This window comes from Muscardinus avellanarius (assembly GCF_963383645.1).
Source record: "Muscardinus avellanarius genome assembly, chromosome: 10".
Lineage (NCBI taxonomy): Eukaryota > Metazoa > Chordata > Mammalia > Rodentia > Gliridae > Muscardinus > Muscardinus avellanarius.
The window spans coordinates 73,984,168-74,089,433 of record NC_137796.1 but is presented as its reverse complement, the minus strand read 5'-3'; the positions used below and the strand labels follow the sequence as shown (position 1 = coordinate 74,089,433).

At 51.8% G+C, this 105,266-nt stretch overlaps 3 protein-coding genes across 4 annotated transcripts; 2 read left to right on the top strand and 1 right to left on the bottom strand.

The window, feature by feature from the left end:
• Positions 1–12,133: 12,133 nt before the first annotated feature.
• RADIL (Rap associating with DIL domain) lies at positions 12,134–77,129 on the top strand (the record flags this gene model as incomplete). 2 transcript variants are annotated; one of them, XM_080704604.1, is made up of 14 exons in its annotated part: positions 12,134–12,680; positions 47,780–48,027; positions 49,254–49,886; positions 52,651–52,688; positions 65,104–65,264; positions 68,287–68,399; positions 68,949–69,186; positions 69,868–70,040; positions 72,357–72,507; positions 73,748–73,938; positions 74,507–74,831; positions 76,181–76,320; positions 76,632–76,771; positions 77,024–77,129. In XM_080704604.1, the coding sequence occupies 14 exons, from the start codon at positions 12,137–12,139 to the stop codon at positions 77,127–77,129; spliced, it is 3,201 nt and encodes a 1,066-aa protein (XP_080560730.1). The 2 variants fall into 2 exon arrangements, with proteins under 2 accessions (XP_080560730.1, XP_080560729.1); XM_080704603.1 differs by having other exon boundaries at positions 12,146–12,680; positions 73,748–73,970; positions 74,479–74,831.
• On the top strand, positions 23,739–25,638 carry PAPOLB (poly(A) polymerase beta; the record flags this gene model as incomplete). The annotated part of the gene is given in 2 exon segments (XM_080702846.1): positions 23,739–25,595; positions 25,597–25,638. Coding segments are annotated over 2 exon segments (1,899 nt in total).
• Positions 77,130–82,086: 4,957 nt separating the features above from the next.
• On the bottom strand, positions 82,087–95,322 carry AP5Z1 (adaptor related protein complex 5 subunit zeta 1; the record flags this gene model as incomplete). Its single annotated transcript, XM_080703400.1, has 17 exons — positions 82,087–82,357; positions 82,620–82,834; positions 82,909–83,041; positions 83,499–83,596; positions 84,142–84,253; positions 84,711–84,851; positions 85,068–85,210; positions 86,747–86,928; positions 87,360–87,522; positions 87,592–87,629; positions 87,952–88,092; positions 89,043–89,211; positions 89,618–89,727; positions 89,932–90,076; positions 90,982–91,168; positions 91,385–91,522; positions 95,282–95,322. 17 exons carry the CDS (start codon positions 95,320–95,322, stop codon positions 82,087–82,089), a joined length of 2,427 nt encoding a protein of 808 aa, XP_080559526.1.
• Positions 95,323–105,266: the final 9,944 nt, after the last annotated feature.

The window sequence follows — 105,266 nt, the reverse complement described above, 5'->3', positions numbered from 1 at the left end:
AACATCAAAACCAAATAAACCAAAACACACAGCCAGACATGGTGGCACACGTTTGTAATACCAGCATTTGGGAGGCTGAGACAGGAAGATCTGGGGCCGTGGCCAGCCTCAGCTATTTACTGAGGTCCTTTGCAACTTAGTGAGACCCGGTTTCAAAATAAAGAATAAAAATAGGGCTGGGAGTGTAGCTCAGAGATAAAATGCCCCTGGGTTCCATCCCCAGTATAACACACACACACACACACACACACACACACACACACACACACACACATACAGTATTTGGGAGGCTGAAATAGGAAGATCAAAGGTTTATGGCCAGCCTCAGCAACTTAGTGAGACCCTGTTTCAAAATGAAAAATAAAAAATGGGGCTGGCGCCGGGCGTGGTGGCGCATGCTTGTAATCCCAGCATTTGGGAGGCTGAGACTGGAGGATTGCGGTTTGCGGACAGCCTCAGCTACTTAGTGAGGCCCTCCGCAACTTAGTGAGACCCAGTTTCAAATTAAAGAATAAAAAAAACTAGGGCAGGGGGTGTAGCTCGGAGGTCAAATGCTCCCGGGTTATATCCCCAGACCCACCAAAAAAAAAAAAAAAATAGGGCTGGGGGTGTAGTTCTGAAGCAGAATGTCTCTGGGTTCAATCTCTAGTACCAATAAATAAACAAACAAACAAACAATAAATAAAATGGAACTGTAAATAGAGAGGTGATTGTATTTATCCATCTGGAATTTGTAGGCAGGACCGAGGTCTTCTGGCCTGGGGTCCATAAGTGGTTGCCACAGCTCAACACACAGGATATCACTATTCACCAGTCCCTCCGTGTGTCCTCACAACTTTCTTTGTGCAAATCTGGCTTACAGTTGGGCCTCAGACTCATGTCACCCTTGTCCCATGGAGAGGCCAACACCCAGTGGTGGCCGGCAGCCATTATATTCCTGGCCCTCACCATCTGAAACAGGCGTCAGGCTGTGTAGATCCATCGGCCCTTCCACTTCCCCCAACGTTGTCAGCATCTTCCAGACTTCTCTGATCAAGACCCGAGGTTAGAAATACATCTCACACCTGCGCGACTCCAGTTCCCTCGTCCTGACTCAATTGGCTGCGGGGATGCTCTCTGTATGCCCTGCCCCACCCAACCCCATCTGCCCTTTCTGCCCTGGCCCCGCCTGGTCCCAACCTCTCCTTCCTAATCTTAGTCAATCTGGACTGCTACAACAAAAATGCCATAGACTGGGAAGCTTATAAACAACAGAAGTTTATTTCTCACTATTCTGAAGGCTGGAAGTCCAAGACCAACTTGAGTGTGGCAGATTGAGTGTCTGATGAGGGTTGCTTGCTCTCCAAGGCCTTTTATAGAAAGACACTAATCACTTCGTGAAGGCTCAGGCCCATGACTCAATCACTTCCCAAAGGTGCCATCTCTTTATTTTTTTGGGGGGGAGGGTGGTTCTAGGGATTGAGCCCAAGGGACACTCTATCTCAGAAACCCTCAGTCCTCTTTATTTTTTATTTTATTTTATTTATTTATTTTTGAGATACTAGAGATGCAACCCAGGGGCATTCTACCTCTGAGCTGCACCCCCAGCCCTATTTTTTATTCTTTATTTTGAAACAGGGTCTCACTGAGTTGCAAAGGGCCTCACTAAGTAGCTGAGGCTGTCCATGAACCACGATCCTCCTGTCTCAGCCCCCTGAATGCTGGGCTTACAAGCGTGCCCCACCACACCCAGCTCATCCCTCTTTATTTTTATTTGGAAACAGAGTCTCACTAAGTTGCTGAGGGTCTTTTTAAATTGCTGAGACTGGCTTGGAACCTGCAATCTTCCTGCCTCAGCCTCCGAAGTGCTGGGATTATAGAAGTGTACCACCTGCCTTGCCCCAAGGTGCCATCCCTTAATACCAGGACCTTGGGTTAGGATTTCAACATGGAATTTTGGGTGACACAAACACTCAAGCCAGATCACCATTCAATCTTACCCTATCCTTTGGTACTCCCACCCTGCCCTACACTATCCTAAACAATTTTTTTAGGCTGTTGGTTGCAATCCACCAATTGAATTTGTGACCCACAAGTGGGTCTGAATCTTCGATTCTGGAAACTCCTCTTGGCAGGATGCTCCTGGCAAGCCGTGGTTGTCAGGAACAGGTACTTGGTACCTCTCTGCCATGATTGATGAGGGTCAGCATGGTGCCACACCTTGGGAATCTGGGTGCCCTGAGGCCAGTGGGGACAGGTAGGGAGAAAGAAATGAAGGACTTCCCAAAAACCTGGTTACCCAGACCCCTGACCCCATGGAGAGGAATACAAGACCAAATATTGGGTGGGTGGGCTCTCCTGTCCTGGTGATGTCTCCATGTTTGGGCATCTTGGGGCTGAGAGGGCTCAGAGATCTCAGGTGGGCAGCACTGGGGAATGTGGCCAGGTGTTAGTTTAGCCAGAGATGGGGAGGCAGGGAGGAGCACACAGCTCACTGGAGGGAGGAGTGGGCCAGTTTGGGAAGGACCCTGCCTCCGTGTGCAGTTCTCAATCCTAGCCTCTGGCTTCCTGCTGAACGCACTGCCGGCCGCCCTGCTGGCATCCCGTGTTCTGCCCACTTCAGGGCAGGGGCAGACCCTGCTGCGCTGTAAGGAGGTTCCCTTTGGGGGAGGCAGGAACTCTCCAGGTGTCTTTCATGCTTCCTTTTACAGCCTCTGAAGTCTACCATGTTTGAGACTGGCACTTGTGGCATGACTGTTTTATAAAGGTCTTGCTGGGATTGGACCTTTTCTGTGTTTGTGAAATCGGTATTTTGTATTAACACTGTATTTGATAAACATTCGTATTAAGAATAATCCTTCCGGTGAATATTATTGTTTCCTGTAAAGTAGGAAGACATTAAATAAAAAGAAATTCAAGATACTTCACTCTTGTCTAATCCTTCCTTCCTTCCTTCCTTCCTTCCTTCCTTCCTTCCTTCCTTCCTTCCAATTGAACCTGGGGGCATTCTACCTCCGAGCTACACCCCCAGCCCTATTTTTTATTTTGAAACAAGGTCTCACTAGGTTGTAGAGGGCCTCACTAAGTAGCTGAGGCTGGCCATAAGCCTGTGATCCTCCTGTCACAGCCTCCCAAGTATTAGGATTACAAGCGTGAGCCACCACGTCCATCTTCCTTCCTTCCTTCCTTCTTTCTTTCTTTCTTTCTTTCTTTCTTTCTTTCTTTCTTTCTTTCTTTCTCTCTCTCTCTTTCTCTCTCCCTTTCTTCTTTCTTTCTCCCTTTCTTTCTTTCTTTCTTTCTTTCTTTCTTTCTTTCTTTCTTTCTTTCTTTCCTTCCTTCCTTTGGTGGTACTGGGGATGAAACCCTTCTACCTCTGGGCTACACTCCAAGACCTATTTTATTTGGAAACAGGTCTCTTAAACCAGCGCGGCTGGCTTCAAATCTGCGCGATCCTCCTGTCTCTGCCTCCCAAGCGCAGGGATTACAAGCGTGCGCCACCACACCTGGCTTATTCTTTATTTTTAAACAGGGTCTCATAAGGTTTCAGAGGGCCTCACTAAATAGCTGAAGCTGGCTACAAACCAGTGATCCTCCTGTCTCACCCTCCCAAGTACTGGAATTATAGGCATGCGCTACCATGCCTGGCTTTATCTCCTCTCTCTCTCTCTCTCTCTCTCTCTCTCTCTCTCTCTCTCTCTCTCTCTCTCTCTTTCTCTCTCTCTCTCTCATAATATTTGCAGCAAGTGTGGTGGCACAGCCTATAATCTTAGTTCTTGGGAGGCTAAGGTGGGAGGATTTCAGGTCCAAGGCCAGTACGTGGTGACTTAGTGAGACCCTGTTTCGAAATTAAATATGAATAAATAATTAAAAATAACACTTGCCAGTTACCATGATTATTTTTTTGTGGTAGTAATAATTGAACCAGTGGCATTCTACCTCCAAGATACACCTCCAGCCCTTTTTAAATTTTGAAACATGGTCTCTCTAAGTCCTAGAGGCTAGTTCCAAATCTGCATTCCTCCTGTCTTAGCCTTCCATGACTGACTGCCAATTCTTTTTTACAACAGCAATCTCTGCCCATTGTAGAAAACTTTAGATATTTAGAAAAGTATAAAGTAAACTTAAAACTAAGCTTAGTGGCACATGCCTATAATCTCAGTACTTGGGAAGCTGAGGTAGGAGGACTGAAGATTCAGAAACTTAGTGAGAACCTATTTCAAAATAAAAAATAATATAGGACTTGGGGTGCAGCTTGGAGGTAGAACACCCCTGGGTTCGATCCCTAGTAACACACACACACACACACACACACACACACACACACACACACCACACACATACGCGTAAATTAAAACCTTGTATTAGCTATCTATTGCTGTATGACAAATTATCTTTGATACAGTGGCTTGAAATGACAGTAATCACCAGGATCTCTTATGACATCAGGATTTCAGGAACTCAGAGTCTGGGCCTCAGCAAAAGAGGCAGAGGCTGGAGTCACCTGGAGGCCTGTTTCACTCATGCCAATAGATGCTGGTGGTTGGCCAGGGAACTCCATGAGGAGGTTGGCCAAACACCCTGTTTGTTTGTTTGTTTTTGTGGGTCTGGGGATGGAACCCAGGGGCATTTGACCTCTGAGATACACCCCCTGCCCAATTTTTTATTCTTTATTTTGAAACAGGGTCTCACTGAGTTGCAGAGGGCCTCACTAAGTAGATGAGGCTGTCCACGAAATGCGATCCTCAGGTCTCAGCCTCCTAAATGCTGGGATTACAAGCGTGTGCCACCATGCCCGGCTCTGTATTCTTTATTTTGAAACAGGGTCTCACACAGTTGCAGAGGTCCTCACTAAGTAGCTGAGGCTGTCTGCGAACCAGGATCTTCGGGTCTCAGCCTCCCGAATGCTGGGATTACAAGCATGCGCCACCATGCCCGGCTCAAACACCCTGCTTTTAATGTGCAGACTTTTTTTCCCCCCCTTTGGGTACTGGGGATTGAACCCAGGGCCATTCTATCTCTGAGCTACACCCCAGCCCTACTTTTTTTTTGGTGTGTGTATGCGGTACTGGGTATGGAACCCAGGATCATTCTACCTCTGAACTAAACCACCAGCCCTATTTTTTATTCTTTATTTTGAAACAGGGTCTCACTAAGGAGGAGGAGGGGAGGAGGAGGAGAAGGGGAGGAGGAGGAGGGGAGTGAAAGAGGAGGAGGAGGGGAGGAGGGGAGGAGGGGAGGGGAGGGGAGAATGAGGAGGGGAGGAGGGGGAGGAGAAAAAGGAGGAGGAGGAGGAGGAGGAAGAAGAACCAAACCTGACATCACGATCTTGAACTTCTCCACAACTACGAGAAAATAAATTTCTGTTGTTTAAACAACCTGTCGGTGGCATTTTGTTATGGCCTCTTGAGTAACATAGTTTAGCTGGGAAAGGCACTTGGAGCAGAGAACTGACCCGCGCAGACACAGAGGAAAAACAGTACAAGACAGTAGGCCAGCAAACTTTTTCCATAAAGGGCCAGAAAATAAATGTTTTAAGGCTTTTAGTTTGTGAGGTCTCTCTGTTTTGCATGAAAACATTCATAAGCATTATGTAAATGAAAGGGTGTTCAATAAAACTTTATTTACAAAACTAGACACGTAGCTCGGATCTGGCCCCCAGGCTATATAGTTTTCCAACCCCTGCAGAAGAGAAGTGTGGGGAGATGGGCCGAGACCATGGAAAGGGCTACCTTGGAGGAAAGCCCAGACCTGAGCCCGGGTTAACCTTCCAGCTCTGAGAACTGCCTCTTCAAGGTTCTTCGTGTGAACCTGTATTGAGATATTCTAGCACACCATTTGGCCAGGGCCTCCCAGACCAAGGTGGGTGAAGAGGTTGGTGTGTATGGAGAGTCCCACAAAGGCTCATGGGGCTATTATTTCACCAAACAGATAATCTAATTCTTGGCTCCACCTTGGGAAATCTGACTTCTCTGAGCCTCTTTTCTCACCTGAAAAGGGAGAGTAACAACATGTGCCTCACAAGAGTTGATGTGGGCATTAAGTGAGACAGCCTAGGTAAAGCCCCTTGTAGAGGGTAGCAAGTGGTCCCTTAATATCTGTTCCCATTCCCCATCTGAAATAGGGGATCATTACAAAAGTCCTTATACCCCAATGACTGTCAACAAAAAGGTAAGCTTTCAGGGTCAGGATTCTAGGAGAGAGAGAGAGAGAGAGAGAGAGAGAGAGAGAGAGAGAGAGAGAGAGAGAGTGGAGAGAGAGAGAGAGAGAGAGAGAGAGAGAGAGAGAGAGAGAGAGAGAGAGAGAGAAGAGAGAGAGACAGAGGATTGAATGACCCAGGGGCATTCTACCTCTGAGCTATATCCCCAGGCCTATTTTATTTTTTATTTTGAAACAGAGTTTCACTAAATTACTGAGACTAATCTTAAACTTGTGATCCTCCTATCTCAGCCTCTCAAGTACTAATTGAGATTACAAGCAGGATTCTGCATTTTGATAGAATCTTCCAGGTCAAGACAAGCAACAGCTCTGGGGTACAAAAGAACCTGTATGTGAGACATTTCTCAGAAGTAAAACAGTCTGGGGCTAAAGACATGAGTTTTAAAAGAAAAATAAAAACAAGTTACAGGGAGGACAGTTAGGCCAGACCCCCCGACACACCTCCCAGACTTATCCCTGTTATGCCTGGTTTAAGAGTGTGTTCCATAGTCTTTTTTTTTTTTTTTTTTTTTGTACTGGGGATTGAACCCAGGGGCTTTCTACCTCGAAGCTACATCCCCAGTCCTTTTTTTTTTTATTCTTTATTTTGAAACGGGTCTCACTAAGCTGCAGAGGGCCTCACTAAGTAGCTGAGGCTGGCCGTGAACCTGCTATCCTCCTGTCTCAGCCTTCCAAGTACTGGGATTACAAGCATGCGCCACCAACCCAGCTTGATTCGATTTTTTCAAGTTCTGGCTGCCTTTGTTTACTTTCCGTGTCTTAGAGGTTCATAAATCGAGGGGCACAATTCTGTACTTGTCCACCCACTGGGCTACTAGGAGGTAGGAGCAGAAGCACTGTCTACCCGACCTGGGCGCACAGAGCCCACAGGTGGTACTCCAGCACTAGCCCCGCCCACGACAGAAGCCCCGCCCTCCCTCGAGCCCCGCCCCCAAACCTCGTCCCTTTCCTTCGGGTGGCCGGCAGGAGGCGCCCGCGCACAGCCCATTTGATCCGGAGGCCGGGCCCCCCTCCCCTCTGCGTGAGGCCCCGCCCCCGCGAGGCTTCCTTTCTGCCCATTGGGCGCCCGAGGTAGCCCTTCACAGCCCGCCTCTTTTCATCCTTCCTTCCCAGAGACCCCGCCTCCCGTAAGCCCCGCCCCCGAGGCCCCGCCCCGTCCCCCGCGCGGCCGGCAGGAGGCGCCGCGGCGCGCGCGGGTCCCGAGCACCGGCTCCGGCTAACGGCGGGCGTGGGAGCCTCGCGGGGACGCGGCGGCGAAGGCGACGGCGGCGGCGGCGGCGGGGTGGGGTGTGCCAAAGGTGAGTGAGGGGCGCGCGAGGAGGGGCGGCAGAGGCGGGGGTCGCTCGGACAGTGCCGCTGCGTGGCTGCGGGGCCGCGGCGGGGGCGGTGGGGCGCGTGCGCGGGGCCCCCGGGCCGCACGGGGCGTCCTGTTCGCTGCCAACCGGGGCTCGGGGGTCAGGCTTGCGCGGTTGCCATGGAAACCCGCTTGCTCTCGGGCGGGGCGCGGTCCCCTAAGGCCGCGGCGGGCGCGGGTGGCCTGGCCCGCGGGCCCCCGGGCCGGCCCCGAGTTCATCCCCCAGCCTCGGGGGCGCTCGTGGACTCAGTTTCCCTGGCTGTGCTTCGGAGCAGGCGTCCGGAGCCGGGCGTGGCAGGGGAGCGTGGCGCGGGGTCCTGCGCTCTCCCTCTGCAGGATCCCGCCCACACCCCGCCCGCAGCGCGTTCCCCACCCGAGCGCCGCGACAGGCATTGTTTCCAGCTATTTCTGTCCCACTTCCAGCCCCCTGACAAGTACTGCATCCCAGGAGACAGATGCTGAGCGGGAGCTCGGGGCCGCGGGGCCACTGGCTAGTTTCCCTGGGGAGTTGGTGGGTGGGGGCTGAAGGGTGTAGATCTACCTGCCCAGCCTCTGGCAGTCTCCTGTCAAGGGTTTGGTTAATCTGAATTGCCAGAAAGAATTTGATTACCAGTGACTCGGTTATCACGGGCCACCTCTAGTGCATTCCAGAGAGGAGCCAGTTTTAATCCCACTGGGGAAAGTCAGTCCCTTCTCAAGAGCCTAGCAGACAGAAGGAAACCTGATTGAATTATGTTGGTATCCAAAAGCTGCACTCAGACCGAAGCTGTAAAGATTTGGGGAAGGGCGAAAAGCGCACTGTGCAAAGTTTACTGCTTGTTTTCCCTCCTGGTGGAATGATAATGGGTTCCACATTGTCCTGTTGGAAGGAGAGACGTCCCTCCACCCATGTCAGCACTGCACTGACCTCTGTCTCTGCCCCTGCCGCTGTGACTTGGACTGGCTTTTCATCAGAAACGGGACTCTTCCTTGAAAACAAGAGACAGACGTTCTCTGAGGGCTGCCAAAGCCAGCGTCCTGCACCCTGGCGCTCTGGGCCCTGTGCTTTCCCAAGTGTTTGTGTGACAGAGGCGAGAATTGAGCAGAAAAGGAAAACGCAGGTCATGCTTCCAGAAAAACAGATCTGGTTACCCGGGGCGTGCTCCACTCCGCAGCATTTCCTTGCACCCCTTCTGGCCTTTTAAGAAACGAATCTGTCCCGTTTGGACAAACAGGCTGTACTCTGCATCCTGTGAAGGAAGGTGGCGTGTGTGCAGGGGGCCACTGTCACTAGCACCCTCTGCAGTGGCCACAGGACCGTAAGGAGAGGAAAGCTTTCTGGCCCCTCCCATCCCCACACTGATAAGGTTCCAGGTTAACGTGGGGGCTAAGGAGGAGTATTGGAAAGGAGTGAGTCACATCTCCCTGATTACATGGTCTTCCTTCTTTCCCATGATTTTCCTAACTTTGTCTTAGAGTCTGGCCCAAGAGGCTGCCAGAGGAGAGGGAGGGGCTCTCCTGAAGCTCAAGCTCCAGGGCCCCCACTTGCCAGGCTCTGGGAGGAGACCTAGGGGCTCTGCATTTGTAATTTATTTCCTTCCTTCCTTCCTCTCTTTTTCTCTTTTAAAGCAGAATTACAGAAGTGTCCGACCTTACCAAGCCTCTATCCACCCCTGGGTGCAAGATGCCAGTTCACTTTTCCACGGGATCTGGGGGCTTTCTAAATACTCATATTTATTTCATGACTCTTCTCCTGCCTAGGAATGGCTTCTTCGTCCTTTGGCATTGTGTTTAAATTGAAGGTGCAGAGGCTTCCTGAGCCACGGGCTGCCTGGGGACAGAAGCTGTGCTGCCCCCCCACTTTAGGTTGGGCTTGGGACCCTGGGAGCCTCTCCAGAGTTGTCTACTGCCCTCCAAGGAAGCAACCACTGGTGAGGGTTAAGTCCTCTGAGAACGTGTGCCGGTCTTGAGGCTTCTGAGCAAGGGCATTTCAAGAGGCCTGTGTGGGAAGTTTCTCAGAGTGTGAACCCCTCAGGGATGGTAAGAAAGGGCTGATATGAGGGGCTCTTTGCTGAGATCTTTTTTTTTTTTTTGTACTGGGAATCGAGCCCAGGGGCATTCTACCTCAGAGCTATGTCCCCAGCCATTTTTATTTTTTATTTATTTTGAAACAGAGTCTCACTAAGTTGTGAGGCTAGCCTCGAACCTGCGGTCTTCCTGTCTCAGCATCCCCAAGTATTGGGACTCCAGGCGTGTGCCACCACACCCAGCTTCCACCCACTGCTTTGGGAGTGATTTGAAGCTGTCGGCATGCTGTGCAGATGCAAGACCACACATCTGTGTTGTGAGTACTTTTGGAAAATCCTTCTGTTGTAGATTAAGTTATGGATTCATGACAGGAGGCCAGGGCCAGCTCTGGGCTTCCTTGGGTTTGATGAGACCTGCCGCACACTCCTCAGAGTGGTGAATGGGAAGCAGTAAGTTGTAGGAACAGGGGACCTGCCACTCACTCCACAGGGCAGATGTTAGCTTTCAGTGTCCGCAGCTGTCAGAAGCATCTTGGAAGAGCTCAGGCTCTCCCAGAATGCCTGGTGGTGGCAGGCCACTGGCTCAAGGGCAACTGAATGGTGTTGGCCAGCTTTTCAGCTTCGTTCATGCCAGCCAGGTGGCAGTGAGAGGCTTCAGGGAAGAAGACCACTGCCTAGGTGGACAGCAGGCCAGAAGAAACCTGATTCTCAGTGTCAGCTTTGGACACTGAGACTGTGCTGTTTGGTTCTTGGAAGGCTGGTCGGCACAGCTCCTTGTCTTTTGAGAGTCTTCTAGAAAACAGCTCTTCTCCCTGTTCACTGGTCCATCTGCCTTTGTCTTCAGTGAGAACCTGGGTGCAGAATTGGAGTACAGTTGCCAGGAGATGTGTGGCACCTTTTGTGTTTTTGTGTCTTGTGGAAGAGCCTTGAGAACTCTGTCTCTTCTTTCTGCTCTCCTGTCCCTGAGACTTGTGAGCGAGATGACTAATCTCCTGTAAACCCACGGGGCACTAAGGGCATTAGAATTAGGATTCTGCGACACACCAAAGCTTCCCAAGCCGTGTTCTCCTTTTCCAGAGAGACTGCAGCTCTCCGGCTGCAGAGGGCCTGGCTGGATGCAGTGGCTGGAATGCACACATTCCAGGCATGCTTCCACCGGTTCTGGAAGAGCCCTTGTGGCCTTGTAGACATCCTACGCGGCTGTCCCAGCGAAGTGCTCCTTCAAACCAGCTCCAGTCTCTTCCACCAGCTCATGCAGGAGCGGTGCTTTCTAGGGGCTCAGACTTCAGTGTCTGATTTCTTATTTCTCTCTTCATGTGCTGCAGTCTTGCCCATCTTCCAGCTTTACTTCTATTGTGACTGAGTTTCCACACTTCCAGCTGTGGGGTAGGAGAGTTTGCAGAGTTTACAGCAAGGCAAAGTCTGTTCCCCTAAGCTGCCTGCCTGCCTGCCTTCCTTCCTTCCTTCTTTTCCTCCTTCCTGTCTTCCTGATTAAACCCAGGAGCATTCTACCTCCAAGCTACACCTTCAGCTGTTTTTATTTTAATTTTTTTTCCTGGCCTGCAAATGGAGCCCAAGGGCATTTGATCTCCGAGCTATACCCCCTGCCCTCTTTTTTATTCTTTATTTTGAAACAAGGTCTCACTAAGTTGCGGAGGGCCTCACTAAGTAGCTGAGGCTGTTCACAAACTGCGATCTTCCGGTTTCAGCCTCCCGAATGCTGGGATTACAAGTGTGTGCCACCACGCCTGGTTTTTTTTTTTTATTTTTAATTTAGACTTTTTTATGTGTGTGGTATTGGGGGGTTGAACCCAGGAGCAGTCTACCTATTTCTTAGTCTTTATTTTGAAGCAGATTTCACTAAGTTGCCAAGGGCGTCACTGTGTAGCTGAGCCTGGCTGTGAACCTGTGATCCTCCTGTCTCAGCCTCCCAAGTACTGGGATTATAAGCATGTACCACCACACCCAGCTTATTTTTAATTTTTAAACAAGGTCTTGCCAAGTTGTGGAAGGGCCAGCAGGCCCTCTCCAGCTTTGAACCTGCAGTCCTCCTGTCTCAGCCTTCCAAGTACTGAGATTACAGGTGTGTGCCACTACACCGGACTTTGTGTTCCTTAGCTGCATTGGTGCCAATGGCAGGCTTTCCCTGAGTGATGCATAGCCAACCCTCTGAGACTCTGCACAGGCGAGCCTGTCCCACACCCAGCCGCCAGTCACCGTCCCTTGTGCACTGTGCTCAGCACTTCCCAGAAGTCAGAGCCCTACCATGGGGCGGGTCTCACCTTTGGTGACCTCATTGTGCTTCCAAGTAGTGGTTTTCCTTGAAGGACCCTTCAGCCCATCAAACCTGCTTCATCCCTGTGGCCCTGCAGGCTGTAGTCCTGTCCACAGCTCAGGTGCTGTGTTGGACACTTGCCAGGGGTGACATGTCTGCTAGTGGGACACCTTGTGGCCGTTCTGTCCACTAAGGTGAGACTCCTGGAGCTCATGAGGGTTCATACTGACTTGTCTCACTTTGTCCCCAGGACCCAGTCTCTGTCCCTGCCCTTTGGCTAAAGCCTCCGTCCTTGTTCATGAAGACATGCCCACCATGTTTTATGGGACTCACTTCATCATGTCTCCACCCACCAAGAGCAAGCTGAAGCGACAGAGCCAGCTGCTGTCCAGCATGCTGTCCCGGACCCTCAGCTACAAGTACCGGGACCTGGACTCTGCCTTCTGCAGCCTGGGCGCCAGCGACGACCCTGCCGAACTCTCCACCCAGCTCTCGGCCCCTGGGGTCCTGAAGGTGTTTGGGGACAGTGTCTGCACAGGCACCCACTACAAGAGCGTCCTGGCTACCGGCACCTCCAGCGCCCAGGAGCTGGTGAAGGAGGCCCTGGAGCGCTATGCTCTGGACCCCGAGTGTGCCGGCCAGTACGTGCTGTGTGATGTGGTGGGCCAGGCCGGGGCCTCTGGGCAGCGGTGGCAGGCCCGGTGTTTCCGGGTGTTTGGGGATAATGAGAAGCCCCTATTGATCCAGGAATTATGGAAACCCCGAGAAGGTTTATCCCGGAGGTTTGAGCTGAGAAAGAGGTCAGATGTGGAAGAACTGGCAGCCAAGGATGTGGATACCACCACGGCAGGTGAGGAAGGGATGGGGAAGGTTCTAGAAAAGGGGTGGGGCTGAGCACATAAAGATGACTGGGAGAGGGTGGCAAGGAGCAGGCAGGGCGTACAGAGGGACATGTGTGAAGATGTGTTTGCTCTGGAGGAGGTGAAGGGAGCCTGCCATGAACCTTTGGAGACTTCCTCTTAAATCCATTCTTAATCTTAGTGCTGTGGACATTGCAGCCTGACTGTACAGTGCCTGGCGGTATAATATAGTGGCTCCTCATATCTTCTTGCAATGTTTTAGTCCAAACCCTGTTTAATTGGATTATTGTCCAGCCTGTTAGCCCCAGAGAACTGTGTACACTTTGTGAAATACAGGGGTAGAGACACATTTGCAGAGGGCTGTGGACATAGTGTGACTCTCAGGGGTGGTCGTATGAGACAGTGAAGGAAGCCGTCACAGAACCCAGGGCATTGCCGGGTGGCGTGGTCTCCAGCCCCGCGCGGGCTGCATTTGGCTGTGCAGTGGGTTTGTGGGTGCCTGCGCGGCCGGATGCCACTCTTGGGGAAAGCTCAGCCTAGAGTCAGTTGGTTCTCATCCTGTCCCAGAAGTGCCAGAGGCAGGGCCGGCTTTGCCTGTCCTCGGACTTGAAGACTCCGCAGCCTGTGGCTGCTACTTTGTGCCTGTTGTTATTCAACTGGTGGAAAGAAGTTGGTTGTTTTAATAGATGTACACCATAAAAATTATTTTTCAACAGGGGAACCAAGACAGACTGTAGGTTTGAGGTCAGTGCACAGTAATTTAAAAAGACTCTGTTTCAAAATTAAACAAAACAAAACAAAATAATAAGGCTGGAATATAGTTCAGAGGTAGAATGACCCTGGGTTCAATCCCGATTACTATAATAATAACAACAACAACAACAATAATAATAGTAGTGTAACAACAATAATACTTTTTCATTCTTTTTTTTTTTTTTTTTTTTGGTGGTACTGGGGTTCCTGGAAGCCCTTCTACCTCCGGGCTACACTCCTGGACCTATTTTTACATTTTTATTTGGAAACAGGGTCTCCTAAGCCAGTGCGCGCGGCTGGCTTTGAACCTGCGCGATCCTCCTGTCTCTGCCTCCCAAGCACGGGGATTACAAGCGTGTGCCACCACGCCTGGCCAGTAATACTTTTTTCAAATACCCAAGAATTCTTAAATGTATTTTAGATCATGTTTGATATTTTTTAGTTTCCTGCAAAAAAAAAAAATTGCTTTGCATGAGATAGCAGACCTAGCTGATGTTATAAGGATGTGTAATGGCTTACTGAGACTCAGCACTCAATTCCATGATCTTCTGGGTTGAGAAGGGACCTCCAGTCCTCACTGATGTCTTGTGTGCTCCAGGGTGCAGTGACCATTGAGTCACATGAAGCCCACCTTGCACTTGAGCTCCAGTGTGGAAGACAGGAGGTGTGGTGCTGGTGGCTCAGAGGCCAGGGTCTCTCAGACCTCAGCTCCGGGGTTACCAGGGCCTGTGCTAGGTAGCAGGGTCTCTCTTTGTTGCCTCAGTCGAATGACATTCCCTCTTTTGGACTCAGTTCTCTGATCTAGAGAGAGGGGTGACACCAGAGCACAGAGGGGGTAGTGGAGCAGCCTGTGCCACCATGCTGTCCTTGGAGCTCGGGGAACCTTGGATGTGAGGTGTCCTTCCTTTTACAATGGCTGGCGGCTGCTGTGAATCCACACAGGCAGCAGAGGGCTGGCAGCGGGACTGTCCTAACTGGGAGCAGCCTCTGTCACTGATGCTGTAGAACTGCTGGCTTGTGGCGATCAGGAGGAGCAAGCCAGCCGGTTTGAGTTAGTTAAGCACCTGTTGTCTGCACGGGGTCTTGCCTCTGCCACATCGGTCACTGCCTCCTGGGGTTTGGTTTTCATCCTAACCCTGCCCTGTAACAAGTCAGAGGACTTTCGTCCCCTCTGTGAAGGGAAGAGATGGCTGGCAGAATGGAGCTGGTGCTGTGCACAAAGGACTCTGGCTTTTCTTCTGCTCCCCTGCTAAGTAGACAGCAGAGAGCTGTGGAACTGGGCCACCAAGGGGCCAGGTGCACTGCCGGTGACCTGTGCCAGGCCGCTTTTGCCGAGGTTGCTGGGCTGTGGCATGTGTGAGGCAGAGCCTCGGGAAGCCTGCCCTGCTCACATGGGTGGTCACTGGCTGTGTAAGGACAGCGGGGCCAAGTTCAGGGGGAGGTTTGTCCTGCGTCTCTGCCCTTCTGAGCTGTTCCTTCACACCAGTCAGAGCAAAAGGAAGCTTTCCCTTGGTGGCTTTTAATACCTTTCCAATAAAGAGCCCATTGAACCAGCCGGTCCAACTGACCCACTTGTCCGGCTAGAGCAGGTCATGTTACCTGCCTGAGCAGGCCCCAGGGCCAGCCTCCTGACTGACTTTCTTTGAGTGTGGCCCCCACAGCCTAAACCTCCTGGCCATGCCGTCAGCCTCACCAATGGCAAGGGCTGGGGGACGTGAGATGGACCGCCAGCACAGGAATTTCCATTTATAGACATTGTGCTTACCCAGCCTGGTGTAGGGCCCTGGACTGGTGCAAATGGATGAGAGGCTGAGTGTGCTTACAGTCAGGCAGTCCACCTGCACGTGCTCAGCATGCTGGAGTCCAGCTCGGACGGCCCGGTGGCAGGCCAGAGCTTGGCTTTCTTTGGGCTTTGCCGTGGGTGCACATATACACACACATGCCTACTCATCTCACACTCAGTTGTTCCCCTGGGAAAAAGCAGACACAACTTTTCTGTTGCTTGGAGGCAACCTAGTCCCCTTCAATCCCTTCTCACCTCTCTGCGAAGTAGAATGGGAAGGGAAGGATCTGCTTTGCTGCTCTAAGCATCCCTAGCTCCCTCTCTCCTGCCACAGTAGGGACAGCTGAGAGTAAGAGACCCCGAGCCACTGTAAGTGGGCAGCAGGAAGCCAAGGGGCCATTTGCCGTCGTAGTTTGGCAACTGTCAGCATGAAATGGAAGCATCAGAGAGATACCTGACCCTCCTCCCTGGCAGAGGTGGTTTCTCCTGGCATTCCTGACCATGCCCCCATGTCCCCTGCCTTACATACCCCCAGGGAGGGGCACTCATACCTCCGGTGGTGGTCTGTCCCTCTCCAGCCTCCTGCTTCTCTTCAGAGGGTGGTCCAAGCGTGGGCCCCATCCACGAGTTGTTGGGTCACACTCTGGCTGCAGTAGCTGCAGGGAAGTTAATTCCACAGAGGTGGACACCGTAGTTTTCAGAAGGATGTAAGGGCCTTTCAGAAGGTCAATAAGCAGGGCAGGGTAGTTCAGACAAGGGCCCAGCAAGGACAGATAGGGCCTACCCTTCATTCTTTTATTTAACTTTCTAATTTTTTTAGTACTGGAGATTGAACCGAGGGACATTCTAACTCCGAGCTACACTCTTAGCCCTTTTATTTTTTTTTGTTTTGAAATAGGGTCTTGCTAAGTTGTACTGACCGGCCTTGAACCTGTGATCCTCCTGTCTCAGCCTCCTAAGTACTGAGATCATAGGTGTGTACACTGTGTTGGGCTTCCTGACCTTCCTTCTTTCCCCTAAAGGACCAAAGCTGAGGCTGTCCCCATTCCCCTAATTTCATCTGCAAAGAGTGATGGGCAAAGGCTGCCACCTGCCTGCTTGTGTATATGAGTGTGCACATGTGTGTGTGTGTATGGAATGGATGTGTATATATGCATGAGCGCGTGTGTGGATGAACACTGGCCATCCTGGGCGTCAGGTTATTGAACACTACACTCAAAATTTTCTTATTCTGGGCCGGGTCTGGTGGCGCACGCTTGTAATCTCAGCATTTGGGAGGCAGAGATCGTGGGGATTGCGGTTCTTGGACAGCCTCAGCTACTTAGCAAGACCCTTTGCAACTCAGTGAGACCCTGTTTCAAAAAATAAAAAGACTAAAAAATAGGGCTGGGTGTGTAGCTCGGAGGTGCAGTGTCCCTGGGTTCCATCCCCAGTACTGAAAAAAAAAAAAAAATCGTATTCCAGTTACTGTTCCTGCAGTGGAAGATTGCCCCGGCTCGCAGGGTGGCCGCCGGGTTGTGCAAGAAGCATTTAGCAGAGTCAGGACACACATCATAGAGCACGCTTGGAGCTGAGCTGCAGCTGGCAGTGGGCTCCTGATGCTTCCTGCACATGCAGCCTCACTCCTGCCATTGACTGGGATTCCCAGCTGACCAAGTGGAGTGGGAGTCTCCAGAAGCTTCCCAGAGGTCCAGAAATAAGAAAGCCCCCGCTCTCATGAATCATTTGGGCCACTGCTGTGCATCATAGTATTACACTCAGGCATGTTGGATTTTTTTTTTTTTCCATCAACATTGCCCTTCCAGAGCTGCCCGTGTCCGCCGATTTCCAGACACTAAGAATCAGGTCTCTGCCATGGGAAGGAGGTGGTGATGGAGCGGGGGTGTTCTGGGCTTGGAAAGCAGCTCTTTCTGGCTTCCTGGGGGCAGGTATTTAGAGCTGTGCCATGCAGAGGGGGCCCTGGGTCCTGTCACTGAGATAAAGATGACAATCACGCTTGCTCATGGGGGAGAGTGATGGCAGCAGGGCCATATGTTTTTCTTCGGAGGCCTGGGAGGGGCAAGGAAGACATGGGTGGCCATTACAGTGGGGGGAGGGGACTCATTTCCGGCTAGCCCACTTTGTCCCTGGGAGGAGCAGGGGGGCACTAGGTCAGCACCAAGCTTTGGGAAGTCCTCTGTTCTTTCTCTCTTCTCCTGATGGGAGGGTGTTTAGAGGGGCTTCTCCTTGTCCCATGGCTGTTTCAGGCTGAAGAGCGCCTTGCCATGGGAGACGTCCTGCTCCTTGCAGGGTGCGGAGCTCTAGCCGTGCCTCCAGTCCCCTGGCCTGGTTGTAACAGCCACACAAGTCTCCACGCATTGCATTGCCGTGAGTCCCTGGGGAGGAGCTGCTGCTTTGGACCAGGAGGCCTGGACTCAGCTCAGATGAGTGCTTTATTGTCCTTGCCCCGCCCCACACCTCACAGTTGGGGCCAGGTGGCCTCGTGCCTGACTGCAGCCATCAGGCCTGCCCCAGCAGTGGCCTCGCTTACTGGGCTGCTCTCAGGACATGGGGGCCCCCGGAAGCCCAGCGTCTTGAGGAGGCGCCATGCAGAGCTGGAACTTGTGCCCACCAGGGCCTCGCTGAGTGGCCTTCAGAGGCTGGGCATTGGTTCCTTCCTGCGGGGTGGGACCTCTGTTGCTTTGGGTCTTCTTCATAAAGAGGCAAGTATAGAGGGTTTTTAAGGCTGCTGGGATTTGAGGTTACCCCTGTGGGCTAAGCAGAAGCCAGGGATACCAGGACAATAGCCACTGGGCTTTGGACTTAAAAAACTATCTGCTGTGGTATCTACTCAATGTGTAGGAGGGTTGGAGGCTTGAGAAGAGAAAGCTTCTCTGTGGCTCCCAGGTTCTACGTTGTACCCAAACCCCAGAATGGGACCTGTTCTCTTTGGAAAGGTGATTTGCAGTTGGCCTGCCGCCCAGGAGTGCACACTGTGGCCGAGAGCCAACCGGGGATCGGGCCAGTCTAAGTTGGAGGTGGCAGGTGGTGGCATATCTAGGTTATCACTGAGGCCTGGCTTTGAGTTTGTGCTCTGTTGTGCTACCTTGTCATACCTAGACAGGCAGTGATGTGTGCTCCCTGGGGACAGCAGGAGCACACATCGAAGCAGCTGGTGCTTCTGAATGGCAACCTGGTCCCATGGCTTCTATTCCAGAGAGTCCTCCAGCTGCCTGGTGGTAGTTTTCTTTTGAAATTTTTTTTCCTTCTGCTCTGAATCTTTGTGTGTGTATGTGTGGAGGGGTACTGGGGATTGAACCCAGGATATTCTACCTCTGAGCTATCCACCAACCTCTTATTTTTCATTTTGAAACAGGGTCTCACTAAGTTGCAGAGGGCCTCACTGAGTTGCTGAGGCTGGCCATGGACCTGCAATCTTCCTCTCTCAGCCTCTCAAGAACTGGGATTACAGGCATGTGCTATAATCTGGTTTGAATCTGATTTTTATTTTTATTTATACTTTGTGGTACTGGGGATTGAACCCCAGTACCTTTGAGCTACATGCCCAGTCCTCTTTTTTATTCTTTTTTTTGTGTGTGTGTGGTACTGGGGTTCCTGGAAGCCCTTGTACCTCCGGCCTACACTCCCAGACCTATTTTATATTTTTATTTGGAAACGGTCTCCTAAGCCAGCACGCGTGGCTGGCTTCGAACCTATGTGATCCTCCTGTCTCTGCCTCCCAAGCACGCGGATTACAAGAGTGCGCCACCACGCCCGGCTTTATTCTTTATTTTGAAACAGGGTTTCACTAAGTAGCTGAGGCTGGGTGTGAACCTGCCATCAGCCTCCAAAGTACTGGAATTACAAGTGTGGGCCACTATGCCCAGCTTGAATCTTTTTTTTTTTTTTTTTTTTTTGGTGGTACTGGGGTTGGAATCCAGGGGCCTTCTACCTCCAGGCTACGCTCCCAAACCTATTTTATATTTTATTTGGAAACAAGGGCTCTTAAACCAGCCGAGGCTGGCTTCAAACCTGCGCAATCCTCTTGTCTCAGCCTCCCAAGTGTGGGGATTACAAGCCTGTGCCACCATGCCCGGCTGAATCTGATTTTTTCAATTTATTTTTTTATTTTTTGTGGTACTGGGAATGGATCCCAGGGGCCTTCTGCCTCTGGGCTACAGTCCCAGAATTATTTTATATTTTATTTGGAAACAGGGTCTCACTAAGTTGCTGAGAGCCTCACTAATAGCTGAGGCTGGCTTCGACCCTGCACGGTTTGAGCTTCCTGTCTCAGCCTCCCAAGCTCAGGGATTACAAGGGTGCGCCACCGCGCCCGGCTTTGAATCTGATTTTTAAATGATGTTTGCCAGGCTTGGTGGCCTAGTATTCCAGTGCTTGGGAGGCTGAGTCAGGAGGATTGTAGGTTTGTGGCCAGACTCAGTTACTTAGGCCCTCTGGAATTTAGTGAGACCCTGTTTCAAAATAAAATGAAATAAAATAGTGCTGGCGATGTAGCTCAAAGGTAGAATGGCCTGTATTCAATCCCCAGCACCATACACACACAAAAAAGATGCTTATCTTGGGGAGGAGGTGATGCGGAGCAGTGCTCCTCTCCATCAGGAGTAACTGCCTCTCCACGTGGCTTTCTTTGCAGCAAATTCTCAGTGATAGAATCACTGTGGGAAACATGTATTTCATGTTATTTCGCTAAAACCAAAACAACCCAAACATTTTCCCACCAGTCTAAAACTAGAAAAGTAATTGAATTTTAAAGACATTTTGGGGCATTTCCAATTTGAAGAGAAAACCGAGTAGTTTGTTGCTCAGTGTCACCTTCCATTCTCTGCTTAGATTTTAAAAAACATCCATGAACCTCAGTTTCTTTTCTTTTTTTTTTTTTTGGTGGTACTGGGGTTCCTGGAAACCCTTCTGCCTTCGGGTTACGCTCCCAGACCTATTTTATATTTTTTATTTGGAAACAGAGTCTCTTAAGCCAGAGAGGCTGATTCGAACCAGCAGATCCTCCTGTCTCCGCCTCCCAAGCGCAGGGATTGCAAGCGTGCGCCACCACGCCTGGTGACCCTCAGTTTCATAGAAGCTCTAGTCAGGTCTCCTGGAACTGGGTGGTCCCTGGTGAGATCTCCTCCCTGAGACATGGCTGAGCTTGGGGAGAGTGGAGATGTCTGACCATGTTCTGTAAAGAGCCCCTGTCAGAGATATTTAAGTGTCTGTACCATAAACAAGAGGATGTCTTCACTGGTATAAGATGTATAAAAGACAGAACATAAGACAAATTGACTAAAGTGTGGCCAAGGTGGACTTTATAGGTGCCAGAATTTTTTTTTTGCACTGGAGAATGAACTCAGGGGGATTCCAAGCCATACCCCGGCCCTTTTTATTTTTTAATTTTGAAACTGGGTCTGCCCTCCAACCTGTAATCTTCTCGTCTCAACCTCCCAAATACTGGGATTACATCATGCCCGGCTCAGAGAGAGTCTTAATAAAGTGAATTTAATCAGTGCTGAACATTGCAATGGAACTGTTAGTGCCATGGTGAACCATCCGTGTACTCAAGGAAGCAAAGGGCGAAAAGTGTTTTTGAAGGTAAAATGAGTTTTTAAAGGTTACATAAGATGTTCAGAAACAATTACCCTTGGCTATAAGGACCAATAAACAAGAGTGGCTCCCGTCCAAGGCTGGAAACCCAGTTGCTGGGCAGACATCCTTGCAGTGTTTTCTGTTAGGTTGCCGTGACCTTGTGCAGAGCTGTGGTTCTGGTGGTCTTCTATGATAGTGCTTGTTATCTGGTGCATGTGTATAAGATCTCCTTCAGAATGCCTCAGCTTTATTTTTGTTAGCATTTAACACAAATGACTCCATTTTGATTCAAACAGCTTTTGCCCAGGGAAGAATCTTAGCCAGCATAGCAAGAATGTGTCTGCAGAGTGTGAGTAGGCTGCCTTGATGGGGGCTCCAGGCCCTTCCTGGATGCTTAGCACAGGCCTGGAGTGTGTGTGTGTGTGTGGGTGCTATTCAGGTACCAGGCGAGGATGTGGGTGTGGGTGGTGGGACGGGAGGGGGAAGAATACCAGAGATTCCGCAGCCCTCCAGTTCTGTGATCCCAAGTTCAGATTCTCAGTTTTCCTTACCACTTGACCCCAAATTAGGGTACTCAGAATGTGAGTGTATTGATGGTTATCATGAATAACTAGTGACTTTATAAACTAAACAGCTTTTAACTCATAGTATCTGAAACCTCTTTACTGTTTAACTGACACTGATTTAAAAGTGCTAGAAGTATATATTTTTTAAAAAGTCACCAGTCAGCATTTGTCTAGCTAGTGCAACAAAATTACCTGCTCTTGATGTTTTTTTTTTCTTTTTTTTTTTCTTTTCTTTTTTTGGTGGTACTGGGGTTCCTGGAAGCCCTTCTACGGGCTACACTCCCAGACCTATATATATATAATTTTTTTTTTTTTGGAAACAGGGTCTCTTAAGCCAGCGAGGCTGGCTCCGAACCAGCACGATCCTCCTGTCTCCTCCTCCTGTCTCTGCCTCCCAAGCATGGGGATTACAGATGTGTGCCACCACGCCTGGCTCTTGATGTCTTTTTGTATTGCACCAAATTTCAGTGAGACAAATCAGATTTTTCAAAATTATCTTGAAACAGGTAAACATAAGAGCAAAAAAAAATTTTTTTTTCTGTACTGAGGATGGAGCCCAGGGGCATTCTACCTCCAAGCTACACCCCCAGCCTTATTTTTTTATTCTTTATTTTGAAACAGGGCCTCACTGAGCTGCAAAGGACCTCACTAAGTAGCTGAGGCTGTCTGTGAACCGCGATCCTTCTATCTCAGCCTCCCAAATGCTGAGATTACAAGCGTGCCCCACCGCGCCCAGCCAAAATTTTGAATTTGATTAAATGGAAATAGACTCCCCCACTTTGTCCGGTCAACCTTTCGACCATTTCCAAGTACTGACATTTGAGCTATGCTACTGCTAACATCTAAACTATGTTAACATCTACTGGTTCCCAGTAATGGTTGAAAGATTTTTCAGGATGCATTTAAAGTACACTGTAGCTGGGCGTGGTGGCACACGCTGTAATCCCAGCACTTGGGAGGCGGAGACAGGAGGATTACACAGGTTCGAAGCCAGCCTCAGCTACTTAGTGAGGCTCTCAGCAACTTAGTGAGACCCTGTTTCCAAATAAAATAGAAAACAGGTCTGGGAGTGTAGCTTGAAGGTAGAAAGTCTCTGGGTTCCATCCCCAGCACCACACACACAAAAAATTATAAAGTACACTGAGAAGTGTCTCTTAGGTTTCAGATAATATACTAACATAGAAAATGCTAACCAAGTGTCCTTTTTGAGAGTTAAAATGGCAGAAATGTTTCCAGAGGTTTCAGATGTATACAGAGTGAAAGCAGTAAACTAAACCTGAGTCTGTCTTTTTTGCTCTGCGGTCCTTGCTCTGTCAGTCTTTGTGAAAGAATTCAGAGTCATAAGTGACTGCAGGACAAGCAAGAGAGGAGGGAGGGAGGACCTTATTAACGTGGAGACAGGCTATAAAGCCCTGGTAGTTGAAGTTATGCAGATTTAGGGACAGAAACACACAAGTAAACCAAAGGAATTTACGTAATAGAGAAGCAGACCCGATATTTCATGGGAATGTGGCGTGGTATAGAGAGAATCACAAATTCTGGGAAAAGGATTTTGTAAATGGATTTTGGATAACTGGCTTCAAGCCATATGGAGCAAAATAAAATCGGATCCTTACCTCCAGTACATTGAAAATCTAGATGGCAATGGTAAAATTATTTAGAGGGGGAAGTAAGATTTCATTATTAAGCTTAAAAAGTATTTACCATACAAAGAAAAGGTAGAAAGATTTTACTGTATCAAAACTGAAAATTTATGTTCAACCAGACATGATATAGATAAAATGAAAAGTTAGGTGATATCCTGGAAGAAAAAGTTTACAGTATTTAAAACATGGTGAAGCCAGATGTGGTGGCTCATGCTTGTAATCCCAGCATTCTGGAGGCTGAGACCCGCAGGATCGCGGTTCGCGGACAGCCTCAGCTACTTAGTGAGGCCCTCTGCAACTCAGTGAGACCCTGTCTCAAAACAAAGAATAAAAAATAGGGCAGGGGGTGTTGCCCGGAGGTAGAATGCCCCTGGGTTCCATCCCCAGACCCGCAAAACAAACAAACAAACAAAAAAAACCATAGTGAATAGGCAGCCTGCGCGGGGCGGGCGGGGCGGGCGGGGCGGGGCTGCCCGCGCTCCCGCTCTCGCGATGCCGCGGCGGCCGGTGCGCAGCGCGCGTGCGCGGCCCCTGGAACGCGGCCGCCGAGGGCCGGGCGCCATGTTGGCCGCGGGGGGCCGGCGGGGGAGCGCTTGAGGCGGCGGAGCGGACCGGCGGCCCGCAGCGGAGCCCGCCTCCCGCCGAGCGGGACATGAGCCGTGCGGCGGCCGCCGAGGGCGCGGTGGCGGGCCAGGGGCCCTGGCTGCGCCCGCGCTAGGCACCATGCCGTTCCCGGGGGCCGGCCCGGGGGCGCCGCCGCAGCTCTACGGCATCTCCTCCGCCATCAGCCTGGCCGCCCCCAAGGACACGGACCGCGAGCTCACGCAGAAGCTGATCGAGACCCTCCGGCCCTACGGGGTGTTCGAAGAAGAAGAGGAACTGCAGCGCAGGATTCTAATTTTGGAAAAATTAAATAATCTGGTGAAGGAGTGGATACGAGAAATCAGTGAAAGCAAGAGTCTCCCGCAAGCTGTGATTGAAAATGTTGGGGGCAAAATTTTTACATTCGGCTCTTACAGACTAGGCGTACACACGAAAGGCGCTGATATCGATGCGTTATGCGTTGCACCGAGACACGTGGATCGAAGCGATTTTTTCACCTCTTTTTACGATAAATTGAAACTACAGGAAGAAGTAAAAGATTTAAGGGCTGTCGAGGAGGCGTTTGTACCAGTTATCAAACTATGTTTTGATGGGATAGAGATTGATATTTTGTTTGCAAGATTAGCGTTGCCGACTATTCCAGAAGATTTGGACTTAAGAGATGATAGTCTGCTTAAAAATTTAGACATTCGATGCATAAGAAGCCTTAACGGCTGCCGGGTAACTGATGAAATTTTACATCTAGTGCCAAATATTGACAACTTCAGGTTAACCCTGAGAGCCATCAAATTGTGGGCCAAATGCCACAGTATCTATTCCAATATATTAGGTTTTCTTGGAGGTGTTTCTTGGGCTATGCTGGTAGCAAGAACTTGCCAGCTTTATCCGAATGCAATAGCATCAACCCTCGTACGTAAATTTTTCTTGGTGTTTTCTGAATGGGAGTGGCCAAATCCAGTGTTACTCAAAGAGCCGGAAGAGCGGAATCTCAATTTGCCTGTATGGGACCCAAGAGTAAACCCTAGTGATAGGTATCATCTTATGCCTATAATCACACCAGCCTACCCACAGCAGAACTCCACATACAATGTGTCTGTTTCAACCAGGATGGTCATGATTGAGGAGTTTAAGCAAGGACTTGCTATCACACATGAAATCTTGCTAAATAAGGCAGAATGGTCCAAACTTTTTGATGCTCCAAGCTTCTTTCAAAAGTACAAACATTATATTGTACTTCTGGCAAGTGCACCAACAGAGAAACAGCATCTAGAGTGGGTGGGCTTGGTGGAATCAAAGATCCGGATCCTGGTTGGGAGCCTGGAGAAGAATGAATTCATTACACTGGCACATGTGAACCCCCAGTCATTCCCAGCACCTAAGGAAAATCCCGACAAGGAAGAATTTCGCACCATGTGGGTAATTGGGTTAGTGTTAAAAAAGCCAGACAATTCTGAAATTCTCAGTATCGATCTTACCTATGATATTCAGTCATTCACAGATACAGTGTATAGGCAAGCAATAAATAGTAAGATGTTTGAGATGGATATGAAAATTGCTGCAATGCATTTAAGAAGGAAGGAACTTCATCAACTGCTTCCCAATCATGTTCTTCAGAGAAAGAAAGCTCATTCAACAGAAGGTGTAAGATTGACAGCCATAAATGACAGCAGCCTCCACATGCCCTTAGACAGTGAAAACAGCACATCTGTGCCTTCACCTACAGGCATTATGAAGACTGGCCCGTTGACTGACAGCCCTCAGGGCGGAAACAGTCCCGCCCTGGCTGTAATGGCAGCATCTGTAACCAACATGCAGGCTCCTGAAGTTTCCTTGCAACAAGTAAGCCCCAGTGAAAGCACAGGGGTCGTGTTGAGTGAAAGCATTCCTCAAACTTCCTTACAGCCTACTCTTTCTCCACCACCAAAGCCCACAGTCACCAGAGTTGTTTCTTCAACACATCTGGTCAACCATCCACCTAGACCTTCAGGAAATGCAGCAACAAACATACCTAACCCTATAGTAGGAGTGTAGAGGACATTCTCACCTTGTAAAGACAGAAGGACCAAGAAAACTTACACAGAAGGGCAGCAACTAGATAGAGAAGTACAGCTCAGAAACTATTCAGATAGAAGCTTCTTTGTTGGCTTCTCATTAAACATCCAGCACAGCTGTACCCAGTATCTGTTCTCCCTGCAGATCCTATTCCTATTATTGAGAATTCAGTAAAATGGATTGAATGGATAAAGACAACTGCCAAGGACCTTAAACAATATCCATAAACTTGACCTCTTGTCTTCAAATGCTAAAGAAGGAGAATGAGGACACCAGACTAGATATGGCTCAAAATAGATTTATATTCACTTGATAGCTTACTTTACTGGCCTAATCTTGAGCAGAAGTCCAGATTAGTATGTGAAGTTAAAAGTACCGTTAATGCCATTATTAATGCCAGATTTTTCATGTGTTAGCAACAATATTTTAAAGGACTACTACTATTCAGGAGAAAAAAACTCTCCATCTGTATTTATACCCATGACATCTGGACTGAATTTCTGTTCGATGTTTTTGAGAAATATTTGCAATACAAAATAGTGTCAGAATTTCTTATATTAATGATGCACTTTATATATTTTTTTAGTTAGGAACTAGAACTAATTTGAATTTTTCAACTTGGTGAATTTTAGTTTTTTTCTGAAGAGAATTCTTCACTATTAATCTTAAAATTATATGCCATTGTGCAGTGGTGTAATATACTAAAGAGAAAGCATAAAAATATATCTAGCTCAGTCCCTGTGAGATAGCTGCAACCCTTTAAAATGTCAACTCTTAGGTTATATATTTGCCTTCAAAAAGTAATTACTAAGTTTGGTTTTGGTGAGACATGACCAGGAAACATTGGTTTTTACCTGTAGAATAATTTTAGAAAATGTGTAATTAGCGATCAAACATTTTCTTTGAGCTAGCACAGTTTCATATTCTCTTGTCTTTGTCCTAAAACAAAAGACTTTTTGCTTTCCACCCTCTTCTTTTTGCTGTGTGCATAAGGTATGCTTTTTTTTTTAATTAAAACCCCAGAATATTAGTATTTCTAAACCATGCTGTGGAACCAACAATCTTGTAGCTACATGGCACAAAATACCAATTTTTGATTACATGGTTAATATTTTTGAGATTTGACTAAATATGCTTGTGAAATATGTCACTGATCTTGAATAGCCATTTGATCTCTACATAAGATAAATTTTATACATGCTGCAGAAATGCTTCATAGAAAAACTAATTTTCTATTTTAAATGTGCAGACAAAAAGGCAAAATTTTCTCTTAAGAATCTTAAACTAACTCTTATTTATAAACGATTTGCCAAAATTCATCAGTAAATTTTACATGTCATATGAAAATTTATAGAAAGCCCTTGACATAGTCAGCTTTCTGTTTTTTGTTTTATCCTATCAAAGATTAAAAGTATTTTTCCTTAAAAAAATTCCTTAAAGCAGCAGAACACCCATGTAAAAGAACCAGGAGGGACAAGAGATAGAGATGAATGAAAACTTGATCTTTCTTGATCTAGATATAGCAAACTTAACAGGTTTTCCAAGTAGCATGGTTCTGTCTTCCCCCCAACCACCCCAGCTGTGTTTCTTTCTCTCACCTGTGCATCCCCCCCCACCCCGTTAAACTGCAATTATTTAAACACCCTGTCTTTCTAGATAATTTTTCCAAAGTTGGAATATAATCTTTCTCCTTTTAGGACACGCAGTAATTGAGACTTTCTGATATCTAGTAAAAAATATTTCTGTTTATATCTTTTCCGTGTGCAGCAGTCACCTCACCCTTCCATGACAATAATAAATCAGGTGAAATGTGCACAGTATCTGAATTTGAATAGCTATGGTGTTTGGTCAGACTTTCCAGGCCAAATTTAGTCTTGTCATTTTGTTTATACATCGGAAAAAATTAGTTTATTAAATGGTCTGTGTAATTGTACCTGTTTCACCAAGCTGGAAACTTGGGACTTTTTAATTCTAGTTTTTATTACCTGAATATCAGACTATTTTTTCATGTGATGTACGTAGTGTCTCATGACTGGAGTTTGCTTTGTTATGTAGTATCTGTACTCCTTGTATTTTCAAGCACTATTTTGAAAACAGATAATGTATTTCTCCATTACAAAAACAAAAATAAAATGGCAAACAAAGTGAAACTAAAATACTGGACAATAATGTTTAAATCTGATGATAATTCAGATGTTCTCATGTTGTTCTAAAGAATAGTAGCAGCACTAATGAATTTCTCAACTAAGTCTAAAATGCATGGTATAATGTTAAGGGAAACAACGGTTAAAATTTCAAATCTTAATAAAGATTTAAGAAATGGCATTTAGACTTAATTTAAAAGAAGGCCGGAAAGAAAGGGAAAAATAGGGGGAAAGGGAATATAAGGTGGTAGAAGTGAAACCAAATGTATCCCTCAGTACAAGAAGTGGACCAAGCTTCTGGCTTCTGAACTAAAAGGCAGAGATTTTCAGATTCCGTGGAAAGAGTAAATCTGGCTGTGTGCTTTTTTTTTTTTTTTTTTCTTCTTTTTTTGTTTTTGGTAGTACTGGGGTTCCTGGAAACCCTTCTACCTCCGGGTTACACTCCCAGACCTCTTTTTATATTTTTATTTGGAAACAGGGTCTCTTAAGCCAGAGAGGCTGGCTTCGAACCTGAGCGATCCTCCTGTCTCTGTCTCCCAAGCGCGGGGATTACAAGCGTGTGCCACCACGCCCGGCTTGCTTTTTTATTTATGAGAGAGACATCCAAAATGTAAGGCATGAAAATGGGGGAAAAAAAAAAAAACTATGCTAATGAAAAGTCAAGGCCACTGCATCAATGATAGAAGGGATAACATACCAGGAAAATGGGATGGTTTATAGCTTCTTTAAACCTGGTAAATTAGCTTCAAGTATTAGAACAACAGCAGGATTAACAGGCATCACCAAATATATCATCAGAAAATTTAAAAACAGCTCTTTCATTAATTGAAAATAAGCAGACAAAAAGTAAAAGGGACATAGTCTTGGAACACAAACTAGTATAGTGGTTGGGGAACTTTTCCTATAAAGGGCCAGCTAGTAAATATTTTCAGCTTTGTGAGGCCATTGGTCTCTCTGTCACAACCACTTAACCTGCCTTGTAGAGTGAAAGCTGATGTAGACAATAGGTTAGCAGATGGCCAGGTCCGGATTTGTCACCCATCCCCCTGGCTATTGTTTGCCATCAGTGATCTTATGGATATTTATTATAGAAATGTCCACTAGGCAACTGGAAAATGTATCTAATTTTCAAGTAACTATTGGGCATGTATAGAAATACCCTCATGCTAGGTCAGAAAGTAATATTCAAAATATTTCAAAGTATTTGATTTATAGAACATGTTTTGTGATCTCAGTATTATAAGTTAGAAATCAAAAGAAATGACAGAGAAGAATTTCCTAATGAAGACACAATAAAATATTCATAAAAAGGGATAATACAATTAAGAGATCCTGTTCATCAGATAATTAATAGCAAACCAGGCATAATGGCACATATTTTTAATCCCAGTACTTAGGAGCCTGAGACGGGAGGATCTCAGGTTCCTGGCCAGCTTCAGCAACTTAGGCCATCTGCAGCTTAGACCCTGTTTTGACATAAAAGAATAAAATAGGACTGAGGGTATAGCTCAGAGGTAGAATGTCCCTGGGGTTCCACCCCCGGTACCGTGAACACATGCGTGCGCACACACACAAACACACAACAATTAACAGCAAAAAGTGAAAAGCTTGACGCATAGGCCATAAATTGGGAGAAGATTTGTTATACATAAAACTGAAACATGATTACTGTTCAGATTGTATTAAGGATGGCAAGAACTGAAGAAACTGACTGGAATGGCCCGGTTTTGTTTATTTGTTTGTTTTTGGGGTTTTTTTGGGGGGTGTGGGTAGCACTGGAGCTTGAACCTGAAGGCATTTTGCCTTCAAGCTATACACTTCACCTTTTTTAGTTTTCAGTGGAGTGTTGCTCAGTTGCTGAGGGTCTCACTAAATTGCTGATGCTGGACTTGAACCTGCAATCCTCCTGTCTCTGCCTCCCAAGTAGTAAGATTACAGGTGTGTGCCACCATGCCTGACTACGGCCCATGTTTTTTAGGTTGGGTGGTAAAAATAATGGTGTTCAATTTTTAAGTTATAAATGCTTTTACACGTGAGATATTTTATCATTTCCAAACCTATGCTAACATAATAGATTAAAAACCTCTTTATCAGGAGTTGCATCTGGCCAGGTAATAGCTTGAACACAATTCAGGTTTACTTTCTTTCCCATAACAGGTATTACGTTCAGGGCTGGTGAGGAGGCCTTCCTGTTCACCCCGGACCCAGGCTACTTCCACTTTTGTTCCTGTTCTAGTTCATGCCTCCAGCCTCAGGGTCTCCCCAGGTACAGGATGAATGGGGGGGGCACTGCCCTGTCATTTGCATTTAAGGCAGGAGATGGCAGAGGGGAAAAGGGGTCCCTGCACAGTGTCCTCCTGTGGAGCTCTCCTGCAGGTCCCAGTAGGAGCACCCCTCCTCTTTCACCAACTGCAGCTCCTTCGCGTGGCCATGCCTGCCTGCGAAGGACCCTGGAAACAAGGCAGTAGCCTTGGCTGGTGCCTGGCTCATCAGCGGCTTGGTGATAACTCTGCTAGAAAGGAGAGTGGACCATGGGAGGCAACGGCAGAGATTTACAAGTTCAGGAGTGCTTCTAAATAACTTCCCAAATGCCCCCAGCATCTTGAGGTCTGCGGGGGTACAATCACATCTCCCTTGTTCTTTGAATATTTGATTTTCTTTCTGCCTTAAAAAAGCTTGTGTTCAAATCAGGCGTGGTGGTGCACGCTTGTAATCCCAGTATTTGAGAGGCTGAGATAGGAGGATCGCGGTTCGTGGACAGCCTCAGATACTACTTAGTGAGGCCCTTTGCAACTCAGTGAGACCCTGTTTCAAAATAAAGAATAAAAAATAGGGCTGGAAAATAAAAAATAAAGAATAAAAAATAGGGCTGGGTGTGTAACTTGGAGGTTCCATTCCCAGTACAAAAAAAAAAAAAAAAGCTTGCTTTCAGGCGTGTCTCACCTGGGTAATTGGGTAAGCTCCCTTTTGATGAACTCACAGTAAACTGATTAGCAAATTTACATCTGCGAAAGTTTCCAAATAACAAAACATAGTCAGGAATGACATTATTTTCACAGGTCCCATTCATACTTAGGGGGACAGATTTTACAAGGTAAAGGTCATGGGAGCCACTTTCGAATTGGCCGCCGCCGCCAGCTTTCTGGGCCCCAATGATCCATGTCCGCATTCATATCAATACACACTCCCCACCCAGGTCCTCTAGGCTCGTCCTCTTCGGTCACCAAGTCCCAAACATCTAACTAACGTGCTGTGGGTGAGGTCTCCATCTGAGACCTGTGAGACAAAGGAGCCAGTTGTCTCCCTGCAGTCCCAGGTTGCATAGTGGGGCCGGCGGGGGTGGCAGAGATGGGCGTTTTGGTTCAGAAAGTGGAAGATTGCAGGGAAAAGGAGTCACTGGTCCAAAGCAGTTTTGAAATCCAGCTGGGAGACTCCAGTGAGGTTTCCAGGCCTGGGAGCACGTTTATTAGCTGGTAGGGTGAATATTCTTTTTTGGGGGGGAGGGTATTGTGGATTTAACCCAGGGTGAGGAGGAATTCTACTTCTGAGCTACACCCCTAGCCCTTTTTATTTTTAAACAGATTCTCACTAAGTTGCTGAAAGCCTTACCAAGTTGCTGAGGCTGGGCTCAAACTTGTGATCCACCTCTCTCAGCCTCCCAAGGACTGGGATTACAGGCATGCACCACCACACCCAGTTCTCTTCTTTCATTTCATATTCTCTGTCCCTTTCATTTGACACCAGCAGTGTTCTCCACTGATCGAATTTTCTCAAGACCCTCGTGGGCTGACTTGGACACAAGCCACATATACAGGTGTTCTAAGATAGTCCCTTCTCTGGTTACAGCCTCTGTGGTGGAAGGACAGTGCTCTCAAGCTTCCTGGAGGTCCTGGGAGGAAGTCCCTCAGACGCCCCTTCTCTCTTGCGGGGACCTCCTGTGTGTCTGACTCTGCCTCTCCATCCCACTGCAGAGGCCCGTGCAGGTACACACTCAGTGATTCCCTTGCCATGCTCTCTTGGCCCTTTCTGGCTTTTAGTGTCTCTGGTCCGTTGGGGAAGCTGAAGGTTTTTGGAGTCATCAGCTCTTTCCTCAATATATCTGTCTCCTTGCTTCTCACTATAAGCAACAGGAAGAAACCAACATCTTCTATGCTCTGCTTGGAAATCTTAGGTGTCATTTGTACCGCAGAACACATTTCCTCTTATCTCTCCTTCCTTCTTCCCTGCACCCTCATGATACTGGGGATTGAACCCAGGGCTTAGTACGTGCTAGGCAGGTACTCTCCCATGAGCTGCACCTTCAGCCTCTCAATTTCTCAGTCTCTCTCTCTTTCACTGCTGGAGATGGAACCCAGGGCCTTGCGCATACTAAGGGTGCTCTGAACATCTGAGCCACACCTTAGCCCCCAGGGCACATTTCTCTGAGGGGGGCTTACTTTATGTAATCTGCCTTCCTCAGTGTGAATGGGACCTGTAAAACTGACGTCATTACTGATTATGTTTTCTTATAAGGCAAAAGAAGTTTATACAGATATACATCAATTTACTAATCAGTTCATTTGGGTTCGTCAAGAGGGAGCTTATCCAGGTGAGTCACAGCTGAACATGAGCCTCCCAAGAACTGGGGTTATAGATGTATGCCTGATAACAAAAAATAAAATGGGGCCGAGCGTGGTGGCGCATACTTGTAATCCCAGCATTCAGGAGGCTAAGACTGGAGAATCACGGTTTGCGGACAGCCTCAGCTACTTAAGTGAGGCCCTTTGCAACATAGACCCTATTTCAAAATAAAGAATAAAATTAGGGCAGGGGGTGTAGCTCAGAGGTCTAATGCCCCTGGGTTCTATCCCCAGACCCGCCAGAAAAAAAAAAAACAAAATGGGGCTGAGGGTATACCTCAGAGGTAGAGTGCCCCTGGTTTCAGTCCCCAGTACTACTACTACTACTACTACTACTAATAATAATAATTATTATTATTATTATAATTATAATATTATTATATTATTACTATAAGAAGTAGTAGTAGTAAATGAAAAGGTTTGTGTTACAAGGCATGGTGGGTTGAAACAGAGTACTAAGTTGCATAGGGCCTCACTAAGTCGCTGAGAGGCTGGCTGAGAACCTGCAATCCTCCTGTCTCCGCCTCCCAAGTACTGGGATTACAAATGTGCACCACTGTCTGGCTAACACAGCCTTTTAAAAGCAGAAAGGAGCTGGGTGTGGTTGTGCGTTCCTATAATCTCAGTACTTGGGAGGCTGAGGTAGGATTATAGGTTTAAGACCAGCCCTAGAAAATTATTGAGATTCATCAATCAACAAGACCCTGTTTCAAAACAAAAATAAATAAATAAATAAATAAATAAATAAATAAATAGATAGATAGATAGGGCTGGGAGTGCAGCTCAGAGGTAGAATGTCCCTGAGTTCAGTCTCCAATACAAAAAAAAAAAAAGAAAAGAAAGGAAATCAAATATTTGTACACCCCAGAACACATTTCACATCTCCACACTTTCTGCTTGGATGTGACAAGGACCTTCCGTCCTCAGTTTCTAGAACACGCCCCTCACTTCCTTCTGAACTTTCGCTGGCAGCACATGTGTCCAGACTCCTGTTGCTCCCTAGATTTCTCTAGGGTGATTCAGGGCCGCGGTCTCACTTTTTCTCCTGTGCCCTGCCTGCACCTCCTTTCCCCTGGTCAAGGCATTCTGGGCTTTCTCCTTCCTGCTCCGTGTACTTCTAGCTCTGCCTGATTACCAATGCACCTGCCACATTTCAGATGGCTTTTTACAGCAGGGCCCTATTTCCCTGTGCAGCTTAAAACAACATACACTTATCATTTCACAGTGTCCATGGCCAGGATCTGGGCACAGAGTAGCAGAGTCCTTTGCTCAGGTCTCACACAGCCACGGTGCGGAGTCAGCCCCAGTTGTTGACAGAGTTTGGTTCCTCTGGGATGTAGGACTTTCTTTCTTGTGCTCTTGGCTAGGGGCCATTGCCTGATCCAGTGGCTGCTGGCAGGCCCTGGCTCTGGGACTGCTGGAGGGCTTCCCGACACAACCCCTTCTAGCCTTCAGATGTCTGTAGCTTCTTTTTTGTAACCAGCTGGTGAGAGCTTGGCATAGAAGGAACATGTGTTTAGGTTCAGCCCACTGGGTAATCTCCATTGGGTTTGCTGCTTTTTTTTTTTTTTTTTTTTTGGCACTGTGGATTGAACACAGGGGCATTCTACCTCTGAGTTACATCCCCAGCCCTATTTTATTTTTATTTAGAAACGGTCTAAGTTGATGAGAGCCTCACTACTTGCTGAGACTGTCCTCAAACCTAAGATCCTCCTATCTCAATTTCCTAAGTACTGGTATTACAGGCAGCAGAAAAAAAAAAAAAAAACTACAATTTAATCTAGGACACAATCCTTTCAGATTACTTTAGTCTTTTAGTTTTTATTTTTATTTTTTTTGTGGGTCTGGGGGTGGAACCCAGAGGCATTTGACCTCCGAGCTACACCCCCCTCTCCTATTTTTTATTCTTTATTTTGAAACCGGGTCTCACTGAGTTGCAGAGGGCCTCACTAAGTAGCTGAGGCTGTCCGTGAACTGCGATCCTCAGGTCTCAGCCTCCCGAATGCTGGGATTATAAGTGTGCGCCACCACGCCTGGCTCAGTCTTTTATTTTTGTACTTACAGAAAGAGCTCTATGCAATGCCGGGTGTGGTGGCGCACGCTTGTAATCCCCGCGCTTGGGAGGCAGAGACAGGAGGATCGCGCAGGTTCGAAGGGATTATAATAAGTGGTGTACCACCATGCCCAGCTGTTGCACATGGATTTTAACCTGTATTCGTTCTGTGCATAGAGGTATACGAGGGACATCGATTCAGAGCCCAAATCATGTTGGTGCAGAGCTGTCGGCACCACAGCGTGTACACAGCGCCATGCCCCTGTCCTCAAGATTGTTGGTGACATGGCATTGGTGCTTCCCTGCTGCCTGGATTTTCTCCCAGGCCTCAGGCACATGTTCTGCAAGCTTGCAGACAGCTGGACTGCCGTTCGTTCTTACGTTGTGGCTGGGACAGTGCAGATCTGCCCTCGGGAGCAACAGCCACATTCTCACATCATAGCCACTGCCTGCTGATGTGCCACACAAAGATAGGATGCTCCCAGGTTAGTGTCAGACTGTAAAAAAGAAAAGAGTGAGTCTAGAAACTGATGAAACAGTTCCCACTGATGTGCTCATTCGCTCATTCTATCGGATTGAAAAACACAGCCTTTGTAAAAAAAAAAAAAAAGATTTTCACTGGAGTTATGTGTGTGCACAGTTAAACAATACTTTCTCATTGCTAATTAAAACAAAAACAAAACAGTAGAGCCCTGCCAGCCCTTCCTTCTTCCCAGTTTTGCTGTCCCCAGAGGCCAAAACTATTTTTTTTTTTTTTGGCATTTAATTCCAGATTTTTAAATGACAAATTTATCCTACTACTTCTTATTTTTGAAACTTCAGGCATTACCTAGTGACTTCCCAGATAAGTAAAAAATGAGAATTTGGCCTTTCAAAATCAACACACACACACGCATGCACATGCCATCCTGTCCCCATTGCCGTCTCCTTTCAGTGTAGTCAGTTTTGTAGTAAAAAATCAGGGTTTGGGGCCAGGCATGGTGGCGCACGCTTGTAATCCCCACGCTTGGGAGGCAGAGACAGGAGGATCACACAGGTTCAAAGCCAGCCTGAGCTACTTAGTGAGGCTCTCAGCAACTTAGTGAGACCCTGTTTCCATAAAATATATAAAAAAAAAAAGGTCTGGGAGTATAGCCCAGAGGTAGAAAGCCTCTGGGTTCCACCCCCAGCACCACCAAAAAAAAAAAAAAAAAAAAAAAAAATCAGGGTTTTGTTTTTTTATGACCACATGCAGCTTTCCACCGCTGAAGATTGGTATGTGCACAGACCACTCTCCCTTCCTGTCTGACTTAGTTTTCTTTGTTATTAATGAATCATTCTTGTTCACTCATTATTTTCCTTGGTTCTTGCCACTGATATAATATTCTCTCTCTGCCAATCCTCCAACCTCTTTTCCAGATGTTCAAGTCCTGTGTGTGTGTGTGTGTGTGTGTGTGTGTGTGTGTGTGTGTGTGTGTGTTGCTGGGGATAGAACCAAGGGGCATTCTCTCTCAAATCTACCACCAGCCCTATTTTTTTTCTTATTCTTTCTTTATTTTGAAACGGTCTCAATAAGTTTTGGAGGACCTCACTAAATTGCGGAGGCTGGACGGACACAACCTGCGGTCCTCCTGTCTCAGCCTCCCAGGCACTAGGATTAGAGGTGCTTGCCACCACACCTGACTGGATATTTTAACAGTATCAGCTTCAGAGACTGCTTTCTTGTTTTTCTTAGGCAGGGACTTCATGACTTAAGGAAATTTAGATATCTGCTCTATTTTTAAAACTTGTATTTTAAGAGAGAATTTATAAGCCATAAGATTTATCTGTCTTAGTGTACAATTCAGGGAATTTTTAGAAAATTTACAGAATTGTGCGGTCATCACCACAGCCCAGCCACAGAACATTTTTATTACCACCACGACCACCACCACCAGCAAATCTCTTGAAGGCTAGAGTGCAGGTCAGTGGCAGAGCGCTTGCCTAGCATGCACAAGGCCCTGGATTCTGTCTCTGGCACTGTAAAAAAAGACCCTGTGCCTGCTTGTAGTCCAGCTGTTCCCAGCCCCAACTCCAGACAACCACCACCGAGTTTTCTGGCTCTATGTGTGTGTATATGTGTTGCATCTGGCTTTTTTCTCTCATGTAATGGTTTGAGTTCCATCAGTACTTGTTCCCTTTTACTGCTGGATATAGCCCACCGTGGGATACAGTGCATTCTGTCCATCCTTTCTCCAGTTGATGGCCATTTGGATTATTTCCCCTCTTTGACCATCATGCTACTGTGGACTGAACTCAGGGCATTCTACCTCTGACCTACACCTCCAGCCTGATTTTGCTATTTTTAAAATTTTTAAACAGGGTCTTGCTTAGTTGCTGAGGCTGGCCTTGAACCTACGATCCTCTTTTCTCAGCCTTCCAAGTACTGGGATTACAGGCCTGTTTTACCACCCCTGGTGGGATGTTTTTATTTCTTTTGGATGTATATGTAGGAGTGGAATTACTGGGTCATAAAGTAAATTTCTGCTTACTTTTTTTTTTTTTTTTTTGCAGTACTGAGGTTGGAACCCAGGGGCATTCTACCTTGGAGCCACATGCCCAGCCCTATTTACAGTACTAGGGATGGAACCCAGGGGCATTCTACCTCTGAGTTACACCCCAGCCCTATTTTTTATTCTTTATTTTGAAACAGGGTCTCACTGAGTCGCAAAGGGCCTCACTAAGTAGCTGAGGCTGTCCGTGAACCGCGATCCTCCGGTCTCAGCTTCCCTAATGCTGGGATGACAAGCGTGCGCCACCACGCCCGGCTGATGCTTACATTTTAAAAGACTGACACACTTTCCAAAATGACTGCACCGTTTTGCATTCCTACTGGCAGCGTAAGAAAGTCTCAGCCTCTCCAGGTCCTCGTTATTGTTTACCTTTTGGACTATCACCATGGCAGTGAGTGTGAAGCACTCTCTTCTTGTGGTTTTAATTTGCATTTCCCAGATGACTAATGATGTTGAGCTCTTTAAAAAAAAAAAAAAAAAAAATATATATATATATATATATATATATATATATATATATATATATATATATATATATATATATATTGGGGGTTTGAATCCAGGGACACTCTAGCTTAAAACTAAATCCCTAGACCATTAAAAAAAAATTTTTTTTTCATATTGAAATAGGCTCTCACTAAGTTGCTGAGGGTCTTGATAAATGGGTGAGGCTGGTCTGGAACCGGCCATCCCCCTGGACTGGGATTACCTGTGCGCCTGGGGTGTTGTGATTTGCACAAGGAATCTGAGCATCCCTCCCATGTCTGTTAGCTCTTTGCAACGGGGGCTTCTTTGAATTGTCCTCTTCTATTCTTGGCCCATTTTCTGTTAGTTTGAGAGGTTTGGTGTGTTTTTAATTTGTTTTACTTTCATCCATTTGGCTATTTGCTAGCATCTTTCTTTGTTGTGGCTTTTGTGAGGCCCCTGACTGGTTGCCTCTGAGCTTGGTGGAGAGAGACATGAGAGCTGGGAAGGGACAGGTTGCAGACAAGAAGTCCGCTGGTGAAGAGTAGCCTCTTCTCCCCGTCTTGACCGGCCTCCCTGCCCCACCAGAGCCCCAGCCACTGTTTTAGAGTCCCTGCTCTGCCAACCCCAGGCTGCTTGGCGGATGGCCTGGGGCATGTGACAGTGGTGCCTATTTTTTTGGTAAAATCAAATGAGGGTTCTGAAGGGAATAGAAATGTGGGCTGGGAAGGCCTCCAGTGGGCTCCGGTCACCCCTGCGGTCCCCTTCTTGAGAAGGGCCTGCTGGCGCCTGGGGTGACCGAGCCTCTTGGGTGGCAGGGGCTCTCTGTGCTCTCCACTTGTTTGACCCTTGGAGTCTCTGATCAGAGCCCGAGGTGGGCTGAGTCAATCCCCACACTCAGACGCTGAAGCCTTAACTCCCACTCCCTCAGAATGCAACAGCTAGGAATAGGCTCTTTAAAGAGGAAACTAAGGTAAAATGAGGTCGCTAGGGTGGGTGCTCTTCAGAATGACTCGTGCCCTTATAAGAAGAGGTGATGAAGACAGACACACGTGAGGGAAGACCACGTGAGAGCACAGGGAGAAGGTGCCTCCTACAGCCAGCAGGGGCCCAGGAAGAGCCAGCACTGGCCACGCCTCGAAGGCTCTATGGCGGCCTCGGCTGCCCAGGCTGGGGATTTTCATGACAGTCTTAGGAAAGGATTACAAAGCCTTCTACCTGACACCATGGTCATAAGTATGTACACACACACACACACACACACACACACACACACACACACACACACGTAAAGGTTCCGAAAAATTCCAGCAAGTCAGAATGAATCTAAAAAGTGGAGAAGTGGAGGGCTTTTTTTTTTTTTTATGGTACTGGGACATCTACCTATGAGCTACACACCCAGCCCTATTTTTTTATTCTTTTATTTTGAAACAGGGTCTAAGTTGTGGAGGACCTCACTAAGTAGCTGAAGCTGGCTGCAAACCTGCGACCCTTCTGTTTCAGCCTCCCAAATGCTGGTGTGCCACCATGCCCAGCTACACCCAGTAATGTCTACTTTTGATGTAATAATTTCTTGCCTTCTGCTCCGAGTTTAATTTCCTTTTTTAGTTTAGATTCTTAATATTTGATTAACTCATTTTTTTCTTCTAATATGCTTGCTTGTAAAACATAGCTTGCCTTCCAAATTTTGCTTTAGCTTTGTTATGGGAGATTAGATGATTCTGAGGAGACAAGAGGAGGAGGAGGAGGAGGAGGAGGAGGAGGAGGAGGAGGAGGAGGAGGAGGAGGAGGAGGAGGAGGAATTTTCAGCATGTGTCAGAGACATAGAGGTTTATTTAGGAATATAAGATCTGGGCACAGTTGTGCACGCCTGTGATTCCAGTACTTAGAAGGCTGAGATAGGAGGATCATAGGAGGGTCGTAGAGAGACTTTTAACAATTTAGTGAGACCCTTTCAAAAATAAAAAATAAAACAGAGCAGGGGATGTATCTTGGAGATAGAATGCACGTGGGTTAAATCCCCAGCACGAGAGAGAGAGAGAGAGAGAGAGAGAGAGAGAGAGAGAGAGAGAGAGAGAGAAGAAAAGCAAGAAATACACATTCAAGGGAAAAGGCAGGCCATCTCAAGAGAGCTGCATTTTAGGGGTTTATGACTCTTCTTTGAAAGGAAGCTGGTGAAAGGTGGGTGTGGGAAAGTGTGTGAGAATGGCCTCCTGCCCGTGGTCACAGGACTTTAGAGCGGCCTGGTCATGTTCTGGATCCTCAGGCTGGTTGTGCTCAGCGTTGTCGGATCGATAGATAAGCTGGAAAGTCCCCAAATTATAGACCTGTATCATATTATTCTTAAACTATTGATTGGTGGGCAATTTTCATAAGTGAGTGAGTTTCAATAACTAAGGTCTGGAGTGAAGATTTGTACATTTCCCAGAAATTTGGGAGGGCCGGGTCTGGGAGAGAAAACTGGCTGGGGAGGGAGAGTAAAAGAACTTCAGCATGGCTTTCATCGTGAAGTCGTGTTTTCCTGGTCTTTCCTTCATCCTACCTCAGGTTCATTTGAAAAGTATTGATAAGTAGTAAGTTTGTTATCACTTAATAATAAATATTCCCTAGAATATTTAGAATATATTTTAATGGAAACATTTGATAGTATTAAAATTATCTTTTTCTAGTTTTTTTTTTTTTGATGGTACTGGGGATGGAACCCAGGGGCCTTCTACCTCTGGGCTTCACTCCCAGACCTACTTTATATTTTATTTGGAAACAGGGTCTCTTAAGCCAGCTGAGGCTGACTTCGAACCTATGTGATCGTCCTGCCTCAGCCTCCCAAGGGCAGGGATTACAAGCGTGCCCCACCATGCTGGGCTGCTTCCTTTGTTTTTAAATACCATTTTCTCTTGCATCTTTATGTGTGTGTGGGGGTGGTCTGGGTGTGTGTGGGTGTGTGTGGTGGTGGTGGGGGGTGGAACCCAGGGGCTTTTCTACCTCTGGGCTATACTCCCAGACCTCTTTTATACTTTATTTGGAAACAGGGTCTTACTAAGTTGCTGAGAGCCTCACTAAGTAGCTGGCTCCGAACCGTGTGATCCTCCTGTCTCAGCCTCCCAAGCGCGGGGATTCAAGCGCGGCCACCACGCCTGGCTCTGTGGTTTCTTTTTAATGTTCTTGGAGTGTGTTTTTTCACATTTACTCCTTCAGCCCCTGTGGCATCCTCCCCATGGCGAGTGTGAGGCCGTGATGCATTTTTCCATGCGCACACGGAGTTGAGCCAACACAATGGTTGAGAAGACCGTCCTTTTGTGCATGGCAGGTCCTGTTTCAGGCCTGCATTCTCTTCCACTAATGTGTTTATCCTTACAGCAGTGCCGCCCTCTCCCAGTCCCTGTAGCTCCTGATGAATTAGCTGTCTGCTAATTCATGTCCTCCAGCTGGAGAGCAACACAATCAAAATTCCTTGGCGCTTTGCAGAGTCTTATACATTTTATTATTTTACACATGCACACACATCTTGCACTTTTTTAAAATTTTTTTGTGGTACTGGGGTTCCTGGAAGCCCTTCTACCTCCGGGCTACACTTCCAGACCTATTTTATATATATTTTTGGAAACAGGGTCTCTTAAGCCAGCGCGGCTGGCTTCGAACCTGCACGATCCTCCTGTCTCCGCCTCCCAAGCGCAGGGATTACAAGCGTGCGCCACCACGCCCGGCTTATTTTTTATTTTGAAAGAGCATCTCACTAAGTTGTTGGGGCTGGCCTCAAACCTGTGATCCTCCTATCTCAGCCTCCCAAGTACCGGGATCGCAGGCGTGCACTACCATGCCAGGCTTTTTTTTTTTCCCCTAGCACTTGGGGTTGAACCCAGGGCCTCGTGCATATTAGTCAAGTGTTCTACCATGGAGCCCAAGGAAGTGACGTCTTAACAGCCATTCTTCAGAGACCCCTGCCTTCATCAGTTTTCTTTTTTTTTTCCTTCTGTCAACAGTGTTGTGTAGTTTTCAGCATTAGTGATCTTGCACTTGCTGTATTGGTTATTACATGGTGGTTTTATGTTTCTAATACTACTGTAAATGGTATAATTTTTAACATACTCTCTTTCTCTTAGTTTCTAATATTTAAAAACATGATTGAATCTTGAAGATTTACTATATCTAGTCACCTTGCTAAATTCACTTGTTAATTTGAATACAGTCACATTGTCTGAAAAATAATTATGGCTTAATTTCCTCCTTTTCTTTCTTTCCTTCTTCCTTCCTTCCTTCCTTCCTTCCTTCCTTCCTTTCTTTCTTTTTCTTTTTTTGTGGCACTGAGAATGGAACCCAGGGGCCTTCTATCTCCTGGCTATACTCCCAGACCTATTTTGTATTTTATTTGGAAACAGCGTCTCACTATGATGTTGAGAGCCTCACTAGGTAGCTGAGGCTGGCTTTGAACCTGTGTGATCCTCCTGTCTCAGCCTCCAAGTGCTGGGATTACAAGCGTGCGCCACCACGCCCGGCAATTTTCTCCTTTCCGATCCTTACACATTTCACTTGTTTTTCTTCCTTACTGTGCCGGCTGGGACCCTCAGCACAGTGTTGAGTAGATGTGGTTATAGCAGGCTCCTTGCCTGGCTCCTGGTTGGAGAGCAAAGGTTTCTGTATATCCTCCCCTTCCCTTCCCTTTCTTCTTTTCTGAGATAAGGTCTCCCTAAATTGTCCAAACTGGCCTCGAACCTGTGATCCTTCACTTCAGCTTCCCAAATACTAGGATTACAGTTGCATGCAACCACGCCCTGCTCTGTAGACTTTTTTTTTTTTTTTAGAATTTTTCTCTACTGATCTAATTGGTCCTAAAGGCTAGGCGACTGTGTTCCCACCCAGATGGAGTCCTTCCCCAGGGCTCAGAGTGAGAGGGAACTAGAGCAGCCTGCGAGTGCCTGGAATCAGGTGGGCTGTGCAGCAGGGAGGTGCTTACCACTTGCCATGGATTGTTCTTGCTACATTTTAAGTGATTTTGCTTCGAGGCTTACAGGATTGACAAGAGCTCCTTGCCTTTGCTAACTTAGAAAAGGGTCTTTCCAGCCTAAAGGAGACTTGTGAAGCCTCCTTATCTTAGTATCCCCAGCTGTTACCAGGGATCACTTTAAAATAAGCTCATTTCTCCCAGTATTAGCAAAACTCCCAGGCACAGGAACTCCACATCACCCATGTCTCTGACCACAAGTGGCTGTGTCTGAGGCCCCGCTAGGGGCACAGATGTGACTCCTGGCTGTATATATTGTCGTCAGCTCTTAAGTCGGGAGGGGAGACCTGCAGAGGTCCACAGAGGAACTCGGTGACGTTCAGGAAGAGCTGTGTTTTTCTTTCCACGGCTGTCTGAAGCCAGAGCAGCATCATGGCAGCTCTGACGACTGTTTCTAGCTGTTGTCAAAACGAATGCCGCTCCTGATCCACATAGTCTCCACGGGGAGAGGGTACGTTAGTCACCGCTTCTTGTGGCGGGGACCAGAGGGGACGTAGGAAAACACCGCGTGGCCCCGGCTGTCATCCCACTCCTTCCTCCAGGAGCGTCCACTCAGGAGCTGGGGAGCCAGGATCCTGGCGGGGCAGGAGTGTCCTGGGTAGGTAGGTGAGGCCGAGGCTCCTGCTGGAGTGCTCCCCAAGGGAGCCCCAGTGCCAGCCCACCTCTGTCACAGCCTCGGGCTCCCACCTCCTGCTCCTTCCCAGCTCCAGGGTCAAAGAGGCTTCCTCCCAGGCGGGCTGTTTGCTCAGCTGTGCTTTATTTAGTGGCGTCAGGGTCTGTCCTGGTATATCGTGTTCTCAGAATGTGGGAAAGTGTTCACTTTGTCTGGTCTGGGGCAGTGTATTAGCAAATGTTGAGGGCAAGGCGAGCCCCCAGTGTGTCCTCCAAGGAACAGCCAAAGTCCCTCAGTGTGACCGGGCAGCCTCCCCAGATCCCAGTTACCCAGACCCTCTCATTCCTGCGCTGGGCAGTTTTCCTGCGTCTACACCTGAGAAGCAGATGAATGAGGGGGATCGAGAGAGAACTAAGTCTGCCTGTTTTCTCTATTTGGGGCAGGAGAAATGTCCTGGCAGTGGTTCCAGAACCTTCCAGAGGGCTTTTACAAATTTCTGAGTGTTTCTTGGACCCACCAAATGAGAACCTCTGACCCATGGAACCTGGTCACGCCAGAGCACGAGGAGCAGGAGATTCCTCGGGAATCCTGAAGAAAATGGAGATGTGAGAAGCAGAGCTGGCCATGGCTAAAACCAGGGGCCTGGGGGAAAGTGAAGAAGTGGCCGCATTCTGTCTCCCCACCTTGGGCTCTGCCTCCTTCAGCCATGGCAAGCTTAAATTGCAACGTCTTTGACTGCCTTCCTTGGTCACACGACATTGGGTCTGAAGACTTTGACAGCCCTGTCCTGTGTCCAGCAAGAGTGCCACGTGACACTGTCAATGGTTCCTGGGTCACTTGTGAGGAACGCTGGCCACCTCCCACTCAACCCAGGAGAGACGTGGGGAGGTCTCTGGTTGTGGCTTAGGTAACTCTGTGGTGCTGAGGCCGTGGGTAACAGTGACCTTGTGGCTGCAGGTCTTTTTCCAAGAACCTGGGGAGCTACAGGGCTTTAGAGCTGGCCCCCTGACCCACAGCCCTGGGCCTCATTTCAGGCTGGGACAGGTCACAAAGTCACGTGCAATGGAGAGACATGGAAGATTTCTGTGATTGTTATTTTAAGAAAAGCTCTTGAAAGCCAGGTGTGATGGTGCAGACCTGTAATTCCAGTACTTGGGAGGCTGAGACAGGAGGGTCACAGGCTTGAGGATAGCCTCAGTAACTTGCTGAAACCCTCAGCAACTTAGTGAGACCCTGTTTCAAAACAAAATAGGGCTGGTGTGTACTCAGAGGTGGGTACCCCTGGGTTCAGTCCCTACTACCATAATAAAATAAAAGCACAAAGAACCAATTACATTTAACTGACACCAGGATATTGGCCTCCCGGAGCTGATAGGTAGACCTTGTGTCACATTTACTTAGAGTTTTCAAAATTAAAATAAGAAGAGCATGACCAAGTTATCATGCATTTATTATACATTCATATAATGTGCATTCTGTCAAGTACAACACCTTTATTGCAGCATGTGAAGCCGCAGTCCTCTCCTCCCTGCACCTGTGAGCACAGCTCTGTGGAGAATGTTCCATGCCTTTACTATTTACAAAAAAAAAAAGAGCCGGACGTGGTGGCGCACGCTTGTAATCCCAGTACTTGGTGGGCTGAGACAGGAGGATATTGGGTTCGAAGCCAGCCCCGACAACTTAGCGAGGCTCTCTGCAACTTAGTGAGACCCTGTTTCCACATAAGAAATAAAATCAGGCTGGAGGCTTAGCTCAGAGGTAAAATGCCTCTGTGTTCAATCCCATGCCACACAAAAAAATTAAAAATTAGAAAAAACAATGCTGGCGAGGATGTGGAGAAGTGGGAACTCTAAGACATTGTTGGTGGGATTGCAAATTAGTGCAACCACTTTGGAAAACAGTATGGAGAATCCTCAGAAGAATGGGAACAAATCTACCATTTGATCCAGCAATACCACTGTTGGGTATCTACCCAAAAGAAAAGAAACCAAACTACCAAACTAATGCATGTGTATCTATGTTCATAGCTGCACAGTTCACCATAGCCAAACTATGGAACCAGCCAAGATGTCCATCAACAGATGAATGGATTACAAAACTGTGGGATATGTACACAATGGAATTTTACTCAGCCATCAAAAAAAACTCAATTACATCATTTTCAGGGAAATGGATGGAACTGGAGGACATTATGCTAAGTGAGATTAGTCAGGCACAGAAAATAAGAAATCGGATGCTTTCCCTAATATGTGAGAGTTAGGGAGAAAAGAGGAGCAAACAAGACAACCTAAAGGAGGAGAAAGGAGGGGGGAATAGGAAAATCTCTAAAGCTCACAATGTACTTAAACATATCGAAGTCAATCACTAAGCCAAGCAAGGGAGGGAGGGACGGGGAGGGAATGGGGTGGGATTTGGGTAGGGGTTAAATCAGCGATGAGTACATGTTTGTACACACAAGTTTTTTACCCCAATAAGTTGTATGAATATAATGCACCAATAAAAAAAAATTTAAAAAAAAAAGAAAAAACAACAACAGTGTTACAGGACTGTGCCGATACAAGGCCCAGGCCTGTGTGTGCACGTGTGTGCCCACGTGTCCTTTGGCTGTTCTTCGGCAGGGAACTGAGAAAGAAGAAAATTGCTGTCCACACAGCCTGTGCCATGCTGGTGGAGCTGCCTTCCACGGCCTCACCTGCCCTTGGGGGTCCCAACACACCCATGGCCCTAATGCAGTCATGACCCTGGCTGCTCAGAGCGAAGGCCTCACCCAGAACCACAGAGCCACCCAGAAGCAGGGAAGCAGACCCTTGGAGTGGGCTGTAAGCGTGAACATCAGTTCTGACATGAGTGGCTGGTTAGACAGGGTGGGTCAGAGAGCCAGGCCCCAGGAGGAGGTCATCTGAGCATAGAGTCCGGGTCCCTGTCTGGAGGAGCAAGGTCCAGTCAGCTGTGAGCCTCTGCCTGGGACAGCAGCCCCAGGGGACGCTGGCCTGGAACGTTCTGTGGGCTGGCCAGAGCCAGGCCCTCTGGGAGGCCCTGGGAAGGAAGATAGGAGGAGAGGCAGGCCTGCTCTGCAAGGTTGTGCAAGGGATGCCCTCTCCTGTGACCCTGGGGGGTGGGGGACGCAGGGGGCTGGAGCTGTGTTTTGTTTTCTTGCAGGCTGGCCAGGCTGAGGGGCTCTGCTGTTCTTGCAGGAGTGTGGCAGGTGGCGGGAGGGGGGAGTGATGAGAAGGGAGGGGCTCCAGCCCCACCTTCTGGGCACCTGCTCTGAGCACTGGGCCAGCTCTGCAGCAGGCGCAGAGGGCACTGCGGTTGGCCGGCCTCCCAGCCAGCAGGCTGTAGAAGCACAGCAGGCGGCCTTCTGGAAGGACGGGCAGGGCCCGGAGGCTCCCAGGAAGGTGCGCCGGCCTGCCCGCCTCCATTCCTCTGCTTTTTGTCTGGCATTGTTTGTTATGGCTGAAGAAAAGGCCGACATAGATGGGGACAGGGCTGGAGGGGACTCAGCAGAGGCTGGGGACGAAAGCGCAGGGCCAGCTGGGAGCTCTGTGTGGTCCCCTGGGCTCCATCCAGCCTGCTGTCAGCTTTCCCAGCGGAGAACGCTTCCTGCATTAGTGAGCATGAGACTTTTAGTCTTTTATGGGGTGTGTGTTATTTCCAGGCTGTGCATGCACATGCTTTTGTGTTCGTGTATGCATGTATCCATGCATGTATTCATGGGTGTATATACGTATGTGCTTATGTTTGTATGCCTGTGTGTTGTGCATGTGAACATGCAATGCAGTGTTTGTGTGTGCTTATGAGTATGTGTCCATGCATGTGTTTGTGTACATACAGACCACATGTGTGCACATGTGTGTGCATGCGTGTCTTTGTAGGCGTGTGTGTTGTGTGTGTGCTGTGTGTTGTGTGCATGTATGTGCCTTGTGTATATGTATTTGGGTGCATGTTGTGTGTGTTGTGTGTGTGCTTGCTCGGGTGTCCAAGGCGACCTCAGGAAGGTAGTGACCGTGCTGTCACAGAAGCCGACCACAGGACGCTGTGGCAGGTGGAGTGCCTCCTCCTGCAGCAAGGCTCTGTCTCCTCCAGTCAGAACACCCGGTCACCGGGGAGGGTCAGCCTGGCACACAGATGGGCTGGGAGGACAGGCTCTGGGGTGGCGTGTTGACCTGGGGGGCGATGCTGTGAGGTGTTTGAAGGTTTGATACCAAGGGCCATGGCGTGGGCTAGGTGTCCCTGGGAGTCACAGGACATGAACAGCTAGGCTGCCTTCTTGTGACTGCCCTGGGGGAGCGCCTCGGTGCCAGTGCTGGCTGGCCTTTCAGAGGACATGGCCAGTGGATTGAGTCCTTGAGCCTTCCCCAGACCTGCCTTGACCAAGCAGTGACAGGTGTCAAGAGTAGAGATGGGGCCGGGCGTGGTGGCGCACGCTTGTCATCCCCGCGCTTGGGAGGCTGAGGCAGGAGAATTGCGCAGGTTCAGAGCCAGCCTTGCTGGCTTAAGAGACCCTGTTTCCAAATAAAAATATAAAAAATTAGGTCTGGGAGTGTAACCCGGAGGTAGAAAGGTTCCCAGGAACCCCAGTACCACAAAAAATTAATAAATAAAGTTAAAAAAAAAGAAAAAAAAAGAGTAGAGATGGTCACAGTGACACTTCAGCCTATTTACTCGCGTTGATTCTGTTTCAGGGATAAATGCCCAGGCCCGGAGGCTGCAACGGATCCGGGCCAAAGGAACCCCAGCCCTGGCCCCCGGGGCTGACCGGAGCTCCCCTCCACCCCGGCTGCGCCGCACAGTCAGCGAGACCAGCCTGAGCCCAGCCACCACCCTGCCTGACGCCGTCCAGGGCCCAGAGGAGCCCGGCCAGGACGCCATGCGCTACTCCCTGTACCAGTCCCCGCACCTGCTGCTCCTGCAGGGCTACAACCAGCAGCACGTGAGCGCCTGTCCTGACACCCTGCTCCACCGGCCCCAGCTTGGCCCAGGCCTCCGAAGCCCTTGCGGCTGCAGTCCCCTCTGGCTGGGAGGAGGCTGTGGAGGTGGTGGGGTGCCCAGACCTGCTCCCCTGTCCAGTCTTTGGAAGGAGGGAGAAGGCCATCACTGACCTGGTCCTAGAGGGGTCTTCCCTGGGCCCCAGGCCCCTGCATGGAGAATGCTTTCCAGATTGTTCCCCAGGCAGGCCTTGGGGAAGGCCAGGTGACCGGCAGCCTGCCCTTTCCAGGTGATGGTGGATGCTGAGTCATGGCTGGGTGGCTGTGTTCTCCAAGGAGACGCTAGGAAAGGCTGCACGGCCCCTCCACCCTTGGAGCCATTTGTCACCGCCCTGCGCAGGCGCGTGGCTGGAGAGAGCTGGCCTTAGCTCCTGCACGCTCACCGCGAGTCTCTTGCTCGCTCGCTGGCTCTCCCTGCCTGTGCTTCCCTTCCTCCCACTCTGCCCGTGAGCACTTTCCAGGGCTCAGTCTTAGACACCCTCGCTGAGCCAGGTGGTTGGCAGTGGCACCTGCACAGTGCAGTGTGGATGGCCGCAGGTGTTGGCGGTCCTTGGACCATGGCTGTCATGTTGTATGTATGTGTATTCATGAGTTTACCCATGTATGTGCTCATGTTTGTGTGCATGTGAACGTGCAGTACAGTTTGTGTGTGTTTATAGGCGTGTGCCTTGGAGCCAGGTGTGGTGGGTGGTGCACACCTGTAATCTCAGTTCTTGGGATTGTAGGTTCAACTTAACCTTGTAATATCAACTTAGTAAGACCCTTGGCAATTTAGAAAGACCCTGATACAAGATTTTAAAAATAAATAATAGAGCTGAGAAGAAGAATGTCCATGGGTTCAGTGCCTAGTAACAAAACAAAACAAAACAAAACAAAACTGGCTTTAGTTTGCAGGTCAGCCGCCTCCTAGCTCCTGCTGACTCAAAGCTGGGTCCCTCCTGGGCCTTGCATGTGCCACCAAAGCTTCTCTGGGAAGTCACCTCCCCCAGCACAGGCTCGGGCGGCCGCGGGGGTGGGGGGCTATCTGTGCTGTGGCTCCACTGTGGGGTGACCTAGTGCCCCAGGGACAGCGGTGCCAGGCGCAGAGTCCAGGACCCCTGTCCCCTTCCCTTTCTTACTATCTGCTGGCATTGCCAGGTGACATCACCCTTAAGTCCTGTGTCTGTTTCAGGACAGCCTGGTATATGTGCTCAACCGCGAGCGGCACACGGTGGGTCAGCGGACGCCGTCCAGCAAGCCTAGCATCAGCCTGTCAGCCCCAGACATCCTGCCCCTGCACTGCACCATTCGCCGGCACCGGCCCTCGGACCGTGGGCCGGCAGCAGGCAGGCTGGTGCTGGAGCCCATCGCGGGGGCACCCATCTCCGTCAACTTCTGTGCAGTGGGGCGGAACACCGTGGTGCTACAGCATGGTGACCTGCTCTCCCTGGGCCTCTACTACCTGCTGCTGTTCAAGGACCCTGCACAAGCCCAGCCACTGCCCGCCATGGCCCTGGCCCGCCTCCAGGCTGCCCCACATCGCTGCAGGATGTGCGGCACGGCGCTCAGGGCCCGGGATGCTGCCACCTCCGTGCAGGCTGCTGTCTCGCGGCGACGGCAGCTGCTCCTGGAGTTCGAGCCTGACGTGGAGGACACGCTGCTGCAGAGAATCATGACGCTGATTGAGCCTGGGGGTGACGACTACAAGCTGACCCCGGCCTTCCTCCTTTGCCTCTGTATCCAGCACTCGGCCACCCACTTCGAACCAGGCACCTTTGGCCAGCTCCTGCTCAAGATAGCCAAGAAGATCCGGGACACTGTCTGGGTGAGTGCGCCTGCCCTGGGCCAGCTTCTCTTCAGCAGCCCCTTAGTGGGGCCAGTCTGATGAGGGCCAGCCCGTCCAGGCTGTCTATACCCCCAGCCTGGAGGCCACTGGGCCTGACCTCCCAGGCACCCTTTTGTGCAGCGTTTTGCCTCAGGCTGTGGTCTGGCTGGCTCAGGACCCGCTGTCGCTCCTGAACTCCAGCCTGGGTCTCTCCTCGAGGTCTAGCCACTGGTGCCAGCACATGCCTGGGAATGAGGTTCTGGAGCCTGGGCACTGCAAAGCACGTTGGGAGCTCTCGCAGTTCCCTGCCCATGGCAGGCTCGGTGCCCTCTGCTTTCCTCTGGGCCAGGTGAGCTGCTGCCCACCTGCGCTGTCTCCTGTGAGTCCCTTGCTACTTGGTAGGTAGTGAGGTATAGGGCCAGTTAGCGTTTTACATGAATAAACTTTCCTCCGGGACTAGGTCTTAACCCCAGTCCCTTGGACCTGTGGGCGGGAGATCCTCCTTCAGATCTCTTCTTAGGCCTCACAGCATCTCTGGCCTCTGCCCACTAGAGGCTGCACACATTGTCCTTGGAATCGCCTCCATGCTGGGGCTGGACAAGCACTGGAACAAGTTGCCTGGGGTGTCCCACCATCTCAGCCTCCTGGGCGGCTTCTGTCCCTTTACTGACTTGACTTCCAGGGACCCAAAAGTTCAGGGACCCTTGCTAATATTGGGCACACTATCCCAGACCGATGTGTGAAAGGGGGACCTTTGACCATGTAGAAACCTGATTTGAGCTGGATGTGGTGGCACACACCTGGAATCCCAGTACTTGGGAGGATGAGACAGGAGAATTGCAGGTTTGAAGACAGCCTCATCAAGTAGTGAGACTCTCATCTACCTACTGAGACCTTGTTTCAAAATAAAAATAAGGCCGGGCGTGGTGGCGCACGCTTGTAATCCCTGCGCTTGGGAGGCAGAGACAGGAGGATCGCGCAGGTTCGAAGCCAGCGCGCGCTGGCTTAGGAGACCCTGTTTCTAAATATAAAATGTAAAAAGAGGTCTGGGAGTGTAGCCCGGAGGTAGAAGGGCTTCCAGGAACCCCAGACCACCAAAAAAAAAAATAAAATAAAATAAAAATAAAATAGGGGCTGAGGATGTAGCTTGGAGGTAAAATGCCCCTGGAGTTTAATCCCCAGTACCACACACAAAAAAAAGAAGGAAGGAAAGAAGGAAGAAAGGAAGGAAGGAAGGAAGGAAGGAAGGAAGGAAGGGGAAAGAAAGGAAAGAAGGGAAGGAGGGAAGGGGACCTGATATGATTTCTCATATTAAAGCCCACATTTAAAATATGTGGAACTTTTGTAAAGCAAAAGGCCTTCCCAGCTGGAGGCGTGTGTGAGTGTTCACAGTCATCATGATGTGTCATTCGGGTTCCCAGGTTGGGGTCTGATTGAGGGTCCCCACGGGGCAGTCGCAGACCCTCCATGCAGTTGCAGGCATGGGACAAGGGACATCCTCACACCGTGGAACCTGCCTGCTCTGGGGCTGCCGTGACTCGGAGCTACTTGTTGTGTAGACGGTGTGCATTTTCACATGGTCACCATCACTTTCTGAGTGTGCACCATGCCACTTATTAGTGAACCAAGCGCTTAATTCTTACAGCTGCCCTCCTGGGGCAGATGCTGTATCCTGTGTCACAGGCAAGGAAACCCAGGCCACCTACTGAGGGCGTGCGGTGGCAGGTAGAGAACCAGGTTCTCTACCATGACCCTCCCTGAGCTCCTAGGTCACTCCCTCTGCCTGAGTGGCGCCAGCCCTGCCCCTTCACAGGCTTGGCTTGGACCCGAGGCTGGTGAACCGGAGCTGTGTGCGGAGGTCCTGGGTCTTGGTCTTGAGCTCACAGGCACGCGCGTCTGAATCCAGGTGCTCCGCAGCGCCCCCACCTTGGCTCTGCCTAAAGCCCTGCAGGCTTTGCTGCTCCTCTGTTTTCTGGTGACCGCTGTCACCACTCCCTGCTCCCCCTTTCTTATTCAGCTGATAGGTAGGTGTTTTTATCTTATAGGAACGGCCACTGGGGTTCCATTTAGCAGAAGCATATTTTCTACTAGAGCTAAAAAGATTTCCTGACAAAGAGGGCCAACACCGAAAATGGTAGCTGAGCTGAATCCCTTCTGAGAAGTGTAAATATATTTGTAAATACTCAAGTACAAATTTATCTCCCTATTTTTTTTTCTTTGTGGTACTGGGGATTGAACCCAGGGGCCTTCTACCTCTAAGCTATGCTCCTAATCCTACTTTATTTTTTATTTTGAAACAGGGCCTCATGCAGTTGCTGAGGCTGGCCACAAACCTGCGATCCTCCTGTCTCAGCCTCCCAAGTACTGGGACTACAAGCTTGCGCCACCACACACAGCTGTCTGCCTATTAATACTGTGGCCAGCACTTAAAAATGTAGATATTAAGTATAACAATGAGAGTTTAGACTGCTTGCTCTAGAATTTACAAGATGTTTGACCTCTCTCTACTATGTGGCCAGCTGTGGTGTGTGTGAGGGGGCCATGGACAATTTCTATTGGAGGAAATGTGTAGGTCATCAGTAATGGAATGGGAAGATATCTAAGTCAATGGAAAATGTTCTTTCCAACATAGCTGAGAACAAATAGCATAGCACAGGATGTCTGGGAGACCTGCCATATTTTTTTGTGGAGATGGAATAATATGTATTTGAATGTATCACTGTGTTCTCTCTCTGCCTCTGCCTCTGTCTTTGTCTCTTTGTAGGAGAAAACCAAAGAACTGGCGGAGAAGCAGGCACAACTGTAAGTGTGGCCCAGTCACTCCCCACGGTTCAGCAGCACTCCCTGCAGGCTCCTGCTTCCCAGGGCCACATCCCCCGCATCCCCCACATACCTGGGGTGCACTCAGGGCTCCACAAGCCATCCTTTAGTCTCAGAGTGGCCGTGGCCGCCCCTTTTATCACCACCCTGAGAAACTCTGTGTAAGAAGTTTCCCCAGGGCCCTTCTTGCCCGGGTTCCCTGATTACTGGGTGAAGTTGGGCCTCTTAGCAAAATGCACAACTCCTGGTGGCAAGACAAAACTGTGTCACCCTCTGAGACCTGCCTGTGTAGAGGCGCCATTTCTGCTCCCGTACTACTGGTGGGACTTGGCAGATCTGTCTTGATTATCCAACAGATGTGTAGACCCTGAGGCCCACGGCCCACACTGTGGCTACTCTAAGAAGTGCCCTTCCCGGAGACATCTGTAAGGGCAGTGATGGCGTGTGTATACCAGCCTGGGGAGTCCAGGGACTGCGACCACTTGCTCTTGGTGTGGACTAACCTGAAACCAGTGCCGGAGGTGGGCATGGTGGCACACACCTGTAATCCCAGTACTTGGGAGGCTGAGACAGGAGGATCGCAGGTTCTCAGCCAGCCTTAGCAACTTAGCAAGACCCTGTTTAAAAAAAAAACAAAATCAGGTTGGGAGTGTATCTCAGAGGTAGACTGCCCCGGGGTTCATTCTGCAGTACCACGCACACACAAAAAGCCCCACATAACAACGATGAATGGAAGCCTCAGAGAGCACCTGTAGTGGGCTTCTCACACACACGTGTGAAGCCCTCAGTGATGCTGCTCTGTAAGAGACACTCCTGCATAGAACACTGAGGTCGAGTTGAAGGTGGTGTCCTTGAGCTTCGAGGGAAGGGACGGGCTCTGCGGGGCGGCCGGGGCTCCATGGCTGGTGGTGTCCTCCTCAGGTCAGGACACAGCGTGCAGTCTCGCTTCACTCCTGCCCACACCTCCTATCAGAGCAAGAGCAGGCCGGTGCATGCGTGCGCGTACACCACTCCCGGCCTGCAGGCGTTCTCGCTGTCCGTCACCGCGCAGGCGTGAAAGGGGCCAGTGTGGTGCTGCACTCCTGTGATCCCAGTACTAGGGAGGCTGAGACAGGAGGGTCATAGATTCGAGACCAGCCTCAGCAACTTAGCCAGACCTTCAGTGCATAAGGGGCAGGCCAGGGGCGGGCCCCACTGTTCTTGCTGTCCAGCTGGACAGAGTTGAGCTTGGGGTGCCCCCCCCATACCCGCTCCCTGGCTCCCGTGGCCGTCAGAGGGCAGCGTGCTGAGGGGTCAGGGCTCAGGCACGGCCTCCCAGCTTGCCTGGAGGGGGCTGATGCAGGACGGTGGCCTGCCGTGCAGAGGGTTCGCTGTGAGGGGTTTGTTGGGGGTCAGGGCGGGGCCCAGCCTGGGCGTGGGGCCTCTAGAGGGCGCCCCCTGCTTGCACAGCCTGTTGGGTTAGGGATGGGGGCAGGAGCCCGCCAGCTCCTCCTGCTTGCTGAAATTGAGGTGCAGAGGACTGGGACTCTCTGACTCAGTGTCTGTCTGTGGTGACCTGGGGCCTCCTGCACCCCTGGTCTGAACTGTGGGTGCAGGGTGGACCCAGCTTTCCTGCTCACAGGAAGAGCGGGCCTTCCCCAGCCGCTGTCCGCTCCTGCTGGGCCCCAGGTGCCTAAAAGCAGCACCGTTTCCGCCACAGATTGCTGCTGGGGGCTGTTGTGGTAGTGCTGGTTGGGGTTTTTTTTTCTTTTCCTTTTTATGATGATGAGCCACTTCCAGGATACAGAACAGTACAGACCATCCCATCGCCGTGCACCCCCACGTCTGAGTTTAATATCACTTCCCTTTTGCTTGTTTGCTACAGATCTCTGTTGTGCGTTGTTTTGTTTTGTTTTGTTCCACCTTGCGGTTCCGAAGGTGGACCCAGGGTGTTCTGTCTCCAAGCAGTACCCCCAGCTCTTTTTATTTTTTATTTTGAAACAGGATCTTGCTAAGTTGCTGAGGCTGCCCTTAAACCTGCGATCCTCCTGTCTCAGCCTCCCAAATCCTGGGATCACAGCGCTCGGGAGCCGTTCATCTCAGCTCTTGTCCTGCTTCCTTTTAACGTGAATGACAGCTGACGTTCACAGAAGGCCTGCCTGCATCTGTGATTGGCATCTTCTTCCAGAATTTTCATCTGTTGACAGAGTCTGCAAGATTAGGTTTTCTCATGTGGTACCATTATTTCCTTATTCTTGTATAATTTCTAGTTAATTTGGGGCTTATGAATTGTTTCAAAACCTTTTTAATTTCTAAATACATGTGCTTATCTGTATTTATATTTTTGTTTTGTTACATGATACAAAGTATGGTTTGTAAGATTCCAGTTTTTGTTAAGAATCCTATACTGGCCGGTTCGTGACCGATTTCGGGAGATCATTCTATTTGTACTTCAAAGACTACTTTATTTTTTTGTCTAGAGTTCAGCTTGTCTGTGAGATCAAGTTCATTTGTTTATTTAACTTTATGACATGGGTTTTTTTTTTCCAGCTTAAGCTCTCTGATTCTGAGAAAAATAAGTTAACATCTCCCTCTTGTTGTGGAGATATATATATATATATATATATATATATATATATATATTTTTTTTTTTTTTTTTTTGCAGTACTGGGGTTGGAACCTAGGGGAATTGTACCTCCAAGCTACACCCCAGCCCTATTTTTTACTCTATTTTTAATTTTTGAAACAGGGTCTCACTGAGTTGCCAAGGACCTCGCTAAGTAGCTGAGGCTGTCCGTAAACCACGATCTTCCTGTCTCAGCTTCCCAGATGCTGGGATTACAAGGGCATACCACCACGCCTGGTGGATTTGTTTCTTTTTAAAAAATTATCAACTTTCAACTTTGTCTTATTTTTGATGATACTTTGCAGTGGGGGTATTTAGAGCTTTGGGGATATTCTTTTACACCCAGACTCCTCTCTTCCTGGTATTTTTGCACTGATGGTAATGCTGCAGTAGCATCTGTTCTGTTTCTGTCTTTGTGTGTGTGTGTGTGGGGGCTACTAGGGATTAAACCCAGGGGCATTCTACCTCTGAGCTACACCCCCAGCCCTTTTTTAGTCTTTACTTTGAAACGGGGTCTCACTAAGTAGCTGAGGCTGTCTGCGAACCTGCGATCCTCCTCAGCCGCAAGTACTGGGATTATAGGCATCACTGCACTGGCCTTGGTGTCTCTCTCTGCTGAGAACTAGATCTTAGAATGCTCTGGCTCCCATGCAACCTTCTGGCTTTCACGTTTTTAGTTTTATTATAATTAATTATTATTGTTGTTATTATTATTATGGTACTGGGGGTGGAACCCAGGGACTTTTTACCTCCAGGATATACCCTCCGACCTATTTTATATTTTTATTTGGAAACAGGGTCTCGCTAAGTTGCTGAGAGCCTCACTAAGTAGCTGAGGCTGGCTTTGGACCTGTGCAATCCTCCTGTCTCAGCCTCCCAAGCGTGGGGATTACAAGCGTGCGCCACCACGCCTGGCTAGTTATATTATTTGAGCTTCACCTTGTATTCAACCCTGTTGTTTCTTATGTCATTCTTTGTTTTTATTTGTATTTATTTTCCTTATTTATTTATTTGTTAATTTATTTATTTTGGTGCTAAGGATGGAATCCAGGGGCATTCTATCTCTGAGCTATATCCCCAGCCCTATTTATTTATTTATTTATTTATTTATTTATTTATTTTTGTGGTACTGGGGATGGAACTCAGGGGCATCCTACCTCCAAGCTACACCCTCAGCCCTATTTTTTTATTCTTTATTTTGAAACAGGGTCTCACTGAGTTGCAAAGGGCCTCACTAAATAGTAGCTGAGGCTGTCCTCAAACCCTGACCCTCCTGTCTCAGCCTCCCAAATGCTGAGATTATAAGTGTGAACCACCACGCCTGGCTCTTTTTTAATTTTTATTTTAAAACAAGTCTCACTAAGTTGCAGAAGGCCTCCCTAAGTTGTTGAGGCTGGCCTTGTATCTGTAACCCTCCTATCTCAGCCTCTCAAGTACTGGGGTTACAGGAAAGCGCCATTGTGCCCAGCATATTTTCCATACTTATCTCCACTTGCACGTAAGCTTTTTCGTACCGGTGTTTTCCTCCTCATGGTTTTTCCTTGCCCTTGCTCCCTCGTACAGACCTTGCCCTGGCGACCGAGGCCATCGGGGTGGCCCTGGGCGGCCTGCCTCTTGGACTTGCTGCCAGGAAGCATCTCCATCTTCCCTGCTCTTGAGGAGGGGATTTTCCTTTAGCCCCTGAAGATATGGCTCCATTATTTCCTGGTTCTTATCTTGAGAAGGCTGCGTGCATCTCACTTTGCTCATTTGTGATTACATTCCTCTTCCGTCCTTTAAGATTTCCTCGATTGTTACCGAAGCTGCCTCCAGCGCGGGCTCCTCTTGTCTCAGCCTCCCAAGTCCTGAGATTACTGGCACGCAGCGCCATGCCCAGCTAGACTTTCACCAGGATCTTCCTGGGATTGATCTGCATTCCCCTGTTTGGAGTCCTGTGGCCTCCTCTTGTGTGGACGTCACACTTCTCTTCCGTTTCTGGAAACACACAGCCATTCTCAGTGTGCGAGCCCTGCTCAGCGGGCGGCCTCTCCCCCGGCTTCTGCGCTGCGGTGTTTGCACCTTGTCACTGACTCTTCCGCGTCTCACTAAACATGCGTGTTTTATCTCTCTGTCCCTGGTGCGTCCTCAGAGACCTCTGCTGACCACTCAGTCCACCGATTCTCTTTAGCTGTGTGTAATCTGCTGGTTTTTACTCTAGTGATTCTAAGTTTTAAGTCTAGGGTTTTCAGTTGGGCGTGGAGATGTCTGCCCGTAATCCCAGTACTTGGGAGGCTGAGCCAAGAGGATCACAGGTCTGAGATCAACATCAGCAACTTAGCAAGACCCTATTTCTAAATAAGTAAAGCGAGCCAGATGTGGTGGTACATGCCTGTTATCCCAGTACTTGGGAGGCTGAGAGAGGAGGATAGCAGGTTTGAGGACAGCCTCAGCAAGTAGTGAGACTCTCACCAATGTAACAAGACCCTGTTTCAAAATAAAAATTTAGCCGGGCGTGGTGGCACGTGCTTGTTATCCCAGCATTCGGAAGGCTGAGACCAGAGGATCATGGTTCACAGACAGCCTCAGCTACTCAGTGAGGCCCTCCACAACTTAGTGGGACCCTGTTTCAAAATGAAGAATAAAAAATAGGGCAGGGGGTGTAGCTTGGAGGTTGAATGCCCCTGGGATCCATCCCCAGACCCACAAAAAATAAAAATAAAAAATAAATAAAATTAATTAATTAAAATAAAAATTTAAGAAAAATAGGGCTAGGGGTATAATTGGAGGTAGAATGCATCTGGGTTCAATCCCCAATACCACAAAAAAAGTAAATAAATAAAATGGGTTGGGATATAGCTTGGAGGCAGAATGTCTATATGGGTTGTATCATTAAAAAAAAGTCTAGGGTTTTTATTTGTTTTTGATTTAGCCAGCTTTTTTTTTTTTTTTCCAGTACTGGGGATTGGGGATGGAACCTAAGGAACCTTCTATCTTTGAGCTACACCCCCAGCCCTGTTTTTTATTCTTTATTTTAAAACAAGGTCTCATTGAGTTGCTGAGGCTGCCCGTGAACTAAATAGGAGCTGAGGCTGCCCACGAACTGCAATCCTCCTGTCTCAGCCTCCCAAATACTGGGATTACAAGCGTGCGCCGCCACACCCGGTTTTTAGCCAGCTCTTTTTTTGCTTTTAAATTAAGTATGCTGTTCAATCATAATGTTTTACATTCTTTCAGTCCTTTGAAAGGTACTGCTTTCATCCCTTGTGCGGTCTGTCTTTGGGCCCCCCCCCCCCCACGGGCTCTCCCTTCCCTCCTCTGGCTCCAGCTGCTGCGCCAGTGTGCTGTGGTGACTGGCTGTGTCTGCACATCCCTTGCTGTCCCAGGCCCTGGCCCTGTGGCTCTGGACTTGTTGCTCATCATTTCTGGTGTTTTCTCTTTGGCCTCACTGGCTGTGGGACCCCTACCTAGCATGTGGTATAGACAGTGGGATCAGTGTTCTTGAAAGTGGCTTTTTATTCTCCTCCCTCTACCCACAAGGTGGACAAGCAGATGGACTTGTGATATCAGTGGACCCATGGGCGGAGCCCTGGGCTTCAAGGGGGCTCAACTCTGGGTCTCTGACTAGCCCCAGCAACACACTTTGTGTCCTCACCCACATGTGGAGGCCTGGCAGATAGCCCCTGTAGCATCTTGCAATCTGCCCCCCCCCAACCTTGGCACCATGTCTTCCATTTGTCCTCAGATCAGCTTCTCTAGTATCGGAGAAGAAAGGAAATAGCAAGCCCGTCCTTGCCCACTGCCTGCTCTGCTGCTTATCTCTCCTGAGGGCTGCCCATCCTTTGCCCTGCTGCTCCTCCTCCTGAGGGCTGCCTGTCCTCACTCACCACTTGCCCTACTGCTCCTATCTACTGAGGGCTGCCCAACTTCTACCTTGCTGTTTCTCTTTCCTGAGGGCTGCCCATCCTCACTTGCCACCTGCCCCACTGTTTCTCTCTCCTGAGGGCTGCCCATCCTCTTTCACCACCTGCTCCACTGCTTCTCTCTCCTGAGGGCTGCTCTTCCTCTACCCTGTTGCTCCTCTCTCCTGAGAACTGCCTGTTCTCGCTCACCACCTGCCCTACTGCTCCTTTCTCCTGAGTGCTGCCCAACCTCTACCCTGCTGCTTCTCTTTCCCGAAGGTTGCTTGTACTCACGTGCCACCTGCCCCACTGTTTTACTCTGCTGAGGGCTGCCTATCCTTATTCAACACCTATCCCACTGCTTCTCTCTCCTGAGGGCTGCTCATCCTCTGCCCTGCTGCTCCTCTCTCCTGAAGGCTGCCCATCCTCGCTTGCTGCCTTTCTTTCCTACTGCTCCTCTCTCCTGAGGGCTTCCTGTCCTCCCTTACCACCTGCCCTGCTGCTCCTCTCTCCTGAGGGTTGCATGTCCTTGCTTGCTGCCTGCCCCACTGCTCCTCTCTCCTGAAGGCTGCCCGTCCTTGCTCACTGCCTGCCCCACTACTCCTCTCTCCCGAGGGCTGCCCATCCTTGCTCACCACCTGCCCTGCTGCTCCTCTCTCCTGAGGGCTGCCTGCTCTCATTCACCACCTGCCCCGCTGCTCCTCTCTCCTGAAGGCTGCCCGTCCTTGCTCACTGCCTGCCCCACTACTCCTCTCTCCCGAGGGCTGCCCATCCTTGCTTGCTGCCTGCCCCACTGCTCCTCTCTCCTGGGGGCTGCCTGTTCTCATTCACCACCTGCCCTGCTGCTCCTCTTTCCTGAGGGCTGCCTGTTCTCATTCACCACCTGCCCTGCTGCTCCTCTCTCCTGAGGGCTGCCCGTCCTTGCTCACTGCCTGTCCCACTACTCCTCTCTCCCAAGGGCTGCCCATCCTTGCTTGCTGCCTGCCCTGCTGCTCCTCTCTCCTGACGGCTGCCTGTCCTCATTCACCACCTGCCCCACAGCTTCTCTCTCCTGAGAGTTGCTCATCCTCTGCTCTGCTGCTCCTCTCTCCTGAGGACTACCTGTCCTCGTTCACTACCACCCCTGCTGCTTCTCTTTCCTGAGGGCTGCCCGTTCTCACTTGCCACCTGCCCATCTGCTTCTTTCTCCTGAGGGCTGCCCATCCTCGTTTTACTGCCTGCTCCATTGCTTCTCTCTCCTGAAGGCTGCTCGTCCTCTGCCCCACTGCTCCTCTCTCCTGAGGGCTGCCTGTCTTCTGCCCTGCTGTTCCTCTCTCCTGAGGGCTGACCACCCTCATTCACCTCCTGTCCCACTGCTTCTCTCTCCTGAAGTTGCCCATCTTGACTCTTCTCATGACTGCCCCTGTTTCCTGCCGGCCCCTGCAGCCTGGCGCCCTCTGTCTGCCTGTGGACGTTGCCATCCAGTGGTCAGAGCCAGGGGTCCAGGAAGCACCTGCCTCCCAGCTGTGTTGTGATGTGCTGCTGGGCGTGGTGGTCTCTGTGTCCTCTGTCGGGTGTCCTCGAGTGTGCTGTAGGCTCTGCTTCGGGCCCTCTTTCCCCAGCTCTCCCTGGCCTCCGTCGTCTCTTTCTGCCCTCTGCCTGTACCAGTCGCTGTCCACCTTCTTGCCCAGGAGACTCCTGTCCAGTGTCACTCTGCCTCTGTCGCCTCTTCTCTCTGTCAGTGGTGGCTGTGCTGGGCTGCTTGGCCTCATCAGTCCTCGCCCTGGTCATTGCTCCTGCCTCTCCCCACCCCTCGCAGTCCAGCCTTCCTCTGCTGCAGCCAGAGCCCTCTGCGCTCCCGTCCCACATGCTCCTTTGGCAGGATTTGTTTGTTGCTGTCACACAAACATGACAGGCGTGTGTTCCCTCCGTACAACATGAGCCACACACTCAGCTGCCAGAAGAGGAGGTCCTGGCCCACTGCCGCCCAGGCCCCTGGCAGCTTCCTGCACAGGGCTAGTCCTCTTGCTCCTCCCTCCCTCCCTGTCACTGGGATGCTGACACCGGAGGAACTGGAGACGTTGCTGTCACTGCAGGCTCAGGGTTAGCAGGCGCAGCCCGGCTACTCTCAGCGCTCTGCACAGTGTGGCATGACACCTCCTTCCTCGTCCGATGGACAGGTCAGACTACCCAGGTTTGGGCCACCACAGTGGGCATGGCTGCTGCTGTGCACTGTGTGGGCATTTTGCAGACTTTCTGCCTGGGAGTGAAAGTCTTGAAGCTTCTGTGTTTCCTGTACCCTGATCCCCATTTTTTTAAAAAAATTGACTTATTTCTGATGGTCCTGGGGATTGAAACTAGGGGCATTCCACCTCTGAGCTACACCCTCAGCCCTATTTTATTTTTTGTTTTGAAATAGGGTCTAAAATGCTGAGGGCTTTGCTAAGTAGCTGAGGCTGGCCTGGAACCTTCGATCCTTCTGTCTGAGCCCCAAGTACTGGAATTACAGGCGCGCACCACCACACCCAGCCGTGCGCCTTCCACCACCTCTGCCCCGCAGGCCCTCCCCTTCCCCACCTGTGCGGTACCAGCAGGACCCACTCTGTACTCTCTTCCACCAGGCCTGCTCTTGCCCCTTGTCCACACACACTGCGGGCCAGGCCTCCAGGGGCCTGAGATTGTGCCCGCAACAGTGGCCCAGATGCTGACCTTGCTTGGGCTCCCCACTGAAACTCCAGGTGGCGACACCTGATCGTTTCTTGTCCAGGTGAAGCCTCTCCACCCCGCTGAGTTCTGGAGAAGGGCAAAACATGTTGCGATCTAATGAGCATCGCCGGGCGTGGTGGCGCACGCTTGTAATCCCCGCGCTTGGGAGGCAGAGACAGGTTCGAAGCCAGCCGCGCACACTGGCTTAGGAGACCCTGTTTACAAATTAAAAAAAAAAAATGTAAAAATAGGTCTGGGAGTGTAGCCCGGAGGTAGAAGGGCTTCCAGGAACTCCAGTACCACCAAAAATAAATAAATAGCATCTGGAGCCTGGCACAGTGGTGTGTGCCTATAGTCCCAGTGTCTGGGAGGCCGAGACAGGAGGATCACAGGTTCGAGGCCAGCCTTTGGCAACTTAGATTCTCAACAATAAAAGAGATCCTGTTTCAAAATTAATAGCTGATGTAGAACGCTCCTGGTTCAGTGCCTAGTACACCCCACCCCTGAAAAATCAGAATTGGGCTCTGAAGAGTCAAGTAAATACTTTATAAATGACATGCAGCTCTTCATGCCTATCTGCATATGTGCTTAATTCACGCCCATGTTGAGAACAGAGCAGGAACCGGAGTTGAGATTGGGCAAGATACCTAGGAGCCCTTGGCCGCAGCCAGCCTGCTAAGTGCCAGAGCAAGGGGAGATGGCCCTGAGACCGTTCTTCCCTGCCCAGGGCAGGACAGGGGTGGCAGCCTTGCCCGTGGATAAAAGTGAAATTACGTCAGAGACCACAAGTGAAACCTCAGGTCCCTGGAGTCTGGGTCGGGGGAGAAAGACGGACCCGCCCTCCTCTGACTCAGCCTCTTGTGGTCCCAGTGGGTCGCCTGGGTGAGGCTCGCTTCCTCAGGACCCCCGAGCCGTGTGCGACAGGAGCCGCCTCTGACGAACCCCATCCAGGTCCTCTGCAGACACAGGCAGGTTGGAGAGCCAGACCTGCCCCAGACCCAGCACAGCCGGCAATCAGGACAGGACGCCCGCCCTGCTGGCCCCTTAAAATGACCCCAGAGGGACAGGAAGGCAGTGCCCCGAGGGCGCCTCCTCACTCCAGGCCGACCGGGTCAGACCTGGTGACCTGCCTGTCCGTGCGTCCCCATGCGTGGTGCTCCAGCGACACCTCCAGGGACGCTCGGCAGTGTCGGCAGATGGGCCTGGGAAGCTCGAGGCCGTGCATCACCCCACGCTTCTGGGCCCCGGGGCCTAGCCTGGCTGGTTTGCCAGCAAGATGAAGAACCAAGAGGAAGATGTGTTGGCATTTTGTTTATTATTTATTTATTTATTTTTGTGGTATTGGGGGTGGAACCCAGGGGCATTGTACCTCTAAGCTACACCCCCAGCCCTATTTTTTAATTCTTTATCTTGAAACAGGGTCTCACTAGTTGTGGAGGCCTCACTAAGTAGCTGAGGCTGGCCTGTGATCCTCCTGTTTCAGCCTCCCACGTACTGGATAACAAGAGTGTGCCACCACGCCTGGCTGTGTTGGCATTTTAAAATGAGGAATTATCAACTAGTAGTGAGACTCTCATCAACCTAGCGAGACCCTGTTTCAAAATAAAAATAAAGTTGGACTGAGGGAATAGCTCAAAGATAGAATGCCCCTGGGTTCAATCCCCAATACTACACATTTTTTTTTTTTTTAAGGACAGGGGTGTAGCCCAGCGATAGAGCGTCTCTGAGTCCAGTCCCCAGTACCACATGCGTGTGGACACACCCACACACAAAAAAAGCAGTTTCGAGTCACACAGAGGCCAGCTGGCACGCACCTCTGGGGCTGATGCCCAGAAGATGTGGGAGAGATGTTGGGGCGGTTCACGGGAACCGGCCTGGCTGTGGAAGCTGGCATCAGGGAAAGGAGGCGCCCCTGGCATTGCACTGTTCCCTGAAAAAGGAGCCTTGAGCGGGAGCGGCAGGCCTGGGAGGGAAGGAGCCCTATGCCCAGCTGTCCTCGGAGGGGTCTGGGCTACCTGGGTCCTCTCTCAGTGCCTGGCACCTGGCCACACCTCCCGAGGTGACTTCTAATTAACCGGAGTAACAGCACACCCCTGTGGATTAAAAGCCAAACTGCAGAGGGTTTGTGACAGCTCTGTACCCGCTGTCGATTTCCAAGGCGACTTCCACTCTACTAACTCTGGGCCTTTCTAATGATTACCTCTAAAACTTTGAAGAACAGGCTTTGATTGCTGCCTCTTGACCCATGGGCTTCACAGTCCTATTCCGACTTCTTCCCATTCTGATAAAGTAGAATTTAGCTAATATTTGTGCATCCCCCAAATAGTTCTATTATTGTTTGTTTCCTCTGATAATTACTGTGCTAACTTACATTATATACTGAAATTCCTATTTCTTGGTCTTATATAACACATTTACTTATTTTTTGTGGTATTAGGGTATGAACTTAGAGGTACTCTACCACTGAGCTACACCCCCATTCCTTTTAAAGTTATTTATTATTATTATTATTATTATTATTATTATTATTATGTGAGGTACCACTAAGTTACTGCATGCTGTCCTGAAATCTCCTGTCTCAGGCTCCCAAGTGTTGGCATTACAGGTGTGTGCCACGCCCATCAAGTAACATTTATTTATTTATTCATTCATTCATTTATTGTGGTACTGGGGTGGAACCCAGGGGCATTCTACCTCTGAGCTACACCCCCAGTCCTATTTTGTATTCTTTATTTGGAAACAGGTCTCACTGAGTTGCAAAGGGCCTCACTAAGTAGTAGCTGAGGTTGTCCTTGAACCGTGATCCTCCTATCTCAGCCTCCTAAATGCTGGGATTGCAAGCATGCGTCACCACATCCGGCCAAGTAACATTTAAATTCACGTTTCTTGTTCCAAAATCCATGGACCTATCCCCTTCTGTGTGCATATGTGCATCCATACGCTGTCTTTATTAGCACACACAGCTACTGTATTATCTAATTTCAGAATAGGGGATATTTGTTTGCCAGAGTCCTTCACCAGTGGCTGTGGTCGCTGGCTGTCCCCCGGCTCGGTTCATAGGAGCCTCTGGCTGTCTTGTAGGCAGATGCCAAGCAGGGGCCTGCACGGTTCCCAGCCCCCAGCCCGGTCTCGCTAGGTTGACCCTGGTAGCTGCTTTCGATTAGTGTCCTAGGAGAACCAGCATCCTAAGGGGACGGAGTAGCAGCTCACAGCCTTTCTGTTTTGACAGCCAGGAACCCATCTCCTGGGCCAGCTTTACCATGGCTGATCTAGTTCCAGACCTGCAGCACATTCTTTTCTGGATGTCTAACTCCATTGAGCTGCTGTACTTTATCCAGCAGAAATGTCCACTCTACATGCAGAGTATGGAAGAGGAGCTGGATGTCACAGGTACGGCTGGGCTGCTCTGTGGCTGGGGCTGGCCGCCCCTGCGGGGAGCTGCTGGTCATGAGAACAAGGATGGGCTCCTGTTCGGGCTTCTTCAGCTGTGAAACCGGCGCTGGTGGTTTGGGCAAACGTTGAAGCACCTTCGCTGCAGCCCCACTGTGTGCTGCTTGATGACTGGGAGATAGAGGGGGCAGGTCAAAGAGCAGGGGAGACACAGACACATCACAAACCCAAGATCAGAGGTGTGCCGTTACTTCAGAAAGGAAGGGCATTGCCCGTAAAATTGTAGATGATTCAGTTCCAGAGACTAGAATGTGAGGACATGTCCTTTATTTTCGGATTTATGACACACAGTAGGAAGAGCTCTGGAAATTCTAAGGGGGAGGTGAGTGGTGGGTTGGGCTGGGAGGGCTCTCTTTAAAGAAGCTGGGTTGGATACCAGCCGAGCTGGTGTGTGTCTACTCGGGACTGTGTGGGGCTGCCATGGCCTGGGAGTGTCCTGGATGTAGGGTTGGGGCGGGACGGAGGCTGGGACTGCCCTGCAGTGGGACTGATGTTCTGACCAGCCCCCCTGGGGAGCTTGGGGCCAGAGCCTCACATAGCTTTCCTCTGTGGTAGCAGAGCCAAAACTGCGCTCCATCCCTCATCCATGGGCCCTCGTGCTGTTGGGTCCCGTCCCCAGTGCAGTGGGGGGGGGGGTTGCGTGGGTGTGGCTTGGTGGCCAGACTCTGAGGGCATGCTGGGAGCTGTCCTCAGGCCTTCTCTGAACTGGGAGGGATGATGGGCCAGGCACTTGGGATGAAGGCCTGCAAAGCGCCCCTTTGGTCTTAGCCTGCCAGATACTGCTGTGTCACCCCAGAAGTGGCCGTGGTCTCCATCAGAAAGAGCCCTGAGAAATTTACAGCCAGGGGAAGGGCCTGGGCAGGCTGCGCTCCTGGTGCTGGGTCCCTGCAGTGGCTCCTGGTGCTTGTGGACCCGATTTCCTGAGAGGAGGGGCTCTGGGTGGTCAAAGTGAGAGACTGGGATATCTGCAGTGACCACCAGGGTCCAGTCTTCAGGACACAGTCTTGAGACCCTCCGGTGGGGGAGGGGACCTGGATGCAGAGACCAGCTTGGACACAGGCTTGGGCACGCTGCACAGCTGCTGCGTCTGCTTCCGGTGGCTCTGGTGTCAGGCTGTGGGGTGAATGCACACCCCGCACCCCAGTGGAGCAGACCCGCGGGCATTTTCCAGCCCTCCACTTTATGGTAAAGGGCAGTATGGCCCCTCAGTGAGGCTCCTGGGGTGGTGGGACCCAGGCTTCGGTGGGTATGTGGAGGGAGTGTTGGCACTCAGCACAGACCCTTCGGAGTGCCCATGGGCATCCCGAGCGATGGCTTTGTCCCTTGTCCCTCAGATGGACATGAAAGGCAGCCAGCCCCAGCCCTGGGAAGGGACATTGTCGCCCTGCCCAGGGCCTGTGTGCGATCTGCTTTTTCCCTGAATGTGTGTGAACAGGTCTCCAGAGCGAGGGAGCCTGCACCCCGCTGCCTGGCCTCCCTGGGGTGCTTGGCACCCCTGCAGCCAGGCCGCCCTTGCTCCTCTCTCCCCAGACCCGACTCCAGCTTCATCCTCATCTCCTCCAGGGCTGGCGGGGGCAGTGCCACCGAGGCACGCAGGCGGGTCTGGAGTCCAGGGCCCTCAGCCTGTCTTGGAGGTCTTGCTGCCGTGTGTGTGGTGTGTGGTGGGGTTGGATTTGGGCTGTTTGGGCTCCAGCGGAGAGCTGGCTCGGGAGCTGGCCCACCCTCCAGCCTGCGTGGTGCCCTGCTGACATCCTCACTCCAGTGCGCAGAGGCGCCTGCCCCGCTGGGTCTTACACAGAGACCCTCTCCTGGCTGCTTTCCGTGGGAAGCATTGCCTTGGGTTGGGGGCTCCTTCAGCACCACTCTGGTCCTGGAGGAAGTTGTATTTGGTCTGGGGCCTCTGCGTTGCTAGGTCTGGTGGTAGACGCTGGGGAGTGAGTGCCAGCCTGCCCCAGGACCCATGCGGCCCAGGATCTGGGTCAACGTGGCAGGTGCCGAGTCACAGGAAAAACTCCAACCAGAAGGTGTGGGAGAGGCTGTGTGTCAGCCTGTAGGACGTGGGAAGGATTCTGGGGGCCTGCTGTCACGTTCCAAGAGCTAGTGCAGTCACTCACCACCCGTGTCTTAAGGGCACGGAGATCGGTGCTGCAGGCTCTCTGTGGCTGTGGCTTGGGGCCTGTCCCCGCAGCAGGCAGGCTGGTTCTCTCAGGCGCCTGGGGGCCACTTGTAGCACAGGCTCAGGGTGTACATCACCATGGGAGTAAACACTTCAGGGGCCTTCGTGGGGAGTCTCAGAGCCGCGTGCGGTGTCCTGCAGGCCCAGCCCGCTCCTCCTGCACTCCCATGGCTCCAGCACTTTTCCCTGCCAGCTCTGCCCTATCCCTGGGGACACAGTGGCTCTGGATTCTCAGACAAACCTGCAGTGCATCAGCTCGTGGCCAGACCCTGTCACAGACAGGCCAATGCAGGTGAAAGGCCTGGAGCTCTGGATCTGGGCCCTCGCCCTTCCATGTCTGTGCTGCGCTGGGGTAGCTGGTGGTCCAGCCAGCATCCTCCAGGTGCTGAGTGGGGTGTAGACAACTTGGGTTCTAGCTTCTTAAGATGCTCTGACGCCATAGTGTGATGGCCTCCTCCAGGGGCTGCCATGCAAGTCCCTGGGCCTGTGCACCCAGCGAGCGGTGACTTGTGGGGCTGAGGTGTAGGGTTTGCGGCACCGGTGCAGCCAGTTCTGATGGAAAACACTTTCAGAGCTCAAGTGAAGGCGTGGCCCGGCTGCTCGGCTGCTCCGTTGGCAAGGCCTGGAATCCTAAATCTGCCTCCTGCTGCTGCCCTGTGGCGCTGCCAGGCCAGGGTGGTAGCAGGTTTGGGTCGGCTATGGCCACAGTTCCCAGAGCCCAGAGGAGAGCGTGGGGAGGGCTGGGAGAGGCCCTGAGCCTGTTGGGTGATGCCGGGTCCCCTGCAGGCTCCAAGGAGTCGCTCTTCTCCTGCACGCTGACGGCCAGCGAGGAGGCCATGGCGGCCCTGGAGGAGGTGGTGTTGTACGCCTTCCAGCAGTGCGTGTACTACCTCTCCAAGGTATGGCCGCTGCACATGCTAGTGGCTTTCCCCGGGGACGTGGGGAGCTGGGGAAGAGGCTGCTTGGAGCTCAGCCTCAGTAGGAGCGAAGTGGCTATCAATTCTCCTCGCCCCACTCCCCCTCTGCCCCAGCAGAAGTCCTGGCATCACTGGCTCCCTCTGCCCCACTGAAATGCACCTCCTGCCTCCGGTGCTTTGGGGGTCAGCAGTAAGGCGTGAGAGGCCTGCACAAGGCACACAGGACTCCATACCATGGCAGTGAGCCAGGGCGGGGCGCTCCTGTGCTGGGGAGCACTGGCCCAGCAGGCAGCCCCTCTCCTTCCTGGTCCTCACTCACTGGTGTTTCCAGCCCCTCTTGCTGGACCCTCCCTGGGGTCGTGTGCACGTGACCACCATGGCCAGCCACAGCTGAGCTGCCGTTCCCCATCTCTGTGCCCAGCAGTCCCAGGATGCAGCTCCCTCTGGGACCCCTCCTTGGCCTCATCCGCAGGTTGTCCTGACCAGGCCCAGCTGGGAGCTTGGTAGATGTTGGGGTCCTCTCTTCCCCAGTGCCTGTATGTCTGCCTCCCGGCCCTCCTGGAGTGCCCCCCGTTCCAAACAGAGCGTCGGGAGAGCTGGCGCTCAGGCCCCGTGCTGCCGGAGGAGCTACGCCGTGTGGTGTCGGTGTACCAGGCCGCCCTGGACCTCTTGCGGCAGCTCCAGGTGCACCCTGAGGTGGCCTCCCAGATGCTGGCCTACCTCCTCTTCTTCTCCGGCACGCTGCTCCTCAACCAGCTCCTGGACAAGGGTGAGTGGCCACCAGGCATGGGCCACGCAGCACAGGCCGCGCACTGCTGTGGGGGATGGGTGCAGCCCCCAAGGGACCCTCTGCCCTGCCTTGGGAGCTGGGGCTGGGGGCTGGGGGCCGGGGCAGGCTGAGGCTTGGGGATAGGACATTGCAGAAAGCGAAGCCAGGGGGTCTGCACAGGCCCTCGTGACCAAGAGGATAGGGACTAAAGACCACCTTGTGAACACAAGCCAGGATGGGGCCGCGTCTGTGCAGCCACAGAGGCTCTGACCTTTGACCTGCCTCGCTGAGCTGACATTCCTGTCACAGCCAGGGCTCCAGCACAGGTTCTTTCCAGCCAGGGGCATGGCTGGGCCACAGAGATCTGAGCAGGGACAAGTCTGCACTGTACACGTGTCACCAGCACGGACGGGAGCATCGGGGCGGGAGGTCAGGGGCTCATCCCTGGCCCAGCGTTGGAGTCCATGGCTGTTGGAGCCCCTCTTGGCCTTCCCCTCCATCCCAACCCCAACCCCAAGAGGCTGGGCAGCTGGTTAGTTGCCTTGGAATCGGACATAGAGTCTCATGTTTGTCCTTGAGCTCTGTCATCCTCAGTGGCTGGAGGGGGGAAAGAAGGCCTGGGGCCCCGGTGCCTGGCCCCTGTGCCGGGTGGCTGGGGCATCACCCTCCCTCCTCCCCCAGGACCCTCCCTGAGCTGCTTCCACTGGCCCAGGGGCGTCCAGGCCTGTGCCCGCCTGCAGCAGCTCCTGGAGTGGGTGAAGGGCGCTGGCCTCGGGGCAGCCGGGGAGCGCTTCTTCCGGAAGCTCTCCTGTACCCTCCACCTGCTGGCCACTCCCAGCGCCCAGCTCATCCAGGTAGGAAGAGAAGCGGCGTCCATATGTTGTTGTTCTGGGTCACTGGCTTACAAGCCAGGCCAGGGTGGTGGGGAGAACTGGCTTACAAGCCTGAAAAACTCACAGTTGCATAAATAACCCACAAAGGTGCCTCCGTTTTTCAGCTGTCCCCACCTGCAGCAGACAAGGTATTGGCCCCAAAGGTGTCCCTGGGCCCTGAGGGTTAAGGCATATGTGGTTAAGATCAGGGACCTGGAGTGGAGGAAATAACCCTGGTCATCTTGAGGGGTCTTGTCTAATTAGACAAGTCTACATTAGAAAGATGGACAGAAAGAGAAAGGAGGATTCAACCGCATGGCCACCTCTGATGGTGGAGGGGCCGGCAGCCAGAAACTAAAATGATCCTGGCTGACAGCCAGCACAGAAAGATAACCTACAACCACAAGGATAGCAGGTCTAAGAAGCGACCTGGAGGAGCAGTTGGCTTATTGTGAGGCCACCCGAAGGCTCAGGAATTAGAAATTGATATACAGCAGCAGCTCTCACTGAGCTACACCCCATCCCTCAGCAGACATTTTGAAAAGTCCTAGGACTTGGATGGAACAGCTCGGGTGAACCCGGGCTTCTGCTGAGATCAACTTACCCAGCCAGGTGGAACACACAGTTCTCTCTTTTAAAAGACCAGGGAGCGGCTGAAGGTTCAGGAGAGGTACAAAGAGCTGGATGAAGTTCTGCCTGCTGCTCCCTGGGCGCAGGCTGTCCTGGGAGCAGGTCATGTGGGAGGCTAAGACCCAGGCTCTTGCCGAGGCAGGGGCTGATTCAAAATACCAAAACCACCTGGCGCGGTGATGCACGCTTGTAATCCTGCTACTTGGGAGGCTGAAGCAGGAGGATCGCGGGTTTGACGCCAGCCTCAGCAACTAAGGCTGTTTCCAAATAAAAAATGAAAAGTAGGTCTAGGGTGTAGCCTGGAGGTAGAAGGCCCCTGGGTTCCATCCCCAGTAATAAGGGAAAAAAAAAAAAATCAAAACCTGTGGGCTGAAGTAAAAACAGTGCTAGGAGGACAAGTTATAGACTTAAATGCATATCGTAGACAACAAGGCTGAGAATGGATCATCACTGAAGCCATGCAAAGCAAAGAAGCAAAACGGGGCTGCCGGTCACACTGTGGTCTCACTACTCGGGAGGCTGAGATAGGAGGACCGCATGTTCACAACCAGCCTCAGCAACTTAGCAAAACCCTGCGTCAAAATGTAAAAAAGGGCCGGGGGTGTAGCTTGGATACCAAGAGAAAAGAAAACAAGTAAAGTAAATCAAACCCAAAGAAATAGAAGGGAGGAAATCACAGATAAAAAGAAAACAAAATTCTGTATAATAGTAAACAAACATGGTAGAGAAAAGTGATAAGGCCAAGAGTTGGTTCCTTGAAACATTTAAAGGAGAAAAAATGCTATTAGAACTCCCAGTTCTTAAAAAATAAATAATAAAATAAAAAGGACTGGGGTGTAGCTCAGAGAAAGCCCTGGGTTCAACCCTCCCAGTACCAAAACAGACAAGAGAAAAACAAACAAACAAAAAATCGATTCAAGAAACTAAAAGTCCAAATAGTCCCATGTATTTGAAAATTAAATGTATTCTTTAAAAACCCTTCCACTAAGCCAGACATGGTGACGCACACTCGTCACACTTGTAATCCTAGCTTTTGGGAGGCTGAGACAAGAGGATCCTGGCCAGCCTTAGCTACTTAGTGAGGCCCATTGCAACTCAGACCCTAATTCAAAATAAAGAATAAAAAATAGGGCCGGGAGTGTAGCTCAGAGGTTGAATGCCCCTGGGTTCCAGACCCAAATACACACACACACACACACACACACACACACACACACATCAAGCCATAGTTTCAGGGTTCCTAAAACAGACTTTTCAGCAAGAACAAACTCTAAAAACATTTCTGTCCTCATAAAAAATAAGAGAAGGCCGGGGAAAGTGGTGCATGCCTGCAATCCCAGTACTTGGGAGGCTAAGATAGGAGGATCGCAGGCCAGCCTCAGCAACTCAATGAGTCACCAATTTAGCAAGATCTTATTTCAAAATTAAAAAGAAATAAAAGGGGTGAGGATGGTAGCTCAGAGGTAGAACCCCTAGGTTCAACCCCCAGTTTAAAAAAAAAAATCAAGCTGCTCCTGCCCGCGCATAGTTCACCTCCTGGCACCTGAAGGGTGTATGTCTGCCTCTCACATGCATCTTTAGGGGCTTCCAGAGGAGGTGGGGTGGCCCCCCTGCGGTGCTGTCCCTGTCTGTGTCTGGGGGCCTTTGACCCTGAGCTCTTGCCACCAGATGAGTTGGGCCACCCTGAGGGCTACGTTCCCCGCGCTGAGCCCCGCGCAGCTGCACCGCCTGCTCACTCAGTACCAGCTGGCCTCCGCCATGGGCCCCATGAGCGCCTGGGAGCCGGGCGCCCAGGACAGCCCGGACGCCTTCCAGTCAGGTAAGGCCCCGGGGCGGGGCCTCGGGCCCCCGGGACCTGCATCCCCAGGCTCAGGCTCAGGCAGCAGCAGGGCGGCCGCTGACACCCGCCTATCTGAAGCGCAGCTCCCAGCCCAGCACCTCCACCCGGTTCACCCTGCCCCGCCTGGGGCCCAGGGCACCTCCACACGCACAGGTCAGGAGCTCACGAGGCCGTGCCCAGCCTCAGGCCAGGCCGGGGCCCAGCTGCCCCGGACGAGCAGCGGGCGAGCTCAGAAGCCAGGGGGCACTTGCCAAGCGCTGAGCAGACACGCCACGCACATGGGCCTGGGCAGATCGACGTGGCTACCAGGAACATATTAGGGAAATTCGAGAGATCAGTTTTAGATGCATCCTTAAAAGAAATTATATAAACCGTGTGTGGTGGCAGTGCCTACAGTCCCAGTACTGAGAGGATGAGACTGGAGAATTACAGGTTTGAGACCAGCCTCAGCAACTGAGACCCAGTTCCCAAATAAAAATAATAGAAGGGTTTCAGAGGTAAGATGCCTCTGGGTTCAATCCCCAATGCCAAAAAAATAAATGGAATGAACGCTACACACGCCTCGTTCAGTCGGCCTTGTATATCACAGTGCGCACAGCAGAGTGGAGAGCGGTGGGGACTCGTGGGTGTTGCAAGGCTCCCGCTAGGGTTTTCCCCGCTCTGGTCCCTGAGGGCTGGCCAGGCCGCAGAAGACGCCCCTGCGCAACTGCCACCTCCATCTGACCCCCTTGGGCCCTGTCCCCATTCGCTGCTTGGTGTCCCAGGCCTGTTGCCCCTCCGGCTCTGCTAGGAGCTCAGCAGCAGTGTCCCTGCTGCGTCCAAGAGCCGCTCACACTCTAGCAGACAGAGCCCGGCAACACGGGTAGGGACGGGGTCAGCCTGGCCCCCGAGCTCTGGGCTGCGCTTGCCCTGCTTTGTGAGGGGGCCCGGGTTACCTGGTGACACCTGGGTGGAGGGGACCCATGTAGAGTGGCTCCATGGAATGTGGCATGAGTTCCAGATTGCACTGGCCATGTCCTGTAACCTGAGAAGCCTGGACACCCTCCTGGGTGGTTGGAGGTTTTGAGAGGGGCTGGTCACTGGGCTGAAGTTCTGCCCTCCCCTCCCCTTGCTGGGTCGGAACCCAGAGCTCAGCCTGCTGGTCCAGCTCCCATAGCACCAGGGGGCGGCCAGGCAGGCAAAGAGCCCGTCACGGAGCTCTGGCTCCACTCTGCTGCAGAGGACATCCTGGAGTCCTACGAGGACCCCCCGCCCATCGTCCTGCCAAGCGAGGGCTTCCAGGTAGATCTGGAGGCAGACTGCCCGGATGACAGCGTCTACCAGCACCTGCTCTACATCCGCCACTTCCTGTGGGGCCTGCGGGGCCCGGCCGGTCCTGGCAGCGGGCCTGCCCAGCCAGCAGGCCTTGAGGTACCAGAGCTGGGGTTTGGGGGGAAGGGCCTGTGTCACCCAGAGCCGCCACCTCCCCTGGCCCTGGTTAGCTCCAGACAGCCCTCATTTGGTGACTGGTGCGGAATCAAGTGCAGCCACCACTGAGGGACCTCAGGCTGCGGCTTCAGTAAAGCCAATGAGAAGCCCCCTTGCTTCTCCCGCCATTTTATTGTGGGGTTTGTTTTACCTTGTTTTTGGAACTGGGAATCAAACCCAGGGGCATTCTACCTTCGAGCTACACTCCAGCCCTTGAAACGGGGTCTCCCTAAGTTCCTGAGAGTCTGGCTGAGTTGCCGAGAGCCTCACTAACTTGCTGAGGCTGTCCTCAAACCTGTGACCTCCTGTCTCAGCCTCCCAAGTACTGAGATTACAGGCGTGCACCGCCAGGCCCAGCCTCCCTGCCACTTTAAATGGTGCAGGTGGGCAGGCATCCTCGGCTCAGCCTTTGTGTCCCCCTCAGCCTGACGGCCCCGTGACCCTCTCCCTCACCAGAGGCCGTGTAGCCTGCCCGGTGCTCAGGGCTAAGCTTTTGTTCTTCTCTCCCCAGGGCGTGTACCACACCATTGTCGAGGGGCACCCAGAGGGCCAGGGCTGCCCCCTGGCCTCCAGGGACCCCAGCAGAGGACCCCTGGAAGATGTTCCTGCAAACTGTATTCCTGTTGCTGGGGCTCCCCGGGCACAGGGCCCCCCAGGAAGGCAGCCTGGCCGGGGGGTCCACAGGGACTCCTCCTGCTTGCTCACACCTCCCAGTACCCCACTGGGCCTGGAACCTGGAGGCCCCAGCTGGCCAGAGCCTGGGGGCCCCTGTGTGAAAGCGATCCCAGAGGGGCAGAGAAACGGGCTGGGGGGCCCCCCAGGTGCGGTTCTAGAAGGTGAGGCCTGGCCCTGCTCATGCTTGGCCCACTCAGGCTCTGCCATGAGCCCTGGCGGCAGGTGCCCTCTGGGCCTTTCATTTACAGGGTCTTGAGTCTGTAGAACCTGACCCCAGTGCCTGTACTTGAGGCGGTGGGGGCCCGGTGAGAAGGAGCAGGGAGGCTGAGCCCTGGGCTGGCCGGCAGCTGTCTTGTCAGTTGGCTGACACATCCTGAACACGTATCCACCTCTCCATTAGGTGGGGAGAGGGGTGTACAGGTTCATCCAGCAGAGGTGTGTGCTGGGGGAGTCTGGACAACCACAGAGAGGAGATGGCGGCCAGGCGCGTATACTTGTGCAGCTGGGCCTGCTGGGAAGGGAGCTGAGTGGCCAGGCAGCCTGCCGGCCTGGCGCCAGGCTAGGAGCCTGGCTTCGTGTCTTCCAGAGTGTTGGGTCACCTGGCAGCGGGGCTGAGACAGGCTTCCTGCTCAGAGAACTGGGGGAGGGGGCTGTAGACCCCCAGTCGCCTCAGCATTCTCACTGCCACGACCCAAGTACCTGACAGCTGTAACTTAGAGGAAGGTTTATGGGGGGGCTTAAAGTTCTGGAAGCCTCAGAGGGTTCAGTCCATGTTGGGCCAGGTCACATCAGCAGAGCTCAGGGCACAGTGGTGGGAGGCTGAGAAGGGAGGCGGCCAGGGACATGCAGTTGCCAAGGCCTCACCCCCCCCCCCCCGACCACCCAGCAAGTCCATCATCCGTCCACGGAGTTATCCACGGACAGAGCTTCAGTTATTTCACCTCTGAGCAGTTTTGCATCGTCAGCACAGGAGCTTTTTCAGGGGACAGTCTAAATCTAAACCATAACAGACACTGCGGTGAGGCCCTGACATAGGCGGCCCCGTGGGCACAGGTGCCAGTGGAGAGAAGGTGCAGGGCTTGTGGCTTCGAGCCAGGCCAGGAACCTAGGGACAGGGCTTGGCCATGGGAAACCCCAGGAGGGCTAGACATGGAGTCACTGTTGGCGGGAGGGCAGGAAGAGACTTGTAGGGAGGTGATGCTGGAACCCATGTCCTGGCCTCCAGAACACAATTAGCCCGAGAGGGACCGATGTCCTGGGGCAGCTCCTGGGTGGTTCGAGGTGCCACCTTCAGGCATCGGGGGTGTGGCCCACGGACAGACTTGACCCCATTCTGGGCTTGCAGTAGTGGTTCTGCCTGCACGTGGCTCCCAGGCTCCATGAGCAGCCTCTGCCCTCTGGGAGGTCTCTGTCCTCCAGGAGCTCCCCATGTCCTGACTCCTGGGGCGGGCGCTGGCCTCCAGCGTGGGCTCTGCACTGCTCACCCCAGTACCTCTCCTTGCCCACCCAGGAGACGCCGAGACCCCCATGGATGAGCTCCCTCCAGCTGCCTCCAGCTGCAGCTCCAGCGCTGAGGACTTCTGCTACGTGTTCATGGTGGAGCTGGAGCGAGGGCCCTCAGGGCTGGGCATGGGCCTGATCGATGGGCTGGTGAGTGGCCCTGGGACTCGCAGGGCTGCCCCTACCCCTGCAGCCGCCAGCGCTCATCCTGTTTACAGTGGCACGGTCAGGCTGGTTGGGGGTGGAGGCGGCCCTCTGCGGCAGAGGGCTTATTCTGCTCTGGGGCTACTTCCCTGGGCCTCTGGGAGCAGGGCTGTCTCCTGCTTTTCTGGCAGAACAGGAGGATCATGGGTGAGCCCAGCTAATTGCAGGCAGGGAGTCTGCAGGTATGGAGGGAGGAGACTGCGGAGACCCTTGCTGGGGTCAGTATGTGTCAGCACCAGGCCTCTGTTTGTCCCCAGCACACGCCCCTGGGCGCCCCAGGGCTCTATATCCAGACCCTGCTTCCTGGCAGCCCTGCAGCGGCAGACGGGCGGCTGTCCCTGGGAGACCGCATTCTGGAGGTGAACGGCAGCAGCCTGATGGGAGTCAGCTACCTCAGGTACCCACTCCTGGCTCATGGGCCTGAGGCCAGGCAGTATGCGAGCCGTGGGCCACCTGCAGGGTGCCTGCCTCTTCCCTCTCTGGTTCACTGGGAAGGGGTGGCAACAGGTCCCCTGTGGCCAGGTGACAGCTGAGCCCCAGGGAATTAGACCGACAGTCGGGAGGCTGCTGTTGGGGTCCCACCTGCTCCACCCTGCTCTGTGGGCACTGTCGCTTTCTGCACCCCCTCACCTCCTCCAATTGGTTCCAGAGCCGTGGATCTGATCCGACATGGGGGCAAGAAGATGCGGTTCCTGGTTGCCAAGTCAGACACGGAAACAGCCAAGAAAATCTGCTTCCGCACACCTGCTCCCTAGGGGGGCCCCCGCTGCACGGCCGCGCGACCTTCCACCCACCTGCACCAAGCTGTTGGTTCATTTGTCCATCGAGTGAGTTCGCACACAGAGCCTTCACTGCGAGGACATACCTGTTGATAATGTATATCTAGTGTACATTTTATTTATATGACAGAAGTTCTGATGTTTCTTACAGAGCTTTTATGTTTAAAGACTTTAACAGAGAAGTATAGATTCAATAAACTATCTTTCATATTCTTAGAGTTCCTGGTCACTGGTGGTGGTGCTGGGCTCTAGCATCAGCGGCCCAGTATGTGTGGGCAGCACCTGGGGGCTGCTGGGGGCTCCCCTGGGCCCCACCCTTTCCTCCCCTCCAGCCTGGTGCAAACCCTGGGCGCCCCGGAGAGACCGCAGGTGGATTTCTTTGGACTGACTTCCTGCCCTTCCTCGCCCAGAAGGAGCAGCAGGACAGATAGAATCTCCTTGGTGACTAGTCAGCCTCAGTCACAGTACTAAGCATGGCCCAAAAGGAGGGCAGAAGCCCAGGAGGCTGGGAGGTGCAGTGTTGGCATCCTGGTGGTAGCGGGGGTGGCACACCTCCACGTTCGGTGTGAGCACAGACTGGGCCACGCTGGGCATCTTTAGCAGGTTCAGCAGCTCTGTGGCCCGGCTGCAGATGGCGTCGGCATCCTCCTTGCCATGCGTGGAGCTGGCAGCTGGGGCCTGGGCCAGCGTCCTCATCTTTGACAGGAGCAGAGAGACCCTGGAGACGCGGGGGGCCAGCCAGTCAGGTGGCCGCGAATTCCTCACCGTGTCAACTCTGCTTCTGCACCTCCCCCCTCCATAGTCCAACACACCAGCCAGGGCATCTCCTTTTATGGGTGACGAGTGTAGAGGCAATCCGGGACCCTGGGCACATATCATACCTGGCTTCTGTCTGTTCTGTTCATGCCCTGTTGGTCGAAGCAAGTTATATGGCCAAGCCCCCAATCAAGGAGCAGCTACACACACGCCCCAGCCACGAGGCCACCGAAAGACGGGCACCTATGACGCTCGAGGACCCAAGGAGCCGGGCTGGTGACACACCTATAACCTACGCCTGGGAAGCTGCGACAGGAGGATGGCCAGTGTGAGGCTAGCCCCAGCAACTTAGATCCTGTTTCAAAAATAAAGTAAAAAGGGCTGGGGTGTAGCTTGGAGTTAGAATGCCCCCAGGCCCAATTTCTAATATCAAACAAACAAACAAAAACCCAGAAAAGTGAAGGACTGAGACGATTAATTCCATCTGCCACTGGGAGACAAGGCCAGGACATGGACTTGGGCGGTTGACCTCAGACCCTTTGCCACCAGAGATGCCCACCTGGCACAGAAAATGGTATGAGGAGGTTTCTGGATGGCTTTGGCTCCGTGTGAAGCAGGAAAAATGGGTCCTCTCAAAAACCGATATTCATAAACCAGCGTTTGTGCAGGTTAGAGGATGTGAAAACACCCGACTGAACACTTAAAAGAAACACCCAGAAATTCAGCAAAAATAAGAACATATAACCTAAAAGGTTGACTGCACTGTGGTACTATTTTATAATGCTAAAAATAAGTAATGAGCCGGGCGTGGTGGTGCATGCTCGTAATCCTAGCATTTTGGAGGCTGAGTCAGGAGGATCGCAGTTTGTGGACAGCCTTAGCTACTTGGTGAGTCCCTTTGCAAATCAGTGAGACCCTGTTTCAAAATAATTTAAAAAAAATAGGGCTGGGGGTGTAGCTCAGAGGTAGAATGTCCCTGGGTTCCATCCCTAGTACCATGCCAAAAAAAAAAAAAAAAAAAAAAAAAGTAATGAGAGGCAATGGTTTTGAAAAATGCCTGTTTTTTTTTTTTTTTTTTTTTTTAATGAGGTTACTGGGAATTGAACCCAGAGATGTCCTACCTCTGAGCTATAACTATAGTCCTTTATTTTCATACAGGGTCTAAGTTCCTAAGGGTTCTGCTAGTTGCTGAGGCTGTCCTTGAATCTGCAATCCTCCTGTCTCAGCCTACCAAGTGCTGGGATTATATGCCTGCACCACTGTGCCTGGCTCGTGATGGATACACATAAATGCTACAGGAATTAAACCAACTACTAGAACTTCTAGAAGTGAAAAATTTTAAGTTATTGAAAAAAAATTTAAGTTCTATTGGTATGTAATTCACATACCATATAACTTTGCAATTTTTTTTTTTTTTTTTTTGGTACTGGGGAGAACCCAGGCATTCTACCTCTGAGCTAAACCATCAGCCCTATTTTGTATTCTCTATTTTGAAACAGGGTCTAAGTTGCAGGTGTTCTTACTAAGTAGCTGAAGCTGGCCGCGAACCTGCAATTGTCTTGTCTTAGCCTCCCAAGTACTGGGATTACATGCACCATCGTGCCTGGCTGCAACTTTCCAGTGTAAGTGGAACAGCTCAGTGGTTTCTGGTATTAGAGTTGTGCGACCTTTGCTACAATCTAGTCATTGAAAATCTCAAAATCACTGAAGCATTAAATAGATTAAATGCAGAAGAAGAGGGGATTAGTGAACTGGAAAAAAAAAGGTCTGAATAATTTACTTAAGATTCAGCACTGAGATAAAAAGATGGAGAAATTAAGTAAAATGAAGGCTGTATATTCCATACATTTAAAAAGTCCCAATTGACTACAATCGCCACCGATCTGAGTTTCATATTGGGAAGCTTAATAGTCCTGCTGCACACTTTCTGAAAGTCCAACTCTGCAGTGAGAACTCGGATTTTATCACTGGCAACAGACATTCTCAAGTCACGTTCCTTCAAGTGACCCAGTCACTTTATTCATTTCCTAGCAAATGCCTACCAAACACCCATGTCTGAATAGCTCATCAGAGGTTCAGCCCACGAGGGTGAGTGGCGCAGCCACGGGCCCTCCCAGGACTCAGAGGCAGCCACGTGCTTGGTGTCCCCGCCCCTCGTAGTACACAGGGGATCTTAGAAGGGCGTGGGCCCCAGAGAAGGGTGTAGGTAAGTTTGTATTTGCTCCTGCTTCATCAGAGACCTTGAGTAAACTTACACTTCTTTACGAACACGTGTGGCTGGGTGTGGTGGTGCACACTTGTAATCCCAGCATTTGGAAGGTGGACAGGAAGACCGTGGTTCACAGCCAGCCTCAGCTACTTAGTGAGGTTCTTTGCAACTCAGTGAGACCCTGTTTCAAAATAAAGAATAAGAAATGGGGCTGGGGGTGTAGCTTGGAAGTAGAATGCCCCTGGGTTCCATCCCTAGTACTGAAAAAAAAAAAAAAAAAAAGAACAGAGTGTGAGCTGGACATGGTGGCACAAGCCTGTAACCTCAGTACTTGGGAGCCTAAAAACGGGGATCGCAGGTTCAAAGTCAGCCTCAGCAACTTAGCAAGTTCCTGCTTCAAAAAATTCTAAAGGGGCTGGGAGTGTAGTTCAGAGGTAAAGTGCCTTGGGGTTCAATCCCTGGTACCCCACACATGTGAACATGTTAATATGGAAGGGTAGGAATACAAGATTATTAGTTGGGTGCCAGCTACCATTATTTTTATTATTTTATCATCATGGAAAATCCCAACAGTGATTTCAAAATAAGTTCTGAGATTTAAAAAAAAGTAAGCAATTTGAATGTTTCTGTGTCATGTATATTCAGTGTCAAGCATTCACATGGAAGATGTACGAGGCTGATGCTGAAAGTAGATAGTAATTTGTGCCAGCCCCGTGGGCCTCTGGAGCCCCCATGAGCCCCAGGCAGCTGTGTGCTCCAGCCAGGAGAGTGAGCGGGTGCTGCATGGGACCCCTACCTGGAGGAGAGCATGACCAGGCAGCCTCTGGGATCTGAGGTGCAGGGCGGGCCTGGCAGGCGCAGACCGAAGAGCACGCCCAGCTCCGAGTCCCTGCCATGTATACACGCGGGCCTGGCTTCTTAAGTTCACACAGCAACAAGCCACCCTCATCCTGCTTGAGAGCTCAGCACACGCATTAGGAGTAGACTCATTAACTCATTAGGGCATCTCAGGGCCAGGGCGGGCCTGAGGGACACCTGAGCCGCTGACCTTGCGCGAGGCTCCGGACAACAGCGCCCCCTGGCAGCTGGATCCTGTCAGCGCCCCTGAGCCCTGGCACCACTTCCGAGTGGAGTTTGCGAGGCTCACTGGACACAATGCAGCTTGGCTTCAGGGACCAGCTGGCAACAGGGATTGGGTGGGGGCGGCTCTGCGGTCTGTGCATCCAGCACGGAGCTGCGGCGTTCTGAGAATGGCTCCTGGCAAGCCTGTGCAGGGGACAGTACCTCGGCCCGCCTTTCCACACCTTCAAGTCACCAAGGAGCATAAGCAGACAGTGGAGGACCTACCTGCACCTACAGCCTCGATGGTTGGCTTACGCACAAGCTGTTTCTGCGATATCAAGGGCACTAGCACTGTCAGGGGCAGCACTGCCACTGGTTCCCCCGCCCTGGTCCATGCTGGGGTGACGGAAAAAGAAATGCCTACAGTGTGTGCATGTAAGTTCTCTCTCTCTCTCTCTCTCTCTCTCTCTCTCTCTCTCTCTCTCTCTCTTAGTTCTGAAACAGGGTCTCACTGAGTTGCAAAGAGCCTCCTCACTAAGTAGCTGAAGCTGTCTGCTAACTGCAATCCTCCAGTCTCTGCCTCCCAAATGCTGAGATTACAAGTGCTCGCCACCACACTCGGCTTAGGTAAGTTTTTAAAGGGGTTTATTTCTGCTGTATGTCCCCAGCCCCTGAACTATCCCAGAAACAAGTACAGCAGGACTTATCAAGCATCTTCCAGCCAGCCCGGGCCAGATGAAACCCCAGCAGGCAGGGGAGAGCGGACAGCCCTGAAGACGCCCAGCCACCCGGACCCACACGCCTCCAAGTCCTCTCTGGTCACCAAAACCAACAGCTTGGCCCTAATACCAGACTGGCGGCCCCCAGCTCTTCACCTGTTGCCAGTGTCCACTAGTCACTGTCCTTTCACCCCGGCAGGAGGCCAGCCTCCTTCTCCACCAGCCGGCTGACGGTGCGCAGGGCCAGGGGCAGGGCAGTGTTGGCATCCTGGTGGTAGCGGGGGTGGCACACCTCCACGTTCGGTGTGAGCACAAACTGGGCCACGCTGGGCATCTTCAGCAGGTTCAGCAGCTCGGTGGCCCGGCTGCAGATGGCGTCGGCATCCTCCTTGCCATGCGTGGAGCTGGCAGCTGGGGCCTGGGCCAGCGTCCTCATCTTTGACAGGAGCAGAGAGACCCTGGAGACGTGGGGGGCCAGCCAGTCAACTCCAATGCACCCCGAGGAAAGGGTCCTGGTGGAGAAGCACCCGCCTGCCTGGCTGTGGCTTGGCGATGCCTTTCCCCTGGCGTGCCCGCCCAGCGCAGCCTAAACCATCTGTGTCTGGCCAGGACCCTTGTGCTGCTCAGACTACTTCAAGACACCTGGACAGGGAAGACCTCAGAAGCCGCGTTTCCACCCACATGAAAAGCAAGGCTTCCGCCTCTCCACTCCCCGAGTACCTGGGAATCAGGTCCTGGCTCCGGGAGGCCAGCTTGGTCAGTGTAGTCATGAGCACAGTGACGCCCTGTGGTGGACATCTGGGCAGGTCGGCTGAAGGGCGGGACTGAGTGACCTCAAACAGCAAGGCCTCCAGGGTTTCAAAGAACTTGTTGATTTGTTCCACGGTACACCGCCTGTCGCAGGTCACTGACAGGTACTCGCCAACGGCCCATACCTAGGCCCGGGACAGAGGCTCAGCACTGCCGCAGGCCCTGATCCATTGGCAGGGGCAGGAGAGGCCTCACTTACCACGCAGGGGAACACGCTCGCTCTGCTCCAGTCGCCACTCACGCTGCCCAGGAACCCCAGGAGCTCTCTGGCCAGCTCCACCACCAGTGAGGGCTTCAGCTTACACAGGGCCAGGAACTGGGAGCTCAGCACCCTGCCCAGACACACAGACACCCGGGCTCCACGCATGCTCTGTGTCCCTGTGTCCCCCAGGCTGCCCCATCCTGACCAGGAGCCAGGAGGTGAGCTGGGAGCCCCTGAGCTGCAGGGAAGGCTGCTTCCTGACCTCAACTCAGGATATTAGGGCTGTCCCCATCCCTGGAGGATCTGTCACCTGAATGGGGAGAAGGCCAGGCCTGTGCTGTCTTCAGTTCTGGGTTTAACACAGGTATGAGGACAAGCCTGTACTGGGCCTTTAGAAAAAGTGACCCTAGGGGACAAGAGGGTCTGAGAGGGGGACCTGAAGGAAGGACAAGAGAATATTCTGGACTGGGGACAGGGTTTGGGCTGGGTGTCGGGCATTCATAGGCCTGGCGGGGGCTGAGCCTGCTGAGGACAACCCGGGAAGGGAGGTGAGATGTGGCGCCTGGTGTAGGCGTGGGACGACCCACCTGTGCACCCGGGCCTCATACTGCGGGACCTGGTAAAGCGAGTCGCTTCTCTCCAGTAGCAGCAATGCCAGCTGGTTGATGAGGGCCCCGTCAGCAACCTGGAGGTTAAGAGCAAGATCTGGGTGCTCAGTCCTGCCCATACTGGGCACCGCTGGCTGGCTGTTGTGCTGAGGTTAAGGCTGGGGCTCCTCGTCCGGGCCCTCCTGAGCCGCCTTCCCTAGCACGCAGCCAGGCAGGGCTGGGAGGTCTGGCGGGAGGGAAGGAAGTCCCTGGGGCAGGCGGTGCGGCCCACTCCTGCTCCACAATGCAAGGCAGCCTTGCTCAGCCAAGGGCTCACCTAGGCTGCCCACACCCACCCCACCGTGGGCCAGCCAGTCCCCAGCACTTTGCCTGTGGCCGGGCTCCACAGGTGTGGGAGCCCTGGGGCGCTGGGTATACACGGCTGACTCTAGTTTGTGCCCTGGAGACAGGAGACAGGACCTGGCTAGGGCTCCACGTGGCAGCCCTTTCCCATCTCTCCCTGATCCTCAGACACACAGAGGGAGCAGAGGGTTGGCCATCAGAGGCCAGGAGCACGCCACGCTCAGGGCCGCTCTCCCCAGCCGTGAGGCCCGGGGCAGGAGGACCGCGGCAGTAGGCTCACCTGGTTCACGGCTGAGAAAAAGGCCTGCAGCAGGGTGGGTACCGCCTCAGCGCACTGGACCACCCGGGCACAGCCAGCCATGGGCTGCAGCAGCCGGTGCAGTGGTGTTGACCTGGGGACACGGGGCTGCTGAGTGCCAGCCTGCTCCTGCCTGTGGGGCCCCGGGGCACCAGGGGACAGACGCTAGGCTAGTCACAGTGGCTACCACATCGAGCTCTGCCCGCTCATGGCTCACTTCCCCTCAGGACCGCAAGGAGCTCAGGGGGTCCCAAGAATATCCCCACACCCAGGACAGTACAGCCCAGGACGTGTGGCTGTGCCGCAGAGCTACGTGCCACTCCTGCCCCTGCCCAGCGTGTGCTAAGCCTCAGTTTCTCCCTCTGTAAACTGGAGTGCTCACAGTACGGACCCTCAGGGGTCTGAGGGTGGGGGAAAGGGCCAGGCAGAGGCCCCGCACCCAGTGGATGCTCAATGCCACCAGCTGGTCCTCTGCACACATGGTGACAAGGTCCCATTTAAGCATGGTGCGAGGGCCCTGGCTGGCTGGCGCCGGGTGGCCGGGCCCCCACCTCTCTGTGGAGCCGCTGGCCTTGGTACGCAGCAGGTGCTGGAACAGGTCCTGGAGCTGTGGGTCCCGGAAGGCCTCTAGGCAGCTGGGGGTCCGGAAGGAGACATCCCACAGTGGCCTTTCAGATGGTGTCTGTGATGACCTGTGGGTAGGGAGAGGACCGAGGCCATGCTGGGCTGTGGCTTCTGGCCCTGGCGGTAGGGGCTCACGGGAGGACAGGTGGAGGTGGGTAGCGCAGTGTCCAGGGATGTGTCTGCATGGAGGGCAGTTTTGCAGAGGAGAAGCGGGGGGGGGCAGTACAGAGGGCAGAGGGCAGGGAGGGAAGAGGAGTGGCTGGCAGGGGTGGGGCGGGGCCCACCTGAGCTGCAGGTCCAGGGCGGCGGTGAGGCAGGGCAGGTCCAGCAGCGCGTGCAGCATCTCCACGGCCGTGCCCGCGTCCACCAGAGCCGGGAGGAGCGCCACAAACTCAGAGGTGAGTGGTGGGCTGTTCCAGGCCAGGAACTGCAGGGACGTGTAGGAGCCGGACACAGCCTCTTTAGTGCCACCACGTCCCCAGGCTGGGGCCTCTGGCCCCACCCCTCCCCTCAGCCTCTCCATCTGTCTCCTGAATAAGTTCTGTTCAGTTGCTTTTCTTTATCGTACTGGGGGTTGAACCCCGGAGCATTCCACCTCTGGGATGCATCATCCCAGCCCTTTTTTTTTTTTATTTGGAAGCAGAGTCCTGCTAAACTACTCAAGGTTTCACTGAGTTGCTGAGGCTAGCCTGGAACGTGCAATCCTGTCTCAACTCACCAAGTTCTGGGATTACAGGTGTGCACCATCTTGCCCGGCATCAGGTGTTTCTTTCATTATTTAATTCTCGCTCTTAAAGCTCCTTTTGTGCTAACAATTAAATGAACCATTCTCCTTTATTTATTTATTTATTTATTTATTTAGGTGTTACTGGGGATGGAACCCAGGGACCTTCTACCTCCGGGCTACACTCCCAAACCTATTTTATATTTTATTTGGAAACAGGGTCTCTTAAGCCAGCTGAGGCTGGCTTTGAACCTGCGAGATCCTCCTGCCTCAGCCTCCCCAGTGCGGGGATTACAAGCGTGCGCCACCACGCCCGGCTCATTCTCCACTTATTAATGCCTTTCTTTTAGGAAAAGGACTAAGTCTCCAAATAGATTTAAGAGCCCATGCAATGAAGTACCCCTGAAAGAGACATGTCACAGGCCGGGCGTGGGGCACACCCCTGTAATTCCAGTACTTGTGAGGCTGAGACAAGAGGATCGTAGGTTCACGGCCAGCCTCAGCAACTTAGTGAGGCTCTCCACGACTTAGTGAGATTGTTTTAAATTAAAAAATAAGCTGGACGTGGTGGCGCACGCTTGTAATCCCTGCGCTGGGGAGGTGGAGACAGAAGGATCGCACAGGTTTGAAGCCAGCCGCGCTGGCTTAAGAGACCCTGTTTCCAAATAAAAATAGAAAAATGGGTCTGGGAGTGTAGCCTGGAGGTAGAAGGGCTTCCAGGAACCCCAGTACAGAATGCCCCCTGGTTCAATCTCCAGTACCATGGAAGAAAAAGACACATAATAAGCCAGTAGTAAAGAGCTGGGCATACCAGGCAAAGTTATCATGGATGATCAACCTCTCCAAGCCTCGAAAGGACAAGCTCATGAAAGCAGGTGAAGTGCCCCAGAGGGTCTGCCAAGCCAGCCCGCCTGCCTTTTTTTTGTGTATGGTGCTGGGGATTGAACGCAGAGGCATCCTACCCTCCAAGTTTACACCCCCAACCATTTTGTTTCTGAAACAGGGTCTCACCTAGAGTCTTGTTAAGTTGCTGAGGCTGTCCTCAAACCTGCAATCCTGTCTCAGCCTCCCAAGTCCTGGGATTACAGGGCGCCCCGCCTGGCTTTTGCCAAGCCTTGTGTTGGCCTACGTCATGATCAATGGATACACGGGGTCCCGCATCTCAGGCCCAGGACTGCCTGGAAGGGACAGGCCCTGCCTAGCATCCTTGCCCAAGTCCCTGAGGATGATCACACGTACCTTGAAGAGGTTAGGAAAGCTCGACTTGAGGATGCCGAGGAGGTGAAGGTCGAAGAAGGGAAGGTTGTCCCTGCAGAACTGGATGACCTCAAAGGCCAGCATGGGGCTGTGGAAGCGCTCAGAAGGGAGCCTGGTGAACAGGTGCTGGTAGATGGCCTCCGAGCCCACGGCAGCTGCCTCCCCTGCAAAGAGCCAGGCTCAGTGAGAGGGGAAGGAAGGCCCTGTGCAGAAAGGTTTCTGCTGCCGGCCGGTCGGCGCCCCAAACGCTGCAGCCAAGTCCCCGTGCAACAAAGTCTCGCTGAGCTGAAGGCGGCCGGCCTTCCGAGGCCTCACGACATTGCTTGGAGGGCGCTGGCTCCTTGACTCTGGGGTTTCCTAACATGGTAGGAGCTCTAAGCCTCACATGAACTGGCTGACGACAACCTGCCTTGAACCTATGATCCTCCTGTCTCGTCTTCCCTAGGACCAGGACTAGAGCCATGCACCATCATGGCCAGCTTGTTTCACTAGTTAAAAATGTAAACCTAACATTGTAAAACTGAAGGCAGGAGAGGGCCTTTGGGAGGAGAGCTGGCCTCTGACCCGGCCCCGCCTCCCCTGCGCCCAGGCTCACCGTGGTTCAGGAAGAACTGGGCGAGAGGCAGCAGCGCCCGCTCACTGCCTGGGTCGGTGCCCAGCCGTGCCTGCAGGGTCTTCAGGCAGGAGAGGGTGCGGTACAGGAAGGAGGGGTCCTGGCGGCACAGCACATCCAGCACCAGCACGGCTTCTACCAGGCACTGCGGGGACACCAAGGCTGCGTCAGGGGCCACACTGCCCCCGCCCCAGCCGCCCCTCTGGCCACTTACAGCTTTCTGAAGGTCGGAGTCTCCCCTCCTCAAGGCTCCTAGGAGGAAGAGAGGAAGTCAGCTGTCTCTGCCACAGCCTCCAAACAGCCCCGGGAGAAGGTGGCCTGTGTTCTGGAAGCTCAAAATGAGGACAGTGAATGTCTGGCTTGAGGACACCCAGGGGACTGGCGCCCTGCCTGGGAGAGTGCAGGGGATGCGGTGAGACCTGGCTGCCAGGCCAAGGCCTGGAAACACAGAATTGGCCTCTGACTAGCAGTTCAGAGAAGGTCTGTTGCTTTGCACCCCATCTTGTGTTGGGGGGACGGAGCCAGTCCTGGGGGCAGCACCTGAGCAGGTCCAGGCGATAGCCTGGGGACTTACGTCGGTTACTCTGCTCGATGAGGCGCTGGCAGTACTCAAAAGCCACCTCCCTCAGCCGCTCTCTTGGGGGCAGCAGGCGGCTGGCAGTGGAGGTGGCAGAGAGCACGGACAGGGTGGAGCCCTCCAGCTCCGACTTGTCATCTGGAAGAGAAGAGGTGGCTCAGTAGGAGAAGTGTGGTTCCACGGCCGGCAAGCTCGGCTGCCCCCACGAGGACAGGCAAGAAGGGAAGAGGATGCACTCTGGCCAGGCCTGGGAGGCCGTGAGCCCTGGGACACACCGCCCCCCTCCCCCTGGGGGGGCCTTCACCCCCCCCTGGAACCTAGGGGAGGGTTCCTTCCCTAAGTCTGTAGTGTCTGCATGACAGTTTCTTTATTTTCTTTATTTTGCAGGTCTGGGGATGGAACCCAGGTGCATTCGACCTCTGGATAAAATTATTATTTATTCTTTTTTTTTTCTGTTTCTTTTTCTTTTTTTTTGTGGTACTGAGGATAGAACCCTTCCACCTCCAGGCTCTGGGCTACACTCCCAGACCTATTTTATATTTTATTTGGAAACAGGGTCTCTTAAGCCAGCGAGGCTGGCTTCGAACCTGCATGATCCTCCTGTCTCTGCCTCCCAAGCAAGGGGATTACAAACCCACCACGCCCGGCTTATTTATTCTTTATTTTGAAACAGGGTCTAAGTTGCAGAAGGCCTCACTAAGTAGCTGAGGCTGTCTGCGAACAGTGATCCCCCGGTCTCAGCCTCCCGAATGCTGGGATTACGAGTATGGGCCACCACACCTGACTCAATTTCATTTTCTATAAACCAAGGATTCATAGGAGACGGAATTCAGTAAGGTAGTCCCAATAATCTTACGGATGTTGCCTCACCGGATCCCCCAACTAGTCTATGCTCCTGATACAGGGTCACTGATGTCTGAGAAGGCTCGGGTGCCAGCCTGGGCCGCGCTCAGCTCTGCCGCGGGCCTCCTGGCCTGCCTCCGGGATCTCTTGTGTGTCCGGAGCTCCCACCCTTCAGCCCCCACCCCTGAGCCAGCGCCCCTGCCCCCTGCCCATCCCCTTGTCTGCCTCCGCCCCCTCATGCACACCTGCCTCTGGGGGGCCCGGGCCTTCATGGCCGCTGTGCAGCAGCCAGGCCCGCAGCATGGAGAAGGCCTGCACGTTCAGCCACTGGTCCTCCGTGAAGTGCTGGGCCGTGGAAAGCACCGTGAAGAAGTCTGAAGCCACCGCCCCGTCCACTTCAGTGATGGGGCCTGGCTGCAGGAGGGAGGATAGACGGGTGAGGGGGAGGGCACAAGCTGCCCGGTGTGCGAGAACATGAGCCCAGGGGCCGCCAGCTGCTTCCCGAGGCTGCCAAGGAGGTCGTCTACCCTTCCAGACCAAGCAGCGGCACCCCACGTCACACAGATGCATCACGGGGCCCCAGGTCACGTGTGTGTCCTGCATCCTCCGCAGGCTCTGGGCATCTACCACACACAGACCCCCAGAGCCACCGGGGTGGAGGGGCCATGCCCCCCAGAATGGAGGCAGCCACAAGGGATCCTCTTGCAACCAAGTGTCCATGGGAACCGGTGGGGCCAGCAGGCTGTGGGTGCACTGCCACTCCCCAGGGAAGGAAGTTTTGTGAGTTCAATTCCCGGAGGTCTCGAAGGCTTGGACCCACCTGCCGGGCCCTGGGGTTGGAGAAGAAGCCCCCGGAGTGCGGGGCCCCCTGCTGGACGCTGGCGTGGCGGAGCCAGTCCACTAACTTCTTGCTCAGCAGGTTGGTCTGGTCTGTAAGTCAGGACAGGGGCCCCATGGAGGGAAGCAAACACGCCGGACTCCCCAGCCCCATGTTGCAGCTGGAGCTCGCGCAGAACACGAGGCCTGCAGAGCCCCAGGTCCTAGGCAGTCACCAGGCACGACCTGGGGGCCGCGGGTCCTTCCACACCCCAGCCCAGGGGAACCCCGAGCGGCGGGAGGGCAGCCCCTGCGTACCTTCCTGGAGGGCACCCGGGGCGAGGCCCGCCACCTTGGACAGGACGGGGAGGAGGGGCCTGACGCTGGGTGCCTCGGGCGGCCGGCTCTCGAGGACTGTAAAGATGCACTGGCCCACGCTCCCGACTTCCTGTTTTCTGTCACCCTTCAAATCAGACGCAGGACAGACGGGGAACTTTTAACTCCCTTCCCCGCCCCCATGTGCTGGAGCGAGACCTCCTCTTCAGAAGTCTGCAGGAAGCTCCCTGAGGGACGTCCACATCATGGGTTCTCCAGATCCCTCCCTGATGTGGCCCTCTGAGAAATGTCCTTGTGTCAGAGTATTTTCTGGGGGAGGGGGGGACCAGGGATTAAACCCAGGGGTGTTCTACCTCTGAGCTACACCCCCAGCCCTTTTAACTTTATTTATCGTGGCACTGGGAATTGAACTCAGAAGCAGTCTACTACCAAGCTATACCCCCAGCTCTTTTTAAATTTGTTTTTGTTTTTCTTTGAAACATGGTCTCGCTAGGTTGCTCAGTCTCGCTAAGTTGCTGAGGCTGGTCTCAAACCTCCAGTCCTCCTATCTGAATCTCCTAAGTACTGGGATCACAGGCGTGCGCCGCTGTGCTCAGCTGTGGCAGGCACTCGAGAATGGCCCTTCAGAAGCCCAGCTCTGGCTCGCTCAGCCAAGGTCTCTCAGCTGGAACCCACCTCCTCTGCAGAGTCCCTCTCGCAGACGCAAGGCGTTTGGTCTGGAAACAGAAACGTTACTTCTCCCTTAACGTCCCTATGTGTCTGGGAATGCCTCCTAGGCAGCCCAAATCCTGCACCCTGCCTTGGCCTTCAACAGAGTCCCAGGATGGCTACTTTCCAAGGAAGAAGTGGGGAGAGCGGGCAGGGGTCTGCGTGCCCGGGCCTGTAAAGCCTCACACAGCACATGGGGCACACACAGGGATCAGGCCAGCCCGCTGCCCTCCAAGGGGAATTTGAGGAGCATCCAGGCAGTCCTGCCCTAGGACTAAGACTGTTCACCGCCAGGGGCAGGGCGGCCACCCTGAGTTGTGTTACCTGGGCCAAGAGCACAGATGCCACCAGGCTCAGCTGCCGGGTGTTCTGGGCGTGATCACAGGACAATGTCAGGCTGTCAGAGGGTGACATCTCTCTCAGGATGGCAGCACAGAGGACCTGGAGCTGCTCAGGGCATGCAGGCAGGCAGAGGGTGGTCTGCAGCAGGTCCACACACGTCTTCTCCAGCCTGCAGGGCGAGACCCCCAGAGGGCGACACGTCACAGGAACCCAGCGCCCCAGGAAGCCAGCTTGCGCCCATCTGGCAGGTGCACAGGACGTTTCTATGAGGAACTTCAGTGCTGGTTTAAGTAGGCAGAGGCTCGTCAACAAAGGAGTACCTGCCGGCACAGCCAGGCTCTCCCCGAGGGCCACCGTGTCAGGAGCTGGCTGGCCTCACACTCACCTCCGGGGGTACTTGGTGGCTGAGACAATGAGGAAGAGCCTCTGCAGGGAGTCCACGGTGGTGGGCCCCAGGTCCTCCTTCTGCAGAAACTTGCTGATTCGGGAACAGAATCGCTGCAGCTCCTCATCCTGGATCTCCCTGAGAGGGAAGGGGTGTCAGCAGGCAGCACACATCCAAGGACCCAGCAGTGCTGCCCTGGGCGACACAGCACGGCTCCCCGCCTGAGGGACAGTCCCCCTCAAGAGCAGGGAGCTAGCCGGGCACCTGGGAGGCTGAGAAAGGAGGACTGAAGGTTCAAGGCCAGCCTCAGCAACTAAGCGAGACCCTGATTCATAAATAAAAAAATAAATAAATAAATTTTTTTTGGGGGGTGGTACTGGGGTTCCTGGAAGCCCTTCTACCTCCGGGCTACACTCCCAGACCTATTTTTATTTGGAAACAGGGTCTCCTAAGCCAGCACACACGGCTGGCTTCGAACCTGTGCCATCCTCCTGTCTCCGCCTCCCAAGCGCGGGGATTACAAGCGTGCGCCACCACACCCGGCAATAAATAAATTTTAAAAAGGGCTGAGGGTGTAGCTCAGAGGTAGAACGCCCCTGGGTTCAAGCCCTAGTATTCACCCATCCCCCCAAGAAAAAAAAAGAGAGAGGAAGGAAGAAGAAAAAAAAAGGAGAGAAGGGAGGGAGCTGCAGGGGGCTGGGGGCATGTTTTCCTCAACCCGCAAACCCTCAGATGGTGAATCTGAGAAGCGTCTAGACCGGTTCCTCCCGGGACTAAAATACATCACCCCAAGGTTACTGTGAGGATCCTTGTGAATGAAGCTGCCATTAATTCTGGTTGTTATTCCAAAAGCAGAACTAATTGTCTTTGAGAGTTTTATTTAAAAGTAAGGCAACTTTGGTCCAGCTGAAGCTGCTTTTCAAAAGATGCTTTATAGCTGGGCGTGGTGACACCAACCCTCCTGTCTTGGGAGGAGACAGGAGGATCACAGGCTTGAGGTCAGCCTCAGCAACCTAGTGAGACCCTGTTTCAAAACAAAAGAGTGTAGCTCAGAGGTAGAACATCCCTGAGTTCAGTCCCCAGTGCGAAATAATAATAATAACAAATAATAATAATAATTGATAATAAAAGCTTTACTGCGCCTTTCAGTTTTGAGAACAATGGTACATAAATCCTACACATATAAGGGCTAACATTATGACAAATTGTAAGGAAGTCTGACATAAGTGGCCAAATTTTGGAATATATCTACTGAGCACTGACAACAGTAAGATACCGGACAGTCTCAATATGGAAACCTGATTTTAGGGTTTTTAGTCCAATCTAAAAAGCAAGAAGAGGCAAAAGGTGAAGCAGTTACTGTCCAGGCCAATCTGGCACCTGAGAAGGGCCCCCTGCACGCTGCCCAAACCCATGCGGCCAAAGGCCCCGCTGTGGCCTTCGGACGCAGCTCCTCGGCCCACATTCGCACAGTGGACCCGTTCTGGACCCCGCCAGATGCTTGAGCCCAGGAACTTGAAAGGATGACAGCGAGACACAGCCTTTGGGGCTGTGGAGAAGATTCAGTGATGGTTCGGGGCTGAGGTCCTGGTGACACCTGAGTTTCCTGCTCTTCCTTGAAAACTCTCAGATATATCCCAATAATATCCCCCCCACCCCATCCCTGTCTCCATGTTTCACTTAGGCCAGCCAGTCAGATTCTGGCACCTATGCCTAAAGCAGACACAGGCTGGGTAGGAAAGGAGAAGGGAGGATGAGGACAAGTCCAGGTTTTCATCACACCGGGCTCACGCCGCTGAACCACAAACACTAAAGCGAGACTGAGGAAGATCGAAGTGTGGTTGGCGCGTGCCTGTCATTCCAGGATGTGGGTGGGAGGCTGAGACAAGAGGACCCCAAGTTAGAGGTCAGCCTCAGCAACTTAGCAAGACCCTATTTTAAATTTTTTAAAAAAGGGAGTGGGCTGGGGGTGTAGCTCAGAGGTAGAATGCTCCTGGGTCCAATCCCTAGTATGGGGAGGGGGAGTGATCAGGCTGAAATCCCTTGCAATTTAGTTTCAGCCTGCCTCCCCATCTTTGCAGTCCTGAAGACTGAACCCAGGGTCTTACATATGCTAGGCGGGCTCTCTGCCACTAAGCCACACCCCCAGCCCACTGGCTCCTAACAAGATCAACCTGCCCACTACTTCCACAGCTGCCTCACTCTGCTTCTAAACCCAAACTCCTATGCGCCTCGTGTTGCTCCCGAGGCCCGGCTTCGCCCTCCTCCAGCCTGACGGCCTGTTTCTCCCACGTCTGCCCCTTTGCATGAACATTCTGCTTGAGTAATCCCCATCCGTTCTCTGAGTTGCCTCTTCCTCCTGGAAATCTCCCCAGGCCTTGCCTGGCACTCCAACTACGCCCCCCCCCCCACCTTTACTTGCAGCCCATCTTCTCCATTTATTCCTCAGCTCACAGACGTGTTTCTGATTGCCTTCTCCACCCTTCCTTCCTACACCCGAACTCTCAAACCTGAACCATTTATATTTTTTAAATGCCAGAAGAAATCACTGCCTTAACATATACTGTGGACACCACTAAGTCCTGAGAGGTTACTGACTTCAAAGGAGGCCTACCCCAGGGGAACTGTGTAACTCAAGCGTCTTCTTTAGGGAAATTCAATCACACATTATGCTTAACAAGCCAGCCCACCCAGGACACAGACAACAGAAATTTAAACAAGAGCTGTTCCCTTTGCCTTTCATTCCAGTCTGTGATCCAGAGTGGAATATGAGTTGGGAAAGGCACTGCGTGGGTGTTTCCTTGACTCTGTGAGCACTTTGGGGTGAGCAGGAAGCATGGTGGGAGGAATTAAATTCCTTCTCATTTAACATGGTCTAAATCCAAATGATTGATTTATACACCTGCCCAAATGATTTATACACCTGCCCACTACTGAAGACAAGGCAGGTCGTGCTGGACTTAAGGGGAGACAGGTGGCAGGTCCACCAAACACTTTCCCAAGAGATTTTTCTTCCTCCCGGTACTGGGGATGGAACCCAGGGGCATTCTACTTCTGAGCTACATCCCCCAGCCCTATTTTTTTTTTTAATTCTTACTTTGAAACAGGGTCTAAGTTACAGAGGACATCACTAAATAGCTGAGGCTGGTCATAAACCTGCGATCCTCCAGTCTCAGCCTCCCAAGTACTGGGATTAAAAGTGTGGGCCCCCACGGGGCTTTCTAAGTGATTTCCAATGGTTATTTTGCTCAGAAATTTCTGTCCTTTTCTCAGACTTTAGAACTTAATCTGCTTTCAGGACCTTGCTTGCTATAATCCCAGGGACTGCTGTAGGGCCGCTAGGGACTGAATCCAGAGACAGTCTTTGGTGCTAGGGACTGAATCCAGAGACAGTCTGCCGGCAGCTACACCCCCAGCCCTTTTTAATTATTGAAACAGGGTCTTACTAGGCTGCGGAGTCTTAATAAGTTGCTGAGGTTGATCAGCCTCCCAAATAGTGGGGTTGACAAGCTTGTGCCACCGTGTCCGGCTTGCATCTTTTTCTTTTAACAAGTGGCATCAAGTCTTAGGCTCGTAGGTTGGTAAGGAAGGGGATACTGAGTAGTCGGGGTCGAGAGACAGCCTGGGCCGGCGGATGGCGCCGGATTCATCGATTGGCCTGGCTTGTTCCTACGTCACAACCCTCCCGGAGCTTCCCCAGCCCCAGAAAGTAGTGTAGTGCTCCGGAGCACTCCGGTCGCGCTCCTGCAGCTCTCTGCTCAGCGGTCGCCTCTCCCAACCCTACCCCTGTGCAGCTGCCCCGGGGCCAGCCGCGCCCCGCAGGCTGCCTGAGCTCGGACACCTGAGCCACAGGGCAGAAGGTCGAGGGAAGACGCGCCGCTCGCGGCCGCCGCGCACCTGGCCTGGTGGAGTAGGCTCTCCGCGGCCGCTGTGAACATCCTGCCACCGCGCAGACACCGCGCCCGGCGCGGGAACCGCCGAGGACAGACTTCCGGGGTTGTGTCACGTGCCACACCACGTGGGAGGGACAGGTCTCCGTGGGCGTGCCGCTGGCTTCCGGGTTGCGTCACGTGGGAGCTGGACTGACCGTTGGCCAATGGGCTTCCGAGATGAGCGTGGGGCGTGGCCGGAAGCTTCTTCCGGCGAGTCTCGGCTGGCCCGGGTGTCTTCGGGAACCTCGCATCTTTGCGTCCCGGATCTCGCGGCGTTTTGACACCGGCGCTGGTGATGGACTGTGCCTGCCCCGCCGTGCCCCCATCCCCGTTCCGCTTTCTCTTTCCTAAACCGCTGGGACCTGTGTAAGCCCCATGCGAGCGTGGGCTGCGACTGGCGGCCCCGGCGACTCCCGAGCTGCTGGGGCTCTTAACAATTTTACTTTTAAAACTCCCATTTAGCTCCGATCAGAGGCTGTGCGTACTATTTTTGCAAATCTCATACTCGGCTCCTATCGTGATCGTAGGATGTCGCTGTCTGTTTTACAGATAGTGTGTTGAGTGCTAAGGTTGTGCTGGGTCCCGGCGATAGCGTTTCCTCCCTGCAGGCTGAATGGAGCAGGGATCACCGGGAAGGGATGACGGACACCCGGGAGGAGCCCGCGCTGGGCCGGGAGGGGGAACGATGGGCAGCCCCAGCCGCTTGCGAGCTGCTGCCCGTGGCCGAAGCCTGGAGAATGGATCGGGGAGGGAGCGCGAGAAGAGGCAGTCTAGGAGGGAAGGAGGTTGCAAGAGATGAGGATGGAGAAGTAGGCAGATTCAGTAACCATTTAGGGGGGAGGATTTGTAGTCCAAGCTAGGGATGGATTTAGGGGCGGAAGGAGGGTGGCAAACTCAAGGGCAAAAGCAAGTTTCTGGCGCGGACACTAGGTGGGGCCATTCATTCGGTTTTGGGGCAGAAAAGGAAGCATTTGTGTGTGTGTGGCGGTCATTCCTTGAGTGAGCATGCGCGCTAGGCGCTCTTTCAGGGTCTGGGGAATACGGTGGTAGGATAGGCCTCCAGGGGACGAGCACTGAGGAGCACCTGGAGGGCGGGCGGGGGTCGAAGCCACTAAGTATGAGAGTTCCAGACATGGTTCTAAGATGCCTCTACCACATCCCTGGCAGGTGCTGGGGACGGGCAAGTGGGAGCCTGTGAGCATGGTCAGATTGCAGTGGGCAGCGGGAGCCCCAAGAAGTCACGGGTGCACGGAAGAGAACTGGGGAGGGCATCACAGGCAGGCTATGGCAAACTCGGGTTAATGTTTAAGGCAAAAATCAAACAAACAAAAAAACCACACCTGGAAAGTGAGGTGTACTTTTGGGGGTTGCTGGGGATTGAACCCAAGGGCGTTCTGCTTCCCAACACACACCTCCAGCCAGCCCTTTCTATTTTTTATTTTGAAATAGGGTCTCATCAAGTTGCTGAGGCTGGCCTCGAACCTGAGATCCTCCTGTCTCAGCCTTTCCACGCCAGGATTACAGACATGTGTAACAGTTTGAGATGTCACCGTAGATTTTTATTCTTAGCTACTTTGAGAAAAAATAGCCAGAACTACACTGCTGGAAGCTTAAGCAGAGTTAGTTTTATGAATACAACGGTAGGACAGAACAAAGCGGTCGGTGGGATGCAGTGGCGTTCCTTGAGAGACACTGAGGTCTATGAACATAGCACACTTTTTGTAAGAATTCAATATTTCCTTCCTCCCATCCTGCTGAGCCAATAGTCCTCTTTCCCTAACAAAAGCCGGTGCAGGCCGGCCAGTTATCCATACTGGCTAAGCCTTTTCTGTTAGCCGCCTTTGTCCATCCTCCCAGGGACAGATAGGTCTGACATCACTCGTTAAAATGTGTTACTTGGCTAGCAAGGTCAGGGGCTGTGTGGTAGAAGCCTGCTTTGTCTTCGGTTTTTACTAAGGTTAATGCATGTATTGTCCACCTGTGTCCTTGGCGAGTTCTCAGCTTCTCCTTATCACTGTGGGCTAGAAGTTACTATGTTGAAAACTTTTCATAATAAAGAAAAGAAAAAAGGTACAGAGGTTTGGGCTATAACTCATTTATTATTAGTAATTAATACTGCATTAATATAGTTTGCTTTTTCGTCTTTTAGCTTTAGTCCAAGCTGTTGTGAGAGTCTATATAATTCTTTTTCTAGGTGTAGGGTCTGTGTTTTAGCATTCTGTGTTTAGCTAGGCTAACAAGCCAACTTTTATTTATTTATTTGTGGTACTGGGGATGGAACCCAGGGTCATTCTACCTCCAAGCTACACCCCCTAGTCCTATTATTTTATTCTTTATTTTGAAAGAATATCTGAGTTGCAGAGGGCCTAAGTAGTTAGCTGAGGCTGTCCTCGAACTATGATCCCTCCTGTCTCAGCCTCCCAAATGCTGGGATTACAAGCATGCGCCACCACACCTGGCCACAAGCCAACTTTTAGCTGACCAAGGTCAACCCTGGCTGTAGTTCTTGACTGACAGCTCAGAGAAAAAGGTTTTATTGTTTTGCCTGAGTATGCAAACTTGTTCTCATTAGTAACTAATACAGGCTCAATCCCCATCACGTAAGCCATCACACCCAGCAAAGGACACAAATCTTGAGTGCATGCAATGATTTTCTTACCTTTTTATACATTAGTGGTAAATTGGTAATTCTAAGTACTTAACTAGCTGTATGAAGGGGATGACTGGTGTTTGATCATTTCTCCCCCTTGGCCAATTTCCATGTAGACCATTTCTAACTCCCTGGAGGCTTCCTGTGCCCCCCTCCCTGCCATCTCTACCCCCTTCAGAAGTAACCTGTACCCTCACATCTATCACCAGACGAGGTGACCTCTTTCCACACCCTATGCAAATTGAACCACATAATATTTAGCCTCTCTCGTTCCTTCATGAATATTCAGCTTGTTTTTAGATTTTGGCAATTACGAATCACATCATAGTGCACAGTCCTTTTGTCTTTTGGGGATGTGGACTCACTTCTCTGGTATGTAGCAGGTTCCCAGGGCAGCTCAACGTTGAGAACTAGCACACTTTCTCCACACACTTACACTCTAACATTATTATCAGGGATAATACTTAAACCGTTTCTTACAAAACTTACATTTGTACAAAATGTTATTTTAAGGTCTCACTTGTGAACAGTATTGTCTTAATCAAAAACAAAATTTAAAATACTAAAGATTAAACTGGGCCCACTGACCCATACTTGGAATCTCAGTACTTGGGAGACTGTGACAGGAGGATGGTGGATTCAAGGCCAGTATCAACAACCTAGATAAACCCGGTTTCAAAAAAAAAAATTAAAAAAAAAGCTGGGTGTGGTGGCACATGCTTGTAACCCCAGTACTTGGAAGGTTGAGGACAGATTGATTCAGCAAGTAGTGAGACTCATCAACCTACCGTGACCATGTTTCAAAATAAAAATAAAATAGGGCTGGGGGTGTAGCTCAGAGGTAGAACACTCCTGGGCTCAATCCCCACTACACACACACACACACACACAAAAAAAAAAAAAAAAAAAAAAAGGGAAAATAAGGCTGGGGTGTAACTCAGGAAGAAGGCCCTTGGGTTCAATCTCTAGTAATCTCCCCACACACAAATAATAAGATAAGAAAACTAAAGATTTAAAAACAAACATGGTAATCAGTGTATGTAGCTCTTAGAGGAAATGTCACTCTCAATCATAATTGCTATTTGGCTAAAATCTGGAAATCTAACGTCTGATAATTTTATGTTAGTGGAACGGTTAGACTCTTCTGTTGGAAATGGAGTGACCGGAAGGAAGGCTGGACAGCGTGCAGAGTTCATCTATAACTAGATGCGTGAGATGAGATCTGTTTAGCTGAATGAGAGTCATGTGCACAAACAGCAGAGAACCTTGAAAAAAGAGGTCTGTAGCAAACACATTTTAATTTTAATTTTAATTTTTTTTGTGTGTGTGTGTGGTACTGGGGGTGGAACCCAGAGGCTTTCTACCTCCGGGCTATACTCCCAGACCTTTTTTATATTTTATTTGGAAACAGAGTCTCACTAAGTTGCTGAGAGCCTCACTAAGTAGCTGAGGCTGGCTTCGAACCTGCGCGATCCTCCTGTCTCAGCCTCCCAAGCGTGGGGATTACAAGCGTGCGTCACCACGCCCGGCACATTTTAATTTTTATATAAAGGACTGGACCTAGTGGCATTCTACCTCTGATCTATACCCCCAGCTTTTTCTATTTTTTATTTTGAAACAGGGTCTTGGTAAGTTGCTGAGGCTGGTCTCTAACCTGCACATATAACACACATATTCGTAAGTCTGTGGCCAGGGCGTCTGCAGCACAGGCACCCAGTGTTTTGTTACCAATTTGGGGGCCGGTCTCACTGTAAGTGATGCACACAGGGCACCCTGCCAGGGCGCGGCACCCTCACTCGTCCACACGTGTGAAGCAGGTGCCTGTTCTGCATGAGAGGAGACAGCTAACACAGGTTGGCGTCGCACAACTGGAGAGCCGCAGGGTAGGAACTCGGACCCAGGTCTGGCTGGCTCCAGCCCCAGCGCCCACGTATGCTCTGCTGCCCTCCTCGCCTGCCACCGCCTAGAGCAAGCGAGTTCAGAGAGCCCGGCATGGCGGCGCAGGCTTGCAATCCCAGCACTCGGGAGGCTAGGACAGGAGGATGGCAGGTTTGTGGCCAGCCTCAGCAACTTAGTGAAATCCTACTTACTTATTTCAATAAAATAGGGCTGGGGGGTAGCTCAGAGGAATGCTCCTGGGTTCCATCCCCAATACTGCACACACACACACACACACACACACACAGGGCTCAGAGAGAACAGGCACAGACGGGCGGAGAGCCCCACCCAGCTCAGTGCCAGGAGGACCCAGGAGAGGCAGTGCCAGACACCTGCAGGTGCCCCCTTACCAAGCTGTGGGTGTTACCCAGGAGCAGGGGGACGGCTCGGCTGCCGCCTCCCCTGCCAGGTCTTAGGAGTGCCAGGCTGTTTGCACATTCCTGGAGCTGCATTCATGCTCGGAGGATCACAGGTGAGGGAGTCCCCATCCAGGAGTTAGAAATCGCCTCTTTTGTCCGTTTTTATCTTTGGGGGAAAAGAACAGGTGGGGGGAGCAGAGCCTCCCCACAGGGCAGAGTACGTAGGGGTTTGACACCACACCCCAGGGGGCAGGGCGGCTGTGTCCAGGCCATCTGTTGGTCTGTCTGTCCCTCTGCAGCCGCAAGGACCACACAAAGCCTTGGTGTCATTTCTTTAATATATAATTTTATTTCTGGTTATAGAAACAAATGCTAAGAGGAGAAACAAAACTTCCCCATCCACATACAACAATTTAATAGATAAAAAGAACAGTTAAATGAAAAACAAAAAGTAGAAATTTTAAACTTTGTTATAGTTTTAAAACATTAACGTCTGATACAATTAGAAATCACATTCAGATCTCAAACTTTAAAAAAAAAAAGTATGGCTCCGTAATAAAAAAATACTGTATCCCGTTTGAAATGAAAACCCACGCTGGGCTGGTGTTCGGCGCGGGTCTGCGGGTGTCTCTGATTCCAGCACTGGCTCCTGCCCATGGAGCGGGTGCGCGGCCCCGCGTAGGACCATCACCTACTGACGGGACACGCCCCGCGCTCTGAAGCTGGAAGTCCTACTTTACAGGATACCACTGCTTTTTAAAGCACTGATTATTAAACATACTGTGGAAATACTTTAGACAGCCACTGTAAAAAATAAACACTCACACAACACACACACATACATACATACACTCCCCGAACAACACCCGCCCCCTCCCCAATTATTTTTACAGAATTATCATTCGGGTAAGAGAAAACAATCTCAGTATTGGCTTTAACCCCAGCCACCAGCCTTCAGGGACGCAGGCAAGCCGAAGGAAAGACCTGGGACAACACTCTCCCCCCCTCCCCATTTCCTAAGCGGGAATCAAGCCACATAAAATATACTAGGAATCCAAAATACCTCTCCTGAAGTCAGGAAGGACGGAAGGGAAAGAAGGGCAAACTTAAAATGTTTAATTTTATTCTATTAAATAATTGTTCTGTGGGTACTGGGGATTAGATCCAGGGGCATTCTATCTCTGAACTACACCCCCAGCCCTCTTTACATGTTTTGTCTTGAAACAGGATCCTGCCAAGTTGCCGAGGCTGTCCTCGAAACTGCGATCCTCCTGTCTCAGCCTCCCAAGTACTGGGATTACAGTTGCGTGCCACCACACCCAGCTCTTAAAATATTTAATTTTAAATCCCCATTTTTTACTGATTAAAAAAAAAAAGCCTGAATCAGATAACCTAAAATTCAAGCCCACAGGCATGGTCTGAATCCACACAGGCCAGAGAAGTTCATGCGGGAAAAGAATCTATGTTAGGGTCACAGGACTTTATCCAGCTCAGCCAAAACATCTGGAAGTCGGGGGGGGGGGGGCGGTGCTAGACGCTGCTCTGGGCAAGTGCTTTTTACTGTAGGGAGGAAAGCCTTGGCAGCGCGCGTGCCCAGCATGCTGATGCCATCCTGACAAGCAGCCACGCGGACCCCCCCGCCTAGCCACCTGCACGCTGCTCACCGTGTCCTAGGTATCTCATGAATCAAATGAGCAAGCTATTCTAGAAACAGGATTCTCGGATGAGGACTAAAAGCCAGGATCCTTCTAACCGTCTGCCTCTTACAAGCGGGCAATGCAAGAGCCACGCGAGCCCAGCCCCTCGTGGTCCCCGGCGGTCCCCGGGTGACTGAAACCAGGAGGGTCCTGCAGACACAGCAGGCTCGCGGCCGGGGCCTGGCCTGGGACCTGGCCTGGGACCTGTGCGGCCAGCGTTCAGCTGCTGTACCAATGCAGGGGCGCACCTGCCGCTTCTCACAGGCCCCGCGGCTTCTCTTCTCATGTTTTCCCAGTTGCCAGAACAAAAAACAGGTGCAAAGAATGAAAAAAATTCCTTTGGGGTTTCTCTCTGGGGAGAAAGATGCCTCAAATTAGGAGACTGCTCTCTCTAACTCTTTTCTAACACTGAGCGGCCCCAACCAGCCATTAGTGTAAGTAAAAGACGCTGAAGACGCCCCCAAGGCTCACGGGTCAAAAAGGACGCAGCCTTCACTTCACTCCGGCACAAAAACGCGCTGCGGAGGAGCCCTCTGGGTGACAGGCAGGCCTTTCTGAAGGAATGGCCGTTCTAAGGCCAGGCCGCCTCTCAGGGTGGGAGTCCGGCCTCCATGCCACCGGGACGGCCTGGCGAGGACCCGCAGGCGCGGTGAGGCTCGCCAGGGAGCACCTACTGACCACTCCTACTCCACCGTACTCTTGCCCTCTGAGCCTCCGTTTTGTCCCGAAAACCTTTCCACCACCTCCAGGGGAACGGCGAGTGCCGCTCTGCCATACACACCCAGGCAGCACCTCTGGTAATGGGAATCCAGCTGGCCATGCCTGTGACGCAGCACCCGACCACCCTGATGAGCTCCTAGAACGTTCTCTCCGCAGCAGAGCTGATGCCTGGAAAGGGAGCTGGGACTGGCTACAAACGAGAGGTGACAGCCAGAGCAGGCCTTCAGCTGCAGACGGCATAACAACACTCATTTTTCTCTTCTGCTTTTATCCCATTAAGTGTGAAGCTATGCTCCCTAAACAAAGTCAGTGGCATGGCCTATGTTTTATTTCAACTCACAGGAGATGCCCATGGCTGTGACCACAAAACCCCATGCTGCCGAGCAGCTGTAACCTGAGGGGCTGGTGAGGGGGAAAGAAGAAGGCAAAGTGCAGCTACAAACAGGGCAGTTCCTTCTACAATTCCAAAGTGTGAAATTCAAACCCAGGCGGGGAAGGGGCGCCTCTCGGGAATGTGGCCGCGCTCACCAGCCCGCAGGGGCCACCCCTCCCTCTGCTCACCAGCTGAAAGAAAATGCAAGGACAAGTGCATGGGCGCCGGACCCGGGGCCTGGGCATCCCAGAAGCCCCTACGGGAAACCGCGGCCCGCAGAAAAGAACTCAGAAAGTCAGAGGGAACCGTGAGGGACAGGAAGGCAGTGTGGGAGCGGCAGCCACGGCGGGCAGGAGGCCCTGGCCACGGCCATGATCCCCCACACCGCGGAGCCCGCGCGCGCCGGGAACCTCCAAAGCTGAGCCCCGTCTAAAGATCAGTCCTGTCTTCATAGCAGCAACTGGAACAATTTACATTGTTCTTATTAAATAATATTGCTTCTAGGCAGAGGTATTCTGAAGGAGGCCCGAGACGAGGCTGTGGGTGAAAGCGTTTTTATCCTAAGCCAAAACCCGGGCTGAGCCAGAGGGCGAGGGCTGTGCTTGGCGCCGTGCGCGCTGGCCCACGCCACGAGCGGCCCTTCGCCAGCGCAGCCTTACAATCACTTCTTGTAGGTATTCGGAAGCAGCAAGTGCACTGCTCAGCACTGAAACGGGCCGGGGTGGCCCCAGAGACGGCCATGCCCCTCAGGCCGGACAAACTCACAAAGGTGCAAAGCAGAATTTGAGGCTTTTGAGGAAAAGCGGAGGGGCACCCCCCCCCCCCCAGCGGTACTTGTCTGTGTGCTCTAAAAGCGAGGAGACTCTAAAAGCTATGGGAAGATTTGCTAACATTTTCTCACATTTAATCAAATTCTCATTTTTTCAAATGAAGTCTGTTGTCTCCATAAAGGACACTGAATCTGGAGCCAGGGGCGGCTTTTCTGAATTCAGAGTCTCTCCGTGTACAGGCTTCTGTCTGCAACAAAGACTTCCAAACATATTGGCTTACCACCCCCTTTTCATTAAACAGCAAAATTACTTGGCATCCCCCTGGGTGCTTCTACTACGCCCTTATTTTTATTCAGTGCCCCCAAGTTGCATCTGAAGCTACTACCACTCCCTGGATTGGCCCAGCACCCCCCCCCCCCCGCCAGGGTATTTTCACCCACATGAGGAACCTGTGGCCTAGAGTCTGTGGGGAGGGGGCTCTGCCCTGGCAAAGCCCCACCAGATCTGACACCCTCCCTCAGCTCAGAAAACACAAACAACTGAACCTCAGATCACAGCTGAGCAACCAAGGGAGAGAAAGCACGTGAGGAAGCAGGTGTGGGGTGAGTGGTCAGGTACTAGGGTGCGACAGAGGCCCTGGCAGAACAGCGCGAGGTAGGAGGGAGCCCCTCCCAAACCGTGTAGAAGCCTGGAGCCCCGAGTGGCCCATAAGCAGGTCCTTGGTGACACTGACCCCATGCTGGAACTAAGCCCCGTCTGCTCTGCTGCCCCACGGGCAGGGTTAGTCCACCCTCAACAACCTGAAAGGCCGGACTCCTGCGGCCATAGTTCTTCTGGATTCTGGCTTCCAGGCTGAGCTCGGCTAGAAGTCCAGTTAGGCGGCTCAGAGCACATCGGAGTGCTTTCTAGCAGGGATGTGCTTTTCTTCTAGGCCTGGGTCTCTGGCTACTAGATCCAGGACAAATCCTGGCAGGTGCCGGGTGTGCCACCTGGTAGATGAGCAGGCCCCGTACAAACACTCTCTTTATAAATCTGAGTGGTACCCGAGGCCAGCCTCCCCACCTGCTGCCCCAGCTCCGAGGTCCCTTCTCTCTGTCCCTCTTCTCCTGCCCCCTCTCATCCCCCTCCCCACTCTCTGGGCAGCACCCTCAGCGAGCCGATGGGGACAGGTACCAGAACGCCTCGGAAGCTGGGACAGCGCCGACGAAGGACAGTCAGTGCCAGGTCACCACGACAACGCACGGATAGAACCCCTTAGATGGAGACCACCGTGGCCCAGGAATAAACAAGGGCGAGAGAGAGAAGCATCAGTTGTTGCAGCCCTTGACTGGCAGGGCTCTGGCTTGGACCTGGAACGCTGTCCAGTTCCCGCTGACCTGACCCACGCATGTGCCAGGCACATCAGAAAGAACAAGTTCTCACTATGTGCCAGAATATGAAGGG